This window comes from Vidua macroura, chromosome 8 (genome assembly GCF_024509145.1).
Source record: "Vidua macroura isolate BioBank_ID:100142 chromosome 8, ASM2450914v1, whole genome shotgun sequence".
NCBI classification, from domain to species: Eukaryota; Metazoa; Chordata; class Aves; order Passeriformes; family Viduidae; genus Vidua; species Vidua macroura.
The window spans coordinates 6,872,422-7,016,600 of NC_071578.1; the positions used below are offsets into that span (position 1 = coordinate 6,872,422).

Consider the following 144,179-nt stretch of genomic DNA (forward strand, 5'->3'; position numbering starts at 1 on the left):
AAGATATTTGCTGCTGAAAGGTTTTGCTGAATATCATGCTGTATTTTTATTTGTGGCCATCACTGGGGCATTAGAGCTCAAACAGAAATATTTGGCTTATGCAGAGGGAGCATGTGTGAGTGTGAGGGGCAGGAATATTTAATAGGAAAGCGAATAAACCAAGTATAAATCTACATCTGGCATGAATTTTTAAAGGAAATCACAAAAGGATTTCTGTGGCAGGTGGACTTCCCCAAACTTTCCCTTAGCAGCAGCTACACATAGGGCTTAGAGTGAGCAAGAATTTAAAAAGATGGAGTGCAGCATGGGCTATTTAAATTTGTTCATCTGAACTCAAGGAATATTTTCACAGCTACATGGACAATATCTCTCTTCCTGTGGCTCTCATGAAGGAAAAACTCCCAGGATCAGCTCCAGAGCACCCAGGGAAGCCACAAAACAATGCTAGCCAGGTACACACAGGGAAAAGAGGAATCAGTCTATTTAGAGGATTTTTTCAAAAGCATTTGCCCACCCACTTAACAGAGATCGTGCTTTTTTTGCTGCTCCTCCATATCCCTCATGCCAGGGATTAGTGCAGCCTCTGACCACTCTGTCTCCATTTGCAATCCTGTCATCAGCCCAAGATACATGACCTTGTGACATGTAAAAAAGCACACGAAGTCTCTGATTAGTTTCAGAGTATTTAATTACTTTTAAGGAAAGAAAAACACTTCCAAAGAATAACTCTTGAACAGAAGCAAGTCACAGCCACTAGCAAGGGTTTAACAAAATTACCAGGGAAGCTAAAATGAAATCAATCGATGTGATGCTGTCTATGCAGCAGCCACAATATAAACTGTGACCCTGGGCCATAGCTGTGGCCAAAGTGCTGGCTGGCAGGGGCTGACCTGAAACATTTCTGACTCAGCTGTAAGAACTCTCTAACAAGCACTTTACTCCCCATCTTTCTGCTTCTAATAATTGCTGAGCAACTTAAGCACAGCATTTATTTGTGATCTTTCTACATGTGGTTGCTAGTGTTCATGCTGTTCTTCATCTCTGTGTGACTGATTCTAGTTTGTATATTAAGTCTTAAAACTTTTCTAGTGGAGTCAGTTCCACAGTCAATCTCACACAGAACAAAAATTATTGTATTTTGTATGTTTTCTACTTTTTGTTAACATGAATTGTCCCAAGTTCTGTCATTAGAAGTAGCAGAACAGATGTTCCCACCTTCTGCAACCACGTCCTTTTAAATTCTTTTACCGTGTTACCTTTTCTTTGTCTCCTTTCTCCTGAACAATCAAAATAATTTAAACTTATTTTCATACACGGTTCTTGCAAACTGTACTTAATATAACTGTTTGCCAAGAGATGCTGCCTTTTTTTTTTCTTATTCTCCCTGTGGAAAAAAATAGAGTAATAAATTCCCAGAGCTTTTTTTTCTTCAGCTATCTGCAACCCATTCTTCTGTTTGATCTCCCTGCTGTGAGCAAGAATGAAAACGTCGCACCAGTATAAGGATTTGCCCAGAACACAAACCTTTACAAGGCACTTGGTGTCATTGCCAATGCAAGAAAACTGGATCACAGGCCTCATCTGATGAGATGCCACAGCCTGGGCAAATAAATTGTTTTTTTATATTTCAGCCGAAGCAGAAAACCAAGGAACCAGATGTAGCAGAGGGTAAATAAAACAGTTTGATCCACACAAGGCGGATCCACAAAGTTTGTCACAGAACCAGGCACACCTACCTGGTAGAAACCTCTTCTTACAGTTCTCACAAATGAGTGGTTTGGCTGCTTGAAGAAACACCATCAAAGGTATGGGCAAAAGCAGGGTTTAGTATGAATTTGTGGAAATGCAACTTGACAGAGTTTGATGGCAAGGTTCACTCTCCTATTTACTACACAATTTAAAACAAAAAAAGGGAGATCAAATTAGAAGCAATTTGAAATTATTTGTATGGAATCTGGGAATGCAAAAGCAGGTAAAGGTATAAAGGATATGGATGCAAAGATAAGGTTGTAAAAGGGTTTAGCAGCACTTAATCATTGAATTCTTTAACATTTACAATAGTGATTCAGTACAACAATGACTTAACCATAGATTTTTGACAGTAACATTCATACCATAATCAATTCACAGGCACTCAGGAAAAATGATGTGTACACAGATTTCTATGGGTGTAAAGATTCCTATCAAAAATTCCCCTCAGGTTCAGTGAAATACTCCCAGCAAATCCCTTTGCATTTCTTGACAGGCAAGGTTTTCACTTTGAGGAATGTAGAGATGGGGGAGTGGAATCAGTCTCAGCCTTGTTGTCAGAGATGGTTCCTTGAGTACCACAAGCTTGGCTTGGGACCTCTGGGAGGTGCCCCAGTCAGAGGGAGGTGCTGGTGCAGCTGCTGCAGTCCAGGAGAACCCAAAGGGTCTCACTTAGGAACACCATTTATAGGGTCACAAGATGATTGATTTTGGCCATCAGTAAGTTTCCCTCCTGACCACAACCCAAGCCAATAACTACTGTGCTTTTTTTGCAGCTTCCCAGAGTGCTGTAAGAATGGTACCATTCCACCCAGGCTACAATTCACACTGGTGCCACTCCACTCAGGACACAGTTCAGGTAAGTGGTTTACCAAAGTTAAAAAGGACAATTGCTTATCCTTTGTTTCCCGCCTTTTTTGGGAAGCTGATGTTTCTGGTACTTTCTACCTCTACCATGCAAGAGTTCCTGGTACAACCAGGGAGTGTCTCATGGCTGGACTGGTGTGGTCAAGGGACAATTCACCACTCAGCTGGTTCCATCAAGGTGTATCAGGAGCTCCTGAGATCACAGAGCAGGCCCAAGGATGAGGAGGATAGCAGATGCACCACCACAACAATCCAGAAGCACATCACTGAAGGTGAATGAAAAATAATCTGTGAAATGGATGGAAAACAAATGGAAACTCGTTTTCTAATTTTGTCTCAAAAATTAAAAAAAAAATTAACATGAATTTAATTTTTTCCTAAGGTTGGTATCTTTTTCATATTAGGAGATTTTTTTATTAGTTTAGCTACACAGAGATCAATCCAGCAAAAAATTTGCAAGGGAAACCTTGCAGAGTTCTTGTTCTTCTAAAATCCCTTCCACATTTTTTTTTTCTCTTATTGTAGTGGACAAAAAGTAGAAGGAAACCCATCCTGGCAAGCAACGAGTTGGCAAGTCATGAGCTGTGGCTCCAGGGATTCAGAATGGATATTGGGAAGAAAGCCAGCCAGGACACAAAAGAGAGAAGAAAGTTACTGAGGTCATACCTGGCTACAAAAATGCTGTTAGAGAGAGAAGCAAGTGAAGGACAACCTGGTGTGTGTGCAGAAGCATGGAAGGATGTCCTCATGGCTTAATTCAAAAGCCATGAAAATTAAGATAAAAAATTAAGAAAATTAAGATGATGAATTCTCATTTTTGCCAGAATTTGTCTGATTCTGAGAGCACTGTTAGTCATTGGTCAGTGAGTTTCTATCTGCTCTTCCTCTGAAATAGGGGTGTTCATCTAAACCTATCCAGAAGGAGGTATGAGTGTCTACTGGCACTGAAATAAAGTTAAGGCAAAATTGTGTTCAAAAATTTAACAGCCACCATAGTTGATTCCAACTCAATGTTAGCACTTACTACCTCTTGTTAGCCCTGATCTTTCTTCTTTTCTTTATTTTCTTGCCTGGTCTCTAATGTAAACCTCCAAAGGGTATCTACCACTAGACAGTTATAATCTCCTTGAGGTCTCCAAACAATTTAATAAACCAAATCCTAAATGGAAGTTAGAAACAGGCAGGAGAATGAAGTGTCTGTTGCCATAAAGAGCTAAGGAGGATAAATAGCCAATCCAAGGCATCCTGAGTGCATGCTCCAAGATAATCTCTATATTTCTCTGGACACAGCATTGTGAACATCCTTAAGATCAGCTGATTACTGAGATGAATTAGCAAATAAGAGCCCATTACATCAGGTGTTGAGGATGACTTTAATTGTGCTCAGGCTCCAAATGGGAAACTTTATACCATGTCACAGCTGTTAAAACAGCAGAGCCTTATGGAAACAGTCTTGGATTACTGGCCCCATGGAGTGAAACATTTTGAATGGAAGGGATTATGCTTATTATTTCTCAGTGCATTGTGTTTTCTTAGATATTTTTACTGTCATTATTATTATTTACCAAATTAATTGATACATACACATGCTTAACCCTCTTTGCATGTATATTTAATACTTTCTTCCACTGGTGTAATTTGAATGTGGTCATAGGGAAAATAACATGAGATACATGAAATTATATCTCATGCCCTTTGTTAAGATAAAGATCCTAAGAAACTTGGTGACTTTGCTTCTCATCCACTTGGCAAGTGTCCTACTGCCTTTTACCTGCTGAAATCAGATCCTTTATCAGGTAGAGTTTAAATGCTATTTTGTGAGATGATCACCATAAAGGGACTTCCTTCAGTCTTAGTATAGACCATTTGTGTTCAGAATAATTTTCTCTTTTGTCAGAAGAGCCAAGTGGGGAAAAACCCAGAGGAATTGATTAAAACTTTTATAAATGGAATTTGTCTGTTGCAAAGGGAAAGCACCAGACTTGTAAGTTGCATTTCCAGTTCATCTGTTAGTCTGTATTTCATTACAAATTTGGGCTCCTGAAGTTTCTAAGTAGAAATGTGGCAACCTGATTTAATGCTCCTCAGGGAAATGCCTTGTACTCTGTGCACAGACTTTCACGGAAGCAAGGGCTAATTTGTGTATATAAAAGAAGAAATGGCCATCTAATCATGTAGGAAAAACTCTTCTATGGCACATCTCAAGTTTCTTAGAAGTATGTTCAGTGCTGAGAACAAATATGATAAGGTTATTTGAGAAGAGTGGATAAATGGGGAAAAGATGAAAAAAAATCAATGAATACAGTATTTATCATCAAACACAGTTATAAAAAAGGAACCAACTAAAGAAGAAATATTGTCGCTCTGTTGGAAGATGTTCAAATCCAGCTGCCCAGATATGTCTATAGAAACCTCTCACTGCAAATAGGAGTTTTGAGCATGCATTTACCTTCTATGGGCTCTGTGGGCCAGTAAGCACTTGTTTCTGTGACAAGATGGTGTTACTGTCTTAAAGCTTCTTCATGAACCAAACCTTGCATCCCTCTGGATATAATTAGCATGAAACATAAGGTGTGAGCTTTATCTCTATTTTTTTATCCACAGCTAAGGCAACTATTCTAATGTTTTAGTGAAATTTTGGCATGTTGTTTTCGGACAATCAGACACATGAATCAAAGAGGAAAAATACAATGGAACACTCCTGAGCACCAGCTTAGCCAGAGAGGCCTCAAGGCATAAAAATTTCAGGCAAATGGTCTTTTTCTGCAAGAGTGCCCTAAGCACCAATGACGCTACAAAAGCGAATTAATAGAAATATCAATACAATTTCTGGGATCCCTTTGATGTGTAACTGCTCATGCTCAGAGAGGAACCTGCTCCCCATGCGGGAGCTCACCTTGTCATCGCCTGATGAAGGCAGAGCCCTTTCCCCCGGCAGGGCCGGGAGCTGGGGCTCCCCGCGGGCGGCGGAGGCGCTCCCGGGGCCGCTCAGCACCGCGGACAGCGGCGGCCCCGCCGCGGGGCCGGAATGCAGAACCCGGGCGGGGCTCCGGGAACGGGAGCCGCCGGGAATCGCTCCCACCTCTGCAGGGCACGCCTGGCACCAACACCGGCATAGGAAGGAGTTTAAATGAATAGATCTGGACGCCTCACAAAATGGGACCGTAATTTTAAGGCAGGTCTTGATAAAACCAAAATGACAGGTCAGGGATGAGGTGCCATGTCATGGATTTCTTTAATCAGGAAAGAGAACTCAGGAAAGGCAAAACGGTTTCAAATGAAAGATTTGGTTGCTGCAACTCCGTTTTGATACCACAGTGCACATCCTCCTTTGGTAGGTTTGCCTGCTCTGTTCAGCCCTGAAACTCTAACCACAGAGTGATCTTCTTCCTGCAGTTTTGTGTGCTGAGCATGATGCCACAGGTCAGAAATACCCCTGTGGGCAGCTGGGATCAGCTGTCCCAGCTGTCCCCCAGCCAGCTCACTGGTGGTGTGGGCTGAGGAGCAGAAAAGGCTTTGATTCTGTGCAAGCACTGCCCAGCAGTAACAAAAACATCCCTGAATTACAAACACTGTCTTCACCACACATCCAAAACACAGTCCCACAGCAGCTACTGTGAAGAAAATTGAGTCTACCACAGCCAAAATCAACACACCATGTTTCATAGCCTCCATGAAATAACCTCCTTCATGTCCAAATGTACATGAAACAAAATTTTGTCTTGTCACAGTTAACAGGAGCAAGATTGTTTCCTTGACCTCATTTAAAAGATATTTCTAAGATCCGTAGGTGATCAGGATGCTTATTTAAAAGCATTAAATGTTCTTTCCAGAACTATGGTTTTGTGTCTGGCAAACTTCTATGAGAAAGTACAACATTACAGAAGTTCAGTGGGGACAGAATGTGCAGACCATGGCTGGTAATCAGAGAGCTCCAGTTCTACCATTTTGTTCATTTGCTTTCCCTTTCTGTTCTGCTCCCACTATTATTTAGTTTATCTGTAAGATTTGCAGGTAGAAATTTTCCCCTGCTGTGCATTTGCATAATTAGGCCAGTTGATCAGCACTTCTTTCATATGAATAACAATAATAAATTGCTTTCTCAGTCCTTAAGAATACAGTAAACAGTGGAAAGTCTTCAGCCACAAGTTCAAACCCTGTAATGATAGTTTCTATTAAACTCAAGATAAATTACAATCTTCCACCTGATCGTTTGTTTTCACAGTTTAGAGGGCAGATATACTCCTCTCTAGATGCATGGAAGTACATTAGCACTATAAAATATTCCTGCTAATGCCTGTGGGACTATTTATTGAAAAAAAAATTCCGGAGTTCACCTATCTAGAGTTTCCAAGGAGTTTAATATCTGTCTATATATAAACAACGTTTATATATGTCTATATGTAACCAAGGGTCTTCTGCTAAGAGCAACCCTTGAAACAGCCTGCACTCTCCAGGTAATTTGTGTGGATATGCAGATAACATAGGAAAAAATCAGTGGCAGAGAAGATTTTGCAATGTCTGTTTGTGCAGGCTAAAACAGAGTATCCCAACAGAAGAGCAAATCCAGGAAGCAATATCTGGTGTAAAGCTGAATATTTTTTGCTTTGTTACTCTGAAATTTAGTGCATAAGATGTAAAAGAAGAGACTAATCTAAACATCCAGATCAGGGGTTTTATGACATTTTCATAAAGAACTATCAGGTGTTTCATTGCAAGTTCTTGATGTGTAAAAATCAAGAGGTAACAAGTACCAGAAAAAGAAGAAAAACCCATCCAACTTAAGTAAAATGAATATGTCTGCATCATAATAAGAGGACAAGGGACTTCTGTACTTTCAAGGTGTGCTTTGGTGGGTGGTAGTACTGTGGGGATTACCCAAGTGTGTATGGGTGAATAGTGAGTCTATTAACTCTTGGTAGCCTGGGATTGGAGATGAACCAAAAATATGTCTTGCAACAATGCTAGGAGGCAACACCTTCAGTCTTTATTAATTCAAGAGTTAATCTACTGGTGAACTCCTGCAGTAATTTTCTAGAACTGGTGAGTTTTGCATCACAAAACAGTGCAGGACTTCAATTCTTTCCATAGCTAGAACTGTGTACAGTTGCTAATTAATATAATGCTACTTGTTCTATGTTGTTATGTAAGAAATATTAACCTCCATGTACATAGTGTGCTTTGAGAGAGGGAAAGGGAACAGCACAGGCAGCACCACGTTTTCATGAGTTATCTTGCAAACAACCACGTTGAAAGGACTCAACAGTAGTATTTTCTAAAGTTATAGAGAAAGAAGAGATGTCCTTAACTTAAAGGAAATAACTTACCAGCCTTATATGACCACTTTTTTTTTTTTTTTTAATGGGGAGAATAAAATTTTAAAAAGAGCAGTTTTAAAATCTCTCATTGGAGAACTTTTACCCTGTATCACAGAGATGCATTGCAGAAGGCTGGAGACAAAACAAAGGATTTTGAAGCCTTCAAGTACAAGATACCATTTAGTCAGTACTTAATAGTGGAGCATGATCCCACAGCCCCATTTACCACAAATTCTTGCTGACTGTATTTGGCAGCATAAGGCCTTTTGGGTCAGGGTGCTCACTTTACAGTTTTGCCCTTGGAGTCTCAGAAGTAAGGAAGCATTTCAAACCTTGAGCTTCAGAAAGAATTTAAGAAATGCACAAGAGAGCCAACTTTTAAATGAACTGGAAAGATTTTATGAGGACAGAAGATCAACAAGTGACCAGGACTCCAACTGTGAAAGAAAATGTGAGAAACAAGCACCTCTTCTAGTGTGAAATTGGTCTAATTCTTGGGGCCTTTAGAGTGGCAGTACCAAACAACTGGCCAATATCGTGTACACTTTCTGCCATCCACATGGCATCAACTCCATTACCACACTCTGTGAAGCAGTCAAATTTGCCACAGGTTTGTTTAACCCCTCATTTCAAAGTGGAGATGGAGATATTTTCCCCCCTCACCCAGAGCTGAATGTGTCTTAATGCACCTGGAAGCCAGTCTTAGCATGCACCTCAGTGCTGCACACAAGCAGCTGCAGAAAAAACCTCATCCAGCCAGCAGCTGAATGAAGTGGGGTTGCAGGTGCACCTGATCTTAAAGGGGGTTGAAAAGAGAGGTGAAGACAGACTTTTTCATAGTGCTGGTAGAGATACAGTGAGGGGTAATTATTTTAAATATACTGAATACATTTTTTTTACAATGAGGGTGGTCAAACATTGGCACAGGGATGGTGGATGCAAACATTCAGGGCCAGGCTGGATGAAGCTTTGAGCAACCTGCTCCAAAGGAAAGTGTTCCTGCTTATTCCAAGGGGGTTGGACTAGATGGCCTTTAAAGAGCCCTCCCAGCCCAAATCAGTCTGTGATTGTATGACTGCTGCTGCATTGGTGGGTGCATTGGTGGACAGGTAACTACAGCTGCACCTTGAAAGAAGCACCTACCTCAACACAGCTCCGAGCAAGCTGCTGAGTTGCTGATCACCAACATGGGGCTCACACCTCAGAAGGGGTGAAGGCTGGCACACCATTTTGGATGTTTAGACATCAGATGTATTTGCTGGTTTTCATTTAGAGCATCTGACAATGCATTTTTATAGTTTTGAGGGGTTTCTAGGTGTGATTAATGAAACAAACCAGAGTTTTGTCACACCCAGCTGTGAATGGTGTTTCACAGATCTATCATGCTTTTCACCCTGCCCTGCTTTGCACCATCACCGGGAGGAATAGGTGTCACTGGATCTGCTTGCTGGATTTGCCAGTGCTCCCAGCCTGTGCTTTTGTTGTTAAGAATTCAAACAAATCTTTTACTGCAAGATACCTTGATAGTGGAAAATGCTGTCTGTAGAATAACTCCTCCCAGCTCCTTCTTGTCCAGCTGCTTTTGCTGCTTCATTGACAGCATGCAAGAGGAGCACTTTGAGGTGTGTGTGAGTGACTGTGTCTCTCTCTGGTGGGCAAGGCAGGTAACACTGCTCCTCAGTAAACAGAGACACTGATTTGTCAAACCACTGCTCTGATGCCCTTGCCAACAGCAATTCCTATCAGATCCCAGTCCACAAAGCAATATTGATCATCTTTCTAAAGGGTGGGATTTCCACAATGATATTGTTGAAGGAAGGAGGAACATTTTTTCGAGAAGAGGTATTTCAAGGCAAATAACCCTCCAAGGAGCATGCATTTTCAAATCAGTAACACACAAGTATGGCTAACACACAAAACAGCAGCCAGTTATATATACAGATTTCAGTGAGGCTTTTAGGAGAAACAATGGGGCTGGTTTTAAGGGTGGTTGGCCTGCTGAAGTGCATTTCTCTGAACAAATACAATGCTGTAGTGCTGAATGGATTCAATAGTGCTGTCTCAAACATGGCCAGGAGTGTCTGGAAGTGGGTGGAGGTAGAAAGAGCTAGTGGGACTCTTCTCGTGGTTGGCTCAGGCTGCCTCCTCCAACCCTTTCTTTGCCCTGGCAGGGGCCATGGTTTCCTTCCCCTTTCCCTCTGTGACAAGTGTCCTTCCCTGCATGAACAATCCCCACCTAGAAATAATAGAATGAAATTTTAAAAAATGTGGGCTTAAAAAATTCAGGCATAACTTTGTCTGAACAAGATGTCTGGGTTGCAGAAGACTCTCCTAAGGGAAGAGAGTATATCTTGGTACCTTGGCTGTTTGAAACTGGGAAGGAAAAATACATACACGGATAGAATATAATGTAGGAATCAATCCTGCCTTGGCCTCTGTAAGGAAAACAAGTGACCTTAATGATCTATTCTCTCTCTAGAGCACTCACAGAGAAAGCCGTGCTCGCTCCAATTCAGCTGTGTGCCCAGCACATAACACAATGGACCTCACTCCTCGGGAAGCTCTAAGTGCCACTGAAATAAAAATAAACAAGTCCTGCACAAGATGGTGAGGGCACCAGACGCCTACAAAAAGCAGCTCTTGGGGGCCACACGAAGTCTTGGAGTGGGGGTTGTGCAGCAGGAGCATTTATGTAAGGAAATTCACTTCCCTCGTTGAAAGATACACTTCAATTCAAAATGCATGCCTCCTTTTTCACCATTACAAATTTCACATGCACATTCCTATATATGTCAAAACAGAAACACAATGACTGCAAGCTTATGGGTGACACCACTGAACAATGCCATAAAATGCAAGACATGGGACAGAAATACATAAATAGCTGCAGGCCATGATCTGCTCTCAACTGTTTATGTGCTGCTCCATTAATACTAATAGGAGTTAAGTGTGCAGAATAAAGTGACAGCTATTGCCCCTCAGCTCTGCCAACAGTCCTTAAGGTCCAGCCAGCACTTCTTGGTGCTACACTGCCACTGGACTCTGGGGAACAACACAGTCCATCTGCTCTAATACCATCTAGGGTGTTTTTAAGATTCCTGTCTCCAGTCTCACAATGAGCTGTTGTAACGTGAAAGCAACAACAACAACAGTAATAGTGCAATCTTGGTGTGCTCATACCTTTTTTAGGAGAGGAATACTTTGACAGAGCTTTGAAACTGAAAATGGTGCTAAAAGGTGGATTTTGGTGTCCTGGAAAATGTCCTTGAAATTTTTCAGCTGAGAAAGCCTCAGAAAATACAGGCATAGGACTACCATGGTAGTATTATGTCCCAGCCATCTCATGGTTTAGGGGTTTTCTGGGGGAGGAATTGTTTTTCTTTTTGGTGACATTGTCCATTATCTCTCTGGGTTCTGAGAAGGAAATTACAAACCCTGCAGGAACAGCCTTGCATAGTCTGCTCTCCAGGCAGTAAAAGAAATGACAATGATCTATTGTACTGGATAGTTCTCAGGATGTGGCACTCCTTACCAAATTTCTAAAAGCCAGGCAGCTGAAATACTCCCAGTGGCACAGAGATGATGTTCAGCTAACCTCTTCTAGTTACTCCTCTGATCCTAGTCCACATTTTCCAAACAATTTTCCAATGTATGTTGAAATAAATTTTTAAATACAGCTCAGCTAAACTTCACTCTAGCCTCCACTGGTGGCAGCAGAAAGTTTCTATCAACTTCAGATGCCTGGAATCAGGCCAACTGCAAGAAATTACCACCATGTGAACCACTTGAAGCTTTTATTCCTCCCAAGGTTTGAAACACATAAGTATGTGTTCACACATGCAGAAAAAAGTATCCTTTGCTCTGTCTGGTCCACCTTAGAACAGATCACATTTGGGTATTTTGCACACTGGGCTATCCTTGCTCTGCTGCAAGCTCAGAGCTGAAGCAGTGTGGGATGGAGGTTGCCCTGCTGCTCCCTTTGCTGGTGCTATGCTTTGCTAGCCCCACAGCTCAGCCCCACACCATCACAGTCCTTGCAAGAGCCTAGATTTTTATGCAAAAGCAAACAGAAACACTCATGGGCTTGGGACACTGCAGACTAGCACCCCTTGAGGGGTTCTCAGGGACCTCAAAGGAGAGAGATGTTGAGACAAGGCATTTACTGCTAAATGAAAACTAAAGTCAGACCTGCAAGGTAGATTTGCTTTTAATCCACAATTTAAAGGGAGTGATTTCTCCCTCTTGCCCTACTGTGCTGCCCACTGTGCAAGCTGGGCTCTAGAAGCAGAACTTGAAGCTTATTGTGCCTTTTGAAAGAAAATATCTGAGGGTCTCTTTTATCTCTTTATTAATAGGTTTTGACTAATCCTCTATTCATTGATATCCATTATAAGATTATACAGCTAAAATTAAGTTAGTGCATACAGTATGTCTACAATGAATTCAATAATTGTGTGTTTTCAAAGGAAAAAAAAATGTTCAATAATTATGGCTGAGATCAGCAACTGGCATCACAGTCTTTGTTGCTGAAATATGGCAGCATTTCTCTGCCTGCACAAGTTAAACCCCCAAATCAAGGTGGTTGTGCTCTCTTGGAAGAAAGAGTAAGAAGGGAGCAGCATGCACAGGGTGCAAACATGCATTTTGAGGAAGAATCAAAAGCCCCAAGCTGGCACCAGTGATAATATGGTATCAGGAGCCATTCTCAGAGAAGAGATGTATTAGCAGTTCTAGTCAAGGTTTATTTCTATCAACAGGATTTGAGAGATGGCAGCAGGTCAGGAAGGCCAAGTGGTCCAGGGCACTGCTGCTTTTTTATGAGGAGGTGCATTTAGATGATGCTGAGCTAGTTACTTTATTTTGTATTCAGGCTTGACTGCCACAGAACTCTTCCATGCTTAAGACATGAGATGACAACAGCATGCCTAGTATATTCTTCCTGCCTGGTCATTACACAGGTAGGTAAAATCTGGTTACCACTGCTCAAATGAGGAACTTCCAGGAAAGGCAAAAGCTCAGCATAAAAATTGGCAGCTAAGTACAAAAGAGAAATTAATTTTCCCAAGAAAAGTCAATACATCATACTTCAACTCGGTGCATACTGTGCTGAGCAGGTAAATTTTAAGAGCTGTAGAGGACACCTGTTTATAGCTAAAATAGCATTTTGGTTTGAAAATCTCTCCCCTGTTTTCACAAGTTTTCCAAAGTTATTCCCTGGTCCTGACTGGCTGGTCCTGCTCTGCCTACCTTTGCTGTTTATAAAACAATTCTCTTGGGGGCTGGCTTATCAAAGCACAGGGTCATATCTGCAGCCCCTACTCAAGCAAAACTCACACTGGCTCACCCACACTTCATAGAAATAAGGTCTGCAGAACCTGGCCTTCCCTCACAGCCACAGTAATATGTCTCATAAAAGGGGAATCATTGAGGAGCCTCTCCAAAGAAGCCAACAGAGTGAACTTCTATCCTTCTGTGTTTATAGGGAGTGAAACTCTGCCCTCTTCAAAGCCAGGGACATAAATGACTTTGACATACAGAACCAGAAAATTCATGTTTTAAATAGATTTGATATGATCTCTGCAGATGCCTAGAAGAGCTGCAAGACCATCACAAATGATTTCCCCCTCTGAATATGATATATTGAGCAGACTCATGCCACTCACATTAGCTGTGTTTCTTCACAAATCCAATCTTCCCATTTTATGTCCCTGGTATATATATCAGACCTGAATAGGTCTGGATTTTATTTTCTGTTCCTCCATTTATCCTTGCATTTAGAATAGACACTGACAACTCCCAGACCAAAGGATGACCTTGATACAGCTCTTCCAGACTTTAAGCTGGGGGTTCTGATTAAACACCATCTACATTTTTCTCAGTTACATTCTGCTACACAATATTTTGCTTTCATTCTGGATTTTTTTGTTGGCAATGCAGGGGATGCAGAGCACCACAAGCTGGCTAAATAGCCCCTTAAAGAGAGAAATTCCCCTTGGAACAGTAGGGAAAGGCATTCCCTCCCAAACTCATACAGTCTCTGAGCACTTAGAGAGTCCCCTATAAACCAGGGAAGAGCAAACAAGGAAGGAGTGGATCAAACCAGGCAGCTCACTGGTAGGGCAGGTCTGGGGTCCTGCTCTGCATGGTCTGGAGGATATTTTCCTTTCACCCAGTTCCTCTGTGAGGGTGATATCTGCCCCATCCAAAGATCAATGCTTTTCTGTGGATGAATTTTACACTTTCTGAATTAAAAAAAAAAAAAAAACCAAAAAACCAAACAAAAACATAAAAAAAACCAAACAAAAAACAGTAAAAAAACCAAACCAAACCAACCAACCAACCAAAAAACTCAAACCAAACCAAATCAAACCAAACAGAAAAAAAAAAAAAAAACCAATAGAAAACTCTTCCAGAACCAACAGTAAATGATGTGAGATTTAAATAAGAAGCAACCATTTGGTACTTTGAGGCCTGTATTTTAGGAATACAGGGAATGGGACATTGTGTTCAGTGACAAGGCTGCCTGGACCCAGCATTTCACCCCCTGTCACTGTGCTGGTGCTGGCAGTGCCTCGACACAGCCTGCCAAGGTAAGCTTGCACAACTACTGGAGCTTAACTTTTATAGCCATGAAGTGTCAGATGGTGACTTGCAGTTCCAGGATTGCTCTAAATATTCTTTATTCTTGTTCTACCACTCCAAAATCTGGAGCAATTCAAAGCATTGTGGGTAGCTGGAGCTCCCAGTCTCCTCCCTTATGATTGCACTGACTCAATGAGATGTTGCACTGTGCTCAACAGTGATGGTGAACACTAAACCCTTTGCTACATGCAGTATCTGGAGTGACATTCATGCAATAGCCATTCTGAACAGCAGATCAACTTGAAAAAAAGAAAGGCAAATACTTTCTTTCCTGTATCCATGAAAAGAAAGAGATGAAGTCCTTTTATTTCATGTTACTGGCTATAAACCAGCCCAGCCTTCATAATCACACACAGAGACAGAGCAGAGAGGGATAAACACAAGTGATGTGTGTCTCTGTTTGTAGAAAAGGGGGAGTACCAGAAAAACAACCAGGAAAAAATCCATTATGAAAATATTTTACATTCTGTCAGCTTTTGCCTTTGTCAGGGAAGAAGTAAAAAGGCAGGAGAGCATGATATTAAGATGCCACTACCTAATAATTTCTTGATAATTGCCCTTCAAGAGCAAATGACAATGAAATGAGTAAGGTAGAGCTTTCACCCACTCTATCCTGATTTAGGCAGCATGCTTTGGTACACACTTCCTTTGAGTAAACAGTACCTATAGTTATACAGGATCTATTCTCCCATTGATGTGCCAGGGATTTATGTAGGTGAGCCCCATTAATGTTAATGGAAGTTATGTGTGTAATTCCCCTTTTTCAGCAATGAGAGAATAGACCTTTATGTTTCTAAGGTAATTACAGCTTTAGCTCTGGCTAGGCTGTTCTCCCCACCCTCCCCCCTTTGATAACTTCCTTGCTTCCCTCCCCAGCATTGACTCTGGGAGAAAAAAAAAGGGATAAATTCCTCCATTCAGAAAGGAAAATTGGAGAAATAGCTGAAAGGTGAAACAAATGTAACTAGATCCACTCATTGTGTGAAGGAAATGCAAATACAGGAAGCCAATCCACATCCGCTACCTTTGCTGTGCTTCTGGGGACAGATGTAGATTGATTTTCCCTAAATTGTGTATTCACTGTTTTCTAGGCATGTAGGTTATTTAGAGAGAACAAGGGTGGGTTTTTTGGTACTTCATTGTTAAGCAGTTTTAGAAAAACTACAGGTTTTGATACTGCCAGACTTTTGCAGGAAAAGGTAAAGTGAATAGAGATTTTTGGAGAAGGAATTAATTGATTCACAAAACTGCTGTGATAATCTGAATTTGAGCTGGGGGATGGTGTATCCCATGTGAGAGGTTAAGCATTCTGGAGTTTTGTAAGATCTCCTTTAGGAGGTTTCTTAGCCCTGGGTTCAAGGCCAGCAGGTTTCAGGGGGTGTGCTGTAGGGTCAAGCCCCCCCAAGCCCTCTGAGATTTTAAACATTATGTTTGTGTTCTGTTCCTGATTATGTGACAGATTATCTCTGAAAGCCATGTGCCAGCTTTTGTATTGAACCGCCTCATTTCTAAAACACAGATACCAGTGTTTTCCATTTGGAGTAGGATGGTAGAAGTTTATCTTGTTGATATACCCAGAGTGTGCAGAGAACACCTGTAATATTTAATTGCTTCATCTTTCTAGGCATTCCTGACAATAGAATCATGGCATTAATGTTCTGCATCCTTCTGAGGAGCCCAGGTTATCTTTGCAGTCCTGCTGCCTCCGTTTCGGTCCCTCCCATGGCTCTCCAAAGCTGGCCCAAGGCCCCTCACAGGGGGTGGGGGCACTGGGGGTCCCTGGCTGGGGCTGGGGGAGGACCCTGGAGGCTCTGAGCTGGCTGATTGTCCTGGTGTGCCTTTCTTCCCCCAGCACAGCAGCTGGCATCATGCACAGCACGGCCCTTCCTTCCCAGCCCAGCGCTTGCTGGTTGCTGACAGTGACAAAAAGAGGAACAAGGACATTTTTCACACCCTGGAAATGTGCTGCCCTCCCCAGCTCTGTTCTGCTGGTGCCCCCAGCCAGCCTCGATGCCAGAGAGGTGTTTAGAGTGAGTAGCATCCTTTGAGTGCCCATGTAAACAGGTGTGAGTGTGGTTGTGATTTCCACCAATGCCCCTCAAAAGCCTCAGATGTAAATTCAAAAGCAAAAGCTGCAACTTTGGAAACTCCTGGAAGCTCTGCAGCAGACAGCTTGAAGTTTTGTGGGTGCACCAACAGGGGCAGGGAATGCCACTGCATGCTCTCACTCCTTTTTCTTTTTTTTTTCCTTTTGTTCAAATTCTTTGCTTCATCTTTTTTTCCCCAGTTTTTACAGAATTCAAGGGGGACAGATGGGTGCTCATCAGGATCAGGCCCTCATTTAGGAATCCTTCTTTTTTACTACTCTCCTGTAAAAAGGAGTTGTATACTTTTGTGGTTCTCTGCCACCTGGCAGGGATAACAGAAAATATCCAACAGTGTTTTATAGGCTCACCCAGAGTTTAATACCCCTCCTGCCACATCAGAAAAAGAAAAGAGGAGTGGGTGGAAACTTTTTTTAAAGTATCAAATCAGTCAAAATGCTGATTTATTTTCTTAAAAGCTTGGTGGAGATTAACCTCTGTGACATTTACAACACTGGATTACAACATTAACTGGATTGAAATACCACTAGAGCTGTAAATGTGAGGGGGAGTGGAGGGAAATGACTGGAATGGGGAGGAAAAAAAGTTTGACATATTCACCATACACTCAACTCCCAAAAGAGGAAGGAGTGGTTTTCAGAGGCTGCTTCTCTCCCTTTTTTTTTTTTTTTTTTTTAAGTGCAGGAATACTAAGGGCAAAGTACAGATCCACACACACCAGCAGCAGCTCATAAGCAAAGCTTCATCTGAAAAGTCCAGTGAAAAACAAGAACCATTTGGTGCCCTGGAGCAGTTACTTTTCAATCACCTAGAAAATATTTTTTTTTTAATAAATAAATAATTAAAAAAAAAAAAAAAAAAAAACAAAAAACCATTTCTAATGACCTACTGTGGTTTCCAGGGACAGCCCTTGCTTTGAGGTAAGGTTTGTCTTCTGCTCTGACCCTGTGCACTGCCAGAGAAGCTTGCAGAGCTGAGGGAGACAGAGTGGGGTTTGCAGCAGGATTTTTTGGATTAGTTTGTCCAGTCACTTATGCTGCCTCAGTTCAGGCAACTTCAGGGCTGTTCTATAATGAGGACTCACATGGATGACCCTGGAACAAGCCCCGCTCACCTTACTCATGTGAATAATCAGTTCAGTTCAGGAGACAGAGCATGATTCACCTGCAGATCACTCACAGACTGATGTCTAGGTCGGATTCTGATTCTGATTTTTTAAATTAAAACTCTTCAAACATGCCACCTCTTCAACCAGCAGATTATCTGTGCTTGCTCAGCAGCTCCTCCAGCACATCTTAGGGGGTGCACATCTTAGGGGGTGACCCAAGCCCTGTCTCCCTGCATCCCTTTGAGTTCTTTCCTGTCTTTGCTGTCATTACAAAGAAGTTATTTGAAACAGAAATAAACCCATAAAACATCCAAAATGATTAAAATATGTCTGTATACTTTAAAAAGACAAATACATTTTGGGAAAAGGAAGGTTATCAGCCTTTTTACTATGCATTGAGGATTTAACATTTCAGTTCATTTAACTTTTCAGCTTCCAAGGGAATTATTTTTAGCTTGATTATCTTCATTTTCATCCATTTTTAGGGTGCTTCTGTGGTCCCACCTTATTTCTAGAATATACCTTACTACAACATTTTTGAGCAGTTGATCCAGAAAATGCCATGCCAGGGACAGAGTAATTTTATCATGATGAGAGCAGTGAATCAGGCATTCAAATCAAAAAGGGACCTCGAGATAACTGACCAAGATTAAATTCTGATAGCTACCCTTTCCTAATCTGGCATTAAAATATAATTTTATATGAGTCTGGAAAATGCTAACAGCGTGATTTGCAAACTTTAGATGGCCAGAAGTGCTTTAGGAGGTCGGCAGGAGAATGCAGCACTTTTTGCTGTTCTCTCCAAATGGATACTCCACATTTCTTAGGCGCTTTGTGTTCGGGGGGTTGGTTTGTTTGTTTTACAATAATTGTGCAAGAATCGTGTCTTTGTCTTACCTTCCAACTCTAACCATGGGCCCCTGTTCTTTGAGCAGAAAATCTCTGCTGATTAAGGAACCCAACATTTTATATGCCCTTTTTTTCCCCTTGTACTGCAAAAGCTCATGAAAAAGTACATCTGAGTAGTTGTTCTTTGGTGAAAGAATTGCTACTGTAGCTTTTTTTCTGTGTACATTGGTGTGCTATGGAAGCTTTTATTACTGGGTTTTTGCATTCAACACCTTGAAACATTTCCATGAAAAGAGTCTCCTAAGTGTTTTGTCCTTGCCTAGAGCAGTGTCTAATGAAAAATAATCATTATGAACAAATTCGGAGACAAAAATATACCAAATATATCCTACCCAAAAACCTGCATTCAGCAAGATTATAATAATACACACAGACTGTATATCTCTCTACTTTATCAGGCTGTGGGAGGCAAACTCCTTTGACCTATGAAGTTGATCTGTGAACTGTGTCAAAAAATTCAAAACCTCATGGTTGAGGTTTGTGCATTCTATTAGCATAATTTACCACCCAAGCTGTAAATGTACATTTTGCACAATGGCATGCTGAACAGATAGCATTTTACAACTTCCTAAGGGGGAGTGTTTATATCTAACATTTCTTGTGTACATTTGATTATAAGTTTGCCATAATAGCTGCCTTTTTTCCCTTTCCCTGTCCTTCCCGTCCTCCCCCTCCGCCCCTGCCCCCGCCCTGGTTGCTCTGGAAGTACCTAATAAAAAATGTCCTCTCTGCTTCAGGTCCTGGATGCTTATTTGTGCCACATAATGGGCCAGCAGAATCCACAGGAAAACTAACTTTGGGCTGGATTTACCCAGCTCCTCCTGAGGAGGACAGAAAAAGGGATGTCAGACCCTTGGGTTGCATTTGGGTTCCTTCAGCTCTCCGAAACAGCGTCTGTGCATTGGGAACAACAAAATGGAAGAAAGATCCAAACCTGAAGATGAAATAAAAGAATATCTTGGCTTTTTTTTTTTTTTTTTTGTTTTGGATGTGTGTGTGTGTAAAGGGTGTTTGTGGAGCTTACTTCATGGTTACTAAAGCTTTGTATGACCAATTCAGAATCAGCAAGATGATGTGTGCTATCCCCCCCTCTGCCCTAACCCCTCTGGCTACACCCTCCCCTCCCCTTTCTTTTTTTTTTTTTTTTCTTTTTTTTTTTTTTTTTTTAATTCCTGAAATTAAAATGTGTTGGAATGCTCAGTGCTGCTTTTCACTCTCTTTTCAATGGGCCCTTTAGTTTTTCACACCAAGGTGTCCTTTGGGGTGCCAGGTCAGGCTACCAAAACAGCTTCTAGGAGGGGATTAGGACCAATTAACATCTTTGTACACAAAAGCCACTGGCAGCTGAACAGGCGGCCTGGTGGCCTGCTCGGGAGCTGCATTTTAAATAGGGGCCTTCTGTACTTGAGCTCAAGTGGGAAGAGGCGGAGAAAGTTTTTATTTATAATTGAAAATGCTGCTCCTGGATAAAGTCTAATGAAAGGCAGAGTGGTGTTCAAAAGTATCTAACAAATACCATTTGAATATTGGCCTTTATTGTATGATTTCCATCAAGGATAGCATAACAATATACTCATTTCTCCTACATATTGAGATGAAGTGATTTTTCTTGTAGAGGAAAACAGCTTCATCCACACGTAGTGTCGGCCCTTCTGGTTTTCATTTCATGTTTTAAATTCAGCTTTATATTGAAGACGCCTGGTAGGATGGCTACTCAGGAGTGATGTATTTCCATAAATCTGTTTTAGAAGGGAATTCTGCCCTTCATTTACCTCATCCACCAAAGCTCAAGTCCATGGAAGAAAAAAAAAAAAAGAGAGAATTTAAGTATATGCATCAGGATGGAGGGGGAGGGAGTTCTACAGGGAATCACAGTGTTTCATATGAGGAAATTTGCATTTATAACCCTTGGGTTTGTGCAAAGAGGGAAAAAAAAATAAAGAGCTCCAAGTCTGAAGAGCTGAATTCAGCTGAGTCAGACCCTTGGCAAAGGTAATGGCCTTAGCAGCTTGGCCCGGGGTGCTTTGCACCTGACTTAATGTCTTTACTTCTGCTCTGCTTTGTTTTCAGTGCACATCACTTCTAAATCATCACTCCTGCAATCTGATCAGGCATTAAAGAAAGGGAAAGGGAAAGAAATATATGGTGTGAGAATTACTGTGGTACGAAACCTAGCAATTTACAAGGGCTCGTAAGTGGGAGTTGTGCGAGCTCGCAGCGATGCCATGATGCTTGTAATAAAACTGATTTCTGTGTTCCGGGGATGAGCCGCTTCCAAACACAACATTTCTAATCACTGCATAAGCATTCCTCCTCCCACTTTCATAACAGTAATAACAGGACACTTCTGTGTATGTTTATCACTCGGAGAGAAAAGTAATTTCTAGGAGTTTTCTAACTGTGTGTGTAGGGGAAAGATTCATGACGGGAAATAACAGCACAAATGTAATAAGTTCAGCGGGCAAGCGGGTACTGACATCCTGATTGATATGATTTCAAATGAAGGAATTGTAAAGTGGAAGGATGGTGCACAGAAGCTTTAGAGAGGCTTGCAACTGACTGGCTGAAAGTAAATCAGAGGGAGATGAGAACTTCAGTCAGCCTGTGCTGGCTTGGCTGCACTGCTGCACATGAAGGATTCAGTCTGCTAGAACAACACTGGAGCAGTCATTTGCCACTGCTTTTATTCACATATTTTTTGGTAAGCAACAAAAATATGGATTTCTCTCCGGGCTGACGTGAATAGAAAAGCCCTAATCACGATCATTTTCAACCTCCTGGTTTATACAAATAAAAGGAGATTCCACTTAGCGCGATGTTCTGCAGCAAACATTAATACACTCGCTATGTGTGGCTTTGCTCCTTCCTACCCCCTCTTTAGTTTCAGATACTGTATTGTATTTCTTCCGACATGTTGATTCTACCTAATGTTAAATGGTAATTGGCAGTAGTATAGGTGGGGAGAGAAACATTGTTATATTTTGTTCATTTTTCACACTTCAGCAGTTATTCCTTTCTCTCCACGGCTGTACGCTTATTAGTGTATGAAATGCAGGTGTGTGGGAAATGGCAAGCACACATTGACAGGTTATTTTGTTGGCCACTGCCTAATTAGTAGCATAGTGGATGCACCCTGCTAAGCTTTAGTGTGGTGCAGTAGAGCTGGTCTGTTCTAATTTCCTCACAGCTTTGATATTCAGCAAGAGATTGACGGTTAGCACAAAGAGCCAAAGCGCGACGGAGGCCTGCAGAAACAATGGCCCTTCTTGCTTGTAGACACCACAGATGTGAGAGAAAGCTGACTAAAAACAATTGGCCGACACTGTCTAATTGTCTCCAATGTCAGCATCATTAATGTTTTCCCATGTAAAAAGTAAAAGGCCAAGGTTGTATCCTCCCTTTATTTTGAGTCACATGATTATGTAACTTACTGAGATTCAGATTAAGTGTTAATTGTATTTGTGCAATAAAGAAACTGAAGCTACCTTGAATTTAATGAATATGTACTTAATTAATTTTGACAGCCTTTATCTTTATTACCTATTGAATAATCACAATCAGAATTAATAACATTTATAGGCAATTAAAATTACAGCCTATTTAATGATAATATATGTTTACATCTTTTGCTGAGATACAAATTATGAATACTTATTAGCAAAGAAGTTGTTTCCCTGCCAGGAGGGTTTCTTGTCTGTGTTAACAGCAACAAACAACAATAATCAGTTCAATGTGTAATAGTGCCTTTCACATCAGACAATCTCCCAAAGCACTGCACAAGGGCACATGAGAAAAGGCTTTGTGGAATTTAAAGGTAATCACTAAATGGCAAAAATTGTAGTGTGCCTGGAACAAATGCTTCAAAATTACATGCAATAAGGCAAGGCCAACAACATTTGAGTAGTTTCAAAGCTTTATTTTCTCGCAGAAAAAATAATGAGAATAAAAAGGGTCCATTGAGGACGCAACATCAAACTCTTTGCTGACCCAATAATATCAGACCAAAGATTCAATATCTCCACTGGTACCAGCATGGCTAAAAGCCTTTTGGCACTGAGATTTTACATAGAAATCCTCCAGAAGAAGCACAGACACAGCTCTGATTCTACCAGTGCCCACAAGAGTAGGCAGCTTGATGTGAAATAGAGTAAATCATACAAATAAAGATGCTTTGGAACAGCGAGTCCTCTCTGCCACTGTCCAGGACTAGTAGGGAGTTTTTGCAAAATTAAAAGAAAAAGGAAATAGATTGTCCAAAGAAAGAAGGAGGTTCAGGCCTGGGGTTTGACAGGTATGATCCAAACTACCAAATGCAACAGAGAGAACTCAAGTGGTGCATGTGCCCATGGAGGTGCTGCACACACCTGCACACACATGCTCACTGTGTCAGTCTGCACAAGCCATGTTGTTCTCTGGATGTTTGTTTTCTTAACATCTCTCCCTTGTCTTTGTCCCACCACACAGCCATTATCCTCAGAAAGCTGCACAGCTTTCACCACTTGCTGGGGTCTTGCAGAAGCCAGCTCAGGAGAGAACTGGGTCTGATACCCATGACCCAGGAGAAACAAGCAGCTACCTCACCAGGCCTGAACACATGGCAATGTGGTAATTCCCTGTGAAGGATTCAAAAGGTGCATGTCCAGGCTCTCGTGCTCAGAATGGGCTTTGCTTTGCTTTCCCAATCTGCTGTCACTTGGTGCCCACCCTGATTTTGCAGGGACAAGCTTCTTTCTCACTTCTGGTCCCAAATCATCAGGCACAGCCACTTGAAAAACCTGTGTCAGCAAAGTAATACTGAGTGCCTAAAATCTCAGTGCCTAAAAGAGCAGGGGGCTGGTGATAGCTGAGTGACACCCTTGTCTCAATCCCACTGCCCAACACATAGGCTGGTTTACACTAATTTTAAAAAACCAAACCAAATAAAACCCCAAAACCACTAAAGTAGTGAGATACACCACAGCCCTTATGTCATTTCGCATATTTTGAAAGTTAGAGAAGCCCTAAAACTGCAATTATTTCTGTCTCAAGCCACAGTGTACCTAAGAAATATCAAGGGCCACCTCCATGGCTCATCAAGATGACCTAGCCCCGAGCAGCATGGTCATAAGCCAGGCTGAGCCTGTTGACCCTGGGGACAGTGATTTATTCCTGGATTTCCTTTGTTTATCAGCATAGATTCAGCCTGTGTAACACCTTCTGAATGGTCGACCATTAGAAACCAGCACTGACTTCAAGGTAAGATTCTGCCAACTCCCTTCTTGCACAGGCAAACAAATAACCCGTTACTGCTGGGCATTGACAGAACAAATAAACAATACATCACTTTATAATAGCTACTGTGCATGAAATCATTATGTTATATTATAAAATCAATCTCTATATATTGTTATGTTATTTGTTAAGCTGTGAAGTGCATAAACAGCAGTTTCACAACACTGATTGCCTGCTGCATTCCCTTTATTCCAATGCAAGATCTGCCTCCTAAAACCCATAATTCATCAACTTTATTACACTTAAGATATTGACTTCTCTTTTCCATCAGGCATAAGGAAGAGAATCATTCATCCTTTATGCAGCTGTGTGCTCTTACAGCATCTTTCTTTAAAAAAAGTGTACTTGGTTGTATTTGAGATGATTGGGAGCTCAAAGCCAGATTCCTTCAATCTAGGGTTGAACTAACCTTTCCTGCACTGCAAAGAGGGTGCAAGGAGGCTGTGCTACTCACAGAGCTACTCAGAAAGTGCAAACCAGGAGCAGATGCTGCCTGTAGCAGAAAGTGACCAGTGAGTCCAGGGTTTGTTTGACTTCTGATGGAATGACAGCCACAGGTGAGACCCTGGGGACAATTCTACAACGGATTATATTCAGGGATTTGGGTTTTTTTAAATCGTTATAAATGTGCTGGGGTTCAATCCCAGCCAAGCAGTTAATTTTCAGTTATTGGCTGCATAATGCTTTTCTCTACATACCCAGCAGTGTAATGTCAGGGTGAGTGTGCCTGAAAGCAAACCCAGAGTGTCCAGGGGAGCTGAGGCTGTGCCCCTGCATCTGTCAGTGAACACAAAGCTCCCATTGATAAGTTTGTTGCAGTTGGAACTACTGAGCATTGGAACTTGTCATACAGCAGAAGTACTGGCCCATGTGGAGGGATGTGCCTTGCTGGCCAACCATGGGACATCCCCAGTGCTCCCTGTGTGGCACAGCAAACACGGGATAAGCAGGGCCTGCAGCACAAATGCACTGCTTAAAGCACAGCAGTGGGCACAAGCTCACTGAGCAGAGCTACCCAGCATTACTAGCCCAGGCACAACATTTGTTCTTGCTGCAGAAGACATTTCAATTATCATTTTCTCAGATGCCACCTGCCTTGGAAGCCAGGATTCCTTTAATTGTGGTTTACATTAACATATATGAGGTATCAGCTTGGTTTTCCTCAATTCATTTGCTAGCAATGGATAAACTCTAGGGCTTTACAACTTCCAGGGCATTTTCTCTTCCTTGTCGTGGCAGAGTAAGCAATGTTCTACTGAATGACTTGTTTGAAGTGAAATTATGCCTTTATAAACTACCCTTGCACTCCTCAGAGACATTCAGCGGCTGCACAACACACCCTGCTGTAGCCATACCTGACAACAAAATGACAGGGGGTGAGCACTTGGGAAAAACGTGGTCATAAAAAAAAATCACAGGTTTTGTCTGAAGTGTACATCTACAGGAAAAAGGTCCCTATTAGTGCAGGACATTTTGAAGAAGTCTTTAGCAGTGTCTTCACCATCTGCTTTGGGAGGATCTGATCTCTAGATGTTGCTGCAGGATACAGAAACTAGGAGCTTCTGCACCTAATAAATCCTAATGTTCTCCTTAAAAACCTATTGGGATCTTTGCAATGTACAGATTACACTGAATTTCCTACCAAAAGAACAAATTATAAACTGTGTTTCAAAACTCAATCCTCCACAAGTACTCCCCTTACTTGTTTTCAGTGCCTATTTTATCTTTCCATTCAATTTTCACATGAATGCATTTTGTTTAACTTAATAAAAGGAAGCTTCAATAAATGGCCCTGTTTCATCCATTGCTATGGTACCCATCAGAGAGATCAATAAATGAAGCAAATCTTAGCAGAAATAAGGAGGCCAAGGAAAAAAAAGTAGGTGAGTTTTGCAGTTTCATTCACTCAGATAATGGTAGTCTGCAGTAATGTATGCAAGCACAACAGTATCGACTTGTAATCCATTATGAACCAAGGTGTTCGCTTTGCTGCATGGTCTTGCTTTCATTTTTTAAGATTTCCCAGTGGCTTTTAGTACTTTACATCTTCATTAAGGATTTTAAAAGCAAAGATCCTTGCTTACATTTGAAATACTTTCCTGGTGATGTGATGAAGCACAGCTAATGGATTTCTGAATGCCATTTTCATTATAATATTTTTATAAGACCCCTTTTTTCCTCTATTATTACATTTGCTTTTGTAGAATAGTTGAGACTGCTCATCATGTACTTTCGGTCCTTTAAATATTGTTCCTGTTTACCATCATGGGAGATAGTTGGTATTTTATTCATATAAGAAAAAAGCCTTATTCCAGTTTGTATTTGGCAGCTAAGTGAGTTTATGCAGAACTTACATTTATCCCTGGGATAGGTTACACTATCCTTCAGTATGAATCAGTAATACAATTAACTTTAAACAATATTCATGTAATATTGGCTAAGACTGCATTAGTCAATGCAGTCTTCATATTTGTAAGTGTCCAGGGTTCCATAATTCCTTAATTCCATAACAGTAAACTCAGCTGCATGGGATAAATGGTATTTAGGGCAGCTGAAGTACTGAGAACCTCACTGTGGTCTGCCTCTGAGCAAAGGGAGGATGGAGCACTGCAGTGTCCCTGCCCACCTAGAGCCACCTGCTAAGAGGTGGCTCCTGCTCTGAGCTCTGAGTTGCCAAGACACATTTGTCTTATTTAAGGCATTTTTGGGTCATTCCCTGTTCCCAGGTAGGAAGATTTCCCACTCAGACATCCCCGCTGGCCTACAGACATAAAGATGCCCTTTAGTTAATCAATCAGACCACAAACCTGACTCCAGTCCAGCAAGACTCCACCAGACCAAAAGCCTCTCCTGGGGCTGTTTTGCTTCAGCCTCTTTAGGCAGCCCTGCAGCTCACGGGCTGAGGGCTGAGAGCCCAAACCTTCCTGAGCCACACAATGGCCAGGAGATGTGAACAGCTCCTCCACTACTGCTGGCTGTGTTGGACTTCCTGGTGGTTCCTCCAAGGTGTCCACTAACCACTTGAAAACCCAGTGTTAGATTCTCTCCTGACAAAATGAAGTGAGAAGGCGATCGAGCTGGTTATAACACCAGTATTTCAATGGCAGGCTCTCTGTCACTGTCCTTTACTGCACTAATCTCTCTTGATTTAATTTCATGGGAGGCAAACCTGACTTTTGCTCCTTTGATATATTTCTCCAAGTTTATGTCAATAGAGATGCACTTGTACTTTAATAATCTAAAATGAGTGTGGTTCCTGGCTGCCCAGGACACTGAGCAAACTATGAAGAATGACTGCTGTATATACCAATAATGGTGAGTTAAGATACAGAGGTTTATTACAGAGCTTTTGCAATGTTTTTTTACAAGTGTTTTTCAGTCATTTCTGCCCCAGTATGTCAACAAGCTGACTCAGAGGCTCAGGATTTGCTCCAATGGGTAGAAGTCAAGGAAAGAAAAGCATTTCTTGAGATTGATGTGTGATATATTCTGCCTTAATGCATCTTTTAGCTGACCTGTCAGAATTATTTCAGACCTATATATCCTGAAAATCTTATTTCAGTTCATCTGTGATATTTGTGCTGATAGCTCTCCTCTCTTGGACCAATGACAACAATGCTTTATAGAATTCCTGCATAGTTAAAAGCAGATGCTACCCTTATGAGGGTGATGAGTCCCACATGTTGAATGTGCCAAAGCAAGGACAAAAGGGCCAGAGTCATGAGCTCAAGGTCTGCTGACAGGCAAAAGGAAATGGAAAAAATAGCAACAGAGGCAGTCTAATGACAGCACTGGTATTGCTTCCTTTATACCAGTCTCTGCATGAGCTACTGAAGCTGACTATTTTTGGGGGGCGGGGATTAGGGTGGAGAGGTTTAGCTGGTGCAGTGTCTGCAAGAGTTTTTATATCAGTTAGGATGATGAGCACAGGGTTCAGCTAGGGTTGGTCAGGTGCCATTGTGGTGCAAACAGACTGAATACAACCCTGAGCAAGTCTAAGTATGTAATCCCACAGCTCCAAAGGGTGGGTGGTGGGCTTTATGAGCAGAGGGAAACTGGAACCTGAAGGGACCTGGAAAACACCTGACCTGTGCAATGTTTTCCTTTGGCTGAGCAGCTGAAAGGAGTGAAGAGGGCAGAAATGCAGGGAAAGACAAAGTACACACCAGAAAGTTGATCTCCCATGCTAAATACTCCCCACCTCACTGTACTCTCATTCTTACTGGGATTTGACCTAGTCTTTGTTTGTTTGATATTTCCCCTGCTACTCTCTTTTTCATACATTTCTGTCCAACTTGCATTACTTGACCATTTGTACACACCTCGTACTTGCTGCAGCTCCACTGAGGCAGCTGGCTTCCTCCCACACATCAGAGAACTGGAAAGCAGTTGGTATTTTCAAGATATTTCCTCCTGAGCTCCTGACAGGAGGATGATTTTCCATTGTTTGATAAAATCCAGTTGGTTCTTAACCTGGAACTCAAGGATAAGACATATTTCAAAAGTATTGCTGAGATACTAAGAGACCAGAGACAAAGACAGTAGAGCATTAGAAACAACAGAGTTAGAAAATTTATCTTTACTGAAAGTGTGGCTGGCTTTCAGTAGTTCTGGACACACAGGAATGTGTTCTGGTGAGACTGCATAAGAGAGGAAATTGAAATTCAAACTGTTCATCTTTAGGTTGCCAACTCAGACTGGCTCAAGATTTATTTGTTGATAAAATAAATCTAACTTCTAGAAAGGGACAGAAAGGTATTAGCATCTGCCAGCACTAGTAAATTGTATGAATGACTGGTGAGTGGGACAATTTAGAGTGTTTTTTGACTGCAGTCTGTTGTTCTTCAGCAGAAAGAACGGAGACTAAATCGCCATTGGTGCTTGCCAAGGACTTTATCAGATCTGGATGGGCCTGAGACTCATTACTGACTCTGACGCTGGCACCAGGGCCAGGGCTGGAGATCTCATAGACCCACAGTGCCAGCTCTCCCCAGATGGGCAGCAATTCTCACTTCTGCAGGCTGCCTTCAATTGCAGACCCTTTCTACCAATGGCTTTGGTCAGAGGATCACCCTTACTTCCATAAAATGGAGCCGGTTCCTTCAGAGAAGTGAAATCATTATTCATAAATGATAGGGCAGAACAGGCTGTTGAGACAAGCTTGGCAAGCTGGACTGTCTCCCACACAAAACACAATTGCCTGTGTTTTTCACTAACCACACCACAATGCCTTCCTTACCAGATTAATAAGCACATGCTAGTTAAACAGACACCATTCTGAGGCACTGCAGGAAGCAAAAATGTAAAAGCAGTTTTTTGCCAAGCATTTGTTCCAGAGAAATCTGGTGTTCAATATAGACTGCCTGGTTTTGGCTCTTCTGATGCCTCTGGAGTGGCCTGGAGGCCTGTGGATGTTTTTGGTGGAAGGGAGGGTTTCTTCAAATGCTGCTGTGGCTGTAGGTCAGTTCATTTAGGGCAAGGATCCAAAGCCAGGGTGGAAGTGCATTGATGTGACATTTTTGCTACAAAGCCATTCTATACCTATTTCAACAGCTGGTCTGGAAACATCTTGGAGCTGGTGGTGTTGCACAAAGTGTAGGGATGAATCTCTTGTCTCGCATGAGCAGTGCCATAGGCATGGGAGACTTGATTTCAATAACAGCAGAGAGTGAAATGGCTCTGTATCTTCCCCTCTCTGGACGGGATGCAGCTGCTTGGACTTGCAGCTGTAATCCTGTCCTGAGACAGGAATGTGTGTTACAGCAGCCTGGCCTAATAGAGGGGTTAGTGGCCCCTTCACAGCATTCCCTTTTCCCTTCCTTCATCCTGCACCTGCAGCTGTAAATTCCTGCTCCAGTGAAGAATTGTCAAGATTAGAACCTTTGTTTAGGGCACACATGCCCAAATCTTTTCTTTGGAAAATGGAACACCTGACAGGTCATCTTCAAAAGGGTAGTTGTTTGGGGTTTGTCTTATAACATCACCTAGAGGTATTTCCTAATTTAATAGCATATTAAAACCTAGGGAGGGGAAGGACAGGAGGCAGGTAGGGATAGTCTTCAGCTTCCCCTCAACACGAGTGATCATTTAGGATGGATTTTCCAGAGCCCCTTTATGGGTTGCTCTGACTCAGGCAGGGCAGAGGCTGTGCTCTCCAGTATGCCCCTGCCCCATCTCTCGCAGTGCTCTGCCTTGACAAAACCAAACTGTGTGGCCAAGAAGTCTCCTGGCCACCACAGGGATCCCTGGCTGGGTTTTTAGAGCTGCCACAAGGTGGTGAGGTGCTACAGCTTGCCCAACCAAGCAGCAATAATTTGTTTCGGTTTAGGTTTGATTTTTTTTTTCCTTAAGGAATGAAAAATTAGTGGCAGTGTAACCACTGAAACAAACCCAAAATTTGGTTTTACTCAGAAACTTGCCACTGAATGCTTTAGTCCACATCATTAAATGTTGGCAATTCTATAAAAAAAATTAAACCTTATAAAGACATGTATGTGACACAGCTTTACTGTTAGTCTAAAAACTTTTACAGTAGGTACAGAAGTGTTTTGATTCTCATGCATCTGTGTATAAAGAAAAGGTCTGAATCTTGGTTGGGAGTGTCCAAAAATCAGTTAATTACAGGTTTTGAGTTTTTAAAAATTGTTCTATGGTTCTCTAATTGAGGACAGCCTTCTCTAAAGACAAGTTCACATATACCACCCACCAGCCCAATCTTTTCCAGTGCCCGAGGCCTTTGGCATTATGTATGAGATCATTCACTGAATGGTTTGAAAACTGTTTTTTGTCAATTTTCAGTAGCACTTAGCATCAGCACACTCCATCGGTATCAACACCTTGGGATCAGGCCTTAAATGAAAATAACTAGGGAAAGTAACACCATCTCTTCAGTTTCCTTATTTGAAGAGTAAAAATGTTAAGATCAAAGCCAAGCTATTCTGTGTGAATGCCTCTGCAGTATTTTGGCTCAGGAATGCAAAAACAGGATTATTATTTTATTTTTTTTAATTATCTTGGCTGGATTTCTGCACATCTCCTATAAGTGGCTTTTACTGCAGAACAGTCTGATCTCTTCTGTGGCACCTCTTCTCTAAAGCTTCATCAAGTGCTGCTAATCAAACCTGGATGGATTCAGAACTTTGCCTGTGGAGGTGTGGGAGTGGCAGGAGAGGTGTCCTCAGGGAATGTCAGGACCTCCAGCCATCCTGGTGGGTTGTGTGACACCCAGCACACAGTGACACACACACACAGCGTGGTGGTTGGACATGGGCTCCTCAGGCTGTGCTGAAACGTGGGTCAGAAATACTGCTTGGGTCACATTTTGCATATGCATTTTCTCTAAGATAGCCTGATAAGATTTTCATCTTATCAGGAGATGCTTGGTATAGCCAATGCAAATTACATACTCCTCTTCCTGCAGAAACAGAAGGAGAAAATAACAGAATATGGGATTGGGTGTTTACTTTGGCTTCTAGTGCAAAGTGTAAGTGGCTACCATAGCAATGTGAAGAAGATTTTAATATTTCTTGTAGTTCAGCAGATAATCAACAATGGCAAACATTGCTGCTTCACATGTAAGGCGGCGTGGGGAGCGGCTGAAAGCAGGAGCTGGGGACATCAGTGGAACAGCCTGATGCAAACATCCAGTGAGATGCTCCAAATCACTAAGCCTTACTTAGGTAAGAGCTTCTCAGTCCCTGCAGAGCAGGGATGTGGCTCAGAGGCCAGAGCTGCAAGTCTGAATGAGGGAGTGAAATCGAAAATATCCAGCACAAATCAGATCACGAGCTTCTCATTCAGGGCTCTCTGCTGAATGCGAGTGGCAGGGAACAACACAAGATGGCTCTGCTGAAGGCTGCAGTGGCACTGCCACATTATTCACATGAGCTGCTTGCAGAATTTCTTGTCTCCTTTCCACCTTTTATCCTTGAGAACAGTGTTCTTAATGAATCTTTTCTTTCATAAATGTTCATCATTATCTAAATTGCTTTTTGGCTTTCAGTTATCACTGCCTCTTCTCGTAGGTGGTGTTCATAGGAACTTCTTCCAGGGAGAGAAAAATTATGAGTAACCCTTTGTTTGCCTTTCCATCTTTTCTTGATTTTAATAAGACATGAAAGGCAAAAATCTGAGACATCTGTTGTTTCTTTCAGCCATTTCCATAGAGACATTAGATAGCATTTCAAGTACTCAGCTGACAAAACAACTCACCTTGTGAGAACACTCTGACTTATTAGATTGTTTTATTGCACTAGTTTTGTACAATGTGGGAAATAGCTTTCTTTTCTGAGACTACCTCCATTTTTTTTGCATACAAACAATATTTTCACATAGCTTTTGAGTATTTTATTATACTTATTGTATATTTATTGCATATTTATTATATATGAGTAATGATATGCTTGATATTTGGAATGTGAAGCAAGTCAGTTAAAAGTAATGCAATTAAGCCAGCACATAACTGACTGATCAGAACCAGAGATGTGGCTATTGCCCTATTTGTCATCTATTTTAATTAAAAAACCTTAATGTAGAAAAATAATACTAATCAAAAACACTGTCAGAGTGAGAATATCATATATACTACTTCTGGTGATAGAAGTAGTATATCCTCTCATCCAAGGAATTTGTTTTGTTAAAATGGGGCAAACTGGGAATAATTTTAAACTCAGGATGGGAACCAACATGACAAGCAGGATTTTTCCCCTCAATGTCACTCTCAGGAGGTATTGTATGACCTGCTTTGATACAGAAGACACACTGGAGTGTCCTGTTGACCAAAAGGCTCTGCGGGCACACTGTATTCCATTTTCACTGTCTGTGATTCTTGGTTTCAAACTCTGGTGGGAACTTGCAGCTTTTTGAAAGGCCATTCAATGCTGAGAAGCCACAGGGCAAACCCCAGCTCCAGCTGACCCATGGCTCAACCTCACAAATTAATTGTCCTGCATGGGCTTCAAGAGCAAGGAGCACTTTTAAATTTTAACATTTTGGGTCAAGTTTAGTACCAGTAAAACTCCACTGAGAGCAGTTTTTTAATCCTTCTTGAGCAGCCCTTTATAAGCTTCTCAGACTTTCTAGTTCAAGGTTCATTACAGAATTTCTTCATCTCTGTTTATAGCACGGCCAGGAGCAGTGCTTGTGGGAGCTGTAGGAGCCGGCCTGTGGCACTGCAAATCAGCAAAATCAAGTGTTGCAAAGGATGTATTTGTACACCTGATGATGTACAGCTGGGCAAGTGGCAGAAAGTTTGTGGGGTGCTTTTATGGAAATAAATTTGCTTACTCCTTGGCTCCTTTACTTCTGCGTTGTTGAAGGACTTCCAGAAATGCTGGTTAAGCTGGTGAGAATCCTTATGGCAACTTTGAGGTTTGTCCCTAAATTGTTACAAAGAACCCAATTTTCTGCTGACATGAACTGATAGAGTTCCACAGCACACAATAACGCCATAGTGATTTTTATCAGCAAAATACCTGGCATAATTATCTTAGTGTAATAAGTGTGGTCAAGTGGTGTAATGTAATCCAACACCAGCTAAAGAATGCATGTGACAGCTTTGTTTTGCAAGAAGGGAGTAGAAAGGCTTGCTGGAAGGAGAGCCCAAATGCCTTTTAATTCAGGGAACTAGCATCTGACCCTAATTATGTAGAAAAATGGAGGTAGTGCAAGCACCAGAAAAGGGACAAGTCTGCAACAGGAACAAAAGCATCAACTGCTGTTGAGCTGTATGCAAAGTTCAACTGAGAGGGAGAGAGAGACAGACAAAGTGGCTCCAGTTGCACATAAATACTAGATGGAAAGTGTGTTGAGGAAGCAGGGCAATGGGTTATTTTTCATAAGCTGCAAAATTGCTTAATAAAAGTGAAATGATTTGCCCTTTCTGTAGAAATTAATTATGATGGCAACTTTGCAGATCAGCATAATAAAGATGTATGCAAAATAACAGTGGCATTGAATTCAAAATCTATGCATAATGAATGGTCTTTTAAGATGCTTATGATCAGTACCAAAAGACCTTGACTGTTGTATAGTAATGTATTTAAGTTCCTAACTAGCTGATTTTATTATTCAGTTTGACATGATGTTAGTTGTTTATCGAAGAACAATGTATGAAATAGCACTGCAAGCTCCAGGAATAACTTACTAAGGATAAGTATACTTACTAATAACTTACTAAGGAGTAAGTTTTTGTGTTCAGTGACACTTCATCAGATTGCAGTGTGCTGTTTCCCTAAGATTTCTCCCATCATAAACATCTGTCCACACCAAAATCAGATTAAGTCCATGTTTCACCATGAAATTATGAGCACAGACATATTTGATCCTGTATGGCTAAGGTGGGTTTTTTTTCTTTTTTTTTAATAGATCATCCCTTCCTCCTAGGAAAAAAAAAAATTACTTCTTTGCTATTGTCATTTACCATCACATAACACCTAGTGGTTTAAAGATTCCTATACAACCTCTCTTCTTCTTTGCTCTGGCAGCCCAATTATCCAAATTGCTGCAGAACAAAGCAAAGAACCCCAGAGGAGCTCATAAAAGCCACTGCAACAACAGCCTCCCCAGTGATACTGGTGCAACAGGGTCCCCCACTTTGGGAAAGGGGTCTGAAAAGTGACTCAATTTCTAATTTCTCCAAAAGCATGGTATTTGTCTCTGACAGGCTGGAAACGTGGGAGATCTCACTAGTGAGCTATTTGTTATCTCTAAGTATGTGTCCATGCAGGTGTTGGCAGATGTTCACACCTCAGTGGGTGAAATCCACCACCTGTCTGTGCTTGAAGATAGAGGATGCACCCATTTCAACCAAATTATATGAGGTGAGCATCCATAACGTACAATGAACTGCTAGGAAGGGTGAGTAGATTTAATTTGCCTAGTTATAGTTTACAGTTGCAAATTTAATTTCCAGGGTTGTCAATTATGGTACAATTAGAGCATTTTAAAATGCCATGATAAATACTTAATCTTCCTCTGATTTATCTCCCAATCAATTTGTGCCTTTTTGCTGTGCAGAGACAGACATGTTTGCCATCCTAGATGGAGATGACTAGCAAAGATCGTGCTAGTGTCTCTAATCAAATGGTTAAAGTTTTTCAAATGAATCTGTATTATCTGAGGGTTTTTTATCTTTAATCATACTTATACTCCAGTTTGAATGTGTGCTGATTAGTTAGTTTCTGTCCTAGGGAGACAAGAAGTGCTTATATTTACCCTGATATATTATGCCGGTCATTATTCAGCACTGATTGGTTTGATGGAAAAATATACATTACCTCAGCAAGACAAGCTGCTTAGTCTTATTCATCCTGTTAATTAGATGCTCAAATAGTTACTGCCATTTCTTTTTTTTTTTTTTCAGTTTATTGATAGTTGTTGATCTGTGCAGTGATTATGTAGTTTATTTTATCTTGTCCCCCCCACTCCTCATAAAATCTGTCTGTTCTGAAAGTAGTAAACATATGGCTGTGGTCGAGCCCTGAGGGTATGCTCAGCCTGCAGTCACGGCTCTTTCCACCAGGTAGCTCTCCTCAGCAGGAGGGTGATGAACCCTCAGGACTCAGTTCAGGCTTTGCAGGGACTGATGGACTGCACTGCTTCCGAAGGGAATGCCTTTCTCTCCCAGCCAGAGGGGTCCACTGCTCCCTTCCTTGCTCTTTGTTGTTGGAGATGTTGGGGCTTCATTTATGAGGGAGAGGTAAAGCTGCTTTGGTATCCATTAGAAGGTCTGAGTAAATTTTATCCCAAAATGAGGAATGGGAATATGCATATTTCAGATAGATATACAGATAGATAGACAGATAGACAGAAAGATAGACAGATAGATAGATGGATAGATAGATAGATAGATAGATAGATAGATAGATAGATAATAGATAGATAGATAGATAGATAGATAGATAAATAACAACCACATCAAATTCCTGACTGTTGTACCTATTTGATAGGGTACCAAAATCTTTACTTCTGTATGCCCAGTTTTGAGTGTTGTTATGCTAAATAGCTAATACATGAGAAAAAAAAAATAATTCTAAGGATTTATAGATAAAGTTCACATTTTACTGTCTCTAGGTGGTCCCAGGAGAAAATTGTTCATACACATAATAATTGTTCCAAATTTTATTATTCAAAATTTCAAAGTTCAAAATTCAAAAACTCTATTATGTTATGAATTCCTAGGTCTTCACTCTAGACCCCATGAATTTAGGAGTTATGTAACTAATCAACTTCAACCTACTCCAGTTTGTCATTATGTAATAGTTTCAACTTGCCAAAGTCCATCATTTGACTACTCATCGAAGTCCCATCCAAGAGGTGAACCATGAAAAAAGTTGAAAAAATTATATGCAAGCAGGTACAACAGCCTGAGTTGCACACACCTGTTGGGAACTGATCATTTGCATCAGGTTCAAGTATTAGTCAGAATAACAGGAGGGGTCCAACATCTCATTAAGATCTATCCCAAAGTAAGACAAAGTTACAACTTCCAATATTTTTTATTTTCTTTCTTTTTTTTTCCTGTAATTGTCTTACTTTATATGATTGATGGCTGCTAAGTAATTTAGAATACCAGACAGATTCTCATCCATTGCTGCCATGAGTTGGATGAATCCATCTGAATTTTGGTTTCCCAAAGAACATTGATTATTAGTAATAGAGTTAACTTTTCAGCTATCTCCTAACTTAGAAAAATATTAGCAACAATTGATTAATTTATTACTATTATTATTATTATTATTATTATTATTATTATTATTATTATTATTATTATTATTACTACTACTAATGCTACTACTACTATAGTAATAATAGATAACACTATTGCAGTGACAGCCATCCTATTCTTGCAACCAGCATGGTCTGAAACAAGGAAATCCTTATTTTAAATGCTGGCTTTTCAAGGCATTGTAACTGGATGTAAACATAAGTGAATAAAAACAAAAAGAAAAATTATGAAGCCCTAATATAGAAATTATGGAAGTGAATCCTTTTGATGTGGACACATTACTTTAACTTGAGTAAATAAATAAAATAATGGAAGAATGAACTTGCAGCCTTTGCAGATGTCAAAGGGATTTTATGCCCTGTTCTGGCTGCATACAACAGACAGAACATTGTTGGAGGATGAAAATGTCTGGTGCCTTGGCACCGTGCAGGGATAAGCAACCCTACAATGACTCTTTTGCAAATCCTGCTATTACACTGCATAAAGGAAATTGGTTTGGAAATGAAAGGGAATGATATCAGCAGAGGGAAGAGAGACTTGGAAGGAGACCTGTGGCTGAAGGGAAGCCAACAAGGCAGCCCAAGAAAGGACACTAAAAACTAAAGCACTGGCAAAACAGCTCTGACTTAAAGTGGGGGCTATTCAAGACCAAGGTCATCCCAGAACTCCAAGGACCTAAATAGGACCTCTGTGTTCCTTCAAATGGAGGCATTTATTGATGTGTGGCTTTATTTGTAGCTTTTACGTTCAGCTTCTGGTTACAGACACAGATTCTGGTTGACTCTTTTCCACTAGGCTTAAAAGCCCTCAAATATTGAAATTGTCATAACCAAATAATTTGTTTCCATTTTGCTCAATTAAAAAGATCAAGGGTTTGAGGTCTCTCGTTGCAAAGCACTCTCCTCAAACCTTAGGTAATTTTTTTCTCTTGTGCTTTCTCTTTAAATTTTTTGTACCTAATTAATTAATTAATTTTATAAAATTTTCTTTTTTTGAAGACCTTGATACCACAAATTAATTTTGGTCCTGTCAGTGTGTTACAGAAGAAACTTTTTAGCCTGCTGTCAGCATACCCCCATTCTTTTGCAGCAGTAACTTTCTAACAGCACTTACATAATTGCTTGCACTTTGCCTCCCACTTCCACTACAGAGCCTTCGTTTTCCAAGGTCATTTCCCATTCTTTGCAAATGACTAGGAGCACAAATTCATAACTTTGCATTTAGTACAGTTAAAGGTGTTTTGTGCTGACTAATTCAAAATAAGCTGACTTATTTTTTATGAACTTGCCTCCTTTGCCTTACATGAGGCATACCATGCTTCTGAGACATCAGCACAGCTCACATGGTTCTTATGGCTTCTCTCCAGGATGTTACACGTGTCATTAACTACCTGTGGGACAGAAAGCACTGTAAATCATCCATATAGAGTCTCTTCATGTTTTAAAGGTTTGCTAGATAAAAATGGGAAAACTAGAGGATACTGTAAGGGAGGAGTGAGGCAGGAGGACTGAGCAACTATCTGTAGTAGGGTCTTTTTCCTTTCACTCAGATATTTCTAACTAATGTTGCCACATCTGTGTGTTCTGACCTGCCTGCCACAGGGGTTGATGAGTGTTTGCCAAAGAGGGAGGGAGGGAGGCATATGAACTGTACCTTTGCCCATGCCAGTCTGGAGATAGCTGCTGCTCAGCTGACTGCTGCTGGAGCTCAGCAAAATGTATAAACAGAAACAAACTCTGCATTGCACTTACTGTCAGCCTTGGGGTAAACTGGGTAAGGTAACAATTTCAATACAGATTATCACTGGATCGCCTCCTTTTTCAGAAAGGGATCATCAGAATCCAGAGAAATGTGTTCTTCTGAGGTGAACACAGCAGGTCTCTGTCAAAGCCCTCTGCCCTAGTGTTGTACCAAAGTTTCCTTCAAGTGCTGGGCATGGCATGCAGCTGTTTTCCCTTGGATCCTCACAAACAAAAAGCTTCCGGGGGTTTTTTAAAACCTTTTAGCTTTCTTCATACCAAGGCACTCAAAAGCCATTTTATGTCCCACCACTCTCTGGGCAAGGACTCCTCAGTGGAAAGCTGTGCTATGCGAGCTGTGCAAAAGGGCACATTAAAAATGCGGCAACACATCAGCAGCTGTGTGGGAGTGGAGCAGGAGGGCTTAATCCCAGCTCATGGGGGGCTGACGCTGTGGGAGACCCTGCCTGGGGTCTGCAGCGGGACCTGGACAGGCTGGATCGATGGGCCAAGAGCAACAGCATGAGGTTCAGCAAGGCAGAGGGCAGCGTGCTGCACTTTGGCCACACCAAGCCCTGCTGGGGTACACGCTGCGGGAGAGCGGCTGGCAAGCGGCCTGGTGGAAATGGACCTGGGGGTGCTGGTCTACAGCCAAGAAGGCATCCCGGGCTATGTCAGGAATAGCACGGCAGCAGGCCCAGGGAAGTGACGCTTCCCCTGTGCTCGGCACTGGTGAGGCCACACCGTAAGGGATGTGTCTAGTTCTGAGCCCCTCAATTCAGGAAGGACACTGAGGTGATGGAGCGAGTCCAGGGAAAGGCAATGAAGCTAGTGGAGGGTCAGGAGCACATGTCCTATGAGGAGAAGTTGAGGGAGCGGGGGTATTCAGCCTGGAGGATGCTCTGGGGAGAGCTTCTCACTGTCCAATTCCCTGAAAAGAGGTTGGAGCCTGACGCGGGTCAGGTTCTGCTCCCAGGAAACCAGCGACAGGACAAGGGGGCACAGTCTTACGGCAGGGGAGGTTTAGGTTGGACAGAATTCTTCACAGAAAGGGTCATTACACGTTGGAATGGGCTGCTCAGGGACGTGGTGGAGTCACCATCCCTGCAGGTGTTCAAAGAAAGTCCGAACGTGGCGCTTGGTGCCATGGTGTGGTTGACATGGATGCGTCCGGTCACAGGCTGGGCTCGATGACCTCAGAAGCCCATTCCAGCCCAACTGATCTGCGACTCCCTTCGCAGCCGGGAGCCCCGCTCCGAGCGCGTCCCGCCCGGCGGAGCTGCCAGGGGCCGGGGCCGCCGTGCCCGCACCCGCACATGCTCACTGGGGCGCCGCGGGAGTCTGGGCATGTGCAGAGCGGAGCGGGCCGGGCCGCTCGCCGCGCCCGCCGCGCCCCGGGGCTGCGGCCGCCGCCGCCCGCCCGCTGCCAGGTGAAGCCGCGCTCGCCGGGGCGGAGCGCAGCGGGGCAGCCGCCGGCCCGTGGCGGCGGCGGCGGCGGGGCAGGATGAACAGCTCCGACGAGGAGAAGCAGCTGGAGCTCCTGGCCAGCCTGAAGGACCAAGGTAGGGGCGGGCGGCGCCGCCTCCGGCGCTGGAGAAAGCGGCTCCCCCCGCTCCGCCGCGGGCCCGGCTCGGCCGGCGGGAGCGCGGCCGCCGCGGGGCGAGGGCTCCGCGCCCGCCGGGGGCACGGGGCGCGGCGGGGCGGGCGCGGCCTGGGCGTCCCCCGGCCCCGCTCCCAGGGCCCTTGCTCTGCCCATGCAGAGGGAAATAATAAAAGCCTTAATGAAATAATGCAGGGCAGTGGAACGTGTTGGCTCTTCCCCATGTGAGCGCCCGCCGCGGCTGCCTCGCCGCCCCGCAGGTGCCCGCTGTGGCTGACCATGGGTTGGACTCGATGACCTCAGAGGGCTTTTCCAGCCCAGCTGATGGAGCGGCTCTGCGAGCGCGGCCGTCGCGGGGGCCGATGGCGGTGGCGGGAGGCGGCGGTGCCGCACATGGGCCGTGGGTGCCTCGGCCCGGCGCTGCCCGCTCGGTGCTGCCCTGGCGGGGAGCTCAGAGCCCGCAGCACCGGACAGCTCCAGGGGTGACACTCTACCCGCCTCGCTGTCCGTCCGAGGAGCTTAGCCTGACGTGGAGCTGAGCCAGGCCGTGCCTAACCTGTCAGCGTGTCCCATCTCCCGCTCCGTGCTGCAGGGTCCCATCCTGACCCGACCCATCGAACTCCTGCCGTCCCAGTCCCCATGAGCGAGCAAACTTCCCGCTGATAGCTCAGGGCTGTCCTGATACGCTATCGGTTTCTGTAGCACTTTAGTCGTTCCATGCTGGGCTGGTTTGGTGCGTGTGTGAGTCACTTTCGGTGCTCTAGTAGGAAAGGCCAGAATTTCAGCATGTTCAGTTTTGTGAGTGCATAGTCTGAGAAACCAGAACGCTGTAATATTTAATCCTCTGCAAGAAGACACATGGAAAAGAGCTGGGGTGCTCATAAGCCATTTTTAACTCCCCTGTGGTCAGTCTGTCCCTGAGCCAGGTTGATCCAGCAAAGCTGCAGCCTTAGTTAGGTGGGCACATTCAAACGTTTGAAGAACTGTTTAAATTGTGAACATCTTCCAGTGCACCAAGCAGTCGGTGTTGCCTCCTGTGCCACAGCCGCACGTGCAGGAGGTGTGAAGGAACCACGCTGGAATTCACATCTCTTAATTCCCACAACTGAGCTCTCCTGGTCTCCCGGGAGCCAGGGAGGGGCAATTTGGAGAGGAACTATTGGGCAAAGTTGTGTAAAAGAGTGAAATTACAGGGGTGTGATCAGCGCCCATTTTTCTGTCATTCATTCTGACCATAAATGTGCTCCATCACTTTTGCTGTATAGCAGAAGCTTTTCCTAACCAAGTTTCATTTGAGTATTAATGGACTATTTATGACCTGCTTTGTCACTTTTTGGGTTTTTCCTGTATGCTCAGCTTTGGAAGTTCATGATTACCATCAGCACAAGATAGATTCTGCTTTGGAAGGACGCATTAGATGTAAAATGATAATCTTTCAGCTGAGTGTTTGGTAATCGAGACCAAAAAATAAGGCTCAAAATCTTATTCTCATGCTGACTGACTGCTTCCCTCTAGTACTGTTGCCTCCAAGAGAGCATTTGTTAAAATGACAATGATCAGTTGCAAAAAAGACAAGCTTGTGGTATTCTTTAGAGAAAACTGAGCCTGTTGAAATTGTTTAGAGCAGGGCTTCAGTTCTGCTCTCTGAAAGTCTCCTCCAGTGTGCTGGGTATCCTTTAATGTCTCAGGAAATTTTACAGGACTAGAGGAATTAGTTCAAGGGAAAGTTACTGTAACTTGAGGACTGGCTGTCCCAGATCCACCTGAGCTGTTGAAATAGAAGCTGTACTTGGCAGACCCAGTCCTGTAAGGCTCTGTTCTTGGTGTATGCTCATCCTTAAACACAGGAGTTTTAGTGGGGTGTTGTTAGGCTAACATACACTTTTTTGATGATGTGGCTGGTGAGAAAGTTGTTTTATGTAGGCAAAAAGTTACAAAGTGGAAAAAAAATTAAAATACTCTTCTGTTTTACATCTAAAACTATGTAAAAAATATGGTAGCACACATAGTTAAAGCAGTAGTTAAGTTGTGTTGACTGATGAGTCTGGTTCCTAGAGTGAAAAACTCAAGCAGTGAAAAGATAATGAGATAAATGAAATTATTCTAATTGTAAAATAAAAGATATTGTTACTGTAGATAAGTAAATTTGCTAACTCTTTATATACTGTAATTTGGAATAGATAGTGTCCCCTCCGTTCTTATTGGTAGCAAAACAAGACTATTTTAGATACTACTAACTTCCCTCAAGTAATTTTAGGATGGTCTGTTGAACAGAGTCTCTTAATTTTCTTGTTTATTGCTTCCAAATGCAGATAACAGTATTATCTTGGAAATAAATGCAGTTGGTGGAAGGATCTGCTGGATCTGAATATTTGGGGTAATGGGAACACAGCCTTGTCCTATCTTTATTTTGTTCAGAGCGGTGTACGGCTTCAGGTTTTTGTAACATTCTGATGGGTAGTCAGATTTCTGTAAAATGCAAATGGGTTTGGAAAGATTTCAGAAAAGACTCATTCAGTAGCCGTTGGCTTGGTTTCTTTTTCAGGATATGTTTTTCTAGTCTTGAGAGGCTTGCCTGGCTCCAGGTAAATGCAGTGTCTGAGAATTGGTGCCGTAGGTGGGGGGGAAGGCGGGCAGCAGCGTCTGTGGCTGACTGCTGTCACGTTCCAACTGCTGCTTTAACTTCTCCTCACCAAGGTCGGGAGATTGAACCTGAGGCAGGTGTTCTGTAGCTGCCCACTCAACTCTCAGTGGCAGCTCTAAAGCTCTCTGGGGCTTGGGCAAATTTGCTTGGCTGTTTGGCAAAGCTCTGAGCAGCAAAAAGGACACTGAAGCCATCTGTGTGCAAGATACTCTTATCTTTCACCCATGCTGAATTTTCCAAGTCCTGTGTGTTAGACTCAGATACCTGATACTGATCATTCTTCAGCTTGCTCCGTTACTAAGTTTAAGGTGAGCATCATGAAGAAACAAGATCTCTGTATTGATGATATTTTGGACTTAAAAGTGTTGTTTGAGTTTTAATCCTCAAATAGTTTTCTGAAATGTCATGGTTTAATAAAGCTGTCTCTCTATAAATATTACTATTGCCTCACTGTATTTTAAGTGATGTTTCCAGTGATGCATGCTTCTATTCAATTGGCCCTTATATTCCTATGGGTAAGACTTAAAACAAACAAACAAACAAAAAAAAAGCAGATTGGCAAAACTTTGTGTTATTAGTGGTTGGTTGTAGAACCTGAGGAATGGTAGCAAACTTGACTAACAGCTGAATCATAACAGTAGTTGATTACCTGACTGGAAGATTGCCTTGTTTGTCTTTGGTTTTATTGGCACTGCTGGTACCTTGCCCTTAAAGACAGTCATCTTCTGCAATAGTCTCTTTTTTGTTCCGCTGAAAACAGGAGTCAGTGATCAAAGTGTCTGGAGTTATAAACTAGGTAAAATTATTCTTCAGCACAGCCGCTGTCATAGCCACATTTCTGGTCACTCTTAAATTACAGTGGTTAACAACTGCTGCTAACCACACATATACTAAAGGTATTTATATTGCCTGGATTTTTTTCTTCATTTTCAAAAGGTCTAACTTTGCTCTGTGTTTGTTGGCTGGATTTGATGAAGTGTGATGATTTCCAGTCTCTAGTCCCAAGCACTATGGCTCTGTATACTTTTTTTTTTTTTTAATTATGATCTACTTGATGTCTTAAAACTTTTTCTTATAATGTCAGCACCTTTGAATAAGGGAACATCTTATATGTATCTTCTTAGGAACAGACTGGTCTGCTAATCTGACAGCAATATCTCAGAGCAGTACCTTTTAAATGTATGCTATTGACTAGCTCCTAATGTGGTCTGACAAATTCATTCTACTTTGTGGCAGATGGGTAATTTTTATGACCAGAGGAATTTCTTAGGACACCTTCTTGGCTGCTGTCTTCCCTTCTATAGTTACCTGCTCTATAATTTATTTGTTCCCCATGTACCTGTGTGTATATCTTAATACACAGCAGCCATCATTCCCCAGCAGAACCCATCCTGCTTGAATGTATTAGAGTTCAGATGTTTTTCCCACTTCAGTTTCTTCTGTTGTACCCTATATTTTTTCAGAAACTTGTGAAGGCAAATCTTTTGGTGTGAACTTAGTGGTTGGTCTTTATCAGGCAGTGGTGTGTTTAGTTTTCCTTCCCTGTTTTTTCAAGGAAGCTGTAAGACTGCAAGATGGAAATTCGGGGTTTAATTAAATTTACATGTACACACTTTCACAAATTTTGAGTAAAATCAAGGCATATGGGAGCACAGATGCAGGAACTGACTTACAGTATTTGTACCTAACACTTATCTTTGTGTACTTATCCAGGTGATTTTTTTTTTTTTTTTAAAGAACTGTAAGGTAATTGAGCTGTGCTGGTTTCAGCAAATGCAACTGATACCTGACCAAAAGCTTGGTTTGCCCATGTAAGCTTTAGGCCTGATAATAGGTTTGTGTACTGTGAGTCAAGGTTTGGAGTCATTGTAAGGTGCTGAGTGTAATGCTGTCCTATAGATTCCCCTTAACAGAAGGAGGGGCTAAAAATGCCACCCAGGCATTATTTGAAAATAGTTTGCACCAGGCTGGTGCTGCTGGTGCCTTACTGTTGAAATACTGATAAGTTGGATTTAGCAGAAGGGATCTTTGAGCCTAGAATGGTGAACAAGGGAAAAAATGATCCCTTTTGGCTTTTTTTTTTGTCCTTTTGACAGCACTTCACAGTCTTGTGCATGCTGTACATGTAAGAGGCCACTGTTGTTCAAGAGTTTTTACAGCATTCTTGGCCTGATTCTTCCTATTTTGTGTACACTGGGAGGAACAATGTGGTGGCAGCAATTCCATTAAAGCTTCTGGTGCTGACAGGGGTAATTCTGTCTCTAATGATACATCCAAAAAGCCAGGTGTTAGTTTACTTCTACCAACAAAATATGACTTAATTGGGCTAGCTTGTTTCATCTGGAGCAGAGGACTTCTTGCACTGTCAGCTCTTTCTCCTGCCTGTACCAGTAAAGACATGCCTGGTCCATGGTATGGAAGCAAAAACAGTGGAGTGACACTTGCTTCCTTGGGCAGCTCTACTTATTTTTTGACTAAATAAGTGGATTTTAAATCCTGAAGTGGTATTACTTATTGATTTGGCATGGAATGGCTCTCAATCGACTGGAAGGCTGCCCTGGTTTGTAGTATAAATATTGAAGTATATGCATGTAGCATTTTTAAAGTTTGGTGTTTTTTTCTTTAATTTGTGTTTTTTAATATGCAGCTTTAGGAAAGGGGTTGATTAATTTTTTAATAAAAAGAGAAGGAAGAGTCACTACCTCACTCTGTGTAAATGAAGGTGTCTTCACTGTTGTTCATTGTGAATTACAGTCATTATATACTTTTTTAGTAATAAGTACTTGTTTTAGTAATAAGTCCTATTCAGCCACAGTAAGTATGTAATATATAAAATATCTAATTTAGATAATACTTACATTTTGTTAGCAAATTCAGGTTCAGGAGACCCAGGTTCACAACTGAAGATCAAAAGACTAAGTTATAATTAAAGGAGCTTCTGCATACAAAGTTTCCTGCTCAATTTAATGCTGGTTAAGGGCACTGATATGTTTCCAGGACAGTCCCTTCTGGCCAGCTGAGCTTTGGAGTCAGTAGCTGGTGAATAAGTGAGGCCACTGTTGTGAAGGAACATGCTGTGTTCACTCATATTGGCTGTTTTGGGGTTTTACTCTTTTACTGTAAGAAAGAGAGGGGTTGGCTGAGAAGGCATTTTGGCTGGGTTAAGAGCTATAGCCCAGAATATTCTGTTATTTTCTCCTTCAGGGCTAATGAGTCAGAGTTCTCTGTTCATGAGGCATATGGAGAGAGCTGTCGAGGGTGGAGCAAATCTGTATTTACATTTTTCAGTCATTTGTAAAGTACTGAATGTCAAGAATAACTTTGCCTTAAAGGCGAGCAAACACGAGCCGTTTTCAGGTGTGAAGAAACCTGAATTGCATCTGTTGGTACAGTTTGCATTCCTTTTCTTGCATCTGGATGGTAGAAGGTTCTTCCCATATTTTCCTGAGGGGAACAGGGAGTAGCTTGGCAGTGGAGCAGTGACCTCTTAAGAGGCACAGCCTTTGTGCTCCTGTATAGGAAATACATTGTTTCACCACTGTGATTTTTTGTTTGTTCACCTACCTGTTGTTTTTTTTTTTTTTCTGCTTCTTGGGCATGGGTGGTGGGTAGGAATTTTGGGTAAATAAGAAGTGGGGACAAAGTAAAGGGATTGATGGGAGACCTTGGTTTTACTGGTGCACGGATCAGCTACTCTGCAGGTACCCATATATCACACCAAGCATTCTTTCTAGGATTGGTCTGTAACCTGAGCCAGAGTGGGTTTAAAATGGTCACTGCAAACCAGTGTATTCACCTGGTAATTTTTGAACTCAATCAATAAGGTTGTTTAACTCTACATTGATCAGTAATTGACTGTTTTGGGAGCTACCACCTTTTTCAGACACTTTCTAATTGCTTCAATTCTAGAAGGCTATCCAGTTCATAGGATATTAATAGGCTATTAATGAAGTTTATGACCCATGTTATTTAAGAAGTCTGCATAGACAAACAAGAGTTTTGAATTTAATCAAATGGAGAGCTAATTTGGGAAGCGGTACTGCTATATTAACTTTTTTTCTTTTTTTCCCCTTGTGTAGCTATTGGCGAATATGAAGAGCTTAGAGCAGAAAATAAGAAAACAAAGGAAGAGGTTTGTATGAATCAATTATTCATTTAATACTAAAATGCTAAATACCAGAATACCTTGTGGACTGTGGCAGATGGTTGACTGTTTTTTTGAGTTCACTGTTACTTAATAATAATATTACTTGTACCTATGTGTTTTATGGAGCAATGAATGCAACTCTTACAACTATTCTGGCTGTCCCACTCCAGAAAAGTTCCTGTAAATATATTATAAGTGATTGCTGCTTTACCAGGTTTGCCTGTGATAACAGTTGGGAGCATAGACCAAGTCACGTGTTCAAGATAAAATTGTTTCTCTTTGATCTAAGTCTTGTTTTATTATGACTTCATTTGCACAGGGGACTTAATTACTGGAAAGAAAAAAAAGAGAACAACTTCCCTCAGCTTCTGAACATTCATAATATAGGAATATGATTTCTGAAGGTAGGGAGGAATGCAGAGGAGTCAGTGCTACACTGTATTGTAAGCAAAATTCTCCTTTCTCCAGTATGAGTGAGATGAAGATGTAAGAAATCTGTTAGATTTAAAATCCCCGTTAGCTGCCAAGACACGTAGATTTAATTCAGCTTCTTCTGAAATCATTTTGGAATGGTCATTTTTAGTTACAAATGTTTCAATTCAAGGCTGTATTGAGAAGACCTTGTCCTTAACGCTCTTCTTATTGTTGAAGAAAATTTGATACTTAGGTTCACTTATGATTTGGCAAAGATTATGTGTATTTCTACAAGGTCAGTATATTGTGCTTCATTCCCTCCTATCCTCTGACCTCCTTGTCCTTTTCACTTTGGTTGTTGCTGCATTCCTGTTCTGCTGTCCTTCACCAATGTCCCAGATATCCCGGGAAATCTGTCCTCTCTCTCTTTGCTGTTTGGAAGAAATGCTCAGAAGAAAATGAGAATAAAGCTGACTCAGACCAAGACTCCATCCAGCCCAGAATGCGGTGTCTGACAGCAGAAAGGGAGGCGTGTAGGAGCGTGTTTAACACTGGGCAGGTTTCTCTTGCAGTCTCCAAACCATTTGCAGCCTGGGAGTGGTTTCAGTGTCCTACCCTGCACTGCTCTGTTCCTTTAGTTTGTCCCGTGCTGGCTGTTGGCTTCTGTCACATGTGGAGAATGCCATACCAGGACATGTGTACACCCCATGAAAAAAAGGCTCCCCAGCTTTGCCCTGAACCCAAGTCATACCAGCTTTGGTGTTTCTTCAGCAAAGCTTTGTTTAGCTTAGAAAGGGAAGAATGGGGAGACTTCCCTTGAGCTACATTTTTATTTAATTTTTTTTTTTTCTTCAGAGGGAATGTCAATGAAAATTTTATTTTTGAAATTGAGATGGAATGAGATGTTCTGAGGTTGTTTTTTCCATTCTGCTCTTCTTGCCTCCTTGCTCCTCTTTCTCACAAGGCTTCTTTCCTACAGCTGCATATCTCTAGCTACTCTTGTGTGTTTCATCTGGAGGCTGCTTTGAACTTTTTTGGAATTCTTGCATAACACCCAAAAATCCCCCGAGCCTGAGCGTATGGGGATTACATTCCCAACTGAGCAAATCAGTTAAACACGTGCTCAGGGCTGGATTTTCAGCTGTTACGCAAGTTTTCTCCTTCCAAAAACTCCATCCTGCAAATTGGTGTGCTTGTGTAAGCAGTCATTGTTCAAGTGCTTGGACTCAAGTGGTTAAGTGTGAGGCTCTAAGTGCATTTCTTCCACAAAAAAAAAACCCAAAAAAACCAAAAAAAAACACAACAACAACAACAAAAAAATTCTACTGATGCAGAGATCATGGTTATATTTGCTTCCAGAGCCAATACTGGAAGAAACTATTCCTTGTGTTATGGCAGGGCAGAGTAATCCTAATCCTAAAGGTCCTTAGCATCTCTTGCTTTGTATCTTAGTTTGTGTTTTGCAGGATCAAACCTGCTGCTGGAAAAATGTAGCACAGGCTTTCTCTACCTGTGGGTCTGGGAACTTCTGTTCCTTTTTCTGCCTCTGTCTGTCACTGTGAATGTCAGCAAATGGCTTCCACTGTATCAATTGTGGTCACATAATTGCATCAACAGGAGAATGAGATGATAATTATTTTAGCAGGTGATTTGCAGACTGTGTGTAGAAAGTGCCACAGAGCAATGAAATAGCAGTCTGTGTGTATGTGCTTTTGGTACACTTGGTGGAATACTTTCCTAAGTCACTGCTGTGCTTGTATGGCTCTGAAAGATGAGCTGTGCATGCAGAAATTGTCCTAGTTTCCATTAGACACATGGAACATAGTGGATAATGGGCAGCTAACTTAAGATATAATTTTAATTCTTTAAAATTTATACTCCTTGTTCCATGTTTTTTCTTAAAATTAGGAAGTAAATTGACTTTTATGTGGGTTACTTTGTACTTCATTTCAAAAATATGCTGCTTTGAAAGGGATGCTAATAACCATGGAAATTCAGGAGCAAAAGACAAGATCTTTCATCCACAGTGTCTCTTCCTCATTGCCTTGCAAAACTGCCAATTTGGAGACCACTGGTGGAGTCTCTGACAACATTTCCCCAGACATTTTTTGTTAGTGTGTTTAAATACTTTTAGGAACAATGGAGCCAAAATTATATTGGCAGATTACATCTCTTAGGTCACCTTTCTTATTGACGTAGCCAACAAAACATTCATATGAGCCCCCCAAAAATGGATAACTAATGTTCAGCTGCAGACAAATGTGGGTAACTTAATATGCAGTTCTGACATATTCAGAGTCAGATCATGAATAAATATTTGACTACTTGCTAATCAGACAGAAATGACTCTGAACGCTGGTTTTGACAGTGTTTTGTCATGCTGCCAGTAGGGGTAAAAAAAAAGCAAGACAGCTATCCAAAACAGTAGGTGTAATACTGTATCTCTGATACATCATTCATGGTGTTTGCTCTGCTAAAGCACATGGATGGAGTGGATTATATGTTTTGTCACCAAGTGGGAATGGGGAGGGGATTCTGCCTTGATGGCATCCTCATTGTTTCTCTGAGTACTGCAAATGTCACTGGATACTTTTGAGCAGTGCACCAAACTCACAATTTTAGAATGAGCATTAAATCTGCATACATTTCACAATCTGTGCAAATGGGAAAGAATTGTGTCTTGTGTTGCTTAGCAATGGTTTAATTGACTATATGACTACTATGTGAACTTCTTGCATCTTAATATCTGGACTGAACAATCTCCCTGTTGTTTTTGCCCTTTGAAGGCCTTTTATTGAAGTATGTAGGAGCTTATGTACAAAGTAGTTGGCAAAAAAGAAGCCTGTTAGTAGAGCATAAACAAGAAATGAGAAATTAAAGTATTGCCTTGTGTATTGGCTAGCTAGAAGGCTAAAATCTGGAAGGAGTGTGATCGACAAATCTTCTGAATTTGCGCCTGCAAAGATGAATAATATATGGAGTTATTCACAAAATTAATTTTGGCAACTGGACTGTTAATTTTTAAAAATACAGGTGCAATGTATTTTTGCTGCTAGGAGATTATCACTGAGCCCTGTAGCCAGTTCAGGACTGCAATATTGTGTGTGTACATTGTTGGGGTTTTTATAAGTGAGATAATGGTGGTATAAATATTAGATAACTACTACTAGATATATTAAATAAAATAGAATAAATGCTTATTTTACTTTGCAGAGAAGCTGGAACTCTTCATTAAATTAAAAACAGAAAATTGTCTGGCAATCCAGGAGCTACAAACTTTTAAATTTTTATTCAAGGGTATTCTTCAGTTTGGAGTTATCCCTTAACAGTGAAAAGGGGAAGCTTAGGAAATACATGGAAACTGTTTCTCCTCAGCAGTTGCGTGTGCTTGAATGTGGAAAGTGAACAGTAGATTTGATAGTAATGTTATGCTATTTGCCTTTTAATATTTAGGAAGAGTGATACTTGTGTCCATTTATGATTCTATTGTGTATGCCTCAAATTGCCTTTTTGAAAAGTGAGATGGTTATGAACTTTTAAGACTTCTGTGGGACATTTTATGAGCAGCTCATATGTCTAAATTTTGATCTTTAAACTTTTCAGTTTTAAAGGTAAGGTCAATTTGTTTTGAAGGGTGACAGTATTTTTTATTATGAAACATAGCTTATAGGCTTTTTATTTTTGTGTATATTTCAAATTTGAAACAGTTTAAGTAGTTAAAGAAAATTTCAAATTTTTCTAATTCTTAGAAGATAAACTGGGGTATTTTTTGGAAGGACCTGTAACAGCTCTGCTTACATGGCTCTGATTGCAAGACAGAAGGCAAAGTGCTTTCCATTGATCATTTCAGCAAGGGCAGCAATCTCCCACTCTCCTTTTCTTCTTCTTCTTTCATTCTGAAGCACAGTAGCAGCAAAAGGAAGGTATTGAGAAAACTGCGACTGGGAGCAGGAATTGCTCTGCAGAGACCCAAGCCTAGAGACCCTGATTGTGCAGAGAAATGTCACGGTTATGAGGAGAATAGTCAGCTTGCCGTGGTCCAAATGGAGCTCTCTCTGCAAATAGCACTCGAGGTGAAGTGGAATAGGTCATTTAACTTCCCCTTTCACTGCACAGGGAAAGCTGCTTTGCCTTACAGCGTGCTGCCTGGAGGATTTTAAAAGGAGTTTTCCCTGTCATTGGGATAAGGGAGTGTGCTATGTCCTCTACATCAAGGCTTCCATCAGTAGGAAAGTTGTTGACTTCCACAGGCAACAGATTCTTAAAATGCTAATGTTCCTGGGTTTTAAATTGCTCACTTAATGTGCAGTGGGCTGAAAGCTTGCAGTGTGCAGAAAAATCATGTGTGGGTGAAATATGTCAGTGTGGCTCCAGGGTCTTTCTTGGAAAATCCAAGGAGGCAGCAGCTCCCACCAGTTCCCCTTCTGTGGCGGAACTGTGCTCTGCAGAACAGCCACAAACACCTTCTGCATCTTTCACTGCCTTCTGCTCTTAGGCTGCACTTCTGCCACGAAGGTAACACAAATTTTTGCTGAGGAAACAGTGGGAGGACAGCAAGCAGCAAGATTCATGCAGAGATTTCCCTTTCCCACCTCTCCTCTGCAAGATTCTCTTCACAGGTTCTTTGTTAACAGGGCCCCAGGAAATGGTGAGTCCTCGTCCGGCGCTGCTTGCTCAGCACGTCTTTGCTCTTTCTGCAGCTCTGCCCTGTTTCACAGTCCTTACAGCAGCTGGTGACTGACCTGTCCTCCTACTCAGCCCCTGTCCCTTGAAGCCTCATCACCCCAGGGCCATGAGAAGAGAGAATTCTTGTTGAGTGCAACTCCTTTTGCTCCCACAGATAGCCGTCAGCTGCCCCTGAGCCAGCACCAGTGGCATCCTCGCCTTGCCCAAGAGCAGATCCTTCTTTGGGTCTCATCCAAGGTCCTCTGTAGCTGATAGAAGAGTTCTCTTGAATTTGGCTGCCTTTGAATCAGACTCTCCCCTTTCTTGTTGCTTAACAGCAGGCTCCTTTCCCAGCTAACTCAAAGTGGCTCCTCATGTGGAAAAACTGAAAATCGAGCAAAATCATTTCAGGGTTGTTTTTCTTGGTTTTTTTTTTTTTTTTTCTTTTTTTACCCAGTTCTGTTCCAGTGGCCAGCATCCTTGTAATTGGAGTTGCACTGTAAGAAGCTCAGTCACACAGATCTCTTCCAGAAGTTAACTCATGGTCTTAGGTTGATTTATTGCTGTGAACATGCCCAGCCGCATGTGAGGAAGGATGTGTGTGTAAGGCGCCTTGTGTGCCAGTCATACTTCACCCTGGGTCATGTGCTTTTCACACTGTGGTTAATCACTGACTGTGTCTCTTGTGAATTTTACTCATTTCTTTGAGTTCTTTCATTTACTTACAGAATGGGTTTTCTTAGAGAACTCTATTTAACATCTGTTTTATTCTTTCTTTTTGAAGAAACCGTTCCATCATAAGATCAGTGATTGCAAGCCTGTGTAGTGTTAGCAATAACCACAAAATTAATAAAACTAGGTGATGGGAACTCCTTAAAGCATGAACATGAGTGCCTTTCTCTCTACCAAGCTGAAACTTTGCTCATGATGTAATGAAATCAAACAGCATGTCCTGATTGGCTTTGAGGTTTTCCCTGCACAGGGTGGGTACAGAAGTGTAGGCCTCTTTGCTGACTATTTGTGTTAAAGAAACTAGACTTAAAGCCTATTTTTGACATGCAAAGTAGTGGTTCTCCTGTTGGTGTAACATGGATAACTGCTTATATCAGTTTTGGATTATGTGTCTCTTTAAAATATTTTCAGAGTAGCTCTGAATCAGAAGCTAAATCAAGTACAGTGTGCCAGTTTGGCTAAGAAGTACCCTGAGTAATGAATTTTTTATGCATATTTTCCATTGATCTTACATGGCTGGAAGGAAAAAGAAATGCTTTGATAGGCTTCTGTACATTATTGTGCTGGCAGTTGATCTTGGTTGGTTTTGCATGTTGTGACTGACTGCTAATTAAATAACTGGATCAGTGTTTCATTTCAATTTTCTCTTCTACAGTGTGACAAAATCAAGCAAGAACGAGATGAGGCTGTCAAAAAGCTGGAGGAGTTTCAGAAAAGTAAGCTGACAATGTCAGTGGGATTTTCTTGATGTAGACAATTACAAACATAGTTCTGCACACTCTACAGCAGTGTTAAGAATGCTGAGATTCAGGTCCACCTGCTGTTTCTCCTTGAAAGCTGAGTTTAAGGAGCTAATCCAGTGAGACTTTGCCCACAGAATAAATACTGTTACAGCATTTCTACTCTCTGGCAAGTAGTCATTCTCAAGGTGCAAAGTGGTGAAAATACAGTGGTGGCTCTATCTCACCTGGATTCTGCAAGTGACTTTTGGAATGATGTATGCTTGAAGTGAGTGGGATTTGATGCTGTTGCTGAGATTCATAATAATAATAATAATGGCAATTCTTTTCATGTAGGAGTAATACTACTTTAAGCATAGACACACCAGGAGAAGTTTTTTAGGACTAACTGCTCTCATGTGCTAATTTTTAGAGCAAGTTCTCTCTTGTCTGGGCTGTGAGAACGTCAGTATTCAGGTTTGCACTTTTATGGTAATGGTTCTATTGAAACCGTATGGTGTCTGGAAGCAACAAAGCACATCTAATGGGAGTGGAAGTATCCTGGTGGAATAGCTCCTTAGAAGAGACAATTACAATGGGATTGTGGTCTGTTACATCTGCTTTGTGCCAGTACAGTGAACTGCACGATGAAGCATCAGACATGAGGATGAAGTTAATGCAGGAGAAGGAAATCACATGGTCTGTACTTTTGTGTGACTGTGTTAAAGAGGAATTTGCTCACTTCTGTTTTATAATAGTTTGTGTGATACAATTATGGAAGATAATCTGAAATCAACAGGAATTGTCTACTACCTTGAATGCTCTTAGGTAACCAAGAATGTTTTCTAAGAAGCACAATTCCTCTGGACAAACGGCTGTCTGTTTTGTTTTTGTTATGATATGAGGAATACTGGAGTGTGGCAGAAAATGTCAAGTAGCTAAGACTTAAAATTTGAGGCAATATTTGATGTTGTAAGATTTTATAGGTTTCTTTTATCTTCCTTTCACATTTTTAAAGGACATACCTTGTAAACATAGTGATAAAATGCCAGGAATATTAGGATTTTAAAGCAATAATAGAGCCCATTATTTAAACGACAATATAAAAGGCAATTATATTGATGAAGAGCTACATTGGCTTTGTGTCTGTGAATAAACTTGGCCTGTACTCAGCTTCTATTTGTTCTCCTGGCATAAACACATATTGTGTGTGATTCCAGTTTAATGGGGCCCCGTTTGTATGCCAAGCAGCTGCATTTTAGGCCCTATTGCGTGATTTCATAGCTCTCTGAAAATTGGTTCTATTGAGCACAAGAGATAGAAGGTGGTGGTGGGGGGGAAAGCTTCAACACACAATCATTTCTTTTCAATTGGAGCCAGCAAGGTTGATGACAACATGACCATTGTGTTATAATGATAAGACCACTAAGGATCTGTACCTCTCATCAAGGCTTTCACACAACAGCAGATACAATTTAATTCACTGCTCTGTCAGCAGTGCTGATACCATTATGCCGTCTGTCTCCACAGTTATAATCACTGTCCTCCGAGAAATGCAGTTGAAATGATCTTGAGCAGTCAAAGAAACTCTCAATTAAGGCTGCCACTTCCAATGTGTCAGATTGTGTCTTATGCACTTGGTACAATTTTCACTTCCAATCCTGTTTATTTACAATGTCTACCAGTAATTATGCTTAACATGTCATTTAGTGAGGGTGCCCCTGCCAAGGAGATTGTTGGGTGCTGCGGTACCATTGAGGGGGAGTTTCTCGCAGTCAATGCCATCAGCGGCTTTTAGTCCCTGATGGGATGCAGTAGTAATGTTGATAATGCAAGTATCGTGCTCATCAAGTCATAATTAGATGCCACTCAAATGTGCCACTTGTAATAACAGTGTTGATTCATGTTTTCTCGGTGACTGCAACTACTAATTAGTTAAGTGGTTTTTGGTTGGCCTGCATTTGCTGTGGATTATTATTACCCCTGAAAAAAACTGTCAAGGTTAGAGATGTTTCAGGCCACTTAGTGCTTCTTTATGAATATTAATATTAACATAATAAGAACTTTGGACAGACTTAGGAAATAATATATTTTTTGTATTTAATTTGGAAAGACTTTTTTCCCCTGAGTTAATCATAATTGCAGGTTAATTAAGTTTAAATGAACCAAGAGTAATCCCTAGTTCTGCCATGAGAGCCCGATCCTTGTTTCCTAACTTTAGCCTTGCTTGAGGCCCTTAGATTCCTGTCTGTAAAATGGGAGCAGCTCTGGATCTCCATTGCTCCCTTATCAAGCCCAAAGCATCTCATTGCTCAAAGCTCCCAGGGCTCAGTGGAATAAAACCAGAAGAGACAGGGAGATGTACGGCCTGGAACTTTTCCTCTCTCAAATTGTATGTATTGTATGTAGCAGCTGGTACAACACGTTTGGAGCAGATAATTTCTCCATAGTCAGGTTAAGTGGAAATAAAAAGACAATCCAAGAAAGAAGTCTGGTTGCACTGGTGGTAGAAGACTTCATGTGAATATAGTTTTTAGACCAAGATTTACCAGAACGCTGCCCTGCCTTTTCTTTTTTGTAGATTTTGGGTCTTTTGTACAGCTACTCAGCAAACCAATGTGTTGCTAGTTTCCTCTGGTAACAACAAAACTTCAATAATGAAAACTTCAGTTGATATTAAATATAAAGCTGCATAAATAACATTTGTTAATGACCTTCTTTTTCCTATCATGAAGTCCTATATTGTAGTTATTAAGATGACCTCTGTATATCAAAGATGGCTTAAATATTTCTCTTCAATCTTTGGTCAAAACTCTTGGAAGAGGGCAAGGGGGCTTTTCTATTTTCCAGCCTTGCTCCTGCTCCAAAGTGTTGTTCAGTTGCAAGTAGTTCCCTTCTGTGCATTGAAATCCTGACACTGGGCTGAGGAGTTTGTGCCATGCAATTATTTGCAGAATTAGGGTCCAGGCTGCTGTTTGGGATTGGATGAGGGTGCCAAAGCCAAGGGGGAATTGCATCAATGAGCCTGAGAAATGGAAAACTATTCTTGGGTTTTCTGCTTTGCTCCCCCAGGGCAGCCTTAAACCTGTCCCTTAGACTTTGAACACTACTACAGTTCGTATGTACTGCTGGAAAAGGAGTGGAATTGCAAGATAAAATGTATCTGTACTGTTAAATTCTTCCTGATTCACATTGGTCTCCTATGTTACAAAATGAGATTTGTTTCAGAACTTTTTGATCACACTTTTGCCTGTTAGAGTGATGTGTACCCACAATGGTAATAGGGATTGCAGATGTGTCACTTGCTCCTCCAGCTGTGACGTCAAATGTACAGCCATGCATTCCAGCTGCAGTAAGCCCATTCTTGGTTTCAGGGAAGATTTTGTGAGTGTGTTGAGATCCGTGTTCTGAGGTGGAGTGGAGGTAGATGAGACCATGGTGCTCATTTTAGGGCCTGCCCAAGCACAGAGAGACTGAATGAGAAACAGACCAGAAAGTGGAAAGGAACTTAGTAAGACATCTCTTGAGGGATTATCCTAAAGGTGTCATTCTGATTCCTCAAGTGTTAGTGAAATGATGATGATGAGTGAGGTTTGTCAAGGAGGCTCCTGCTGGTCTTCTGCCTCTGTAAGTTTATGCTCAGTTCTACAGCTGCCCCTCTAAAGCTGCAGACACGGCTTGAGAGAATTGCTTAAAGGAACAACCCAAATATTCAATGCTCAGAACAGTTCCTATCTGTGGAAATTATCTAAGTATGTACTTCCCTGTGTTTGAAATGCTCACAATGGAAGTTAGCAAAAGAAGATAGGCTATTTCTGATCATGGGAGGCATGTGTCAATCTCAGGAAAATACTGACTAATTTTTGAACTCTTCCCTTAGTTTCTCACATGGTTATTGAGGAAGTGAACTGTATTCAGAACCATCTTGAAATTGAGAAGACATGCCGTGAAAGTGCTGAGGCTTTGGCTTCTAAGGTGAGAAGAATTATAGTGATGCTGGGGTTTTTTTGGATCTATTTATTCACCTGTTTATCTATTTATTTATTTAAAACTTGAGATTGTATGCATGACCCTTATATGTTTCTGTATAATCTAGTGGACCTGTGAAATAGTTTGGAAGTGGCAAAAAACTTAACAGCCAGATGCAAGATACCATTCCTGCCTTTTAAGAAAAAAAAAAAAAATACCCATTTTAATGTGGTTTCTATTTTCATGGACCAGCATCCTGATCTCTAGTTTTTATATGCATTTAGGTTAAATGGAAAATAAGTTTTAGAACTCCTCTGTATGAAAACAATAATGAGCATTTCAGTGTCTAAATCAAATGGAAAAAGTCAACCACTGCATTACATTTCAGGTGATTGTTTATGAAAGCAAAGCAAGGGCAGGGGAAAGGTGACCTCCACTGCTCTGTTGATTGCGTCTAGTCTGATGAATTTAGCAAGTGTGTAATTTTCTATATTCCATCTCATCAGAAGTGCATTATTATTAAAGAATGTTTTTATCTCTCTTATATATTTTTGGTTGTGTAAAATGCATCTGAGCCACTTCATCAGAAAATGGATTACAGCAATTTTGAACCAAATTTCATTAGCAATGCTGACTGCCTTTTTTTTTTTTCTTTTTTTTTCCCCTCCCTCCCCATTCCCTGCCCAAAGTACATCCTTAGATATGGTAAAAATCACACCAGCAAGAAATCACTTTAATTTAGATGCATTAGCAATGTACTTTCTGGAGGTATTTACTTAATTGTTTGCATAATGACACTATATTAGAATTCATAAGATAGACAATCAGCATATAAGCAAGAAAATGAACACATTTATGCAACTTGTCTTCTTCTCTGCACTTTCCCTGTAATGCAGGGACAAGGGCAGTTCAAAGACTCGCTTCTGCTCCGTGGGGCTGTTTGTCTGTGAGCTGACTGCACCATGTAGGGCTCCTCACACCACTCTCCCCACTTTCTTACTTTCATTCTTTGGGAAGGAGATAAGAAATTCTTGAATAAATCTCCCATGGTTGAAGGGCTGAGGATAAGGGAGGTCAGAGATGAATGCTTAGGTAAAAATTCAGGGTCAGATGAACTGTGCAGTGTATGTTTTCTTTGAAGATGCATATTGGAGTTCTGAAGTCCATGTTGACTTTGGTATGTGGTGTGTCATTAGTAGAAAATTGATTTTCATTCTTAAACCTAAGCACAGGGCTGGTGGGTGGGCAGTCTCCTGACATTTACCTGAACACCCCTGGGGTGTCTGGATGCAGGACAGTGAAAGAAATTATGAGAATTAAACATTTGCGTGGACTCCTGTTCAGTTTTTCTTGATCAAGACAGAGATGCCTTGTAGAATCCCTTCTGTCCCATCCACCAACCAGTCGTGTTCAGGCATCCAGCCCAAAGTGGTTTCTCACTTGTGGTCTGACCCATAAACAATTGGTTCATGAGATGGCTCTCATCTTGTGTATATTGACTCTACAGTAATAACTCAAAAGAATTTTGAGATAATTCTGTTGTGACTAGGAATACAGTACTGGTAGTATTTGTAGTTTATAAGCAAAATAGGGCATAGGAGAAGGTAAGGATTTTTATTTAACCAATTGATCCAACTTGGAAAACCAGATGAGCTTTCAGGGGCACAAACTCTTCTTCAGGTCATTCAGTTGGGACTCCTGGTACACATTTAAAGGTGGGGAGCTGAAGCAGCTATCACAAAGGCTGTGTAGCATTAAGTCAGCTTGATGTAGTTGATTTGATTGATTTAAACCTACACAGTATTTATTAAACAGAAGTACCAGAGAGGAAAAAAAGACATGGATAAAGCATCATGTTGAATTCAAGCCTCTCAGAGGAAAAAGTGGATAAGCACCCCATCTTCAGACCATTCTAATGTTGAACGGAACTTAATCTAATGTTACTTTGTCTTTGTTTGAGAGATCTTTTAATGATAAAGGACAAAAAATAGTAGACGTTTTTTTTCTTGCCAGCAGCTGAAAGACAGACTAACTAACTTCTTACTGTTTGTACTTCTCACCTTTCAGCTGAACAAAGAAAATAAAACCTTGAAAAGAATTAGTATGCTTTGTATGGCCAAACTGGGCCCAGAAATTATCACTGAAGAGATTAACATTGATGAGGATGAGTCATCCACAGATACAGAAGCTACCTCTGGATCATGCAATTCTGTGCACTGTCAGCAGCAAATAAAAGGTGAGCATTGTTGCTGATCCTACACCACCTGCAAGGCAGAAGTTGTCTGAAGAACAGCAGTGTTGGTTTGGACCAGAGACTGGTCGTGTTCCAAGTCATGCTTCTGGGAGTGGTCAGAATCAAAGGATTTCCAGGAATGACTAAGAGCATGGTGGGCTGGTAGTGTGTAACATAGATGGTGGGGGATATATAGCCTGCAGAGAAAGTTAAATGCAGTAGGAAAGTGAGATCTACCCAGCTAAATGAGTTCAATGCTACTGAATCAATAAAAGAAACATTTCCTAAAACCCTTAAAAAAATAAAAGTGAAGTAGAAGGACAAGGTCACCTTCAACTGCAATGTCATTATTTCAGAGCTTGTCAGACAGAACTCTCCATTTCTGTTTCCATTATGTACTTTTGTATGCACAAACTTCATTCATGTTCCAGAGCTATTACCAAACAAGCAGCCTGAAGAGGGACTGTTGTACTGGGTAAAACAGCAAAGCTGGAGAATATGGAAATATATTGATAAGACAGATCTGTGCTTTTTTTTTCAGAAATTTCTGGTTCTTTTTTGAAAGACACTTAATATTTCCGTTGTCCAAAAGCAGCCTTATTTCTCATCTCTGTGATGAAGTCATTGTGATTTTCTATATTGTTGTGTCATATTTGTGACAAGATTAAGTGCTTAACTTCTTTAGAAAAAAGGCTTTCACTTTTTATTTGATTGTAACTTGGAGCAGTACATGATGTTTAAGTACAACTTCTTTGAACTTTCAGTTTGACCTTGTTAATTGTTGACTTTTTGAATGCAGTGGCAGCAGTGGAGTGGTACAAAGTATCACTGAGGAAGAATGGTGTGTGTTGTAAAAATGCTTGTGAAACAATCCCACTGAAGAAATAGGGTGTCATAGTACCCTTCTGTTATCAGTTTTCCATCCTCTAGATGAAGGAAAAGGCAGCAAATGGTGTGATGTACACCATGCAACCCATCTGAATGGGAAATGAGACTCTGGAATACCACCTGCCTTTACTGGAGAAAGGTGTCAAGAATACATTTAGAGAATAAACACTGGCTGCAGATCAGATGGGAGGGTAGCAGGGTCAAATTAGAGAAATATTGAAGAAAGGTTTTGATGTATCTGCTTTCTCTCTTGATGAGCAATTCGTTAAAGCATGAAAAGTGGTATTTTGGGGATCTTCAGGTCCTTCAGCCTTCTCACCATTGAAGAAAGTTTTGGATGTTTCTTGGAATGATTTCTTCCCTCCCACCACTTTTCTGTAAGGATACACAAATAAGGTAGTAAAACCTGAGGCTCTCTGTGGTCTGTGGATATGCTTTCTTCTCTGCATAGTGAGGTTGATATATGTATTGTAAAACTAGAATTAATCCAAGTCCCATAAATTTCAGTGAGACCTTTTTTTGCCATTAATTTCTCTGGAGAGCACAAATCCATAAAATGGACAAGGTATATCAAGAATCTTCTGGGAAAAAACAAATCTTTTTATTTATTTGAAAAAGTGTATGCTTTTAATTTAGAGGACAATAAATCTGAGGCTCCAGAACTGGGAGGGGGGATGCTGGTGTAGAATGGACATTTTCAAGATGTGAAACCTACCAGAATGACATCCAACATGTCATCATCATCTGCAGTTGATTAGCCACAATTTTCTCAGCTCGTGGCTGGTATTCAATGAACAGCAGTGCTGTGAAATACTGGAAGCAGGTTGGGAATGAGAGCACTTACTAAAGCTAATATATATCAATAAATTTTGATTTTTGTGGTGATTTTATGTTAACCTAAACCTTGATATATTATGTATGCAAACTGATCTCCTGTTAAGAAGTGATTATAATCAAATGTTTTATTCCATTGTGAATTTAATTTATTTCATATTTTAATAATTAAGGAACAAAAATTCTGAGGGGAAAATTACAAGCATTAGCTCTTCCATCAGTAAAGGTTATATTCTGACTCTGTTCACATAATGTTACAAAGGCTATAAATTGGCAGCTGTTCAGGACAATTTCTTCTGTGAAAACCTCCCAAGTATTAACTGCCTGTTGTTTTGTTTATTTCCCTTGTGACAAGAACTCACAATCCAAAAAGAATTGAAGTGCATTAATTTGTTTCAAAGGATGCTTCTCAAAAATTGCCTTCTGCTGCCTCCATACCAGAGTCTCTGTGATGTGACAGTCTCAAGAGCAGGACTGAGGACCCTCTGTGGTGGCAGGATTTGCCCTGCTGTAGCAGGAAATGAATCATTCAAAATGCAAATAAAGACAGCAGGACTGAACAAGGAGCTTACCTCAAGAGAGTAAATCTGAAACTGTGGCCCAGTTACAGATCTGTTACTTGACACTTATGCAAAACTCATAAATTATTGAGGATGTTCCTTGATTACAACTGATGCTTGATACGTAGTTCAGGTGTTTCATACTCAGCTGTACTGGCATTGCTGTGACATTTCCTTTGTTGTTGTTTTTCAAATAAAATATATTCTTCATTTCCTTCCTCAAACTGTAGAGCTGCGAGATCAAATCGTATCTGTTCATGAGGAAAAGAAGACCTTGGCCATTGAACTGGAAAACCTGAGGTGCAAACTTGCAGAAGTAATTGAAGAAGTATGTATTGTACCATGGAAGGCGAGACCATGTTAGCGTGGAGTCTGTCCTTTCTGTAACTTTTAGCTTATTTTGCTAAAAATGTTCAGTTGTGAAGTTAATTGAATACTGTCTAATCTCAAGTCCTGCCAGTGATGGATCACTTAGGGCATGTCCCTGGAAGGGACCCTCTACGTCACAGTCCAGTCTGCCACTGTAGCTGGCACATGACTTCTTACCTGTTTGATCTGTTTTAAAGCCCATATTACCAACTGTCACCTCCCTTTCCTGACAGCCCCTCACCCATCACAGCCTGCAGGGTTTTTTTTGGATTTCCTTAAACCCATAGATGTGTAAGAAATACTTTTGTAGGACATGTAGTTTAATCACTGGTGCTACTTCATTGAGTATATCCTTAAGTTCAGCCATTGGCAGTGCCGTGTCATGATAATTAGACCAGCAAATTGGCTTTTCAAGCCAGCAGAGTTTCATTCCTGCTTGAAAACTGGATAAGCCATGTACTGATGCAAATCAGGACTTAGTGGCTCTTCCTGTCTATGCAACACTTGCATTCAGAAAGACACAGCTGACAGCACTTGGACAATAAACAGAGCCCAGGGAAAAAAACCAACCGAAACAGGGGTCTGACTATATTAAAATGCAAACAGTCAAGTAACTTTCCAACCAGGTGCTATGGCACCTGATCCTGAAAGGTTCCAGAGATCATGTATTTGCAGCTGTGACTGGAACGTGCCATGGGAGGAGTAGTTCATAACCCTTTTATGACATCTGTTACAACATCGGTAAGGTGGAGTAAAAATGCTTTCCATCCCACTGGAAACACCAGCATCAAGCCAAACCTAGGAAACAGAGCTACTGGCAGCAAAATACTGCTTGAATTATCTATGTGCTGTGTGCCTTGTGCCATTAACTGAAATGCTCTTGGTTCTGATATGTTCTTTTATCATTTTCTAGGTAAATAAGTTGAAAGAAGAAAAGGCTGTTTTGACGACCGAAGTTAATAAGCAGCAAAAACTGTTGGAGAAATGCAACAGAGGTGTGTAGTCTCAGCAGGTTCTCTCAGAGTTTGCTGCATCCTTTGCAGAAGGTGCAGAGTTTTTCTGTTGTAGTACAAAGAGTAGGTTACAGCACAGTGACTGTGGTCCAGATCTGACACTCGACCTGATGGCTGCAGGCGCTCCATCAACTCATGGACTGTTCCAGACTCTCTGTACTCCAGGAAAATGTGACAATGTGAATAGCAGGTGTTATGTGAACATATGGAAACCTTTTCCTGTGTGCCACAAGTGGGAAAGGGCAGGGGCACAGTCCTTCTCAGAGATGGGGTTTGAACCTTAATCTCCTGCCTTCCTAAATCATTACACAAGTCTTGCTTTTTGTTGGGATGCAGCTTCTAATTTTGAATGTCTAAGGTCTTAGGAGCAACTTTTTTTATGTTAAGAGGATGATGAGAAAAAGGCAGGAGTGCTAGAATGTGAGAAATAAGATTTCTTATGGAAGAAAATAATGGATTTTCCTTTACTGGAAGAGAAGAGAGGTAAAACCAGGGCAGGGAAAGACTAAAAAGAGACACGGCTCAAAAAAGGAAAGCTTTTGCTTAATGAAGGTGAGTGCTTCTACATGAGTAATAGTTGATCCCAAAGAAGTTTAGAGGGGAGGGAAAAGTTTTTAGTTTTTCGATTACTCTGTCCTTTCCTCTTGTTGCTTACTAAGCCTTAAGAAATTAAAAATTGTTTGGTAAAAAATCTCATTGGGTGTTTCCCATTTTCCTGAAGTGGCTGAGATATACTAGGGCATATCCTGTAAGCTTTCTCCAGGTGTTCATCTCTTAACCCTTCCATGTGTCTGCATTTCTTAACCTATGACAGGCAGTACTTGAAGGCTCTTACAACACCAAACTTTGGAACAGTTGGTTAAACAGATTAGCTTGAAGATTTTGATGGGATAGTATGGCAGATGAAAATTTTCTGAAAATTTTTCTTTTTTCTAAGCATTATAGAAAGATTCTCCCTTAGTTTTACATTTGCCTGTTTCCCTGGAAGGAAGAGTTAAATTAAAGCAAGATTTTTTTGTATGCATGAAGTAAGCTACCAAAGTATTCAATAGCTCCTGTGTCCTGTGTTTATGTGGCACTGTGGGGTTGGTTGTTGGGTATTTTTTGTGTGTGTGCTTGGTTTTTGTTTATTTGCTTTTTTAAGTTAGCATCACTTTGAGAGTCAGGTATGCTGGGATGTGTGTCCCACTATGGACGTGTGTACCACTTACTGTACCTGCCTTTAAAAAATGTTGTGCTCATCTCCAAACCAAGTAAAGAAATATAAATTTCTCAAGAATAACATAATCTTTGATAGATTCAGCAAAGCTCTTTTGAGGCAAAGAGAAGCAAAATCTGGTCTGTGGTACTTGATGCCCGTTACTGGAGATTTTGAGTCAGAAGAGGAGGAGTATTACTCCATTTAGAAGATTAGTAATTTTGCGTATATGTGGTGAGGTTTAGGACAAATACTGCAAAGAAGATTGCATGTGGAAATGTAAAACTAGGTCATGCTGTCAGTCAGGGATCCATGGTACTAGGGAATAGCAGCTTATCTGGGTAAATCAAACAGTGCTTCATCTTTTGATCTGTTCCACTTCCCCTTCTGATCTTGTTTAATTCATATCAACAGTGTCTGTGCTGGCAGTAGAGGAATATGAAGAGCTTCATGAAAACTTCGAGCTGGAAAAGAACCTGCGGAAGAAGGCAGAGTCATTTGCACAAGAGGTGAGTAGTCAAGGGAAAAATTAAGACATTGCAAGTGGGCAAAACCTTACCAGCTTGGATGACTTGATTTCAGTTTCCAGCTGTTGTCCAGGCCCAGAGACTACGTAGGTAACATCTGTATTTCATCCATAAAAACGAGTTTACTGTTTCAACAAGCATTTATAAAGCACTCCGGAATTATTCATACTGTCTTACCCATGCCCCCTTTCAAGGCAAGGCTTTAAATTTATCATGGGCTTAGTTTGCTACAACATCCCAATGTGGAATATGTAGTGGTTGGAACTGGGAGGGATTCGCTGTCTTTCTAGTGATACAATTTCAGGGACTATTTTTTTTTTCCTGAAAAACATGTGGACTCCTAAAAAAGGTGTTGAAAACTACAGTATCAATTGAGGGACCCATTTTGAAAGATTATATTGAAAGTACTTTTTGTAATTGACTAATGAGCTGACAGGCAACTTACATACAATGCCAAAGAAATGCTGATTATTTGTAAACAATTATTTCTTGGGATTTGTCATTATTTAGTTGTTGCCTCTTCCAGAATATGGGCTCCTGTTGGTGCACACTGTCAGAGTAGCTGTTCACTTGAAGGTTTTAATTCCATAAAGTTCTCTTATCCGAAATGGAATCACTACAACAGTGAACTTAAGGCCTGCATTATTCTTCCCTTTCTGTAGTTGCTTGTCTTCCTGTGGTATTGTGCTGCTCAGAAAGATTTTTAGAACAGTTCTTAAAATATATAACCATGTGACAACAAAGACATTGCTGATTCACGTTTGGGGAACCAATAATTAAAATTACTTTAAAAACCTGTTATCATTGGCCTAGTTTCACACTGATGGTGTCCCCTGAGTGACCTGAGACAGGCTCTGGCCACAACTGCCTCCAGAGCAGCACAGCTTTCTGCTCGAGTGAGGCTGTGTCAGCTTCCTCTCACAGGGATCGTGCTGCAAGGTCACAGCTGTGTTTGGAGAGCTAAGTTTTCTAGGATGTGCTTACAGTAGCTGTGTTTGGATTATGCTAAGGATGTTCAGGGATTTTCTGCCTCCTTTCATTAGCCTGTTTTCTCTGTCTCTATAAAATGTTTCTTTTAAACCTCAGAATTTCTGCTGGATTTTCACTTGGATTTTGCAAAAGCCACAGTAGTTGGTTGTGATAAGCTGTGCAGTGTCAACAGAAAGAAGAGCTTTGAATAAAGGGCAACACTGCATGTGCAGTGCTTTGCTCTTGATTTGTTTGGAGCACTTGGAGAAAGGAAAAAGGCTCCAAGTAATGTGGCTGTCACTGCAGCTGAAAAATGGCACATCTTAGTGTTTTGTATTAGTGTTTGTGATATCTCAAACAGCCAAATGTGTGTTTCAGCTCAGTAAAATTCAGCCTGTGGAGGTGCCTGTGTGGTGCTGGGCACGTTGTCTGTCCAAGGGGCTGCAGCACATTTAGTTTGCCTTCATGGTGTGGTTAGCCCATGCACTCAGACTCAGCCCCTTCCCAATGGCATGGCTTCATCTTCTGGCTTGGCATTTTGGCTGCCCTGGGAGGGACCAGGGGAGTGGCTGGTGGGAGCTGCTTTTCAAGGGGTGCCCTTGGCCTCCTGCCCTTCTGAAAGGTGAGGAGGATTCTGCACAGAACAGGAGCACTGGGAGTGCAGGTGTGAGAGGGAAGGGCAGGTGAGCGTGTGTGCAGAAGTGAGAACAGATGGGGGAGAGGAGAGACATGGAGCAAGAGAGGGAGGGAGCAGGCATATATAGGAGTCAGGGAACACTTGAAAATCAGAGCTTTTGATTAAAATTTAAAAAAAAAAAAAGCCCAATACAGCTTTAATTATAGTCATGCTGCTGGCACCACCATAATATATATTTAATTAATCAAAAGTGATCCAACTTCAAACATTAGAATTCATGCTCTTTAGAGGTTCTAAAGAAACTGAGTAAATATTGTCAGCTGTGGTGTGGAGAGGGGGAAGGAAAAGGAGAGAGGTTTTGAAGCGAGTCACAATCCATTGTGAAAGGTACAGGAATCTGCATAAAAGAACTAAATAAATAGAGTGTGTAAGGGGCGGAGGCATGGAAAAATCTGTACCTACCTGAATAAAACAGGGTTGTTAACACAGGAATCTTGGCAGGCTTAACCAGAATTCTAGTGTCAGGTTTTAAGAGACACTTGAAGATCTCTCAGCTGTTTGTGAAGCAGTTTATAAGAAAACAAAGGAAGGCAGAGAGTATCTTGAAGGCCATTGCAATAATATAGAGGTAGCCCTGAAAAGCACTCTCCCACAAAGAGGAGCAAAATACAGTACATGTAGCCAAAGTAAGCCAAAAGCAGAAGAACACAGTGTGAGAAGCAAATTGAAACTCTTAGCCATGCAAAAATCTCATGAGTTTAACAAAATAGTCTTGCATAAGTGGTTTATTAAATACATCCTGCCCTGCAACAATATTTTGTAAAGGGTGTTGGGGTTTAAGCCCAGCTTGGCAACTCAGCCCCACACAGCTGCTTGCTCACCTTCCCCCGACAGGATGGGGAGCAGATTGGAAGTTAAAAATGAGATAACTCATGGGTTGTGATAAAGACAGTTTCCTAAGTAAAGCTAAAGCTGCACCCAAAAGCAAAGCAAAACAAGAAATTCATGCACTGCTTCCCATGGGCAGACAGATGCTCAGCCTTCTCCAGGAAAGCTGGGCTCCATTAGGTACAACAGCCACTTGGGAAGGCAAACACCATCACTCTGAGTGTCCCCCTCTTCCTTCTTCTTCCCCCTGCTTTACAGGCAGAGCATGATGCCAGGTGGTCTGGACTGTCCCTGTGGGCAGCTGGGGTCAGCTGTCCTGGCTGTGTCCCCTCCCAGCTTCTTGTGCACCCCCAGCTCCCTCACTGTGGGGTGAGGAGCAGAAAAGGCCCTGACTCCATACAAGCACTGCTCAACAATAATGAAAGTATCTTTCTGTTATCAATGCTGTTTTCAGCACAGATCCAAAACACAGCCCCCTACCAGCTACTGTGAAGAAAATTAACTCTTCAGCCAAAACCAGCAGAAGTGAATGGTTTATTATTAGTGTATGCTGGTGGAGAGAGAATCCCTGCACCTGAAGTGCTCTGGAAACCTCATGGAGAAGAAGCAGTGTGCTCTCAAAGTTGACATCGAGCTGATTTTTTTCCCTGACATCTGTATCTTGGACAAATAGATATTAAGTGTCAAACTGCTGAGCAATTTGTTGGGGTTCCTTTCACTTCTGAGGCTCGTGCAGGCTTTTTGCTCAAAATTCACAATTGGAAAAAGAAAAGAAAAGTTTCCCAAGTGTTTATGGTAGCCTGTAAAACAGGTTACAGTTACGAAGTTGAAAGGCTGCATTCAGAGGAAATATGACTGAGATGAATTAAAACAATTCAGCGAATCTCTAATGTGCATCTTTCATCTTTTCATTGACATTCCCTCCTCAGTGCTTACTCCATCCTCCAGCTGTTTGTGCTTTTAAGTAACTACTGCACAACATAATGTGTGTATTAACTTTTTTTTCCTCAAAATACCTGCACCCCATACCTGGGCCAGTGCACAGCTGACTTTACTTACTCTGGGACTGAATCTTCTCATATTGAGGGATAAAAGGTGGCTGTCAATTTGGGGAAAATCATTGTCACTCTTAGCAGGTGTCTGCACTACTCATGAGGTTGCATGCAGTGGATAACCTTTGGTTATCTTGATGGCATGAGCTCCCAAAGACCTCTTCCTGAGATGCATTTGTGACCTTTTGGGTTAATCTGTGAGGACTTTTGCATTAACTTATTACATCTGTGAGTGGATACTGCAAAACCAGCACTGGCAAAGCAACTCCGTGCTTGCAAGTGCCACACTGTGTGCTTTACCCAGGATAGTTCAACTGCAGCTGGTATCTGAAGATAATTAATTTGCAGTCCAGCTGACTGAACTGGATTTAATAATTAAAGAGACATAAGTAGTTAGTACTTGAATTCTCCTGAGCTTGGATGTTACCACTTTTGAAGCATGATGTAATGCTAATTTGTTTCATCAAGCTTTTTCCTGGGAAGAGGCTTGGGGAATGGTAACAGATGTATGCTCTAGGAAACTCTTTGGTCTCTTTCTCTTTACCCCCAATCTCTTTTTGTTCAGGCAATTAGTCTATGGGGGGGAAAATGATGTTTCCTTCTTTTTCATGTGGTGTATGATCTACTTCTGAATCTATTAGATGGTGTCTAAATGCTGTAAGGCTGTGAGCATTATAGAATGTATCACTATGCTTCTACCATGACAAAAAGAAAACTGCAGGAAATGAAGAAATAAGTAACAATAGAGATTATATTTCCCCTGTATTTCATGCAGTTATGCCTCATAAGTGAAGAATGAGTGCTGTAGTTTGAGAAACCCTTTTGTACAGAACAGGCTGGTAAAATAAAAAATGCTCTGTTTTCAAGGAAGTCACATTGTTGATGGGAGTACAGTCTGCTCACACTCAGAAGTACATGCTCCAAGCACCTCTGTGGTGAAAAAAATAGGCTTAACTCATCTACTCCAGTTCTCCCATTCTGACTGGATTAGACCTCTTCTTTTGAGCCACAAAACTTAAAAATGCTGCAGCTTGTAGCTGTTTTGAAACAGTCCCTTCAGAAGCTGCCTGGCAATTAGCCAGGTAACTAAAATCAACTAGATTTTATCTTTATTGGTCAGAAATACTATGAACCATCTATGAGTGACTCTTGGCTGTCCATATTATGCCTATGTCCTTTTTCATGGTCACACTGCTCACTTAATACGACTAGATTAGACTTTGACTCCACTAGAAGAGTTCCTTTTTTTTTCCTGATTAGCCATTGAACTAAAAATCGTACCTGGAGTTGTATTTTAATCCCAATTTTAGAGCCACTTAGTGCCCTGTCAAGCCATAATTAGGCATGATCACTCTGTCCTCCCCATCAAATAAAATCCTTCAAACAGCCTATTCTTTGGGGGAGATGCAAATACCTTGGTCCTTCCTCTCCTGGAACTTAGCTGAGGTCTGAACACAAGGTCTAAGGCTTTGGGGTACACATAATGCAAAAGGCATCAGCTCCTGTAAACTGTGACAGATGTGAATGGGTAACCCCTCTGTGACTCACTGATTCCTCCTAGGTTGTGGAGGGGATGGGGCAGTGTTGCTGAGGATTGAAAAAAGGACCAGCTGCTCAGCTGAGTGATGTTCTCTTCTGTTTGACACTTCCCAAGTTTGACTCTGCCTTGCTACTTACCTTTTTTTACTCTATTTATAATGGACTGGTTTTTATTTTAATTTATGCAACCACTGATTACCTTATTAGAACAACACCTGCTGTATTGGGACATTTTTCTCCCTTAAACTGTAACTAAGACAAAAAGGTTATTGCTCAAATACCCAAGAATGTATAGATGGAAGTGCAGCCTCACATGGACATTAAAGAATTTCCTCTGTCATTGTTTTGCTCCTGGGAGAAGGGTTGGTTGGAAAGTATCCACTTTTATCCTGAACCTTACTTGAACAAGGGTTGGTGTTCCCAGGGATTTGACACTAACAGAGTTGCATTCTAACTTTTTTAATGAGAAAGAATTCCTTTTCCAGCCCTGCTGTAAACAAAAACCAGCTGCAGTGAACGCTCTGGCGGGTAAGGGCCTAGAGCAAGGGGCTGAGAATGAGCTATGGCCTCACTGAGGTCGAGGGAAAACCTGTTATTTTCACCCCCTTCTTTCCACCTCCCCAGCTCTTGTGAAAACTCTGCTGATGGAAAATGGCCAGCTCCCAGATTTCCTGTACTTTGCAGCTTCTCTTTCTGAACTCAGGGAGAGGAAGATACATAACTGCTTTGCACAACAATGGGTGTTTTTAAAATGAGACTGATAGGTGTAAGCAAACTGTTTTTCTTTGTGGTCTGCCTTCAGCTGCTGGTGTGGTTTTCAGTAGATTCCTGCACTATTGACTTGTGTTTCCAGCATTGATTGGGATGCTCTGCAGATAATTGTCTAGCAGGTGGCAAAGTCGGAACTAATCCATCAATTGGTTAAATTCCACCTAGTCCAAATAATCTTGTTAGTAGCTGTTTTGCCCTTTCAGCAGTCACTTTAATTAATATTCAGGGTTGTGCAGACAGTCAGGTTTCCACTCTGCTGAAGCAGGAATTGATTTTTTAAATTTTAAGTTAGAATTAATTTGCAAGGGTCTTTTGTGTCCTATGTCAAACAGTGCAGCCTCTCAAAAACTTGGAATCAGTACCACCAGCTTGCTTGACACAACTGTCCTGTCTGGATTTGTCCCTTCCTCCTAGAATATGTTGGCACTTAGAGAAATTATGTAAGTAACTTCTGAGATGGTTTGGACTCCTTGTGAACATTTGGTTCCCGTATGTCTGATTGCAGCATTACCTTATAATCAAAATTATTCTTCTGTGATGTTGAAGATGCTTTCATATTTGTGAGTAGGAAAATATTTGCAATATCACTAAAGCAATTTATAAAGCTAATTGAAAATGCAGGACTTGATATGAAAGCTTCTGAATGAAAAAGTTTTCATCCAGGTCTTCAAAAGTAATTTTATCATTTTGTTGCAGAAGAACATGAAACAAAGTGAATATGAATTTTCTACACTTGGTGAAGTATCTGCTCAAGTTGAAGAAATCAAGTTGCTCTACTTGATTTCTTCTTGTTTTGGCAGCTTTCTGCTCCCTCAGGCTGGAACAACTCTGGTTGGATTTAGTGGCAGAAACTTGGTGAATAAAAATCTGGAATTGATCACCTTTAACTGTTTTTCAGATTCAAAAAAAAAAAAATCCAGGTTTTCACTTTGCTTTGAAAGTTCACAGTGGGTAAATTGATGTTTGCTGATGTTCACTTCTGAGAGAGGTTGTTTTCTGTCAGGGTTAAATAACTTCTGTGAGTGACTTGACAGGAACACAGAAAACTTTGAGACAGTGTTGAGTTGTTTTGCAGTGATTTAGATTGTACTTTCTCAAGTACAATGTTCAAAGATGCTGTTTCTTTTAAGAATATGAAGTGTTAAATGAATCAGTTGCACTACAAAGGCAAACCTTTATGGATTGTTGTGGGTAGCTTTGATTCTGAAGTTCTCTTCCCCTTGAATTGTTTTTGCCACAACCCTACTAGTAAAAGATAACCTAAGCATAAATTGGTTTGACTGGCAGAATTTGGGGACAGAGAGCTGATGTCCAGTGCACATTTGACTCTGCACTGTCAGCAGTTTGTTCCCGTTTGCTGTATAACAAAGTGCCCACGTTCATCATTTCCATCAAATGCTTCCAGTCCTTTGCTGCCTGCCCCCATGGCAGAGCTTTGCCCAGTGGAGTGTTCACTGCAGGTTTTATTGGTGTTAGGGCTGCATCAGTTGACTCCTCCTGGCATGCAGGGTCACACAGGCTGCCAGGGGAGGGAAAAGTTCAGCACGGTCAGTGGTTTTCTCGGTCTGTCTGCACAGAGCTGCTTGCTGGGAAGGCTCAGCTGAAGTGTCTGTGCAAAGAATGCTTGCCACAAGCATCAGCTCATACTTAATATCTAATTGTATTAAAAGAAATAAATCACAGAGCATTGCAGTGGCACCAGAGGGGAAGAAACCACATGTCGTATCTCTAATTCTGGTTTTGCATAAACAGGATGGGAATCTGAAAAGATGGCATGGCACTTTTGTACTTCTAATACTTTATTCTTAAAATATCTCCTTGCTTTTGCTGAGCTCTACAACAGTGTTTTTGCAGTCTGAGGGAGTACCTGCATTCTCAGGCTGTTCTCTGTTCTGCTGCCAGAAGTGGCTCTGCTGACCTGTGCACACTCACGTGAAACCTCAGCATGACCCAGTCCCTGTTTCTGCTCTAAGAACAGGCACAGCTGAGTTTGTCGAGTGGAAGCCCTTGTTGCCTGGGGGCAAACATCTACCTGAAAGAGATGTCAAGCTGCAGAACAAATTCACAAGGAATTTTTTTTTTTTTTTTTGTTGGGAAGCAATCTTTTTTTTTTCCTAGTTCCCAAATAGTCTGGGGGGAACAGATCTCTCAGGGAAACTGCATATGCTGACAGCTTCTGCACCTCTTAAGTGAAGCCTAGAGATGTGTGTGATTTTTTTTATCTATGTCAGGTTTCTAGACATTTTGATTTTTGCCTGCCCCCGCAATGTATTCATTTGCCACATCAAAAATACAACTTGGGAAGAGGAAGGAACACAAGGATCAGAACTAAAAGGCTGAAATTGTCCTAAAAGGCCTTTTCCCAGGGCAAGTGCCTACACTAATTACACAGACATGGACTGAAATTTGTTTTCTGAAGAAATGAATTTCTATCATTCACATATTCAGCTAGCCCTCAAGTGAGTGGCTTTATGCCAAGGCTTGCAGATGTGTTTGATGAGATAGCCTGTGAATTCATAGGTATTTTATCTTCCACCTAGAGTTCTTTTAGTCCTTCTAGAGCTCCCAGAATGGGGCTCAGATTGTTTCCGTTTCCAGGAAACAGAATTGAGAGATGTGTTTAAATTCTGAATGCTGCCAACATGTGGGTAATTGAGGTGTAGCAGTGGGTGGTTCTGAGCAAACACCTGATTCCTTTCAGTGTGAGCTTAGCTCTTGTGAATTTTGCTCTCAAACTTCCTTTCCTCTTCCTTTCCCCTTCCTTCTCAGCTTCTTCCTCATTATCTCTACCACATTAACACAATGTTAGTATCTCATTTTCTTTCCAATTGCCATCTTAGCGTTAGACTGTGCTTGCCTGACTGTTATTTTTGTTGGGTGTGGGCTTGTTTTGGCAGATGTTTATTGAACAAAACAAGATGAAAAGGCAGAGTCAGTTGCTTCTGCAAAATTTTGCTCCTGATCAACAGCTTTTGAAGGCTTTGGATGACAATGCTAAGCTAACCCACACATTAGAAGAAGAGAGGCTTCAACACCAGCAAAAGGTAAAACAGAATTTCTTTTAATCTCATCTGTAAGACTTTGAAAAACTCCTGAATTTAAGGAGTGCTGTGTCTTAATTACCCTCAGAATTACTTAAGATCATATCCCCTGTAAGAACTTCGAGTTTAAGAATTCAGAACATTTCAGAGGAGGTTGTGATTCCCCTCTTCTGAGAGTCACTGTTCAGATATGAGTACAGAGCTCGAAGGCTCCTGAGCCTGAAGGCTCTGGTTTAGGCAAATATTTTATTCTGGGTGCCAGTGAAGTGCAGTTACAAGCAGTGAGTCAGGTTCCATTAAGTGAAGATTTGGCAAGAGAACATTTTGGACATTGAGCAATACAAAGGGTGTCTTGGGGGTTTAAGGAAAGAACAGGACGGAGGTGAGAGGTAGGCAGTGCACATTAGTGGTTTGGGTCTTGCTGGACACGTGGATGGGGGAAGGCCAGACAGACACACTGGAGCAGGGAGGGGTAAGGTGAATCTTCAAAGTGCTGTGAGAGGATCTAAACTGATAAGATATAAACAAATTCATTCTCTGAAACTAGACTAGATCAATCTCTTTACTGGGAGAAATCACCATTGCTTCCCAGGAAAGCCTGAAAATGAGCTTTGCTTTAGCCCTGAGGCCTGTTCCTAAAACTGTCAGTAGAGTAATACTAGGGATAGGTAAACAATTCCTGTCCTTTCATCAATGCAGCAATACTAAGACTATGCAATCTCAGGTGCTCTGAATGAGTATTTTGGAAGAATCATTTCCAGTTCATAGAAAACCTCTGCATCTTTGGCTACTTTGAAGTCTAGAACAAAATGTATATATTTAGAGAGCTGTGAAGTTACTGCTACTCTGCATCTGAATGCTGCCTCTGATTCAGATATTCCATAATTTCCCCACTGGTATCTGCATGAGTTGAGACAAGGGAGATTAAATAATGAACCTGTCAGTGGAAGCAGTAAGGGAACAAAAATGTCAATGTTCTTGTGCTTTAAATGAGGAAATGTTCTGAAATTAATTATGTAATAAAAACTCTATAAAAAGAAAAGGGAACAACATAAAGCTTAAGTACTTTGGAGCTAAGACATATTTTAAAGAAGAGATAAAGCAAGTGGGGATCATAACAGAACATTCTGACATCTCTCAGAAGAATCTTTCTAGCTCTCATTCAAAAATTTTCCTTTTTCTGGGACTTGTGCTTCACTCCTGTACTATAACATGATTTTTTCAGGCATAACTGTGCCTAGTGGGTTATTTGCCAATGGGAGGGACAGAAAATGCCTCTTATTGTGACAAATGCTCGTTTGCCAACTGCAGATTAAAGAATTAGAAGAGCAGCTAGAGAATCAGTCACTGCATAAGGAGATTAGTCGCCTTAAACAGCAACTAGAACTTTTGGAAGAAGATAAAAAAGAACTGGAGCTGAAGTGTCAGCATGCAGAAGAAAAAGCTAGAGACCTAAAGCATTCAGGTAAAATTGTGTAATGGCTCATTTTAGGGGTGAAGTGTGTGTGGGGGATGGTTGGTGCACATCTACATTTGACACTCTAGAAGCTTTTGTGTCGCAGTGATCCAGACCTTTGCTTCACTAGACAAAGTACAGCAACTGCCTTCAGCTGCAGAAAAACTGTGTCCAAAATATGTGTCAAGGAATAAAACTTCTGTAAGGAACAAAAATCCTGTGGTTAGTTTGCCCTGAGTCTAACAGATGGTTAAATATATGGGAATAGGTGTCTGTGGGAAAGACACAAAAGACTGGACTTTAAAGTCACTCCGTTGATTTTTAATTTTTTTTACCTTTTAAAATTTAAAAGCAAGTTTAAAATACTGTAATTTTAATTTGAATCCATCATTGCAAGAACAAAGAACTGTATCCACTTTGGAAATCATATTCTTACCTCTACCATAATCTACTGCACACAAAACAGTTGCTAAGGATTTTTGTAACTAAAAGAAATTCAGGACTTTTTTTTTTTCTCTGCTTCTGCCCCTCCCCAATTAATTATATTTGACAGCATTTCAAGTGTAGAAAAGCAGTTTCCACATTTTAAATCTGAGATGAAAACAGGAGAGAAAAAAATCCATTCTGCCACGACTGAATTTCAACCATTTTTATGGGGAAAGCCCACACCATCAGCAAGACAGAGATAGGTCTGGAGGTTGTAATTGTCAATTTTTCATCTCTTGTTAGTTCATTCTCAAATACAACCTCAGATAAACCGTTGCAGAAATGGGATCAAGTTTTCCCTGCTCTGTCATTTTATATGAAGAATCCTGTGTGAGGGAGAATTTCAGTAGTAACTCATGTTGGAGGTAGCTGTTTTAATGGGAATCCTGTGCATTGTTCTTGGTAAAAAATGTCCAAAAATGGACTTCTAGCAGTTGTGTGGTTTAGTCTTGTCATTCTTTAGTTAATTAGTAGAGTTTTTTTTGTCAAACCATCGAAGGTGGTTTTTAGAGCAGATGAGAGAGCCCAAGAGCTGACTGTGGTTTGTTTTGTTGCTCCTGTGCAGTTGATGAACTTCAGAAGCGAATCCAGCAGTCCGAAAATCCTGCCCCGCCTCCTCCGCCGCCTCCGCCGCCGCCTCTCCCTCCTCCTCCTCCTCCCAACCCCATTCGGTGAGTGCTGGCAGCCAGGGCAGAGCTCCTTACATCACGGGCATCCCAGCAGGAAGAGTGTGTTTAAAGGAGAAAAGGCTTTCTCCACCTGTCTGGGGCTCCTGAGCTGCAGGACACGCTCAGTGCCCCACCTGCCCCCAGACTTAACACCCTGAGCGATTCTGAGCACTGCCTGCCTTGCCAAGCCTAAGAGATTGTCTAGACTGTGACTTTGGAGGAGGAGGGATACCTGTCTCCTCTACATTTAGGAGATTATTTTTTTTCCTGTTCACGTGATAGCTGTAATTATAGACTTGTGAAATGCTTTCTATTGCCAAGAAAACTCCTTTGAACCAAAGGATATGTTAGATTATTGTGTGTCCCTTCATGTCAGATACTGATGATGAAAATGCAGACTCCATTCAATTACTTTCATAAGTTAAAAAGGAGAAAAAAAAAAATAACAAACGAAAATCACCACCCAGTCATCAAGCATTTCTGGGCAAAATTATCAAAATCTGGCTTGATTTCTGCAAAGGACTATGAAAGAGGATGACCAATCTATGCTGATGTATCAGGCATTAGGCCCAAATGAATTAACTAAACGCTAAAGGGTGCTTAGCTAATTTTAAAAACTCAGCTAATCTTCATGTTGTCTGCTTGGTTTTAAAAATTAATGGACTTTGATGACAGTTTGCAACCTTCTGTAATAGAAATGACATCCAGGAGTCTTGTTAACTACTGTGTTAAACATATGAATAGATGTGATTATTGGGGAAAATTCGTCCCTTTGTGCATCTTGCATTGTTTTTAAAAACTAAACATGTTCAGAAAGATTGTGTTTGGCCTTTTGCTTCTTTTATGTCCATTAACTCATTTGGCCTGTTTGCTCCTTTCTCACTGGTGGATAGTATGAATTAACTGTGTAGGGGTGTTGTGGGATTTTTTGTTTAAATTTGTGCCCTTTACTGTTTGGAATAGGTGAAACTACTAATTTTGAGCCCTGTCGTAGCAAAGTCAGGCTATTTCCTCATGCACTGTGATGTGTATGTGGATAAAAGTTGTTTTAGGACATAGGCACTGGATGCTGCATTTTTCTGGGACAGAGTTTGAACATTTTAGGCAGGGATGTCACTCTGCTGTGTAAGGGATGATGTTCAGTAGGGAGTGACTGGCCTTACTGACACATGAGATGGGCACAGGAGTTTGTACTTGTTCTTGAAGATGAATCATTTGCTGATGTGGACTTTTACATTGTGAATATAGTGAGGGGATAATTATTTGACACTGTAAGAGATTACAAACTTGGAAATGGTGAGGAGATACTGATCACCATATTTAAGTGTCCTCTGAAGAACAATACTTCAACATCTACAATTCTTTCTGTTTATTATGCCAGAGCAGCTTCTGTTTGTCGTGTGTCACAACGAGACCCTGGCTTTTAATATTCAAATCTGGAGTGTTTTGATTTGTGCCTAATGTCTGTTAAAAAGAAATAAATTTCTCTGGTGCATTTTGATGGGAGGCATTGTGGGGGGTAATTCAGTGCATCTGCATTCAAGAACCATTAAATGAGTCTTTTGTAAGTGGCTGTATAATCAGGTATAAGCAGGCTGGTAGTGTGTCATGTTCAGGCTCATTCTGACAGTGGGGACCCAGGACAGAATGACAGTGGGGACCCAGGACAGAATGACAGTGGGGACCTAGGACAGAATGACAGTGGGGACCTAGGACAGAATGACAATGTGCAGTTTCATTTCCCCCAAGGTCTCTCATGTCAATGATTCGCAAGAGATCTCACTCCAACACCAACGTGAGCAAGAAGGAGAAGCCTCCTCAGCAGGAGTCAGGTATGGCTCTTCCCTTCTCAGGTCATGTGGGTTATCCACTGGGACTGCAGGAAAGGAGCTGGGGATGAAGGTGGTGGTTCAGATGCTTTTGATTGTCAGCATTAACTACAGCTCTCCATGTCCAGCACATTCCTCTGCCTCGCAGTCCAGAAATGGGATTGCAGCCCAGGAATATCTGCAGCAAGACGTGAAGTGGCATCTTTGGTACTACAGATTTGGTATTCCTAGGAGGGGTGGCTGAGGGCTCTGGGCTTGTCTGGTTCAGAGAAAAGGAGGCTGAGGAGTGACTTCATTGCTCCCTACAGCTCCTGAGGAAGGGACAGGGAGAGGGAGGTGCTGAGCTCTCCTCCCTGGGATCCAGAGACAGAACACATGAGAGTGTTTAAAACTGCATCAAGGAATGCTTAGACATTCCTTGGAAGGAAGAATTTATTTAGGGTGAAAATTATCAGACGCTAGAAAAGGCTTCCCAGAGAGGTAGCTGGTGCCCCAAGTTCATAGGTTTTTGAGGCCCTTAAGAACATGCTCTAACTTTTGGTCAGCCCTGAAGTGGTCAGGCTGTCAGACCAGATGGTCACTGCAAGTCCCTTCCAGCTGAAACATTTTGTTCTATTCTACTGCAAACTTCCTTGAGATCCCAAGTAAATTTGTGTGGCACTCAGGCACCTCTGCCTCCACAACTGAGCTGGTCATCAGCATCCAATTTACTTTTTCCAAAAGGATTTGAGTATGAACAGTCTTTGAGGCTGCAGGTCACAAACCTCAAGGGAACACCTAGCACTTGCTGTAACTGGAGAAAAGTTCTAACCTTCCTGCTGCAGCATGTGCAGGGCTTTGTGCTTCCACAGGTTACCTGGAAGAGGCAGAAGAACAAACCTACGAGCATTAAACAGAGAGCAGGTTATATTCAGCATAATACAGGGAAATTTCTGAACTTCTGCATGGCAATTTCTTCTGTCCAGAGCCTCTCCACAGAGCTTGTTTGTTAAATACTTCAGTTTTCGTCCCTCAATTCATATCTTGTGAAATTACCACTCGGAGTTGACTGTAATTCTAATCCTTTAATAACACTGAAAACCTAAAACAAAACAGTCTTGCACTAAGGTGGCTCTGCATGCGAAGTAACAGCTGAAATTGCATTTTATTGTTGTTAATGGAAGCTGGAAACTTAGTAGGTTGAGAACAGGAGTTAAGTACAGATTTGCAAATGACTGTGAGTGCCTGAGGAGTCAGAGCTAGTTAGACAGGCATTGCCAGTTAAATAACCAAGGGTTTTCTTGCTGTTTCTCTCTTCCTTCTGAAACAGCAGGAGTTTGTTTTTAGTGAATTGCTTAACTCATTTGCTGCCACTTAAACAAAGAAGGGAACCTGGCTGAAATTATAGGATATAACTGTTAAAAAAACCCCTGCTGTTAGCAGACTAATGGTATGTAAGTCAGGCTGGATTGTTGCAAGGAACCAACAGGCAGGAAGTGGGGGAAAGAGAGTATTACTCCTCCCATTTTCAGGTGAGGAACTGAAGAATGGAGTGACTTGGGCAGATCCCTGGGGGAATTTCTGGGAACTGGTTACCAGTCTGAGAGAAACAAGGTTGTTGGTCTGGATAGAATAGTTGGAGAGATGACCTTGTCTGAGATCTCTGATGAAAGTCAATCTTACCTTTCAGTGGAAGTCCAATTATGGTGTCTTGATTTGTCAGGGTTCCTTATCTTGAAGCATCCTAGATGTTTTGATTACACCTTTTTGTTGAGACTGTCACAAGCAGTGATTGCAGGAAATACTGTGAAATTCACTCTCAAGTTCTCTACTCCCCATTCTTTCTTTATTTATTAGTAAACTAACAGTTCTGACCTTTCTTCAATTACATATAAACTGTTTTTCCTCTTAATAGTTGAGCTGTTCTTAAAATAAAAATTAAAAAAAGGGAGAAAGTTCTTTCTTGATCTAGTTATTATATCAAACTTGAGGCTTGTTTTAACCCCTGTTAAGGACTTAGAATGAGTGGTTTCTATCCCATGCCACCAATTAAGCTTTTATATTTGAAACAGCCTGTTTGTGAAATTAAAGCCTGACATTAAATCAGCTTAGAATACAGAAACCACATTTCTGTGAATCATCAGTAGTATCCTGACAAGTGAGAGAGCAGAAGTCTTTTTAAAATTCCTATTACATAAGGTACAAGGTTGCAGCTTTGAATAGCAACAACCCTATTTCTCTAAGTATTTGCTTTAAGTGCTCTTCCCCCCTCCCCTTTCTGGTATGTTAAGGGTCTTTTCTTTTATTATCCAGAATGTTGATAAGTTAACAGGTATTATTTAGGTTCATCACAGGGCTTCCCATGTCATCTGAATATTTTCCAGTCCTGATCCCAAATCTCTTGAAAAAGCAGCCATTTCCTTTCATGGTATTTCAGTTTTTCCCTTTAACTTGATGCAGTGTTTTTTGAAGGGGTGGGTTTAGTTCAGACTGAGGTGTTGGTGTGCTGTTCCTGCCAGGTCCTCAAACCCATGAGAAATGGGAGATGTGCCTGGGAGTCCCTGTCATGGGGCATTATCAGCTTCTCCTGTGTCAGTGCAGCTGTGGAAATTTCTGCTGAGCCGCAGTGGAAGCAGAGCTCTGTTCTTTCAGTCCCTGGTGCTTCAGCCTAGAACACTGAGCTTTTGCAATTCCCAAACAGTTCCTGGACCTTTGTGTTTTTCAGGATGAGGGCCCTCTTCTGTCCAAACTTCTGCAGTTGGGCATTTGCAAAGTCAGGATCCTCAGTGCAGAGTGGCATTTTATCCTTGAGGAGCTGGGGACAGCTGAGCTGATAGCAGAGGTCCCTGTATCCAGAAGGAGAGCATGTTTTTTACTTTATACTATTTCTCTGCAGTTCCTGTCTGAAATGTGATCTGTTCTTTGACTTTTTTAGCAGGTGAAGAAGTTACAGATCTGAAAAGGCAAGCTGTGGAAGAAATGATGGACAGGATTAAAAAGGGTGTTCACCTGAGACCAGTCAACCAGTCAAGCAGGCCTAAAACAAAGGTTTGGAATGAGTAGCAGACCAATAATTTTAGCTAAGTACAGTAATTTACACTGAAAATAAACTTTTCTGTTAGATATTGAGAAGAATACATTTTCCTCCCCTCATTTACTTTGCTTGATGTTGGATAAAATGAATTAGAGCAGCATATACCTGAAGAACAGAAAAAAAATGAAGGCAGCAATAAGTAAATAAAGGCCAGTTTCTTTGACACAGAAAAGAAGCTTGTAAACAAACAGCTGCTAAGAAACAAAAAGCACAGAGAGAACACCTGAAGTGGTTAAAGGGGATAATCAACAAGTAGACTGCATTAACACTTTTTTTTCTTTTATGCAACACTTACACCTAATACCTGAATGTGGCTACTGTAGAACATTGCTTACCTCCTTCACAAAAGAATAATCTTTATTTGTAGTCTGTGATTCACAGTGCTGGGAGCTGAGGCTCTTCTCTTCATCTAAGTAAGGAAATAGATGGAATGTTAGCCCTGTGCCACAGGAGGAGGGGACAGAGGAATGTCACACAGCCACAGGCCTGGGCAGCAGCCTCTGTGTGAGGTCTGTCTGCAGCTACAGAGTCTGTCCTGGGCCATTTCATGTGGCTTTTAACATTTGTGTGTTGTGTTTGCTTACAGCCAGAAACACCAAAGCCCTCTGAAAGTGCAATGAAAGAACTAAAAGGGATTCTGGTAAGAGGAAACTTTCATATTATATTTCATTTTCTTCTCATTGTGCTGACAGGACCTTCTGTGTAAACTTCTGCATTTTGGGTTGAAGCCATAGAAGCAAATTCCCCAGTTCCACCTTTGACTTTGGTTTGACTTAAGGATGTAAGCTAGGAGAATTTGTTTTTGCACTCTTCTCTGGGTTTGTGTGCTCCTGCCACTAGAGGGGATTTTGTGGTCTGTGTCTGCCATAGATTCTTTGGAAACTTTCCAAATGCTCACAGTGGGGATGCTTAGGGATGGAGAGGCAGCTGAGTATCTGTACCTAGTCCAAAGTAAAGCCCCTGGACTGCACATACAGTGGATGGAGAGTTGTCCCCATCAACTGGTCTCTTTACTGTGGCAGCAGATTTCTTGTTAGCATAGGTGAAGCTTACATAAAGCAATAGCTCTGCTCTGTCTGCATTTACATGTGGAAAAAATGGATTCTGAATAGCTGTCCATGTAACCCCTTATCACAAAATAAAAACATTAGGCAAGTTTGGCCCAGCTGAGAGCAGTGTGCTCCTGTTGTGTCCTTTACTCAAGACATTGCTCATTGCTGCTTTTGCCCAAGAGCTAAAATTGTATCAGTCAGAAGGAGCTGTAGTTATGGCTCCCTGACTTCTATAACCCTGAAACTTCTGAAGTGCCACTTTGGCACATCAGATGAAATTCTGCCAGTATTGAAGCAAAATGCTTCACTTCCACTCTACAGAACGTGAAACTAATCATTTTCATCATCCTGTGGTGAAACAGCCTGTGCAAAAACCAGTTCAGTGGTGTTTTGGGGGATGCAAGACAGTACAGCAGACTGTAGCCACAGCCTGTGCTGTGATTTAAAATCACCAGTGATGTGTTAAAGTTGCTGTTCTCCAGTCATGTGAAAGCAGGGGAAAAAGGGAAGAAATGGTCTAGAGAGTCACCAGACCCAAATGCTGAGCCCTAATTAGAGGGACACTTAATTAAATGTATCAATAAATAGGAAAGAAGTAAAATTAAACACTAAGACTGTGCTTTAAGCAGGATTCCATGATTACAGGAATAGTGGGATGTGGTGTTCTGTTTGCAGCAGTGAGGGTTGGACAGGGCTATCCTGCCCAGGGTCCTTTCATTTTTTAATAGCTGTTTTATTTCTTCAGCAGTGTGTCACTGACATCAGGGGACACTTGACTGTGCACTCAGAGGGAGCAGGGAGAAACTGCAGGCACTGCACTCCTGTGTCAGGCTCATTGATTTTGAGCCTTTCAGGGTATTTGCAGTGCAAGACAAACTGTATAAAATGCAGCTCCAGTCTATTCTTGAGAGCAGTGATTATGCACAGTCAGACAACAAACATGGGGGTGGAATGTGATGGAGTAAACATTTGTTGTTACCATGCTAATTATGCATTTTCTGTAGACCTCCATATAATTGTTACAAACAAAACACATATATGTGGTGCAAATTCCAGTTTGAGTGACTCCCTTTTTTAAGTTGCTTTTGTACACGTACATTTGTACAGATCTGGAGCATACTACTAATGAATAACCTGCTCAGTTAAATTCCAAATTGTTTTGAAAGAAAATTTTTTAACTTTTAGGCAGGAGTGAAGAATTAAGAGCTTCTTTGCAGGGCTCCTGAAAATAGCACAGCTTTTGCAACTTGCAGGCCTATTTCCTTTTTCCTTGGGTATTTCTGGTCAAAAGTTATGTGTTTATGAACAAAATATGTCAAGAGATTGTTATTTATGGTCTGGAAAAATGCTGTATGAGTCTGACATGTTTAGGAAGGCTGAATAAACAAGATTTATGGGAAGACTCAGAGGGAGAATTAAATAGTATATGGGTACCAAATTTCCAGTTGCATTATAAGCATTTTGGGCAAATTTTACAATCAAGTAGGTTGTGATCCAACAACTGATTGTTGTTAGTTGGGAAATGCATGCAGTAAGCACTAAATGCATGTTTAAATTCCTGTAGGCAAGTTTGTGAGGTTTCAGGCATGGCTTAAAGTCTCTTTTTCTCCCACTTTAAGAAAAGTGCTCCTGGACTTGCAGCTTCACTGATACCACATGCTAGACTTGGCATAAGGCAGTAATAGCATTTATTTATGTTCTATATGTATAAAAAACTGTTTCAGCTTGAGATCTAACTCTGTGTAAAAGAGAAACCTTGAAGTATAAAGACATAGGGTCAGGTTAATGGCAGATCAGCTACATTATAGGCTATAATATGCTGCAGTTGTAGCTGATAAATACTGACTTCTGCAGGTACATGTATACACCAGGATGCACAATGCAGGACCATGCTAAAATATAAAACCCACTGGAGCAGTAAAAGATGAATCTTTTGCTTTTTGTTAAAAGAGGTTAATTATGGGCATAGTAACTCCCTAGCAGTGTCTTAAGATCCTTCACGTGTTAAGATGGAGGAAGTTGGGAGTTTCCCTCAAACATCAGAATTTGTTCATCAGTGGCAGGGCCAGGGCATCTCTTTTCAGCCTGATACCAACCTCCTAATGTGTAGTGAGTGTGGTTTATCCCTACATCATGAATCCAGGTAAGGGTGGGATGGTGAGTGGATCCCAGCTGCTCCTGTTGTACCCATGGGAGAGCTTGGCACGCTGCTCTGGAACTGCAGTGTGGAAGATTCTGAAGTTGTGCACATGAGCTGCTTGGCATAATCTGTCCTCAGAGAGTTTCACGTGCCTTTCTCTTGCTGTAGGAAACACTGAATAAATCCACCAGTTCCCGAAGCTTGAAGTCCCTTGAGACAGACAGTGGTGAAACAGAGCTGGAACGAGTCCTGCGGCGCCGGAAAGTGACCACTGACCAGGACAGCGGCAGTGAGTGCTGCACTTCAGGAGTCCTCTTCCTCTCCCTGCATTAAGGGACTCCTGAAGCTTTACATTCTCTTCCAGACCACTGCCATTGCAGCCATTATGAAGAACTTGACCTTCTTCTACAGTAACTCCCTTCCCTGTCTCACCTATTGCTTTTCATCCCATTTTCGCCAAGAGATGCTGTTGTCAGGATTTTCTGCACACACAGACACATACACTCAGATTGCTCTTTCCATCCTGGAGAGCTCAGATGTTATTGCTGGAGTTACTGCTTGAACCTCTTGTGAAAATACTCTTGAAAGTAGTCCTAGCCAGAGAAATGAGATTTAGGACAGGTGATTTGAATTAACCTCCTCTGCAGACCAGGTGTCTCCAGTTTTTATGCTGTTCTTTTCTGTCATCTTCTGTAAGAAACTGTTGATGTTCTACTTGGCTACAAACACAATTTGTGCAAGTGTAAGTCCATGCCATAGTTGGTGCAGGTGTGGCTGGTTTGAATGTCACTGTAGTTTTGTCTTGGACTTTGCAGACAGCTCCCTGACTCCTCAGGATTAAGAGCAGATTTCTCTGCAGTCAGGCTGGGAGAGCACAAAGCTGTGCCTGGGTAGGGCTGTGTGGGCAGCAGGACTTACCCCCCCAGAAGGCAGGAGGATCAACACAGCAAGTGCTGCCTGTGGCACAAGAAAGGAAAAACCTCAGTGGGGAGAGCAGGAGCTGCAAATGCAGTATTTTGATATTCTCTTGCACTGGATGCTGTTCGTTAAAATTCCATTTTGATTTCTGCAGTTAGCTTGAATTCTGCTCTGCTCTTGTGTTGTTTCTAGGCCAGTCTGGGTAACAGAAGCATTAAACTTTCTTTGGATTTTAGGTCCCACTGGAATCTTGGCCACATCAGAATCAAAGTCTCTGCCTGTGCTGGGTTCAGGAGCCAGCGCCCCACAGGCAGCACTGAACAAGAAAGATGTGGAGACAGATTTCACTTCCAAAGTACCCAACTCAGGTCCTGTCCCCAACCAGCCTAAGGGTGCTACAGGCTCCAAGCCTACTTTACAGTAAGTAGAATATGGATTTCTAGATATATTGTAGTACAAGATGCGTTTAGCTGGGGTGTTTGGAAAGTGATTTAATATCAGTTTTGGTTAACAAGATACATGTACAGTCTGCAGCTGTTTACCACTGACTCCCCAAATAATTTGCAATCTCGTGTGAAAGGAGAAATTAAATTCTCTTTAGTAAAGTTCTTTTCCTCTAATACCTGTGAACATTCTTCAAAAAAAGCGTTCATTTTCTCTGCCAAAAAGAAACCCTCAAGAGATTTTGAAGAATAACAAGGTTAAGAGTTTTTTATCCCTGAAGAGGGATGATAGTTATATTGTTAACTCTTGATTAAAAGTAGTTCTGGCAAATACTTTAAAAAACACAATCATGTGAGTCATTTTGGTCTATATGCTGGTGTGCAGGGCAGTTTCTGTTGAACCAAAACAACTCCTGACTATTACTCTTAAAAATTTGTTGGTAAAAATTTTGAATTACCTTGAAATCTCAAGTTTTTTTTTTTAAAAAAAGTGCTGTGTTTGCACAGATGGGCAGCAGAATCTTTCATTACAGCAAATTGAAGACCTGAAACCAGCATCAGAGTTAAACCTACTTCAGCAATATTTATTTCAGATTCCCTGGAGGATTGGTTTGTTCTCCAACAATACCAGGCTCCTTTTGCAATAAGGCTGTGCACTTACTTCTGTTGCTTTGCCAGGTTGCTTGTCAGTTTGTCATTTCAAGAAAAGGAGAGACATGAGACAAATCAGATTGGCAAAACAATGTAGTTATGGCTAATTAAACTTCTGATTTCCTGCTCTGTCAGTTAGAAAATACCACCAGTACCAATTCTAGCAAGTCTCCATTGCTTTGTTCAGAGGAGGAAGTCATGACAAATGAGCTGAATATTCAGTTTGCATCTGTTTTTTATGAACTGATGCTTCACTCTTATGCAGGTACTTTCATCACTTATTTTTGAGTGGATAAAGAACCCAATTTCCTTTTGTGCTCTACAGTTGTATTTAATTCCCACAGAGAATTAAAAGCAGAATGCCATTTTCAATCATATATATTTTCCCCTTTTATTTCATTTAAGTATCCTTAGAAGAAAAATTATCTTCATTTTAATTTAATCAGAAAGATGACGATATTTTCCGCAGTTGTTTAGGTATGAATAATGCCATTGCATTTTCTTGAACGCCTACCCTTGACAGAAAGGTGAGGTTGTTCCTGAAAATTGTGTTTGTAGTTTGTGGATTTCTGTGATTTTGAACAAACCAGAAAATACAAGCAACTCCTGCCACCTTTTGTATACCTTTATTCCACCAAACTGAGTGGAAATTGCATTTACAAGAAAGGAAATGAAATAATTGCAGGCCCCAAGGTCTTGCAGAATGCGTGGTGAATTGACTGTGGAAAGGATCTTGTGTTGACAGTCACAGTTGTTATGTGTTATAAAAGCATATGTGAAGCTCAGTTTATTTCTCAGCTTGCCTATTCAGTGACATCCCGAAAGACACATTTCACTTTAATTTATCTGTTTAAAGCATTAAAACAAATGTGGTGGGCCAGAGTCCTTAGTGCTGCAGGGCTTCCTTGCACCGAGTCACTGGTGTAAACCTGCTTAATTGGGAACACTCATCCTTGGGGATGGATTTCCAGCGAGAGAGGAGGTGCTGGGGCTCTCCTACCCTTGTGTGGCCAGGCTGGCAGGAGGAGCAGGGATAACCTGCAGGCCTCACACCACGTTACAGAGCAATTGCTTTGCTTTTCTTTTTCTTCTCTCTCCTGGGTGCTGTGTACAGCAGAGGTTGGTAGAAGCAGCCTCCAGACTCTGAGGTGTGAAAGCACTGTTGGAAGCAGGGCTCCTTGGGAGCAGGCAGCAGAGGGGAGTTCATCTGGCCAGCAGGTCTGACAACTCAGCTCTGTAATTAGGCAGTTTTCTGGGCTGCCCTGCAAGCAGCTTAGTTTGGATGAGCAGAACACTTCTGAAGCAAATCTCACTATTGTCTGCATTTGCTATGCTTTGATTTGTAATCTGGAGTGCCCTTAGTGCATCCTGGATTCATTGCATGAGTGAAGCTAAACCAGGCCATGTGATCCATCCATGGTTTTGGATGTCCTGGGGGGCCACACAGTGAATCACCCTGAGCTCTGCAGCAGGGGCTGCTTCCCTCCACACTCTGCTCCTGTTGCACCACTCCATTCCCTGAAGGAGCCTGTGTTAACTGGACAAACAGTGCCCTGCCTGGACTGGCTACCCTGCATGAGAAATCCTCTTCTCCTTATTCCCACCTGAGGTTGAAGGATGGAATCATTTGCAATTCCTTGAAATCTAACCAAGGTGTGACTTCTTAATCTGTTTGCAGCAGCTGAGCAAACCTTTCCCATCACAGGGGAGCACTGCATGCCTCATAATTGCCAGGTGTCTCTTGCAGGGCAGGGTTTATTCTTTTTTCTTCACCTAGATTTTAATGTAGAGCGTGCTATAGAAAACCTGAGTTTAGAACCCCTAGGTGAGGTGTTATTTCAGTGCAAGGAGATGGTTTGGAATGTGTGAAATTTTGCTGAGGTGGTGCTTAGAAGGGAAACGTCAGTAATGTGTGTCCTGTAGAGAAACTGAGGCCTCACCTCAGTGTGCAGGTAACTTCCTCTGCAGATCTCTTCCCCAGTATTTAACCCAGCATGAGTGTAATTCTGGGGCAATTGCATAGAAGAGGTGACAATTCACTTTTCTTGGCAGCAAAGCGAGTTTCCGTGACCCCCTGCAGTGTGTAGGCACAGAAGGGAAAGGTGTGTCTGGCTCTGCCCCCGGGTTTTTGGTTGTTTGGTGAGGTTTTTTTTTTCAGCACTTGGTAAACATTGTGTTTCTGGGGTGCAGAGTTCTCTGCTGACAGAGTGCACTATAGAGAGGGTTAGTCTTAATCTGATGATTTTATACAATTAAAGGATTTGTCCTCCCTCTCCCAGCTGTAATCTTAGTACCCCAAATCATCTACCAGCTCTGCAGGGAGCAGCTCAGCCTCAGCTGGAATGAACTGCAAAGGTTTTCCAGTGCAGCTTGAACATGGGAAATTTAGTTTAAACAACAGATGAAGAAAACAATGGGATGTTCTGGAAGTTGGAGGTCTCCTCAGTTTTAACTGTTTTAAAAGCTACTGAGGCATTTTTCTTAGCTTGTACTCTTCGTGTGCCCTCTCAGTGCAGGCAGAAACTCTCCAAGATTGTTCCTTTAAGTAAATTTTCTGATCTTTTTGAGCTTTTTCAAAAGAAGCACCTGAAAGAGGGAACAATCTCCATGCTAAAGATTGTCTGCAGTTCTGTCCTGCTGGCTGCTGTGCTGACCACCTTTGTACTCAGCTGGGTTTAGCAGGGGGGTTCTGAAATGGAGAAGGTTTCTTGCACTTCCTTCACAGATGTCTGGTCTTGCAGGTAGCACTGGTACTTCAGTAGGGAACAGAGGGCTAATTCACCAGTGTCTCTGTTTATATTCCCTGTACTCACTGCTGGACAAATACTGGTAGTGCTGTGATGGAACTCTTTGTTCATCTCAGCCTTTCAAAACTTGGAATTGGTGTGTTTTTACTGTTGCTCAGTATTAGCCTGTGCTCTTCTGGTTTATTCTCCTACCTTGTTAAGAATTCTGAAATAATAGACATATATGCAGTTTTTGCTTTTATTCTCAATGAATACTGACATAAAATTCTGTTTTCTAATGGATACATATTACAATGATTTTACAATGATTTCATGAATAGAACACCAACCCAGGTTAAATAATTCTAATATTACCAAGAGTCTAATATTACCAAAGGAAACAAAGAAAATCCAAGTCTCAGTTGACAATCTGATCCTTAGTTTGTCCTTTTGTACTCCTACTGTAAATTTTATGCAAAGGTCACAGCGGTGCTACATCACAGGCTTTAGTAACCCTTTAGTATTTACACCTTCTGTAGGTTCTGTAACTGTATAAACAGAACAGATTGCTTCTGATAATCTTACATAACAAAGCATGGAATGTTGCATATCCCATAGAATTAATCTCAAATGCATTTATCATCTAAATCCATATTTCACGGTGCATATTTGATGTGTTTAATCATAAAAAAATGCATGCAGAATTGTGAGCAACTGTGTGTGAATGAGTACAATAGAGCTAGGGTCTCAATTTCTGGTTTAAATATATAGCTGGACAAATAACAAGAATATTGGTAACAGCATTAACAATCTCATTGAAGGAAGAGCTTTGCACAGAACGAAATGCAAATACCTTGACTGGACAAAATTGAGTTTTCCAGAACTGTGGCAAACTCTGTCTTTGCTCGTTGCTTTTCCCAGCTTTATTTGTACGAGTAGATGCTGTTTTTGAAAAGGAGCACCAAAATTATGTTCATTCTTCACACTGAAACATTCTGCTCTTGGCAAACTGTTGAAAGTAAGCTGTGAATAACTGATAAATAGGGTTAATAATTTTTAACAATGCCTCAGCTGTAACAGCAGCATTGTCAGGCTGCTGCTGCACCAGTGTGAAGGATTTGAAGAAGGCAATACTGGTACAACAAAGTCGGATAGTAATTCTTATTTTTATGCTGCAAACACTGATTTAATCACCGGTTTTCTCCATTAAACTACTTTATATCGACATCTTTCATTTTTCTGTCCTTTGAAGGTGGTAAATATGATTGCCATTTTATCCATTTTTGTTATAAATGAAACAGACTTCAGAGCGTTTGGCTGTGCATCAGTTGTTGGAATGCTGCCATACACTAATGCAGACTCCCCACTGTGAGCCCAGTGAAGAATTATACTTTGATTCACCAGATTGTATTAAATAGTCCAGCTGTTGGGATTTGAAAGATAGTTACCTCCAAAGTGAAATAAAAATGAACTTGGCATTTATGGCTTTGACCATTTTTATAGTGTTGGGCAATCAGCTTTTCAAAAGTAGCACTTTTTAAAATAACCCTCTTCTGGTTACACTGCTTTAAAAAGTTTAATTTGCTGTAACGTTCAAAATACCCCACCTTGTATTTTTCTGGAATGATTGACAACTTTTGCATAAAATAAGCATTATTTTCCTTTTGAAATCACTAGCTTCTGATGATAATCAAATGAGTCTGAAACTGTATCTATTAGTGACAATTTCTGCATTAATTAACTTATACCAAAATTCTAATGTTAGAGACAATTCTTGTAATTAAAGCTTGAACAGGGAATTTCATTTGTTCTATCCAGTGCTGCAGCAGCAAGCTGAGTAAATTCTTTCTGAAATGGAAAGTGCAGCAACTGTTGTTTCTGTGATTATTTTTTGGTTTTAACCTGTTCATTTACTCTCTCCCCATCAGGTGGGAGCTGGTGCAGTCCCCACCCAGTGTTCTAATTGTTGAGTGGGGGGACCTCTTTCTTCTTTGTCATTTTCTTTAGGACAAAGACTGTCACAATAAAGGGCAGTTCACGGCAGATGGATCCTGTAGCTGAATTTCTTCTCTGGCCTCCAGTTAGTCTACCTTTTCCTCTCAAGGGTGTTACCTTACCAGAATGGAAGATTGTTCCTTAAAAATAATCATGAAAATTTAGAGGAATAAAAAGGAAAAGCAGAGAGGAAAAAAAAAGGCTCTGGACAAGCCTACAGTGCATGTAGGACCTTGCCAGCTTGAGGGATTTCAGCACCTGCCCAGTTTGGACTCTGTGGGTGTGGGCTGTGCATCCATAGTGGCCTGTAAGGCCGAGCCTAAGGATGGGCCAGTGCAGTGCAGCTGCCATCCCTGAGCCTGCCCAGCTCCGAGCCCACAGCCCCTGGGCTGGTAGCTCTGGGGGATCAGGCTGTGGGGGGCTCAGACTCAGGGGGGCTCAAGCTCTGGGCTCAGGCTTTGGGGGGCTCAGGCTCTGGGGGGCTCAGGCTTTGGGGGCTCAGGCTCTGGGGGATGAGGCTTTGGGAGCTCAACCTCTGGGCGATCAGGCTCTGAGGAGCTCGGGCTCTGGAAGGATCGGGCTCTGGGACTCAGGCTCTGGGACTCAGGCTCTGGAATGCAGGGTGCAGGAGGCACAAGCCTGTGCTCTCAGGCTCTCTGTGTGCCCACCCAGCAGGGTTAAGGTGGCAATGGGAACACCCCAATGTGCCACTTGTTCAGGTCGAGCAGTCCCGGTGTTTGCCGTGTTCTCTGCTGGTGCATTCCAGCTAATCTAAGGATTTGCCTGCGTGTTTTCAACACCAGTACAAAGCTTCTGAATACACACAAGTGCCTTTAGTGTTTATAGGCTGATGCCAGCTTTGACAAATAACCCAGGTGTCTCTGACCTTTCCTTCCTCCCTGCTCAGAGGCTTTTTATCCACACGAATCCCTGCACTGCAAACTATGGTGGTGTAACTCCATTTCTGCAGCACAGAGCGTGGGTCAAACACCCTTGATAGTTCAGCAAAGCCAGTAGGTGAATTTCCAGAAATCATCAGCACTTGCTCCCAGGGAGACCAGCAGCAGCCAAGGGAACACCTGGTTACGCTGTGTCTCAGTCATGCAGTGCAGCCCCCAGGCAGGTGGCTCTGGGATGGAGGTGTGGAGAAGCCATTTTTCAGTGCCTTGTGAGTTCATCTTTCGTCTTCCATGCCTGGCTTAACAAATGATCCAGGAGGGGTTCGGAATGTGACTGTTGCATTTTGTGCACTGCTATCTGTACATAACAGCTGTTAAATCCATAAATCTATTTATTAGCTTAGCAGACCTGTCTTGGTCATATGTGCTACTAATAGAAATGCTTTTCTGTGTTTTTATGCTCTTCTGCATATGTGAACTGTCATTTGTATTTATATATTTATTCTTTTTCTTCTAGATCAACTAGTCACACAGAATTGACAAGAAAAGCTTCTAGCAGCGAAAAGGAGACAGAATCTGTGGTAGTTTTAGATCCTGTGTCCACCAGTGGGGATCAAATGTCTGAAAATGCCCTGAACCAGAACAAAGTGAAAGAAGAAAAAAGCAAGCCACTGCATAAAGAAACTAATGTTGGGAAAATAAAAGAAACAGATAGTTCTAGCTGTTAATTGTTACTCTGCAAGGCTGTAACTTTTGGGAATCATTATCTGGACATGTGAATTGCTTAGGTGTGTTACTAGGGGCCACGGTCTGTACTCCAGACAGAAATATTACAGATTGAAATGGTCTTTTGTATGCAGCTTTTGTTACATGCACTGAAGTGTTAAAATAACTGTGTGTCACTCAAAATCCCTTTCCCATTTTAATTTTGCAGGTATGGTTATTAATTTCTTAGATAGTGTCAGTTACCTTTAAAAATGGATTTAAAGAGGCTTTTTTAACTCTTCTTTTATTGAGAAGATGCCTTGTTGAAGGTCTGTTCCAAAGCTTGCCAGAAGCATCTTGCATCACTCTTGAGCTGGACAGGTTTGGGTTAGACCCTGTAAGTGATTACACCCTCACCAGCTTCAGTATGGGGGTGTTACTAATTATTAATAAAAATGTGTTTAGACACATTGCTCTAAAAATGTTTTGATACCCGCTTAAACCAAGATCTTGTTGGTCCCCTGCCTGCTGTCCCCACACAGGGAAGAAATGAAAAGCACAAGCACAACCCTTCTGTCTCAGATTGTCAGGGGACAGAGACTGAAATGCAGAGGCAGTGCAGCATCTCATTCTGGTACCAAGATTTTTGGCAGTGATAGCCAGAGTCAGGGGTTTGTGGGCTGGGACTGGTGCTCTCATCTGAGTTAAAAGCTTTGCAAAGGAGGACTTGCTCCTGGGTTTTGTTTTAATTTAACACAGCAGCTTTGGAATTGCTGCAGTTGGAGTCTGTTTTTACTGCTGCACAAAAATACCTTGCCTTAGGCTCTAGTGGGTATGGGCTGCATTTGGGATTCGTTCGAGGACTGCAAGTTATTGGGCATCATCCACATTCTGAGAACTCCCAGCTGAAAGCTCACAGTGCTAACAAACGAGCCCTTGCTTTGAACCTGGCACACACTGGTGGCATTCATTTCTTTATTAGGTGACACTTCAGGTGTCTGTATTTGATAACACAAATCCCAGTTTCCCTCAGCCCTTATTTCCTATGACAATGGTGAGATAGGAACATCATTGATTTGCTCCACTGCCAATTCACATTCCATTGTAGTCTCTTTAAATTCAACACAGTTTCTCATTCTTTTATAATGAACAAATGGAATCAGGGATTTACCTAAAGATTGGTGTAACTGAAATTGGGTGGGCACGTACTTGAATGCACTTGGATTCTTTTTTATTTAATTATTTGAAACAGTGATAGTATTGAAGGATGAATGTTCTGAGTTTGTTGGTTTGGCTCTGCATGCAACTGTCTGGTGCTTTTCCTAAAAATAAAATGATAGTAATGAGTGTGGTGGTTTCACATCTACTTTGGTGGTTTTTGCATGTTTGCTACGAAAAGCTTGGACTTGATCTAATGACTGAATTACATACAGTTCATAAACTTGCGGAAATTTGTCTCTCATTGATATTTTCATTTCTTGGGGGCAGTTGGTTCTGGTTGTTAATTTTTTATTTAGTTGTCTGTTACACTGAACTTAAAATGCAAAATTTCATATATGTATTTTTTCCTCAAATTATTGCTGCTGTATTATATGTTCAGATTTGCAAATTATGCAAAACCCAGAAGTTTTTCAAGAAGCATTTCTTTTACTTAAACTGTTTTGTTACCTAGAACATAAATTATTTCTTCAACTTTTCATTGTTGCTTATTAAAAAGACTCCTGACAAGTTTCCCAGACCTTGTGGAATTGACTTGTTACTCACTGCTGCCAGCTGGAGCAGGCTTCCTGCTGATGCCAGTCACAGCTCTGTGCCCAACATTTGGGGTTTGCATTTGTCTTGAGGGCTATAAGTGGAGCAAAATCTCCTTTGCAGGCTGGATCTCAGAGCAGCACTGAGGGGGTGGGGGGATGGAGCAGCGTAACACTCAAGCTCTTTGTTTTTTTTTTTTTGTAAAATGTGATGTTCTGTTTGTGTTTGTTTTTTTTTTTTACTGTTTGTCAACAGCTTGCTCTTTGTATGGAGGGAGATTCTGATTTTCTCAAAACAAACATTTAGTTTTGGACTTAACACAGCAGTGTTTGTTTTGTCAATTTGTAAATGCAGCACAGAATTTTTTGGTATTTTCAGACTATAGTCACTGCTCAGTTAATTTGGTTTCAGCTGAAGGCAATGGGCCCTGGGAAAAGAGAAGCCCTTATAGATATTTGGCTGAACTGCTTGAAAATGGATTTAGGAATAGCTAATATGTGAGTTTCTTAGTAAAATCTTTTTTCTTAGAAATTTATCCCAAAGTAATGATGACAGCCTAGGTTAATGTGCTGTTTTCTGGGAGCTGGGCAGGCAGGCTGTGAATCTGCAGGGCTGGCTGAGAGCTCTGGAGGCAACTAATCCTGCTCTGGCGCAGGAAGCACATCAGGAAGTTGTCCTGGCTGTGATTCTTCAGCGAAATCAACAAATTCAAGTTTTTCTTCACCTGAAATAGAAGAATAAAAATACCAGCTCATGTTTGCTGTAATGGGGTTTGTTATTTTCTGGACACACTTTTTAAAGTCAGGTCCTTCCCTAGAAAGGAAGGAACACTGTGATTACAGGACCAGGACATGGTGCACTGCAGCCTGAGCTGGGATATTTACTGCATTCCTTTCTCCACTGATCATCTCACCTTGCTGCCTTCTGTGTTCCCGCTGCACTCGTGCTCTTGCCAGGTTCCCATCAGCTGACTGCTCCTAAAGTCCCTGTCCCAGAGCTGATCCCATAACGAGCAGCTCACTGTTACTGCCACCAACAGCTCTCTGGCTTTCCCCAGCTCTGTGACTCCTTCCCCAGCCCTGCCCTCAGCACCAGCTCCTGTTTTGCCCCACGCACGGTGCCCACGGCACCGAGTGCCCAGCCCGGTGTCCCGGGCTGTGTGTGTGCCGCAGCCGGGGCAGCCCCGGGGCTGCTCTGAACGCCCCAGGAGAGGGGCCCGGCAATGGCAGAGCCCAGGTTCGATGCTCCTGAGCCCGGAGCTGGCCCCTCACACACTCGGGGGACTCCTGATGGCCCAGAGTCACCTCTCAGCCATGAGCCACTTGGAGTGTCCTGGCTCAGGCTCTCCCGGGTATTCCCAGCTCCAGCCCAGCAAATGAGGAGCTTGGTATGCAGCTCAGACCTGCTCTCACTGCTGCCCTGCTGTTGATTTAGCTACTGGATCTTATTTCTGCCAAGTGATTAACGGTCTCGGGGATTGTTGCTGTTTCATTTCATCAGATATAGGTCTAAATATTTGTCAGATTCGAGAGCCTTTGCTTAGACTATATTATTTGAGGAGGCAATATATTAATACTGCTGAGGCAGTTAAAATTCATAGTTCTATAATTATCTATCTTATTTTTGAAAAGTGCATTCTGCGAAACTATTAGCAGAAAAAAAAAAAAGAATTTCTATGTTTCTGTGTTTTACAATGGTTATTTATGAGCAAGGGGAAGATTTCAAAAAGCTCAACATATTTTCGATTAAAAATAAATTTCAACTAAAAACTTTGTTCTATAGTGTGCATGTCAAGTGCTGCTACCCTATGTGTAGAACACTGGAAATTATTACAAACAAGAGGGTAAAATGACTTAATTCTGCTTCGTGCTTCCTTTTCTTAGGCATAATGCAATTCCTGCAAATCCTTTCCTTCCTTTCTTCCTCTCCTTGTCTCTGTGCCTCCCCTTTAGACTGCATGTCTTTATTCTGGCTTGATTGATACCTGAGCAAGTGAGAAGTGGCTCTAATGAACTGTTAAGCATTTAACAGTGCCTTGGTACAGCGTAAAAAGAAGATGCAGATCCTGAAACAGGCAGGCAGATGCATACAAGTGGCTAAGGCTGAATGTGCATCGTCAACTTGGGGTTTTCTTGGATTTTATTTAAGGCTTACCCACGCAATTGTAGCTTCCCAAACACATTTTGCTGGAAATCTAACATACAAAAGAGGGTTGTGAAATGAAGTTTTGTTAGCAATATATGTTTCTGGCCTCGAGGGAGGTGGGGTATTTGGCCTAAAATTCCATTTTGGCAGCTTTTCGACACATTATATGCACGGTTTTTTGTTTTGTTCCTTTTGCACCGTGGGCTTCAAGACTCCAACCAATTAATTCTGGGGAAAAAAAAGCTTAATGTAGGCTACTCCTCAAGAAGGGGTCTATTTTAACATTCAGTAAACAGATAATCCATTAGGACAACAATATACATTGTGGCAAGTGCTATCCTAGGCTTTTTTTGTCAGCCCTTATTTATAGCCTTTTGATTCCGCTTCCCTCCTGGGGTGCAGTTTCAATCATTCTCCCTCCAATCTTTGTGCCCGTATTCATGGCAGGCTGAAAACAAAGTAAGAAAGAAGCTCGTACGCAGCGCTCCATTCGCGGCCAGTTCCTCCTCTATAGCCAGCAGCCGGTTGTATTTGGCCACCCTTTCTCCGCGGCAGAGACCTCCCAGCTTGAGGAACCTGGCACCCAGGCCCACAGCCTGCAACGAGAGAGGGCCCGTGGTAAAATCAAACTCCTCACTCGGCCAAGTGAACTCATTCCCAAAAATGAAACACGGTGTCCTAAGGCTGATTTGGCACCCTCGTCCCTCCGCAGAGAAAAACGGGGAAATAAAACCTCTCCGTGAAAGATTTGCTGGATGCAAACAGTAATTTTCGCTGGCATATGAAGTGAAATTTTATTTGCAAAATATTAAATATGGTAGTGTTAAGGAGATTTGTTTAAAATGTTGTTACTACGCAGGAATGTTGTAAGTAACTCACAGTTTTTTTATAAACTAATGCAAGCAAATGGATCATACACACTTTTGAATATACTCCCTGCTTTGGCAAATTTCCTCTGTGCTCTCTTTAAACTCAAAAGAATAACCACTCTCTGTGGGGGAAAAAAAAAAAAACATTCCCCTAGAAAAAGCCCATTTTGTAGAAATGTTGTTTCTTTCTCAAGCACAAAAAGGCTTTCTCCTTAAAAAATAGCACATGTTAAAAGCAGTATTTTTGCAATTCTGCAATTGAACAGCTTTCAATACTTACCAGATCCACGAGGCTCTCATCTGAAGATTCTCTCTCTGAACTTCCTAATATGGTAACACGTCTTTGACCTATATATAATGGGAGGGAACCCCTTCATTAGAGTATATTTTATATATTTGACCCAGAAATTGTTTGGATGTCTCATTCCTGTTTTATCCTTGGGCTATCCAAGCTTAAATACAAACAGGAGTAAACCCCACCTGATAAAAATGTAAACTGTTTTAGTCTGCTACATTAGCATTCTGTTTTATTTTCAGATGGATAAGGGAACATCTAACATCCTGTCCTGGTCTCTGCCTCTCACTGTCTGATCAGGCTGTGCTATTTCTTTTAAACGTATTCCCCACTATAGCAATTATTTTTTTCTATTCAAAAAAGAATTTACCATCCTGCCTGAATGGAATCTTTTAGTTGCTATTTACTCTCTTCGATACGGCGATTCTGGGTGTTTTTAAGGAACAAGAAAAAAACTAACCTATATTAAATTTGTCCATCTATTCCTTAGGTGTAAAAATGAATAAAGACAAATCTAACATATGAAGCTGCACAGGTTCTTAATATTTACCACAAAGGCTCAATAATATGTAGTCAATAATCTATATAAATGCAATTTTAAAGAGTTTGCACGTGTCAGAATTTTTAAATTATTAATGCTAATATTATTCAAAATCGAGATGAATTGATCACATCTCTCGTATTTTCTTTAATTCTGACATCTAACTGCATGACACTCAGCTGCAGTGTCAAAGGGCACCCACGTTCAAAACATCCACAGTGTATTAACTGACAGCAGCTGAAGCCTTGACTGCTGTTTTAAGGCCCTTGACAGGGATTTGTGAATCAAAACTTGAATTTCGGTTTCTTCTGACAAGTGCTTTCTAAATTAGAATTCACTTAATTAGAATAATTAAATGAAAACATGTAATATTTACAGGTGTGGCTTGCAGGGTTTGGTTTCAGCCTTTCCCCCCTCTACTCACCATCCAGAATTCCAGTAAGTTCTATGAGGTCTGACACCTTGGTTTGGTTAATGTATTTTAGGACAACACCACTGCACATTGCTATGTTTATGTTTTGGTCGGTTTTGAGTTTGGAAATTTGCGTGGCAGCATCTTCAGCAATCAGGTAACATTTGGAACCAAGGGCACAACAGATGCTACTCCACTGTTCGCTGTCCTGCACAAACAATTTGAGCAAACAACTGGAGTTTAAAAAACTCAACTGAATGAAAACTCTGAGGAGGTAAAAATTAAATAATAATCTGGGTTTAATCCTAAATATGCCCCTCATATAAACATATTACATTTTATACTGTATTTTAAATCTGCCTGCCTAAGAAAAACATGCCACTTGGATTTTCCTTGAGTTTTAAGATTTTGCTAGAAAACATAAATTTTAATCTGAAATTAATCCACTATCTGCAAAAAATATAGTTAAAACATTTAAATTTAATGAAGTGTAGGGGTCTGCTATTTTGATTTCCCTCTTGAAATTTACTTCATTTTGATGGAACATCAAATATTTTTTATTGTTTTATTCAAATGACTCATTTTTGTTTTAATATTTCAAGTGTCATAGTTGTTTGAACATAAAATAATGAATGGGAGACATAGACTCAATGGCAGGACCCATAGGGAACAGAATAATACAATGCTCTCTTTTCTAGCAAAGCTCCATTTTTCAGGGTCTTTGTTTCTTTTTTTTTTAATGCATTGTCCACAAGGTACATGGTCCAGGCTAAATAAAGGACAAGGATATGTAAAGAATTTTAAAGAAGAAATTTACTAATTAATTTTCTTGCTTTGTAGCCACAGAATGCAAAGTTCTCACATTAAAAACATGTCTACTTCATCATTCTGCCAGTGGTTATTCTTAGTCTGTGGATCATTTTTTTGTATTTATTTACTTGCAATCAACATTAGGTGCCATTCCTGTATGGATTTCAAGCCTGTGCATGAGAGAAAATGAAATTTTTGACACCAGACAAATGTTAAAATTTAAGCACCAAAGTGGTCTGGTGTCTGGCAACGAATTATTAAATTGGCACCAGAACTAATCTTCAAGGATCTAATTATCAGGGGCAAAGATGTGGCATGGCTAAACCTTGGAGATTTGGGAGGAGGAGGAGGAGGAGGAGATGCATTTCCCTTAACTCTGTACTCTGCTCCCAACTGCACTTCACTGTGTGCTGTAATTCTCCTGCTGATTCTCATCTTGCACATATTTTCCTTCCTAAGAATTCACAAGGAAGTTTGCAGCCCGGGCAGGAGTGGGGAATGACCTGGTGTTTTGGAACATGGTAATTCAGAGAGTCAGACTGAAACAACACAGGGAGGCAAGGCTAACCAGAATGAGGTAATACTAAACACAGTTATGCAAAAAATGAACTTTTAAAGTTCCAGTTAAGGACAAAATGAGATGGATTTTGCAGTTCATCGGTTTTTTAGAATTATTCATGCAGGCACTGGCCAGACTCACAGAGCCAACATCACTTTGCTTCTCCTTTCAATCACATTCTTTGTGTTTTGTTCATGAAAATGAACTCCCTGTATTTATTTTTAAGAAGATAAAGTGAAATTTGACACCAAAAGCAAATTTTGTATTAAGTTGTGCAACTGCAGAATCTCAGTCTACAACCATAGGTTCTGCAGCAATTGAGTTTTTATTCTTTTTTTAACACATGGAAATTTAACCTCATGTATAAATGTGAATATTTAAGGTTATACAATCTCTTTTTTCCATCTATAGCTTGATAAAATGCTTAATATTATTGTGCTTTATGGTTGTAGTTGATTGGCCACACTAATTAACTCCTCTAACTTTGATAACAGAGGTAAATGCAGGGTGTCTTACTCCCACTTGAAAAATTCTGCCGAGCAATTCTGCCAGTGACAGGACTTTGGTTATAAATATCCATCACAAAGAACTGCAGCAATAACATATTCTGGTGATTTTTTTGGCTGAATATACAACAATGCCCAAATGTTTGCTTCTCCAGCTTAATATAATATTGCATTACACATCAATTTTTTGTAATACACTTGAATTTTACAATTTCACTTTAAAATTTGAATAGTGTACATAAAGAGGAAAATGCAATCAAAATAACAGTGGTTTAGCAAGTAGAACCAGATAAAAAAAAGCAAATTCTTGTAATTCTTTAAGGTATGTGTATGACCATATTCAGTTAATGCCAGGATTTTCCATCAGAAAGTATGTAAAAAAATACTGAAAAATTTGGATATTGCCAATAAAATATATTCAAAGAAATTGTCAGATGCATTTTCTAGTGATATTTTTGTGCTTAAAAACTTGAAAATCAGAAGCTTTGTATTTTACATGTTTTGTAAAAATGAGAAAAGGTCAGTGATATGCCACTGAACAGTACCACCAGTTTTTAAAGGACTGCACTGTGGTATCTTACCTCTTTTCTTAAGGGATCTATTAATGCAATAATAAAAGGAAAATTATTAATCATTTCCACATACATGGCAACCATTTCATCAGGACTTTTGAATGTTCCAGTGAGTATTTCGTATTTTCCTTTACCCTAGGAAGCAAAGTAAAAGCATGAAATACAGGGAAAGCAGGACCCTGAAAAGCAGAGTATACACATCTCTGTAAAGGCAGTGGGCTGTGTGTGCTTCAATCAGGAGGCATTCACTCATCTGCCTCACTCTGTGTCTGAGTTGTCGGCACATTGTTACAGAAAACTCTGCCTAAAATGACACCGTGGGTTCCAGTGGGCTCCTGCCAAAGTCTCTGAACAATGCCACTGCCAAAGGAAGAGAGATCTATTTCAGCATTTTCTAGGCAACGCTGCCAGTTTGACACAATTACAGCATGAAGTTAGCAATATTTGACATTTTTATCGAATCTCATGTGAAAAAAAATCTCATTTTTCTCTTCCAAAGGAAAGGTGATTTTTTTTTTTCCTCATTTTCGTAAAGAAAATATTTCTGGGGCAAGGAGTGCACCTTCAGTGCCCAAAAGCAAGATATACTGCCTTTCCCTGCTTCTTTCCCCTTTCAAAAAAAAAAAAAAAAATAGACTCATTTAAAACCAGTCTCATCATTCTGGGAAGCACAAACCGCAGCCTGGGAGGAATTTTAAGAGCACACTGTGAGACTGTGCCAGGATATTCACTGTTTTAGTGGATTTAACAGTAAGTTACAGAATTACTGGTAATTCAATGGTTTAGATTTTGCACATTCTGGTATAGGATACAGATATCACAGCCAGGAGAGCAACTGCTTTCATAAAAGATATTGGTAATGGAAGCTCTGGCACTACAGAACACCCAAACACACAAAAGCTCATGAGGTACTAAATAGAATTGGAAGTTTCTTTTTCTGCTTAGAGAAAAACCTGATTGATCTTGGAATAAGGGGCAAGAACTGTAAGACTTCATCAGGAGATTAGATAGATAGATAGATAGATAGATAGACAGACAGACAGATTTTGTCAAATAAAAACATTAAAAACCTGAAGTTAAAAAATTAATGTTGATTCACAGTGAGATGGGCACTAATGTGTATATAAAGATACCATAGCAAAAATACAAGCATATGTTAGGATAGTTTGAAGAAAACAAGAGATGTAGCTTAATATAATGGAAAAACAATTGGATTCAGCCAGGATTTATAAATGCAGAGATAATTCTTTCTGCTTGCTTGATTGCAATCAAACAGAACTCCCTTTAAAAAGGGAGTTAGGAGCTTGTAGGTGAGTTTGCAACATAATAATAATGTTAACAAACAGCTACATTTATTTTAAAAGCCAAGAAAATCGAAATTGAAAAATAACTTACATAATCCATTAATTCATGAGCAGCACAATTTATTGCTAAGTACATGTCTGTTCCCAGCTCCAGACCTATGTTGTTGCAAGCTCTTTGCAATTGGAGTAGCAGTTGTTCTAGACTATCATATCCTATTGTCAGGCAGCCTAAGTGTGATATTCTTTTTAAGGGTGGTGGCTGAAAGCAAAACAAAATAATCACTTTATTTACACACATATATATTATACATATTTATGAGGTCTCTTTCATTGTCATTTCAGTCTGCATTTAGTCATCAAATTACAGATTTGTTCTTAGAAATCTCCTTAGCAGCTGTAAGGACAATTCTCTAGGAAAGAGGGATTAGGAAAGTGCTAATGAGTAGAGAGCAATAGTCCTTGGAAGTAAGTCTAGTCATGCAGATCTCAGTCTTGTATGGCTAGCACTGGTTTAAAAAATGGTATTAAAGGCACTCTTAACAACCACTGGGTTGCCATATATGCTGTGGTACTATGGACCAGCCCTTTTCCACAAAAACATATCCTCCACTTCTAAATAGCTTTCACTCATTAATCCTCAACTACAACATTGATATTGACTCTGGGGGGGAGGGGGGGGGGGTTCAAGAAACCTCAAGAATCTCCCAAGACTTCTAGAAGGAACAAATTTCATAGAGGGGAAATACCTCCAGCCCAGCTGCATGCAGTGTCTGCTTCAGGGACATCAGCCACGTTTGCAAGTATTGAGCAAATATTTCATGTATTTCCTTCTGTTGTCAGTTTTTCTGTAGGTTTTCCAAACACCGATTTTTAACTGTGAACTCTGGGAATTTTGGATTATAAAGATGCACCAATAGACAGCAAAAGAGGCTGCAGTCTTTCTGCACTTCAGATAGAGGTTAAATCTGCAGTTTCATGTGCTTTTCAAGATGTCCATATGCTGTGCCCTGTTACATTCTATTAAAAGCATTGTTTATCTGTATATAAACACTTTTCTCTGTCTAGTTTTCCCTTCCTTAAACTAAGTAAGTTCTTCTTCACTGCCTACTTTGTAATTTCTCCTTTTTTTCCCCCTCACAAAAAAGTTCAAACTAACATGGTGCCTTTATCAGTTAAATTCAGTTTCACTACTTTCTCCTTTAGTTTTCTCCTACTGAAATAAATGGAACTTTTTTTTCAGAGAATCTAATGCATTGTTTCCTTGTGTGTATCTTACAGAAATGTTCTACCTTCTGATTGCAGTACATATTGTGGTACTTATATGGAAACTACCCACCAGGAAAACATTGGCCAGCATCTTAATGATGATGAGTTTTTTGTTGTTTTAGCAACAATAAAATAGGAAAGCTTTTGTTGATCCTTTCTTTTTTATACTTCACAACAGTAATGATTCTCACCTGGTAATATTTAAATCATCTCAGAATGAAGAGCAAAACCTGCATGGCATTTCCATCCCACTATTTGGAAAACTCACCAACAAACTACCAGTTTTGAAGGGATAAAAAAGATCATTTGAGCCATACAAAATAATGTCCTGTGCAATATTGTGAGTGCTGCCCTTTAGCTACTGGTTTGTATCTGCCATTATCAATAACCTCAGACTGGACCCGGGCACTGAAAGCAGCAGGACAAAGAGAGGAGTTATGCTCCCAGGATTAGGAAACAGCACAATCCACAAATCTAACAGGTAACAGTTTTATGGTCTGCATGATCAAAAGTTCTCTGCTGGTGCTACACTCCTGTAAAATGCTCATTTGGATAAATTACCAGGATTTCTATATGAGAAAAATGATCAGATCCCAGAAATTTCCCTCTGTTTCCTCTACTGCCCCCGAAGGGAGGGTATAGTCAGAATTTAAATTATTATGCAGCACATGAGCATTTGGAATATTTAAGTCTTGCCTTGACCTTTCCAAAATGGTGATGTAGATTAATGCTTCCTTTCTTAAGAACATTTTAAGTTCCCTGCTGCTCTTAATACCTTGTTGAAGGCTTAGAGTTAAAATCTCTTTTCTTACCGGAGTTTTTTGTGCTTTTCCTTTCCTACTGTCTGCTTGTGAACCAGGCTGTTGGAGTGAAAGAAGATAGAAATCAATTCCATGGAAAAATACAAAGAAAAGAGAAGAGAAGAGAAGAGAAAAGAAAAGAAAAGAAAAGAAAAGAAAAGAAAAGAAAAGAAAAGAAAAGAAAAGAAAAGAAAAGAAAAGAAAAGAAAAGAAAAGAAAAGAAAAGAAAAGAAAAGAAAAGAAAAGAAAAAAGAAAAGAAAAGAAAAGAAAAGAAAAGAAAAGAAAAGAAAAAGATTTACTGAATTTTGGTCAAAAGAGACCAAATATTTCAGTTAGGGAATAGCTTTATTTAATAGCTTAATAGTTTTATTTAGTGGTGGTTACTAATTTAAAATGTTTATTTCTATGTGGACATCTGTCCAACCATCATTTGTTTTTCAAGACATTCTCCAGCCCATCAAAAATACAGTGGATCTCAAAAATGAGAATCTAGACTCTCTACTTGGAGAAACACACCAACATTGCTTTCCAAAAAGCACATGCACACACCAAGACTGACTTGCTGCTACAGCAGTAGTACCTGGAATAAAGTACTCTCTATGTGAGAGGTGTAGCAAGGTCAGAAAATGTATTGTACGTGGCCTCTGATACCATTCACTCCCAGTATCTTTCTTCAGGTAAACAGAAAGCCTTATGCTTAGAACAATGATTTGTTCTAAATTTTCTAATTTAGTATCACCAAATGACCAATGTTTTATTCATCTGTCAGAGAAACACATCCTCTGTTCTGTGTCATGAACTTGTAACAGGCTAAGTGTTCCATGTGGATGTTTGAAATGATAAGAGTAGTAAAAAGATCAAATGAAGTACATCTCACTGTAAGAACACATTTTTTTATTGTACCCTTTTGCCTGGAAACTCCAACATTCTTGTAATTTCTTTCTGAATATCCAGAACTCTTTCTATGCCCTGAAATTAAACAACAGTCAGCTTCACAAGAAAGTTATATTAATTCATTTTAGCAGCTTGAATCAGAAGAGAGACACTTATTTGAAATGCAAATTTAAATATAAAGTCTTTAAAAAAGCCCAAACCATTACAGACTCCTTAACACAATCTCACCATCCACAAAATGCAGTCATGTCCAACTATAAAGGGTTAGTAGCAGTGGAATGGGGAGGAATATTTGATTATGGGATGTCAAGGAAAGCAGTCTCCTCCCCAGAAGTAGCCCTTCAGATATCTAACAAGTAAAAAATATCTGGGTCTGCATTTATATCTAAGAAGTGGGAAGGTGATAATCCCTGTTCCCAATTGTGACTCTGCCTAAGACTTCCTAAACTCTGACAAGACTGAGTGCATTTACCTTCAGAATACTTCCAAGGAGCAGGGGAAAAAAAAAATCACTGTCTTGATTTTAAACATTGGGGAACACTTCCATTAAATGAATTAATTGCTTTTAATGCAAGGCTCTTTTTCCTCTTCAGCAGAGCTAGTAAATGCTGAGTGTCAACATTGTAAAGGACATTTCAGATTTTCTCAAATTGTGCCAGTAAAGGAACACTGAAGGGGGCAGAAGTCAGTCACAGCTGGCAACAACACAGGACAAACAGCTTCGAGCTCTGCACTGCAGCAAACACCTTCCTCCTCTCCCACGGGCACTGGGAGGCATCCTGGCTTTGAATGGGGCAGAATTAGTGACCTTGTTAACAGCTCTGGGGGACAATCCAGAAAAGTTAAAGGAAAAGCAAAAAGAAAGAGAATCGAGCTCAGCTATTTGTTCAGGTCAGCAGCACACAAAGTAAAAATCACAGCCCTAATGGAGGCATCTTGTGGAGATACATTCTTTAATGCAACACATGGCTAAACAAAAAGAGAGAGGGCTGATCCCATCTGTCTCACCCATCCTTCTTGCTCTTTGTATTCCCTTCTAGTGTCACAATTTCATTTAAAAGCAACTTATTCCCAAATATTTCCTGCTTTCCTGTGAATTTGTTATGGGTTTTGTTGTTTTGTATGCTATAACAAACAACTGGTAATATCTATAATCTACTCATGCAAGATCTATTATTGTGTAACACAATTCCTTGACATCTTCATCAATGCACTGATTTTTTCCTCTATACAAACATCCATTTTTAACTTAAGTCTTCATGATTCTTCTTTTAAATCATCTTTTTACTTAATATAATGTTATTGGTGTTATAATTCTACACTAATAGCTGTTAAAACTTTGGCCTTGTAAGCTAACAAAAGGTGAAAAGTATCAATTTGTAAGGACTATATTGAAAAGACCTATATACTTATGTACATATGTAGTTAGTGTGATGTCTAGAGAATACATTTATTTAAAAAAAGGAAACAGTACCTGCTGGCATGATAACTCAACTGGTGGTATAAGCATAACTTCTTTGACTAATTTCAGTTTTGTAAGTGAATTTTTTTCACAGTTCAACACAGTAACCATTGGGAGTGGTAGAGTCATTTCTTTAGGTGACCCCTGTAATTGAGAGTGCCAGGTGAAAATAAGAATGTAAAAATCAGAGTAGTTTCTTATATATTTTTGTTATTGTACAGGGTTCAAAAATAGTGAACACAGGCAATGGTGTTAAGCGTGTATTCCATGAGGCAAATTTAATAAAACTGTCACAACTGGCTGCAATAATGATGGTAATGGGATGAAATAAACCAAATGACAAAAGCCACATGTACCTGATTGTGTTTCAGCAGTGCAGTATGCAAGTACAGTGGGACATGGCTGATGGTGGCCCCAGCCTTTGCTATGGCCAGTGATGTTCCCCCAATGGCCAAGCTGCCACGCAGCACTGGTTCAGCAGGTTCTGCAGGTGGGGAGGGATTCACTTCCACTGACACCTTCTTGCCTACAACACAGAGAGTAGTAGCTAAACATTTTCTTGCTTCTAAATATATGCTTGTGGATCAGAGTTACGTGAGTAAATACGGTATTGTCATTTCAGTGTGTACTCAATGCACTAAAAATAATTTATTTTTTAAAACTTAATTTTGTCAGCTGTTTTATATGGAATGACCTTACAAGTAAGAAGAGTACCTGTCCTCACTCTGGTTGCAAATGCATTTCAAGTCTGTTTCTTTTGGAGATCTTTCAGTCACTGAAATATGTATTTTTATTTATCTGTGTTTGAATTTTATCATTTTTTCAGGCTCCTTTCAAAAGCATGTTTTCTTTATTGTGCTCCTCAAATGCTCAGATTTTGTATAAAAAATGAAAGATAACATTATAACCTGATTGGGAGTACGAATACTTGATTTCTTCTAGTAATGGCTGTGAGAAAAAAATTCAAGCCTATTACAATTGGAATTCCCAAAGAGAAAACAGGTCTTTTAAATATTACACATTCAATTTTTATAAGAATTTCTTTCCCTTTCAGATACAATAACAGTTCCCAGTACCATATTTATTGCCTATAGTGCTTACATGAACACTTACAGGGAGCACCTGCTGAAGCTGCAATAATTGATCTGATTCCCAAGAACCACTGCACTGGGGACTGTTTGATACTGGCTCCAAATAGTCAGGCACTGAGTCTAACAATAATATTATAGTCAATGCCACAATTACTGAAAACACATAATAAATGTATCAGCAAAAGCTTGACTCAAATATCAAATACACCACGATGATATCTGGATGGACCTGACAACTGCAGAAGTTAAATTTCAGGTGAAAGGTGAACTTACTGTGCACACATCCAACATATGAAGTGGGAGGTGTTTTACTGACAGTATATGATAGTTGCAACTAAACTGATAAGAAATAATAATCTGCCAAAATTTTCTGCCTGTCCAACAAATTACAACAACCCTTTGTTGTCTCAGTTTAATGTATAGATGGAGATAGCATATGGTGGTTTTTTCTTTGCTTTCTTTGGTTTTGGCTGTGTATTCTTACCTTGTTTTTCTAGTCTCACACCATTTTTTCCTTTTTCCTCTAGTAAGATGTTTGCTTACTTCCTTTTGCTCTGTGCTACCCCTCACTCCCATCTCACCCTTTTCTTTCTTTCTCTTTTGCTTTTCTCTGTATTTCCTCCTTTTCTCAGTGTTAGAAGGAAACTTTCCTTCCTCTTTCAATTGTTTTCACCTTCTATCTTAATTCTATTTCCTTTTTACTACTCAGTTCTGTGATTTCCTTTTCTTTCCTTATCATTTTCATTCTTCATTTGCATCCTCCTCCATTCTTATTCCTCACTCTGAAGAATAATAACCTCCTGTCTAAACCAACTGTAAAACAAAGGCAGAAACTGTTCAACCAATGCATGTGAATGATGAGGAAACTGTATTTTCCCCTCCCTCATTTTACTGCAGAAACTGCTGTGATCAAAAAGGTCAGGAGAGAGTAACCAAACCCTTTGAACATGAGACAGGGTGTCTTTTAGGACTTTTATCAATATCTGTATTGCAGAAAATATTAAAATTAAATGAAGTAAAACCTGATTTTCCTCTGTTTTTTTGCTTAGGTGTTGAGGCTGAATAGTACGAAGGAGGGCCACGAGTGACTTTTGCTGCTTCTTCTTCCTTTTTTTTTTTTTCTTTTTGCTTTTCAATTTCCTTTTTTTCTTCTATCTTGTTTGCAAAATATTCACTGAGGGAGGATGCATAAAATTACTGGGTCAAAATTTTGTTAGACATGTGACAAATAGACAGATGTGATGCAGACTAAAGAACATGCTAGGAAGTAGATAAAGTGCTTGTGTTTGTGCTTCTGCCATATGTTCCCTGTGTGAAGCTGGAGAAGTCCATACATTTATCACATCATTCTTTTTTGGTAGTCATCTGCAGCATGGAGTAAACAAAAAGGACCACAACGACCTCAAACCTTGGTACAAGCTTTGTAAATCACTCTGGTTTGAAGGTCAGCTCTGAGCAGACAGTCTGAGCATGAAGGATTTACTTCCTTTGCATGGGTACTAACAGATCCTGTCATAACTTCATGACCTCCATCAGCCTGGCCTGGGTTAAGACAGTAGGTGAGTTGAACACTGGCTATTGTGTGGCTGCAAACTCAGAGGTGGCTGAATTTCAATTACATGCATGAAGGGAAATCTTCACCCATGGAACACAGAAAGCCAATTCAGGCAAACTGAGTATGTGAGATACATAAAGTAGTCTAAACAATGCATTAAAATCTTACTTAGATCCACTTCCAACTGAGTTCTTATTCCTATTATCAATGTTTTCCCAAATCCATGTGGAAGGCAATTAGGCCTGTTTGCTACAGCCTGTGTTCAGTGTTGCAGCCCAAAACAGCATGCTTTTTATATCATAATTATGAAAAGCTGGCAATAACGTAGTGAAATGGGTCTTAGACAGATATTAAATCCTAAAAACAGCTTTTTAAAAAGTAGAAAACAATTAATATTAGATATGTCTTTCATTACCATACAAATTAATGGTGAATATTTCAAATATTCAAATGAAATCATTTTTATAACATGCAAGACCTACCCAAGCATCTTATCAGCTTGACACTGGTCAGCAGGGTCCAAGTCCCTTAACATTGTGTTCAGTGCTTCATTGACCCATTCCACAGCAGTATGAACAGAGTCATTTCTTTCTTTCTCATCAGCTTCAATTGTTTCAGGTAAAGCATTTTCAGGTATTTGAGAATGAGTAGCCATTACAGTGGAACAAATCCTCTGGAAAAAAGAAAATCAACAAAAAAACCCCACCAAAACCAAAACAATGTAAAAGGTTTAAAATACTATTTAATTTCTAACTTGGAAATGTCATTTGAAAGACTAAGAGGTATGTCCTCACCAACTCTACAAGTACATATCTCCAAATCTATTTGCTCCACTTGTCTTTTCTCATCCAGCACCTTCTTTTTAGGCTCTTATACTTTGGCAATTGCAGACATTATTCAAGCTTTTTGACCTAAAATTATAACTACATAGGCAAAACCCCTCTGACAGGTCTGCTTTATACACATATTATGCTATCAGAACAGAATGGAGTTATTTCAAGTACCATACAGTCATTAGGACACCTTTTATTGCAGCTGTTGGTAGCCTGTTGTACCATGATTCATCAGCATTCATGCTTAATGCCATCCCTCATGATCAATTACTTTTGTCTTAGATAATTCAGACCTATCTTTCTGTACTGATTAACAACAAATGATATTAAGAATATTCACTTAAGGAAGACATAATTTATAAATTTCCCACAGTTGCCTGCACTAACAGTATTAACTTTATATCCTGTGAATATCTATGAGGTTACATGTAATTCAAGAATTAAGTGAACCAGAGTTCAACTGAGGGAAAGTAGAAATAATTACTCCACAATAGCTAGAGCTGCAAAGATGTAGTTTGAATATTTCAGGCTGGGGAAGAGATGAGCCATCAATTCTACACTGCAGGTACTAAATGAGTATATTTGACTTTACTGTCACCCTATTAGCTCAGTGTAAAAGAAGTGCCTCTATCTATACTGTTTTTCAGCTGTACTGTATTTTTCTGAAAGTGTCACACAAAGAGAAATATAAAGATCTGAAAATTAAAGAAAAAGGTGAAATGAAACTGAACATATAAGGTTAGTATGGAGTATAAGGAAAACCTACATGATCATCAAGATAGAAAAAAAAAAATTAATATACAGATACACTATCAGATCCCACTCTCAAAATACTGTCTGATTCCTGGAAAATAAAGCTTTCATAGCTGCTGCCACTGTCTAACTTTTCACAACACTTTTTTTTCCAAGTTACAACACTCAACTGGGATTTATGTCTTGTCATAAAGATGTAAAATAAAACATTCCTTCGGATGTGAGAAGAATAGTACTTCTCCCGGATATTGTCATAGTAAAATAAATAAAACAAAAGCAGCAGCTCATACCTTCTCATAGTTTTTAACTGTACAGTATACTTCCACTTCTAATGTTGGCTGACCAACTCCATCAAGAACTTTTCTTCCAACTAATTTGCATATTACTGGGGCTTTTGAAAATTTAGAAAAGTAGTTAGCCTTAAATGAAAGAGAAAGAACTCAATTAAAAGTCAATTTCCAGGCAATGAGGCTTTTATTCCATGAAATACCTTACAATCAAGTCCACCACTAAACAAATCCATTACGGGTCTCTTCCAACCCAGGATATTCTATTATTCTATGATTTATGTGTTCCAGCAAGCTTTGAGCCCTGTGAGAAAGTGGAAACCATGACTTCTGGTAGGCAGAGTCCTCATTCTTCTTCCAACATGGTCTTTATTGGGCCTGATGAACTATCATAACTCAATATATTTGGGTCTGTGTTCATAGTTAATAAACAATGATTTAATGATCTAATGTTGATTTAGAAAAAGGATTATGTTTTTACCTGAGGTTTCTACACACTTCATTACTAGTTTCATTATTTAATCTGGTAATTGGAGAGTCACCAAACCACAGGTTATCAAATGGGGACTGTACCAAACACTTAGGGCTACAAAGAAGAACATGCCAACTACCAAGCAAAGCAAGGAAAGGTGTTACCAGTTCCAGTCCCTTCCACTGATGATGGCACAACACTTGGGAGATGGGAATCAGTGTAAGATGGAATGAAATATTTCCATTCCACAGCCACTCTCCCATCTAAGACCATACTAGAAATCTTTTTTCTTTTCGAGAGCTGCTCGCTATTTCTAGTATCGGCAATTCCGTATCGCCCCTAATGAAGTTTCATTCTGACTACTGTCAACAATACTTTGCCAAGTGGGAACAGATAAAATTGATCTGATTCTTGACCCTTCCAGTGGGGCCCATTTGCCTTTCATGAGCAGCTGCAGTGTGAACAGCACCCACTCTCTTGTCGCCGCTGGCCCGGGACTCATCACTGCTGAGCAGCAGTTTTGTTAGGGACAAACAGCAGTCCATCTGTGCAATACTTTGTTTTTGTGTCGAGACGAGCAAGCAGCAGAGGACAAGGAGCCCGGCTGCTGCGGACATGTACCGGCACAGCACCCAGCTGCCACGGGCCACAAACACAGAACCATGGCAATGCTTGCCCGGGCCAGGGGACAAACCACTGAACTGCCACCACAGAGACACTGAGCTCCCCGCTGCACCGCCTGGCTGAGGGCAAGGGCCGGGAGCGGGCACGGGCACGGCGGGCACCCACACGGCCCCTCCGCGGTGCCCCCCGCGGGACGCGGGGCCAGGAGAGGCCGCTCCGGCCCCTCCCGGCTGCTTCCCCGCCCCGCGCTACCAGCTCCCCGTAGAGATCCTCGGGGTGCAGCGGGAACAGGGCGTTCAGCGCGTCCTCCATCCGCTCCGCCACCCGGTGCCCTCGGTAATACTCAGCCGCCTCCCGCCGCAGCCGCCGCCGCTCGCTCGCCTCCATCGCGGGGCCGCGGCCGCTGCCGGGCAACGGAGCGAGGGAGCGCCCGCCCCTTCCCCCGCTCCCCGCCAGCCCCAGGGCGGGCCAGCGGCGCCTCAGGGCGCTCTGCCCGGGCCCCGCGTTCCCCAGGCTCTGCTCCCTCGGGGAACAGCCCGGGGTGGGGGCAGAGCTGGTTCGGTTTGGCCCGCTTTGGTTCCTCAGTGCCCCGTGGTGTCCGCACTTCGCTCAGAGCCCGCTCACCGCCTTCCGAGTCGGGACGCCCCGACCAAGCGTTCCTCGGTTTTAAAAGCCTTCGAGCAACAAAACTGTAAGATTATGGTCCTGAAAGAGGGACAGGCTGTGGTTTGGTAAATGTCTGGTGAAGACAACGCTGCAAAGCGCCCGCAGTAACTCCTACGTTTGAAAGCCCTCCATTTTCAATGAAAGGAAACATTTCGCGACCTAAATGATCATTTTTAGCCCGCAATTTCCTACAAAAACTTTCACTTTCTTACACTGTTCACTGGTAATTTTGTTGAAGTAACTGAAAATGGAGATACTTAAAAGCTGTTAGCTGCACACTTCCCCAGCTCTAAAATCAATATGTGTGGACCTTTGCTCATTGTGTGCTCACTTCTCCAGGTGGGGTGATAATGAAGAAAAATCCCTAAGGAATCATTTTCTTTTCCTTTCACATCCTTTAGAAATACTATGGTACCTCTCCAGAGATTTAAACCCTCTTTTTTTTTAAAGCTGTTTCCTCTGAAGAAGTTTCTAAAGTGACACTACCTGTTCCTTGAGGACAGTGGGTAGCGAATGCCTCATTAGATTTTCTTACTTCAGGAGGAGCTGATGTGGTGCGTGGCTGCTCCTTTGGGCACACAACTGCCTCAGGAGGGGCATGTGCAGTCAGAGGCCAGGGTGGCAGTAGTCAAACAGTGCCAGATATTTGTCACATGCACAGGCTTGCTCCAGAAAGCTCCAGTTTAATTAAATGGTCCTGGAAGAACAGGCTTCTGGAGGTAAGTGGTGCTGGTGTGGTGGTCTCTGAGCATGATCATACGCTGTGAAATACTACCCAGTGTGAGACCTGTGCCTTCTGATATGTTTAAGTGCCTCTATCAGTTTCCCACCTTCTGCCCTTTCACAGGCTCTAAACAAAATGCATCATGAAGGAACATGTTGGGGATAAAAGTGAGACTAGGGAAAATGTCAGACTTCTCTGGAAGGGAGTGGGAAAACTGATTGCCTAGGATTATGAGGAAAGCTGATACACTCAATGGCTGTTGTGCCTCTGTTCACTCCAAGTGCTGCAGCTGCACCACACTGGTAAAGGACTGAGAGACCAAAGGGGTAACAGTGTTGGTACCTGAGGGAAGAGTAACTGGTGCCATCTGCCTGTACCTGTACAAAGCATTTGACATTGCCAGCACAACATCCTTTTCTCTAAACTGGAGAGATGGATTTGATGGATGGACCATTTGGTAGATAAAGAATTGGCAGGATGGTCACATGGAAAGGTTTGTGGTCAGTGGCTCAATGACCAAGGGGAGGGCATTGTCCGATATCCAGTGACAAGAGTCATCCTCAGGGGTCCGTGCTGGGACTGGGGCTGTTACCCATCTTTGTTGGTGACACTGACAGTGGGACTGAGACACACTCAAGTCTCAAACTCAAGTTTGCCAATGACCCTGAGATGACTGGTGCAGTCAGTGTGCTGGAGGGAAGGGGCATCCTCCAGAGGGACCTGGACACGCTTGGGAAGTGGATCCATGTCAACCTTGTGAAGTTCCAAAAGGCAAGTGCAGGGTCCTGCACGTGGGTTGGGGCAATCCCAAGCACAAACACAGGCTGGACGGAGAATATGTTAGGACCAGATTAGGGAGAGATGTCTCTGCCCAAATGAAGGTACCAATGAGACCATATGATGACAACACACAGATTTTATTTAACATATATTTTATTAAGCTAGAAATATGTGAGAGAGAGATAGAAAGAAATAGGAAAGAGGTCGAGAGAGAGAGAAAAAGAGCAGAAGAAACTCTGTTAGAATTAGATGATCTCTCAGGTTCTTCCCAAACTAAACCATTCTGTGATGCTACCTGTAGCATGTGTGGATATGTATTTTAACTTGATAGTATTGTTATAATAATAATAATAATAAAAATTTTCTACTACTACTATTTAATCTTCATCTGATTATTGTTATCCCTATTCTTCTTCTTCTTAGCATTTACTTCTACTACGATTTTTTTCTTCTACATCAACTTATATTTATCATTTATTCTTTTTATTTTTTTCCTTATCCTTATGCTGACCCTTACCCTTATCCTCCTCCCTTCTTGGTTTTGGAGGAGCATGTGCAAACGTGGCCTCAGCAGATGAGCCTGTGGGCTATGGCCTCCCCCAGGCTGAGCCTGGCCCAAGCTGATTTTCAGGACATCTCCTGGGTTTGGCCTTCTTGTAGATACATTCTTCTCCCTTAGTCTTGTTTCCTTGTCCCTAGACTAGAGGTAATTGAACAATAGTATCGTATCTGAAGTTCTGTTAGGCAGCTTAAGTCACAGCCCAAAGTCACAGCAGGAGGAGGAGGGGTCGGCTTGGGTGGTCTCAGCCTCTTTTGCCATAATAGGCAAAGCTCCTTCATAACAGTGTTTAAATCATTACCCATAATATTTCAGTCTCTGACACTGCTGATGTGTCCAGAGGCCCTGTGAGGCTTTGGACACAGTGCCACAGGAGAGACACCCCGAGCCCTGCACTGCAGAGCCCTGGCTTTGGAAGGTGGGCTGTGCAGGGCATGAGGAATTGGCCAGATGGATGCAGCCAGGGAGCTGTGGTCAGTGGCTCCATGTCCAGGCGGAGGCCAGAGATGAAGGGTGTCCCTCAGGGCTCTGCCCTTGGCCCCAGGGCTCTTGAATGGCTGTCAGTGACACAGAGTGACCCTGAGCATGGAGTTTGCAGGAGACAGGAAGGGGAGCAGGGCAGGGGCTGAGGAGAAGCACTTGGGGTGTGGATGGAGGAGAAGCTGAGCCTGAGTCAGCAATCTGTGCTGCCAGCCCAGAAAGCCACCCTTGGGCTGGGCTGCAGGAAAGGAGTGAGGAGCAGCAGCTCAGGGGAGGTGATTGTGGCTCTCTAGTCCATTTTTTGAGTCCCCCCTGGAGCACTGCAGCTGTGCCTGGGGGCACAGCATGAGAACGGTGTGGGGCTGTTAGAATGAGTTCAGAGGAGAGCAGCTGAGATCCTCAGGGGCTTGGAGAACCTCTGCTTTGGAGATAGGCCGAGGGTGTTGGCATTGTGGAGAAGAGAGGGGAGAGGGAAGAGGGGAGGGGGGAAGGGGAAGGGGAAGGGGAAGGGGAAGGGGAAGGGGAAGGGGAAGGGGAAGGGGAAGGGAAGGGAAGGGAAGGGAAGGGAAGGGAAGGGAAGGGAAGGGAAGGGAAGGGAAGGGAAGGGAAAGAGAAGACTCCAGGGGAACTTTAGAGCCCTGACAGTGCCTAAAAAGTCCCCCTACAAGAATGATGGGGAGAGACTTTTTACAAGGGTATTCAGTGATAGAAGAAAGGACAATGGCCTCAAACTGAAACAGATACAGATTAAATATTAGGAAGAAATGCTTTGTTGTGAGGCTGGTGAGGCATTGGCACAGAGATGCTGTGGATGCCCACTCCCTGGAAAAGAAGAAATCTGTCAGGTTTGCCTTAAGTGAAACAATGAGATGAAGCAGAATGATACTAATTTAATAACCCTGCACTCTTGTTTTCAATAAACTTTTGGAAATACTAGTAGGGAGTCCCTCAAGTATTTATCATTTTATTTTCCTGATCAAGTGAATGTTACATGAATTATCTGTATGGCCATGTAATTTCCATTAACAGTAATAGTAATTGTAAGCATATAGAAAGAGGGTGGCTTATCCTGTGATCCTCCCTATTACAAAGTAGTTAACTGATTAAGGTTAGGATACCACAAGCCACTTCATACCATCCGTGAACTCTCTGCAACCCCATTATCTTCATTAGGCTTGTGTGGGTGTAATTAATTGGTGTTTAGTTACCAGTTGTGTTGAATGAAAAGAATTTAGTTCTATTTCTCTTAGTTTTATTGGCCCCATGGTGCTAACAGGCTAAAGTATAATTAAAAACTCTCTAATCAAAGTATATGTAACAAGAGCCAAGGAACAAACCCAGTGAGGAAAAGCCTGTGCTTGGTGTAACTCTGGCCTTTGAGAAATGACTGGGTACAAACGACACCCTGTAGTAGTTTTTTTTGTTTTGTTTTTAAACAGGGAAGATACTTCACTTATATCAACATGTCCATTAAAACCCCATCTGTATAATTTCAATCATGACATTCCTAGGGGTGACATCATATTTTGATGTCTTCTCAGTAGATTTTGCCCCAAATCTTCTATAGATTGCCTCTTATTTTGGTTTCAGAGAGAAATGGATCGAGTTTCTTTTGAGAGCAACTGTACAGAGTTTTATCTCACCTCAAGCCTTTATTATAACTCTTGTGCCAGGAAAGAAATGACAATCAGCTTTTCCTCGTTTATGATACTGTGTTGTGTGTGTTCCCTTTGTCACGTGCATCTCCTTTGGGTATAAATACGTGGTGCTAATGCTCTAAACCCAGGTATAATAACACACGCTTAAGGGTTGCATGAAGGATTTGCTTTTTGCTGTTTTAAAATGCCTCTTTAAAGATATAAACTTGACCCTTAAATCAATTAAGATCATGGTCTCACTGCCATCTGTGTTCTTGTAGGATTTCACAGAGTAGTATGTGCTCATTCCACTGACAAGGGCTTTTTGAAAGTCAGATCTCAGTACATAAAAACTGCATTTCCAATAAAATCAGGACTGTCATTTTAGCTTGGTGATACAATTCTCTTCTACAGATGTATTAACTGCTTTTGAAGCATTTTAATTCTTTTTTAAAAAATGTTTTTAATGATTTTTCTTCTTATATCTAAAATGCTTCTGTAGTGTTTATTTTTATTCTTAATATTCTATATCCTCTAAAGAAAAAACTCCAGTAACAAAGCTAAATATAACTTTATGTATAAGATTAAACAATAGATTCTGTCCTTGGACATGGCTGAACACAACATTTAGATTAGACTTTTAGTCTAGATAAAAACTTGCAAGGACTTAAAGAATATATATATGGCATGTTTGGAAATTTCAAATAATTATTTAAGACTTCCCCCAACTCCCCCAGCACTATTATTTTAATTTCCCCAGTACTCCTATGTGAGTTCATTTGCCTTGAGTAATCATTCTCCGCTCCAATGGTTACTTCAAGTTGAGTGGGCTTTAGTACTAATTTCTTTCTAAACTTTGAGGATCCTTCCTGTGGGTCTGCTCAGCTCCTGCTGTGCGAGGGTGAGCCTGGCCTTGTCCACAGGAGCCTGCTGAACTGCAGGCTGAGAGCTCACAGGCTTTGATTTATCATCCTAACTCCAGAGGTGATTTGGAACACACAGTATTTAAAGACAAGTTTTTGAGCTGAGTTTTGAGTTTACAGAAGGTTGTCCTCAAATTTAGATATGGTTTTGTAGTGTGTAGGTTTTTTCATGTAATGCACATGAGTGCTAGGTTTAGTCTTGGATATCAGGAGTTAGCTACAGGATTTCTTTGTGTGTGCATTTTGAAATAACTATTGTGAACTTTAGGGCATTACTAAATCCTATGTAGCTCAAGGACCCTGATGTGATGGATTACAAGGATTTTTGTCTGCGTTGTCAATATGCTACTCTGAAATGTTACCACACTTACAAATATATACAGAGTCTGACTGTTATCAGGCTTTGTGAAATTCATATTCAGTATTTTCCTTTGCATTAAATGTGAGCTAATGCATCAGTTACTGCATATAAGGATGTCAAAGAGGATGTGGCAGCGTGGCCATAATACACTTATAGTACATAATTCATAATACAATTATACAAATGTGCAATCAAGCTCAGAGATAAACAGAGAGTTAGAAAATGGCAGACAGAAAATTTATTACAATGGAATTACTCTTTTCTACCTGTTTGTTGAAAGAAGAGACCTTCCTGAAAATAATTACTTCATACCTTTTCAAAGGTTCTGAGCACTAAAGCCCTTTTTTTTTTCCTAATACTTTCCATTCATTACTCTCACTATGAAGAATTTTGCAGAAGATATTTTTTGATTGAAATGTTTTTAGCTTCACCTTTCAGGTTTTGCATCTTCTTCTTTTTATATTGAATTAGAAATCTAAATTTGCTTAAGTATTGGAGAAGAGGCACTTGCAGTTCCAAATGTAGAAACTTTTGGGGTGGTGGGAAGCAATTTGTAGGTTATGTTACTGATCAGCAGAGCAAAGGTTTACATGGCTGAGAAGTGAAGCCTGACTAGTGCAGATGAACTGGTGATCTGTGGGGAACATGAAAAATAAAGTTTGAAATTTGAGTTAGTTACAAGTATGTAATAGCTGAGAAGAATATCACAATGAGTGAGAAAGTGTTAACTGAGTTCTAAAGTCCTGTAACTTGTGGACAGATTTTAAGAGAAGCTTTTGTGTTTCTTTCTAGGTAAAATGAAGCTGGTAGCAGAAGGGTCTAAGGAGTTCAAATGAAAAGATAATTTGTACATTACTGTAGGGAATTGTGATATTCCTGCATCCTGTTTTGTTTGTTTGTTTGTTTTTGTTGTTGTTGTTTCAGGGTTTTGGTGTTTTGTTTGGATTTTTTTTTTTTCTTAAACACATTTTTTTTGGGGAACAAACTGAGTATGGAAGAAAAGGAAGAGTGGCATTTTTTTCCCCATGGTATATCTCCTGATTTTTACAACCTTAATCACTTGGGGCATGTCTTGAACTTTTAACCTTCTTTCCCCAGCACTGATGCAGTGAATAATGGACTCTCCTGCCTGACACATAACTAGATTGCAGTTCAAAGTGGATGTCACAAGCACTATTGCACCATCTGGAGCAAAAGCTTGACTATCATTTCGTGATAAGCCCATAAGATCATATGAATTTATAACTGACTTCATTTCTTCCATTTCACTAATTTAGGTTTCTTTAATTCAAAAATATGGTCTGTTTTTTTTTCAGAAAACTTGCTTCCTGTTGTAGTATCTTTACACAACTCTGCAAAATTTTCAGATCTTTAATGAAAATCGTGACATTTTGATCCATTTTTTGCTACAAACAAGTTTTAAATAGTTCCCCTGGGGCTAGGGAAATGCTGTGTGAGGTGTGGAGGCAAAATTCCCAATGTTCTATTGTTATCTTTAATTGTTTTCTTCACTTCAAGACTCATTTAGTTAATGAAAAAAAGAAAGAAGAGGAAATAATGATCTTGCATACTCTATACACATTTTTGAAGTGAGATGTGATTGTAAACTGAAAAGCTTCTCAAAGTCTGACTTTTGAAGGATACATAATATTAACAGCTCCATATAAGACACTCAGACATGTTTGAATGACATCCAGCTTATGGAATGAAATATACCTTATTTTGTAGGAAAAGAATCCTTTGACTGGCATTAGTGCTTGGGGGTGTACTCATCCATGAAATACTATTTTTATAAATTTTTTGTACTGAGAGAATCCCATTAGAAGCTTGTTGTGTGGCTTGTCTCAAAGCAGAAGATTTTGAGTGAGCCTGTGCACCTTTGACTTCCACTGAAAATCGATGACACTTGTAAATGCATAGCATTTCTGACAGAAGGGCTGGAAATTAAAGAGTTCCATGACCATGAGGTCAGTCTGCTGGGTTTGTAGTGTTTTGGAAGAGATGTGACTTTTGGAGCAATAACCAGGCATGGTGCATTTGCACAGAAGGGATTAGTTCAGATTTCAAATATCTGTTTTCTAAAATTAAGCAGTGGCTGTTATAAACATAGAGATAGTGACTGTTTCTAATACAAAACCTGCATTCATTATCTTCAGACACTGATAAAAATGCTTCAAAATTCAAACACATATGGACCAATGTAGAAATATTCTACTTCTGAATGTGGCTTGGTTTGGGAAAATATTTTTGGTTCAACTGAACAATTGAAAATTTTATTAAATAAATAGGCTAATTAATATGATGACTTTTAGAAGAAAATGCTGTTTAATATTAACACAGCATTTCAGATTCCTAGAGCACAAGGGTACAGCTTTCAAATGAATTTTCACAAAATTTGATCTTTCTTTCCTGAAGCTATCCTGTGACGTAAATTACAGACACAATAATTTAAGTTGGAAGAGTCCTTCTGAAATCATCTCATCCATCCCACCTGCTCAGGCAGGGTCCACTCAAGCAGGTTGCCCAGGACCATGTGCACTCAGGTTTGGAATGTCCCCAGAGGGAGACTCCATAACCTCTCTGGGCCTCCTGCTCCAGTGTTTGACTGCACTCATGGCAAAAATTATATTCTTGTCTTACACTGAATGTGCTATTTTTAAATTTGTGCCTATTGCTTCTCGTTTTGCCAGTGGGATCTGCTGAGAGGAGTCCTCTTCATTCGTTCCCATCAAATATTTATACACACTGATGAGAGCCCCTGAGCCTTCTTTTTACCTGACTTGAGTTCCAGCTGTCTCCCATTATGAAAGACACTGCAGCCCTTTAATCCTCCTTGTGCCCTGCACTGGACTCACTCCAGTAAGTCCTTCTCTTTCTTGCATTAATTGCACTGATGGAATTGCACAACCCTGTTTGATTATGGTGTATTGATATGGTGTATTTCATTATGTTAGTGTAAGAAAAGTTATGGTCCAATGGAGCATGACTGGAATTGTGCTGAAGAATAGAATTCAGTGTCAGATTTCTGTCAGGATTTATTAGATTTATTATTTAGATTTATTTATTAGGTTTATTATTTATTTATTAGAAAATATGCTTGTTATCCACTGAAAATATTGTCTACTCGCTGTCTGTTGCACTGATAGGAATATACCTTTAACTTTATTCTAATCTCTATTTCTTACAAATAGCTAATGTAACAACATGAGGGGAGGAGTGAGAAAAAGAGGTTTTTGACAGAAGACTCTGTAGAACAGGAAGAAGATAGTAAATTTGCATTTGTATGTTTTGTGAAATGCACCTAAAGCATGAGAAGGACTCTGTGTAAAACTCAGCAGGCTTCAACCAGAAAGCAATCACTACAGCTAATGTGCCCAAATATCCATCATAAAATTCATCATGTTCCTCAGCAAAGAAATAGGATATATTTTTTGTCAATTGTTGATGTTTAGTGATTAAGCCAAGAGTAGTACCAAATGTACACAGTTGTCTTTGTCAGAATGTAAAACCTTCAGGTTTTTTGACTGTGCCAGTTTTTTAATTCTCAGTTACCTGCTTCATGCATGGGGAGAGAAGCAGGGCATCACACACAGACTAGAACATTCTGTGTATAAGTAGGTGACACAATGAAATTATTTTGAGAAGTACTTCCTATTGCTCTATTTTAAAAGTTAAATGGTATCCTGGCACTTACAAGCTGAAATCCACAAAGGGCTGTTGGATCATCTCTTCCTCACCTCATGTGTGTATCAAGAATATGATCTACAAGTTGAAAGGCTTTTAGGCTTAAATCTGAGATGGATTACTGCCTGCTTGCAGCAAAACATCTTAATAAACAGCATGGCTCTCAATTTTGTTTTAATTCTACCCACATTCTGTGAGGATAAGAATCAAGAAAAAGAGCACAGGAACATCTTAAATTCCCTGGCTTCTTGTCAGAGGATAGCAGAGCTTTTCTTTTGTGTTTCCTGCTTCTAAAGGGTCATTTTTTCAGGACTGTCATGAAGTGTTTGCGAAACTCCTGCACCAGTCTGCCCTGTAATGGGAGTTCATTCAAAGGCCAAGTTGTTTCAGGACAAGCATCAGTAGCAATTACCACTTCCAGCTTTTCTCCAGAAGTGTGAGTTTTTGTCAAGGGCTCCAGAGTCACACTGCTAGCCTGAGCTTCAGACACAAAGAAAGATCATTTACTCTCAGTTTCCTGTATGCCAGTTCCTCATGTTGAAGTTTTAGGCAGAATTTTAACTTTAATTTTGACAAACAAGTTATGGCAGTATTTTTAAAAAAATATGCCTCTTGCAATGATCAAGTTTTCAAACTATACTCATGAAAAGAATAAGAGGAAATTATATTTCGTATGTCTACAGAATCCTTTTACTTCAGTGCTGCAGAACTTATCATCCAGCAAAAGCCTCTAAGTAATAATTCAGAATAAGTTATACAATGGACTTCAGAAATCAGTGCTTGGTTTAATTGGATACCCACACTATAATTAATGCAGGTTTTTGAGGAGCAAGTCCTACTGCATGTAGCTTTATATAGCAAAACATAACCACGAAATTAACTCTAAAATAGTGTTCAGTTTCTGAAACATCCAGTGTATAAACAAGTTGTACATCTGGTTCTCTACATAGTTAAACTAGTTTAAGTTTGGTTGAATAATAATATTGCAAGACAGGGGCCTGTATCTCTCCAGACATCCGTCACTGATTTGGGTGCTGTAATCCCATGATGCTACAAAAATCATCTGTCATATAGTTGCCTATGTTGGAGTTCCTCTCCAGAGAATAAGGAATTTCCCTATGTTGGTTCCTCAGTAACTCAGCATATGAATAGCCTGTAATGATCCAGCTGCTGATTCAGCTCTCTGCTCTTTTCACAGAACTCTAAGAAGCTTTCAAAAGCTATTTATTCTTTATGAAATTCACAGTAAAAAGAATTGATGGCTATGGCTATGTGGTGGTGTATTATTGTTGACAGTGCATATACAGTATAGGAAAATGGGAAATGGAAAAGGATAAAGGATGAGGTTTTGTGCAGTTTTTCCAATTGTGCTCTGAGTAAATTTTTGCATGTGTGGTTTTTTTCTTGCTTATTTGTCCTGTCAGTCAAATAAATGGAGATCTTGATGTCATACAAAATCTCTAGAGCCTGTATACTTTAGTGATAAAAAGCACTATGTCTGTGGGTTTGCTCTTGAATTGTTCATCAGGGCGTAACATCACGTGGGTTTTGGAAGTGGCAATGTGTGTTTCAGGTGAAGAAGTGAATTTAAGACTGGCCCAAACTATTTCTGGTATTTTAATTGTACTTACATTTGGAGTCCAATATTTAAATTACCTTCTCTTGGTATGTCACTTTTCTATCAGCTGTCGTTTCACCTCAGAAACTTTTGTATGAAGACAATATTTTAAGATTACATTTTGAGATTTAAAAGAAATTGCGTTACTTTGGTGTCTAGAAATGGAATAGGAATTCAAAGAAATGCAAACCAGGCAATTCTATAATATTGTCTTCCAAAACTGAAGTAATGTGAGAAATACTTGGTGTGTATGTTTACATTGTTTAAGTTGTTTTAAAAGTAATGAAAATATAAAGTATGCCCGAAATGTTTCTTATAAAGCTCTCACCCAGGAGAGCTGGCCACTGCAAGCTTGCTAAATATACACAGATAGGTACCTATAGAGGAGCTGCCTCTTCTTTGCCTCCTTGTTCTTGAACTTCACTAAGAGCTTTCAATTGCTCTGACATTTTCAGCGAAGGAAGTAATAGTTGTTGCTGAGCAGTATTCTACAGGCAATTATCTTATCTGATTGTTGGAGCAATCCCCACTAGAAAGCAACCAATGCGATCAAGTGAAATCATTACAGAAAGGCAAGAGAAACAGAGGGCGGAACAAATGGAGGGAAAAGGGGCTCATCTCATTAACGGGTGCCTGTGCTGCAGGGTTCAGAGCAGCAGACAATGAAGTTAGCCTGTAAAACAAAGCTGTGCAGTTGCCTCCTGTAGCTGTTGACAGGTCTGAATCCTCTCTTCCAGAGCCTATTGTGGCTATAGTGCGAGGCACCTGCAGAAAATGTGCCAAAACTAGGCAGGGAGCACTGGCTTTTCAATGAGCTGTCACCTCTCTCTCCCTTCACCCACCCCTCGAGTTCCCAGCGGGAGAGGAGCAGCCATACTGAAGAACTAGACTGGAAAATAGTCATGTGATGGGAAAAGGGGTCACATATAGACTCTTTACAGTTACTAACTTTCTGAGCCTTGTATGATTCTGCTTTTTGGGCAATTCCCAAGGATTTTATATTTTTGGTTTTTTTGTTTTTTTTTTTTTCTAATACTGCTTTCAAGCCAAAACCTGCATCATGGGGATAGACAAGTCACCAGATGAGTATCATTAGCAAATAAATTTTTAAAATATCTATCTCATCTTATTTCTGCTCTAGAAAGAAAGACGTGGATTTTGTTTTTGTTACTTCACTGGTAAAAATTATTTCAGTGCTGCCAAAATTACCTGCTCGCTTGCTGTCAACAGCTGTGTCAAAAGATCAAGCCAGGCTTCTTAGATGGATTTCTAAACTTAGTGTCATGCTTTAAAAATGTATATCTGGAATTCCACGTTGTTTCAAAGGCTACACACACTTGTTTAAAAAGAGAATACAAGCACTTATTTGTGTATAGATACACACGAAGAGAGTTAGAATTTACACGGCATAATCTGTAGATCCCAGAGCATTTATGAAAGAGAAACAAGTGATACACAATGCAACTGCTTGCCACCCACTGACCCATACCCAGCCCATCCTCCTGCAGTGACCAGTGGCTCCTGGCCAACTCCCTCCAGTTCTGTGGTGTGGAATATCCCTTTGGCAAGTTGGGGTCATATCCTGGCCCTGCTTCCTCACAACTTCTTGATCACCTCCTCACTGGCAGAGCATGGGAAACTGAAAGTCCTTGACTTAGAGTAAACACTACTTAGCAACAGCTAAACACATCAGTGCATTATCAGCATGATTCTCATGCTAAATCCAAAACACAGCGCTGTGCCAGCTACTAGGGAAAAAATGAGCTCTATCCCAGCCCAGACCAGGAGAGATGCATAGCCAAATTTTGGGTTTGGTTTTTTTTCCCTGATATGGCATGTACATGACTTGGAAACAGTCAGGGACTGGAATATCTGGGTAAGCCAATGTGTGATAAAATGATAATTGTTTCATTTTTTAAAACGTGGTTCTAAGAAAAAGGATAAACTTCCATGGGCTTCAGAGCAAGACTGATGAGTTGGGTTTTGAACTAATATCTCATTACCTGAGTCCCAAATTGTGGGAGATCTATTTTAATTTCTTCTTACATTTGTACTTTATTTAGAAAGCATAAGTGATAGGCCATGTAGATAGAATGTAATGGAATGTACATAGAATGTAATGGAATGAAAAAATCTTTGGTGGGCAAAAAGTGTTGCTGGTACCATATGGCTGTTATAGACTGAGGGAGGAAATTCCAAAATCTGGGGTAATATGGACTTTATCTGGCTTAAGGAATCAGACCTAGTGCTGAATTCTGTAGCTTTCATTGGAGGAAGAAGGAGATAATGGGTTCAAAGAAAATAAAAGTTGCCTGGGCTGGGGGATGTTCATAGGAAGCAGACATAAAATATCACAGGGCAGTACACGTTTCTAAGTGCTGTCCTGTTCTTTATTAGGATGTATATTTGTAAAATTTAATATTCATCTGTCTCTTATTTCCAAAATCTGTCCCAGGATTTTGGGCAGGTATTGATAAATTATGGAAACTCTTCAGGTAAATAACCTGCAGAAAAAATGGAGTACTAATAAACAGCCTCAAGGCTGCATGCTCTTCTGTATGAATAAATAACTTTCCACAGATAAACTGCTGCTAGTGGGGACTTAATTAAGGTAGGTTGCTAATTTGCTTGAGTGGTATTTTTTGGTAATCTTCTGTCAAAGGTAATGTGCAATGAATAAAGGAATTACAAAGAAAGAGGAGGACAGTATATTCTTAGATGTTCATTCTTTTCTACTGCTGTAGTATTTGATAGCTGTGGCAAAGGGTTGCAGGCTTACTGGATTAGGCACCTATTCTTGGATGTAACAGAAAAGAACAAGAGCACAATGAATACCCTTGGAACAATCAGATGAACATGTGATTTTGTATGTCTGTGCTCAGGTGTGGCTTATGCCTGCCTTCCCTTTCAGACATCCCCTTAGGCATGTTGCAGGTAGGATTGCATTTGGCTGTTTGTTCACTCCCCAACACGCTTCCCAAAAGGCAAGAGTTTGTGTCTGAATGTTTAAGACCTTGTTTCTGCTTTGAACATGTCTTGTTCCCTTTGAAAAACAGTCTCTACTTCCCCATCCCCCTTTAGAGAAAACAAGTGAACTATTCATGCAAAAAAGTGTGTGTGTGGTTGGGAGAGTGGGGGGGCGTGCAATGCCACCGACAAACCCTATTGAAATGCATTGGCTGTTCATTTACATTCACACTTTTTTTAATAAAAATGTTAACTAATGATGTTAAATGCTTTGCCAAAGGTCCTGGCGGGTCAGTTGCCGAAGTGCCATTTCTGCCTAATTAGGGCTCTTGTGGCAGCCCAGGGGCCTCCTGATGCAGTGGGTGACAAGCCGGGAGCTGACAGCTTCAATCGGCTCCTACAGGAAGGTTGGGCTGGTCATGTTTTCTAACTCAGCCAGGTGTTAGCTGAATGTAGGGGGGGGGTCTTGGCCAGACCTGAGCATTCGTTTGATCTTCCTTTCTTACACTTGCTCTATTTTGAGCTCTTCCCTTTGCCTGTCCCATCTTGTGTCAAGGTCAAGAATGAGCTTGACTAAATCAGCAATTTCATTTATCTCTGAGAGATCATTAGCAGCCCTTTTCCCTCCCCTCCCCAAATAAACCTTAGGCACTGGTGCAGAAACAGCACAGGTTCCAGAAGCCAGGCACAGGGCAGTCCAGATATGGAAAGGAAAAGGAGTAAATGTAGATTCTTGCATAAATATTATCCCTCCTACTTCTTTGTTGCAAACCTATTCCTTATTATTAATGTATATTAAATAAACACTCTGAGTAACACTTAAAAACATAAAATGCTTCTGCAGTCACAATCAAAAGCCTAGAACATGTTTAAAATTTTATTTCATCACTACTGTAAAAAATAGTTTCTTGAAAATAGCAAGAAAAACTGAATAAATAAAGTTTTCCTTTGACCTCACCTGTTTCTTAGTGGCACACTGACTGTCTTCATATGTGGCCACATGCTTTGGAACAGTTGGCCACTTTTAGGAGTCTTGAAAATTGGATCATAAACTTATTGGAGAACTGGATTTTTAAAACATAAATCTTCACTCAGTTAGTCAATAGCATGTTGACTTCAGCTGAGTTATGCTAGTTTATAACTGTTTTTAACTGAGAAAATAGCCCTTAAAACATAAACACATTGCTGACCATTGTGAAACTAAGTCAGGATTTTCAAACTTGTTTACCCAGAAATGGCATGAAGCATTAGACTGATGAAGGGTGAAATAATTTACTGGATTTCTTTAACGTAAGGTGAATATAATTTCCAGAAAGTGTCTGGTTTATAGAATTTACAACCAAGACTTGTTACTCCTAAATTTAGGCTGATGAATTTAACCATTCTCCATTTACATAAAGTCACTATGTGCAGGAATTGCTCTGGCCTCTATGGAATGAAACCACTGCTGCAGTAAAAGGCAGCAGCTGGAGAATAACAGACAACTGGTTAATAATACTCAATAATATCAAGGGCAGGAAACAATAAAGGAAATTATATCACTTGATAGTTGTAACCATATGGTAATGATAGAATGTGTAGGGTTTTTTAAACAGGAAGACTAAAATAGGAAACAGTTGCATCCCTTCTTATTAATGATGCTAAACACTTCTTTTTTTTTCTTTTTTTTTTTTTTTTTAATTTATTTATTTTGTTTGCCCTTATCTCTGATCCAAGAGACAACTCAAAAAACATTCCACTCTGGAGACAACAAATACTGTTCTGTTGCATTCAGCGAAATTGAATAAGAAATTGAAGACATTGACAAAAAGACATGCACAGGCAGGAAGAATTTACTCTTGAGCAGAAATCTGCTGTGCTCAGGGCAATTGCTCTCGCTGCCACAAGGTAGATCTGAGTGTTGTTCAGAGCTGGCACTTTAGACTGGAGCTGTGTGTTAGGAGTAGTCATGACCTTGGGGATACAGTGTGTGCTAGCAGTCCTTCCTGCTCTCTCCCACTCAGAGGAAGGTAGTTCCAGTCACCTTCTTAATAGAGTCTCTAATTCTTTTGCAGTTTAGGGCAGGAACAAGCTGTGAGGCCTGACCAATGACCCATGAATCCAGTGAAGATTCACCCACTGACCTGCATTTAGCAGTGAATCAGGGCTTTAATGATTCTATATTTTCCCGCTCTTTTCATGTTTTCAATCTTTTATTTCTATTTTCATATCAAATCAGTAGAATCCATCTGTTAAAGCTAAATACAGTGACATGAGGTCTGAAAAGGTCAGGAGCAGAGCAGATTTCTTTCCTCCAGATGGAAGCTTTAAAACAACAGGGAATAATTACATATAAATGCAAGAATGGTCAGGTAACTGATCGGATTTTATCTGCCTGATCCTGGCATGATGCGAATAGAAGATCGACCTGTCCCTGAACTCTCTTGGCAGCTCCACGGAATGACTTAAACAAGATCAGCTAAAACGATTATACTGGATGGGTTTTAATGATTAGTCAAACCAATTTATCAGCTTGTTTCTCATTGGTACTTTCATTCCACCACGATACACTGGCTGACTTTACAGAGCGGCTGCATCTTGTTGACAAAACAGTTTACAGTGGTGGAGGTGCAGCTTTTGAGTTTAATTGATAAGTCACTTGTTAAAATACCTGTGCATGTGACATGCATGTTGTGATAGAGCAGCAGTAGGCAGTCATTGAGTTAAGCTGATGAAATTCTTGCCTTCTCAAGAATGATTTTTTGGCAATGTTAGGTTAAAATGCTAGAACACTAACATCAAAACGGGCTGAAGCCTTTCAAGCACGCAAAAACATCTGCTGTAATAAAGAAAGAGTTAAATAGGGAAAATCTTAAAAAAAAAAGAATCAGTCTAAATATTCAATCCTGATCTCGAGTATCTGGAAAGATGAAAATAAAAACCCCATAGTGCTTTATTGTGTTCATCTAAACTTTAGGGGGTCTGTTGAGGAAAGAGGATATTCCAGCTGAACATAATAGAGCAAATTCCAGAATGATTAGAGACTGTGATGTCTAATTAATAAGCTTTTGTGGTAGTTAATTAAGTGGTCAAGAGTAGTATATGAGGCAATAAAATCTGCTTCTAGCATTTAGTAGAGCCAGTGGTTATTTTTAGGATACTGATAGTGATGTAATTCTATTGTACTGCAAAACTAGTGTAGAAAACCTGTTCATTAATATGGCTTAAGATTTGCAGTATTTTTAACACTGAGAGTAACAGTTAAGCCCATGGAAAAATCTCATAGTGTATACTTGTGCAAAGTTATGATCTATAGACACATGTTCTAAATTATTCTCACAGATATCCCTGGAGAGTAAAATTCTACTTCCCATCAGTAAAATGAACAGGCAGGAAAAAATTGCTTCATAAGAACAAAGATGGGAATTTTCTGCTATTTTTAGGAACTTCATGCTTTTTATATCTCTCTATCTATAGATAGATGGAAGCAGGCTTATCTCTAGGATTACTTATGGGGTTTCTGAATCTAAAATTCTGGGGTTTTTATAGTGATTCTGTGATGTTTAACACTGCGAGGGCAATAAGAATTGTGATGATAAAACAACACAGTATCTCCAGGACATTTCTAGTATTGCTTGGGATATCACTGTCAAATCCTTGACATAATTTTTAAATTTATTGCATATATCCAGTAAGCTGAAAACAGTAGATATTACTGAAATATGACTGAAAGCTCTTTAGGATATTACTGAAAGCAATTTAAATGTCTCTGTTGACTACTCAGAGTTGATTAGTCATCTCAGTTTTTATTTTTGTGTAATATCATGAAAACTGCAAAAATTTCTGTAAGTGCCACCTTACCTGACATCAGGACTGGGTACAGATAAACAGTTCTGGCATCCAAGTTTAGACTCCTGAAGAACAAATGGAAAGAAGAAGATTTTGACTTAGGTATTCTTCATCCTTAAACTTCTTGAGGACAGCCAGATCAGATACCTAGGGCCCCCTGCTCTCCCCAGAAGGATTTCTTCATGCAGAACAGCAGATTTCAGCAGTGTTTAGTGTCTTCATGTAAAGTGTGATCCAATCCTTACCTTTTCCATACAAACACTTTCCCCAAATTAGTATGGTTTTTCCATTTCTCTGTCCAATTCAGAAACCCCACAATGTTCCCTTTTCACTTATCTTTTTATTGAGACCTTCTGCAGCCTGTGGTAATAAATTTCTTTTTTTTTTTTTTCTTCTTCTTTTTCTATTATTCACACCTAAAGACTCGTACTGTATCTCCAAACTGTTCTGATAGATTCCATAGAGAAGAAAATGGTTCAGGAGAAAAATATTGGTACTAAAGCTACCTTAAAACTCCCTGCAGGTTTAATGAGAGTGCCTTGTTAAATTTTCTGGGTATAGAAGAGTAATTTGCTAAACAAAATCTCTGCAATCATACCTTGGTTGCTTGTCTTTTTTGTCTTTTAAACTTCAGAATAAATGAAAAATCGATCTGTATGGTCACCAAAACATTAAATTGTCTTATCTGTCCTTGTTCAACATCACCTTCTTAAAAGGGAAAACAACAATCACAATCAGCAGTTTCTCAGTGCCTAGAAGAAAATAGAAGCTATAAATGGACAGACGAATTATGTGCTTCCAGTGGTTTTCAAGGGAAGCATTTACTGAGGGAGAAAATTGTTTTAATCTTATAACAACTAAGGAGTGTAGAGTTTGTAAAAACATGGAACACCTACACATAAAGTTAATTTTTGTTGCATAGGAACAAATACAAAGTAGCTTTCAACAGAAATGCTTGGGGAAACAAGCTCTTTCATTGTTTGGTGTGCTATTTTATATCTTTAACAAATCTCTGTGAAGCACTCAGGGAAACCTAAACACGGGGGTTAGCTGAGTGTTCAGCCTTTACAGTATCTAAAAAAAACCCCAAATTGTCTTTTAACTGGAAATAAATATAAAGTCATGGGGTGTGTATCTTTTCTTTCTTTATTTTCAAAGAGTGGAGGAAATGACTTGGAGGAAGTAGAATCAATCCCAAACACAGAGCAGCTTCTGCATTCTTTGCATTTCCTTGTCCTGTGTTTAAGTCTAGATTTTGCTAAGGATTCGCTAAAGCAAAATACAGAGTTGCAAACCTGCCAGTAGGAAACATTGTTCTCATCTTTCTTTGATTAGTTAATCCTGTTCATTAGAACACTCTTTCCACCCTTGTTTTTTCTTGTTCATCTGTTTTACTTTCAATAGCAGAATGAAACAAAAACAAAAACAAACAAACAAACAAAAAAAAAACAACTGGGGAGGGAAAAATCAGAACGCTTTCAGAAGTTAAATTGTTTATTCTCTCTTCAGGAAACTAAATAAGTAAAGTACTGGACATGCAGAGCAACATAGATTATCAGTTAATAAAGACAGAAATGTAATATCTGAATCTTATGTAATAATGAGAAGGTAGCAAAAGTCATCCTTATAATTAAGCCTTTTTTGACAGAAATCTAGAAGCCAAGTCAGGCTAAATAGAGACGCCCGTTTTATCACCATTGTAATGTACTGCATGGTGTAATAATGACATTTTTTTTAAAGCTGCCCTTTGTGCAGGTGTGGCAGAACTGATTAACTCACTAGGAAGTGCAGGGAACCAGATATTTAAAGGCAAAACCAGATATTTAAAGGCACAAACAGATATTTAAAAGGCAATCAGATATTTAAAACTTTGACTTTTGCACAAGGTGGCTCATCTGCCAAACCTTTCCAGTAACATTTTTCTTTCTAAGTGGAGGCATGGGGATGCATTACAAAAAGCTGAATAGTGCCCAGGAAATGTAGGTCCCATTCTTTCTTCCACTGGTGTTAACGTAGATGTGTAAGATTTGTTAGAACTGTGAGCAAAATTGAGGAAGAAGTGAACTGGTAGGAATGTTTTTAGAAGGGGTGCTTGGCTCTGAAGAATTTAAGGTTTCTTGAGATCTTCTTGCATGCAGGTTACAACTTTAGCATTTAGAAAAAATGCCCAGCAATTTTCCATCTGCTTCTGCTTTATTTTACTGAAGCCACACTGTGGGAGGTGCCTCAGACTCCACCCGTACAATGACTTTGAAGATAGAATTAATTTTTTCCAGGTTAGTGAAATGACAATAGCAAACCCACTTGTAGCTGGTGGTAGCACATGGAAAGACAGCAAGTGGAATCTAATGGGTGAAATATGGCAAATAAAGGTATGGGAACAGGAAGGTTCAAGTTCTTGGGTGGAACCCAACAACTGAGGATTTAGATCTTGTGTGGAATTCTGACTGCTGGTTTTCCTCCTGAATATCTGGATTCGTTTGACCATAGGAAAAAGGAGGGTGAACGATATCTGCAGGGCCTAATATTTATTTCACTGTGATCAGATATAGCAGTCAACAGTGGTAGCTGAAAATGCTACAACTAGGAGGAAAATGCTTAGAGAAAGCAGATACACGTTAAGTTCTGCACAATAGTATTGTGGACAGACTGCTATTGAAGGCTAAGCTTAATTAATGACTCTTCTGAATACAGATACAGATTTCTTACACACTGAGGGGTTATTAATACACCTGCCTTTCAAATTTACTCTAAATTCTTGAAGTCTTTGACCCTTAGTTTTTATATTTTTCTATGTTGCTTTGCCACTGTTTATTACCTTATAAGATGGATAGCAAACTTTCACGTTCCGTTTAAAAGTTTCTTTTACCATGAATTACCATTTTTAAGTTTTAAACAGATTGTTTGTTTGTGATTTATCCACGGTCCCATACCAAATAATATTATTATTTTAATTGGATTTGATTATTTGGATAGGGTGGCCTGTTTATTGTTTCTTATAGGGTTTTTTGGTGTTTGTGCCTCTAGATGAAATGAAATTTTTAGAATGCACTAAGATTTTCCAGCCTTGCAGATGTTTAGGGCTCAGTGCATAAAAATAAATGCAGTTGCACACTACTAATTGAGATTCAGGAAATGTAATAGAAATTATAAATCTTTAAGATCAGAAGTTCTCCTTACATGTGAGGATTGCGGTTTTTATCTATAATGAAAGATTTAATGCCTTAAAGAACAGATATCTATGTTCCAACATATATGATACCTTAAACAAATGTGGTTGTCAGTGGAGTCGGTGCCACAGGAAGTTCCTCTGACAAACCATAATATTCTAATTAATGTAAAGCACAGCTTATCTAATTTTTTTCCTCAGTCTTATTTTACTGGGTTTTGGGGCTACATTTGTGAGGAAAATTGTTAAATTTTGCTAATTTATTATGCCTCTGTTTAGGCAGTGTTACTCCTGTTTTTATGGAAATACCACAGAGGGTCATGTGCAGCAGTGAAAACCTGCTGCATCCATCAGTGTGGAAGAAATGGTACACAAGACCAAATGGAAATTTTATGCATAAAGGTGTTTCCCAGTTCTTGTTCTTTTTTTGGCATAGTATTTAAGGAGATGAAAAGTCAGGCCAGAAAAAGAAATGTTAGGAATAAATTAAATTATTGTTAAAATGCCCATCGATGAAATACAGTGGGAAGGTTTATGGTGAGGAGCAGAATTAAACATGTGGAAGAATCTGGAAAATCAAAATTTGTAAATAACTATAGCCTTGAGGCTTTTAATATGTCAGTCACTGGCCTCCTCTACTGAGGGCAGCTAAAATGTTAACAGTTCTTTTTTTGGGTGGATGACATTTAAAATCTCAGGAATGAAAAACTTGCCTTTTTCATTTTAAGTAACTGTATAACAAACATGTATTTATGAAATGTAATTTTTGATTGCCACCAAGAGAGACTCAGAAGTAAGCATAAATCAGTCCACAACTGTTACCTTCACAGTAAGTACTTCTTTATTGCCTTTTTATTCTGTAAATAAAAAGAAAAAATTCAAAAATCAGAATTCATGTTGTTGTTTCTGTGTCTCCATAAGCTGATCAGTAATAGCACAAGGGTAAAGGTAAGGTCAACAAAAGGTTTCTTGTGGAAATACCAGCCAGATCTCTGAGGTCTCTTTGTGTCTCTTGCAGAAATTTCACGAAACAAACCTCTTAAGTCTCTGGTCTTCAGACTTGAGATTCCATGTGCTGGGCACAGATTCCAGTGCAAGGTTAGGTGGTAAGCATCTGCCCAGTCATTAAGGAGCCAAATCCTGCAGCACACAGCCCTGAGAGGGGAGCATGCCTTCCAGCAGGGCTCCTGTCAGCACTGGGTCCTGCTAAAGAGCACATTCCCCAGCTGCAGCGCCAGGACTGTGACCTTTCTTCTGCTCCTTGACCCTGCCAGCAGATGCAGCTGGTCAGATAATCACCGAGCACACTGACCACCTGCATGTGATGTGTGGGATCCAAAAGTGGGAGCGAAGCCGCGGTACGGCCGTGCAGAAATGTGCAATGCTGGAGGTGACAGAGTGTGATACAAAGAGTGAGTCAGTGCATGAGACCTGACAGGTCTGCCTTAGAGAACAGCTGGGGATTCACCAGATCCCACAGCACAGGGAGTGGGAAGGGAAGTGCTCTGTGTGCTGCCGATTCCCCCTCTTGGCAGAGCAATCCTTAGAAGTCTGTTTCTGCATGCAAAACGTACCAGCCTATCTAATGAGATTTGCCCCATGGACACCACAGCTGAGGCTCTCCTGTGGATAGTGTGGAAAGCAGTTTAGCCTAAGAGAACATGATTTTTAGCCTCTTCTCCATTTATTTCATAGAGGGCTCTTGTTAAGCATTCAGGTTTTGAGTCAATGTTATCAAAGCTACGTGTTTTGACAGGTTCTCTCCTGTGTGTGTGTGTATATGGAAAGGTTCTTCATGCACGTCCTAAGTTGAGAGATATAATTTGAACAGAGAAAATTATGGTTCATAAAGTGCTCTTGTTAGGTGACATGGCTATGCTTAGTCCACTGCAGGACAGGCTCCAGAGAGAAATGCATATTTCCATACAAATTACAGTATACTGCAGCCAAGAGATCAATTAGAATGTCTGCGACCAAGAACTCTCAAGTGTCTCCATTCACTCTGCCATTCAAACGAGACAGAAATGCGTTCAATTGGTGTAAAGAATTTGAACTCTTTCAGGGAATGTGCAGAGACTGCCACAAAGTGGCATTCTCCGCGGGGTGGGACTTGCAGATTCTGTGAGATCCAGCAGGGAATTTTAAGGGTTCTGTAACCTAACATTTTGTCTCCTGTTGAGAGAAAAATTGTAGGATCTGCTGAATATTGTGGAAAGAATGAGGATACCAGGGACTGTGCCAGCTCTGTGGTGTGTTACAGGGGTCAGCTTGACCATCTTAAATCCACACTGTATTTCATTTGAAAGGACCTCAGAGCATTTTGCAAACTGTCCTGCTGACACAGCACCAGCATGTGAGGTGTTGAAATGCAGGTCTTGTGGAACAAAACATTACAGAAATAAACTGTTGTAACTGTTTAACTGTGTATCATAAGAGTTCACAGGTCAAGACAGGAAATTCAGGTTTAAAAGACCTTGAAAAATTAAAAGTACCTATTTTCAGGGCAGCAGAGTATGACATTGTCTAGTCTTTTAATAAGTCTAGTCTTTTGAGTCTTGCCTCAAAATATTCATTTGTCCAAAACTTATAAAAAACTATGTTTAGCAATTCAAACTATCCACCTTTCATCAAGATGAACTAAGATCCCTCCCTCTGACTGGAACTGTAAAGTTCAATTCTTACTCAAGTCCATGGAAAAGCTGCCCTTGACTTCAGTAATACAACAACAGAATGCATTCGAACACATGAAAGCTATCCTAGCTTTCACTTAATAGAAATCCTTACCAAATCAAATAATTGAAAAGCAATTGAATTTTAATGTTAAAAATGCCTATAATAGTTATTTCTGCATAATAGAGTTATATGGAAGTTAAAAATACTTAATACTTTAAAAAAATGCAGCATTCATCTACATTATAATTTTCTTTGAATATACATTTTTATGTTTTCTTTTATTTTCATTACTGAATGGTTTGAAATATATTTGCTGTTTTAAGCAAAAAGGCTCCTGCCAGCTGTTAATGAAGCTTTTTTAACAAGTCTAAACTTCTCCCATTTAAAAATATTCTTTTACTACAGGAAAGATGTTAAACTTAAAAGAGAACTTTTATTCAAAGGCAGGATTTCTTTCTTTCATGATTCTTAAGGGTTTCCAAAGCCATAGGATTGATAAAGTAAATCTCATAAATTGTTGGGGAGGGCAGAGTGTGCAGGTATTTCCTTTGGAATTCAGAGATCCAAATCCTCTGATAAGCTTTTTATGTTGGTTCCTGTCCCAAAATTTCATAATATTTTACAGAAAATATTCAGAGTTGGAAGTAACCCAAGGATCATCAAGTAAAATAAGGATCATCAAGTCCAACTCTTAAGTGAATGGCCCCTACAGGGACTGAACCCCAACCAGCACCATGCTCTGACCACATGAGCTCGTCTTTGGGGTGTCCCTTCTGCTATCTGTTTACAAATGAGATATTTTTAATGATTGTATGACCTGCTAAGTGTCCAGTTTTGAACAGTCTTTCTCATAAAGGGATATGGCAGCTCTTCTCTGGTAGGAAAAGAGCTCAGGTTCAATATTAAATATGTGTTTTCAGCGAGGTCAGCCTAAAATTCTGAGAAGCCGTTGGTGTTTAGCATCTCAGACAACTAATCAGGTTTTAAAACTTCACCTTTCACTCCAGACCTCTCACGCTACAAAACTTGAAATCTGAGGGTCGTTGTGTGATGATTCGCTTGGAGAAATCCAAGGAAGAGCAAGGGAAAGGCTGGGAGTGCGGGCGGCGGGAGAGCTGCCAGGCGCCGGGGAGCGCAGGGATGCGGGAGGGCAGCATCCCGCAGAGCGGGGGAGCAGAGAGCACTCGGTGTGCCCGGGAGCGGGGAATGCACTGTCCTGCCTCCCGCTGCTGGTTCCGGGCTGTTTGCCCTGCAGTGTGCCGGGCTGGGCTGGCCCCCAGGACACGGTCACTTTCCAAAGCCACAGGACGCCCTCCTCTGGATCGCCGTGTCCAGCGGCGCGTCGGGCACACACCGGCAGCGGAGACATCGCAGCGGCGCGGGAAGGGCGAGGCTCTGTTGGAACCCTGGACACTGAGAGCTTTGGGCTTTCTGTGCTCAAAGGCACAGACCCTCAGGAGAGCACTACATTTGACCTGAGGCCGTGGAGAAGGCTTCCAAAATTGAATGACAGAACTGGGATTATGGGTGTGGAGTTTGAATAGAAATAAGACAAGAAACCGACAAGGGTCTGTGAAAGATTTCTTTATAAACTCTCTTTTCTGGAACATAATGGAAAATGATGTCATACAATGTATGGCATAACATACTGAACAACCTGTGGGATATTCCAGTGTATCTGTCCTCCCAGTACAACAGCTAAGGGCTACACTATAAAAAAAAAGGAAACTTAATATATAAAGGTAATATAAATGTGTATATTTATATATACATAACTGTATTCATATAACCAAAATTTAAATATTTGAATATAGAAGTGCCAGAAGGAAAGCAAATTTGACTTTTTATTCACTTCAGCTCAAAAAAATATCCAGGATGTCATGTAAACGTGGTAGGGAAGACCTTTTTCCATGGACATGCAATAACAAATACCTGGTATGAGCTTTGAATGCTATCTACTTCAAGCAACTTTTTTATTTTATAGTAACAACTGAGTGTCCCTTGGAGGTGCTGCTGCAATCTTTGTGAATAAAAATAAAGCCAGCCTTTTAGAGTGAGCAGTTGCTTGTTCCCTGTGCAGTGACAGCTATGAGTGACAACTGCTGACAGCCCTCCCTCTCAAAGTCAAATTCCTAAAAAATACCACACCAGAATATCATCAGTGTTCCTCAGAGCTCAATTTTAGGGCCATTTCTGTTCAATATACTCACCAATGATCTGGATGTAAGAGTGGAATGCACCATGAGCAGATTTGCTGATACCAAACCGGGAAGTGCCATTGAGTCTCCTGAGGGACCAGACACCCTGCAGAGGGATCCTGATAGATTGGAGCATTGGGCAATAATGAATGGGATGAAATTTGACAATCCCAGGACTCCCAGGATGGAGTAAAACCAGGCACGAATATAAACTGGGAGAGGAGTGGCAAGTTGTTATTAGAAGACTGATCCGAATTGATTAAGGGAATGATTAGAAAGTTCATTCTCAGTTTAGAGGAGCAGCTGAACAGATCAGTAACGTTATGTGCATGAAGACACATATATAAAAAGTAATGTAATTATTTAAATACCCACAAATTTTGGATCAATTAAAGGAAAAGGAAGGATGGCAGTGGTCTTCCATTAGAAGACATTAGAAATAGCCCACTATTAAAGTAAAGCAAACAAAATACAGTTCACTTTGAATAATGTTACTGAACATTCTTCTAGCCTGAAGAGGGAATCACATTAATTGCTTAATTCAAAAAAAATCTTTCAGTAAATTCCCTGAAAGTATAAAGTTGGTACGTTATTAACATAATAGAAATTAAAACTAGGAAAGCTCTGGTGAAAACATCCCGATATTCCACCAGTTGCCGGTGACAGCCTGAACCACACGATGGCACTGTGCTGTTGGCTAAAGACGAGGACTGCTAAACTGGGCTCAACACCAACTTTGCTGAATGCACTTTTACCTAGGGTTACTGAAACTTTTGTCTTTAAGGCTTATCGAATCCTAATTTTAGCACTAGGAAGACTTTCCCAGGGATCTGGTTAAATATATCCACACAGAAGCTCTTTGAAGAACAGCAGAAACTTCTTCCCAATAAACCCTAAAGCATGAGAGAAACTTCAAGAAGTGGCAGCTTCTTCTCGGTTCCAGACTCTGTGACCTTGTGAACACTAGATCATCTTTGGATGCTAAATATAACTCCGTGTTTCCGCTCCTGCTGGGGCCAATATTAAAACTTTTGTAACAGTTACTGAGCATTAGATTAGCCTTATAATTAGGGACAGCAAAGAAAGATCACAATTTTAATGTGTTTTGTAAGAAGCACCAGAGAATGGCTTTTGAAGGGCCATTTGCAAAAGTCTGGGTCAATGTGTGTGACTCCTTCCAAAAGCTGGGCACTCTGGTTTCAGAGGCCAGTGCCTCTCCTGAGGTGGAGAAAGAGGCAGCAATTAACTTACTGATGGGGAGAAATGGAGTGTCTGAGTGCTTGGAGTCTGATCTTTTCTTGGTGTCAATTAGTGGCAACTGCTAAACTGAGTATTTCTTGGAAGCTAAGATTTTGTACATGACCTTTTGCCTTGGTGATTAACTGCCAAGTCAAATACTCTCTGCAATGGGCTTAGCTGTTCAAAGCACAGAAAAAGGAGAGTGGGGAGAATGACACTGCAAAATTGCTCTGTCCCATTTATTTATTTGGCCTAAAAAACTCTTATCTATAATCCTCAGCATAGTTTTAAAACAATTGCAAAATAGAGTATGCAAAAAGTGTGGCAGGGTTTTCAGTGGGGAACAACCCATCCCTCCCTCCTCTCACATTTGTTGAAATTTAACTTTCTTCCAATGTGTAATGAAGGAGTGTCACAGTGTGGTTTGATAGTTGAGTTCTGATAGATTAGAGGCAAAACAAACTCCAGAATTAAGACTCCTTCCCTTCCCCTAGACAGTTCTGAATGGAGAAGTGTTGCAGCTTGAGGCCTGATGAATCCTCACTGTTACACAGATTGCTGAGAGGGGCTGTTATCTGAGGAAACCAAACTGGTCATTTTGGCTCAGGTTTTCAAAGGTGGGCAAAATGTTTGGGCTTTAAACTCTGCTGGGTTGTGCAGCCCAGCTTTTTTAGGAGCTGTAGAAAAATCCCAGCTCTGTGGGTTTACAGGCAATTATGCAAACACAGCCATTAAGAAGAGCTTGCACAGGTGCAGCCAGTATGTGCAGCACCTTACAGCGAGCAGAGGGCTGATTTCCAGCCAGTGGGATACCAGCTGTGCAGCAGAGCAGGTCACAAAGTCCAGGAGCTGCTCGGGCCGTGCCTTTCTTGAGAGTGCCTTGGGGACAGGCTGCAGCCTGGGTGGGCAGTTGACAGCAGCCACCCACTTCTATCTTCAAACTATTTCCTAGGTGACATCATCTGTTCATAACATCTGATTTAAAGTTTTAAAATACTTTCTGGGATTTAGTATAAACAATTTTCATCCTTTTATCCCATTACAGTTTTTTTTTTTTTAAACAGTAAAAAATGATCTCCCATTACTGCAAGTCTGACCCCATATTCCTTGGATTCATGTTGAAGGTTGGGTAACACTGGTTACACCCACATTAGTGAGCTGCTGCCTTCTGAAGGTAATTAAATATGCACTACCCAAGCACCTTCATAATTTTCACTCTTCTCTGAATCCCTTCCAATTTCCCATTAGGCTTTGTTACAGTCATAAAGATTAACAACAAAGATTTAATCCTGTTTCTCAATTTCCAAGTCATCTTAATGTAGCTCAAGACATAACATAGTTATCACAAAGAGAACAGCAAGTTCAGCAAGAGATTAAAAGAGCAGCATGATTCTGAATAAGCTGTAACTTCTTTAGAAAAATAAAACTGAAGGGCCACTAGGAAAGGATTAAAGGAGCCATCCAGAGAAAACACCAGTGCTAATGTGTTTCATAGCACCAAAATGATATTGAGAATTTTCAACAAGCTAAATCTATGGGATAGTTAACAAGATATGCAAAACAAATAAGTGATAAAAGTATGGACTTTCCAGTGATGATATTTCAGCAGAGATTTTCCAAAAAAAGGTGAGAATTTGAGGCTCCTCTGTCCTTTTGCTTCTGAAAATCTTTTCTATGTGAAAAGACAACAAGGAGCAATCAATGCAGTTCTTAAATGGTGTGTGTTTATGCACATATTTATATATTAGATACCTGTGTTTATGCACATATTTATGTATTAGATACATGAGATCTTTTGGGTCAGTTTGGGAAAGGAAAGGTCAGACTTGTCCCAGTGATGCGCAGCTGGAAGCTGTTCACTACATTGTTTGAGAACACCTTGCCCATTGACTGCTCAGAGTTTGCAGGTGGTAGAAGAGTTCAACACCTTTCATTTGGAATTTACTGTATGTACAGGATATTCAAATTATTCCTCCTGAATCTTCCTTGCATTATTTTCCTTGTGCACCACTGGGACGTTGTTGCTTATCTGAAATATAATCTTTCTGCATAACCAGTGTCTGATTCTAGATATGCACCACCTTTCACAGTGCTGAAGGTCTAAAATGTAACACTGGGAATGGAACAGTGAACTGGCTTCAGGCTTACACTGCTGGAACTGTAAGCAGGACTTGACTGATTTCCTCCACGAAGTTAAGCTTGCATATCGACTTGGCTGAAAGAAAAAGATCACTTTTTAGGGCACAGCTGGAGCAGTGTCACTGGCTATTAAGAAAGCCCTGGCTCTGTGTTTCTGGAGCTCCTGTCATAACACTTTTTTGGGCATGTTTAATGCCATGCAAGGGGATGCCCAAAAGCAGATACAGTGAGAATAACACTGAAAAGGCATGAGTATTTTTGTCAGTGGTTGAGTACTTACAGGCTTTGTAGAGAGAACTGAAGGAAACCTCCAGGCTGCTTCATTTAGGTCTGAGAAGAAAAGGTAACCTAAGGATACAAATTTATTGTAAAATTCAGGCCTTGGGACAAAGAGGGTTTGGTCTGAGCATTGTGGCTTTTGTGAAATGTCAGGACATGGTCTCAAACTGATGCCCTCTCAGATTTGTTCAGATTTTTGTTGATCTTGAATTTGGATTTTGTGTGTGGTTTTGTTTCTGTTTTTAGCATATGTTCAGTTCGTTGCCAATATGTTAGCAATTGTGGTTTTGATTCTCTAGAGGGGCAAATCAAAGTGATGTTTATCCAGAAATGTTACTGGATTCAGGTTTGCCTGTCAACCCAAAGATTATGTATGTATGTTTTGCAAGGAGTTGATTTCCATTTTGTTCTTGCCTGAGTATGTTTAACATCCATTAGCTTTAAAGAGGGTCATTCAAGGGTGCTGAGGGGCAAAACAAGCGCTGCACAATCAAAACAGATAATGGGAGTGGTTTCTGAAGATGATATTGTGCCATTCTGAAGATGTCCTTGACTGTTCCAGAATGCTTAGATAGCAACAGCTGCCAGGAATGCTTTTATCATCCCTGTTTGCCCAAGAGTCTGCAACCTTTCCTTTCAGAGGTTGGCCTTACAGGGTTTTCTGTGCCTCCACCACCTCCTGAGGAGATATGGGGAGTACATGGTATCTGGAGTAACACACTGCAGTCATTGGGAACTTTGGCTGCTGTGGAAAGTGGTTGCTGCCTTATTTAAGGAGAATGATTCAAGTGTTCAAGGAAGGATTTGGATCCAGCATGATTTTGAAGTCATCTGTCTGGATGACTTCTAGGTGCAGAAGCTGATGTTATAGTAAGAGTACAGGCTTAGAGGCTCATGTGCATCCTTTCCCTACTTTAAACCTTGAGGGAGTTGGATACAAGGATTTAGGGAACTTTGAGCCAATGGGAATGTGTTTAACTTGCATGATGTGCAGCTTTTGATATTGAGCATAATATTTTTCTGTTCTCATGGATTTTCCTGCAGAAATGATTGTTTTCAGTAGGAAGGAACAAGGAACCTCTACTGGAGAAACTCTGCAAAGAATTTAATTTGGGCCTTTTTAGCTGAGTTTTGTAGGCTTTTAGTTCAATGGGGGTGGAATGCCTGCTGGTTTGTGGGGATGGCTGTCAGGCAAAAGAGTCTGAAGCTGGAGTCTACCTGTTGGTTACCTGCAAACAAAGATACTGAGCAGAAATTCATCCCTCAATGGATTCAGAGTATTGCATCTCCTTTCATGTTCAGGGTGGGTGTCTCACATCGACACTAACAAACTCTTCTGAGTTCTCATTAGATTTCTTTATTTTAGAGAGAGTTTAGGTGATCTTTCCCTTAAAGATTTAAAATTTAAAATGCTTTCCAGGCTTATTGTTGTGATTTATTTGTTGTGACAAGTGACATTACTTACATGAAGGTATTTAAAAGACCTCTTGCTGGGATAAAAAGAAATCCAGCTGGCTTCAACCTAGACCTTTAAAGGTATTTGAACACTTCAGTCTCTGGCACTGCC

At 40.7% G+C, this 144,179-nt stretch overlaps 2 protein-coding genes across 4 annotated transcripts; one reads left to right on the forward strand and one right to left on the reverse strand.

Moving 5' to 3' along the window:
* The first annotated feature begins 39,865 nt into the window (after positions 1-39,865).
* SHTN1 (shootin 1) lies at positions 39,866-94,623 on the forward strand. Of its 3 annotated transcripts, none has more exons than XM_053984050.1 (17): positions 39,866-39,997; positions 46,759-46,811; positions 53,293-53,353; positions 57,237-57,331; positions 59,393-59,561; positions 62,071-62,168; positions 63,123-63,204; positions 64,835-64,929; positions 73,701-73,847; positions 75,156-75,309; positions 76,352-76,457; positions 78,204-78,286; positions 81,198-81,310; positions 81,943-81,996; positions 84,717-84,837; positions 85,703-85,886; positions 92,698-94,623. In XM_053984050.1, exons 1-17 carry the CDS (start codon positions 39,940-39,942, stop codon positions 92,906-92,908), a joined length of 1,884 nt encoding a protein of 627 aa, XP_053840025.1. In that variant the 5' UTR covers positions 39,866-39,939; the 3' UTR covers positions 92,909-94,623. The 3 variants fall into 3 exon arrangements, with proteins under 3 accessions (XP_053840025.1, XP_053840026.1, XP_053840027.1); XM_053984051.1 differs by having other exon boundaries at positions 81,201-81,310; XM_053984052.1 differs by lacking the exons at positions 39,866-39,997; positions 53,293-53,353 and having other exon boundaries at positions 46,776-46,811.
* Positions 94,624-95,272: 649 nt separating this feature from the next.
* On the reverse strand, positions 95,273-113,172 carry ENO4 (enolase 4). Its single transcript, XM_053984053.1, has 14 exons — positions 112,941-113,172; positions 111,596-111,724; positions 110,202-110,392; positions 109,187-109,338; positions 107,430-107,599; positions 107,086-107,217; positions 105,621-105,686; positions 104,729-104,776; positions 102,742-102,909; positions 101,356-101,481; positions 98,912-99,107; positions 97,932-97,999; positions 97,261-97,378; positions 95,273-95,361 (listed from the first exon to the last, which is right to left on the reverse strand). The coding sequence occupies exons 1-14, from the start codon at positions 113,073-113,075 to the stop codon at positions 95,273-95,275; spliced, it is 1,788 nt and encodes a 595-aa protein (XP_053840028.1). The 5' UTR covers positions 113,076-113,172.
* Between the last annotated feature and the right edge of the window lie 31,007 nt (positions 113,173-144,179).

Excerpts from the sequence above, each read along its gene's own strand:
- ENO4 (XM_053984053.1), bottom strand. The coding sequence starts at position 113,075 with ATGGAGGCGAGCGAGCGGCGGCGGCTGCGGCGGGAGGCGGCTGAGTAT. Across the intron at positions 111,725-112,940 it reads AGGATCTCTACGGGGAGCTG|GCTAACTACTTTTCTAAATT; the intron begins GTAGCGCGGGGC and ends CTTTCATTTAAG. Across the intron at positions 107,218-107,429 it reads CACTGCTGAAACACAATCAG|GGGTCACCTAAAGAAATGAC; the intron begins GTACATGTGGCT and ends TCTCAATTACAG.
- SHTN1 (XM_053984050.1), top strand. The coding sequence starts at position 39,940 with ATGAACAGCTCCGACGAGGAGAAGCAGCTGGAGCTCCTGGCCAGCCTG. Across the intron at positions 59,562-62,070 it reads CTGTCAGCAGCAAATAAAAG|AGCTGCGAGATCAAATCGTA; the intron begins GTGAGCATTGTT and ends CTCAAACTGTAG. Across the intron at positions 64,930-73,700 it reads CAGAGTCATTTGCACAAGAG|ATGTTTATTGAACAAAACAA; the intron begins GTGAGTAGTCAA and ends TTGTTTTGGCAG.